This window comes from Halichoerus grypus, chromosome 7 (assembly GCF_964656455.1).
Source record: "Halichoerus grypus chromosome 7, mHalGry1.hap1.1, whole genome shotgun sequence".
Lineage (NCBI taxonomy): Eukaryota > Metazoa > Chordata > Mammalia > Carnivora > Phocidae > Halichoerus > Halichoerus grypus.
Genome location: NC_135718.1, coordinates 72,951,328 through 73,065,813, shown reverse-complemented (window position 1 = coordinate 73,065,813; position 114,486 = coordinate 72,951,328). Strand labels below are relative to the sequence as shown.

Genomic DNA, 114,486 nt, shown 5'->3' with positions numbered 1-114,486 from the left:
TAAAATAACTCAAATTTTTCATTTCAAAAATCCGTACTTTGACTATGCTAAAAAGCCAGATAGTAAGATTAGAAATCCATGGATTATGCTGGAGAGCTGATGTTTGGGGAGGGTCTGGAAGGAAAGGGGTGGCATAAGTGACTTCTTTCACACTGGGGGACATGTGTATCCCAGGAATGTGGGTCAGCCTGGCAGTCGCTCCCATTAGTGATACCCCAAAATGAAAATCCTCTTAAGTACTCACATAAGGACCAAGTTCAAAGGACTGATTTGAAAACTTGCAGAACACATACTCTGTTGTCTTTTTTCCAAACAAGAGAACAGCATTGGAAATACAAGCTACAATCTTCTTTTTTTTTTAAGATTTATTTATTTAACAGAGAGAGACACAGCGAGAGAGGGAACACAAGCAGGGGGAGTGGGAGAGGGGGAAGCAGGCTTTCCATGGAGCAGGGAGCCCGACGTGGGGCTCGATCCCAGGACCCTGGGATCATGACCTGAGCCAAAGGCAGACGCTTAACAACTGAGCCATCCAGGTGCCCCAAGCTACAGTCTTCTTAAGGAGAAGGTGAAGTCCTTGAAGGGAGTCAGAGAATGGACACCAGTGATGGAGAAAAGTGACAAGACAGAAGGGACTCTACTCCTGAGTGGAGATGGAGGATCAGATGGTTGGGAGCAGAGACCTGCTCCACGGAGCCTGCACAGGAAGCGCCAGGCTCTTCAGGGAGGTGATGGATCGATCCTTTGAGAAGAAGCAGCACGAAGCAAAAGGGAGCAACCACATGGAACCAATCAATGTGGTTTTGAATGAAGGGGGTGGGGAGGCATTGACCTTGAGGAGTTCCCACGCGAGTGCTGAAGCCCCGTGTTGTGAGGTTCTCAATGCCTTGGGGTACAGACTGACAGAAGGGAGAAACTCAGTGCCAACACAAACTTAGCTTCACCAGCCATCTATGACCAGCAGGGCTGTGCAATCAGCCCTTCCCTGTCTGCAGTCAGTATCTCCATGACCTTGTCCCGGGCTCCACCAGGTGAGGTTTATTTCCCACTGTCTAAACAGCGGTGGTGCTAGTCCTCACTGTGATTTCCCCTGGGTCCTGGGTGGAGCGGGAGAGAGCAGGAAAGTGGGAAGAGTTAAGAAAAGTTTCAAGGGCGCCTGGGTGGCTCAGTCGGTTGAGGTTGAGGTTGAGTGCATCTGACTCTTGGTTTCGGCTCAGGTCATGATCTCCAGGTCCTGGGATGGAGCTCTGCCTGGGACTCTGAACTCAGCACAGAGTCTGCTTGTCCCTCTCCCTCCCCCACTGCTCCTCCCCCCACTTATGCTTTCTCTCAAATAGATAAAATCTAAAAAAAAAAAGGGGGGGGGTGGGAGAGAGAAAAGGAGGAAAGGGTCCTAATGTGCTGGTTCTGTTACATTACTCTCTGATCTGTTTTAATCTTATTAAGAGTTGCCTTATAGAAGTTAATGTGTGAAAAAATGGAGAATTATGGCATGAGTTTTATGTTTTTTAAATCTTAGAGTCTCCCAAACATGTCTAGCACATTGAACGCCAGCCAAGCTCAATATGTTGGTGATTTTTAAAAGATCTTTCTTGGGACCCCTGGGTGGCTTAGTTGGTTAAGTGTCTGTCTTCGGCTCAGATCGTGATCCCAGGGTCCTGGGATGGAACCCCACATGGGGCTCCCTGCTCAGCGGAAAGCCCGCTTCTCCCTCTCCCTTTGCCTGCCACTCCCCCTGCTTGTGCTCTCTCTCTCTGACAAATAAATAAATAAAATCTTAAAAAAAATAAAATAAAAAGATCTTTCTTCATGTGACATTTCTCTTTATATAAACTCAGAGTTATTAATGATTCTGAATTATTTCACGTTTTCCTCTGTTGTCTGATAGAAGAAAGTTTTATACTCAAGAAATGCTATGGGGTGAGAAATCAGTCTTTCACTTTGGTTACTTTTCATTCCTATTATTTTTTAAAAGAAAGAGAAGTGTCTTGAGAAAAGGCCAGAAAACCTAATATCAAGCAAAAAGTCACTCATATAAGTCACAATAAAAATCCAAGAAACAAGTCACCACTATCCCTTTTATAGTACGTTATTTGTGAGCACCAGTATCCAGCTGGTTCACTCTTACAAATTCATCTTGCCATTAAAAATACAAAGTGTGTTATTACATCTTCATCCCAACACCTTCAGGTTGAAGTAGAACTGTTTAGTCAACTGTTTCCTCGTTCAGTAAAAAAACAAGTCAACCGAAACACAGTCACGGTAGAATGGCAATACATTTGCTAGCGTCATGGAAATGCAAATAGTGCAATTTAATTCACACAATCTCTTAACACTGTGGTAATCTAACAAGGAGCTCTGAAGCCTTTGTTATTTTTTTTAAACATTTTTTTATTTGAGAGAGCGCGCACGTGCGTGTGCACACGAGTGGGGGGAGTGGGGGGGTGGTGCAGAGGCAGAGGCAGAGGGAGAAGCAGGCTCCCCACTGAGCTGAAGGCAGATGCTTAACCAACTGAGCCACCCAGGCGCCCTGAAGCCTTTGTTATTATTATTATTTTTTCATTGTTAGCCATTTAACAGAGTGCTTCAGAGAAAACCTTGAGCAGGTGGGATTTCTTGTATTGGTCCTGAATCGGGTAACCATAAGGTTAAGGGACTAATAAACACAGCTGCAGACTAATAAGCAGAACTACAACTTTTTCCTCAGGCCTTGTTCATCCATCCGCCTTTAGGTTTCCCTGACTCTTTTCCTTGGGTGAGGCAGATCTGAGGCTCTCCCTCCCATCTCTCCTCTGGCTGCCTCTCAGATAAACCCTTTCCCTGCTGAATACTTGATGTCTCGGTGATGGTCTTTGCTGCACACCAGGCTGGCATACTTGGGTTTGGTTACAGTACCAACACGTAGGATAATCATGTAGACATTTTGATTCTCTGATGAACTTTTTGGAAGAAGGTATATCCTTTGCTAATGAAAGATCACTTTTCATCTTACTGCCTTTTCAAGAAATGCCATACGCAAGCCATCTAAGAGGAGTATTGAGGCTATTGGAGAAACAAGATTCACGTTTTACTTAGGCAAGTCTGTTAAGATCATAAAATGTGCTTTTCTGAAACAAACCTTAAGAAGGAATGTCAAGACAACGTGTCTTAGTGCTTTCTGCCTAGAAAGTGAATTCATGCCACATGTATACTGGTGAAGTTATAGAACAAAGATAAGCTAATCATCATAGTGATGGCATAGACATTAAAGCTTGGGTGAGTAAATTCAATTTCTACAACACATGAATTTAAAAATTTTATTTCCCTGTAATAAACACATAATAAATGCAGCCTCTTACAACACACTTGTAACCCTAAACTCAGGATTATGAATAAAATTCCATAGGAGAGGGAAAAAATTTTTGTACTTAAAAATAGATTACTACAGGACATTGCTTCACCCTTCATAGAAAAAGAATTAGCCAGAAACTCAACTTCATAATGCTAAAATTCAGAGTACATTCAGCCCTTCCTTAACCCCACTTGGGTAGTGTTCTTTTCTCTTTGTGTCATTATGATGACTGATGAAGTAAATATTTTTCCTCCTTCTTTTTCTCTGTCCAAGAGTAACGACAAGTTCAGTGTTGATGTCTCAAAAGGGCTTGCATCATTGATTTTATCCTCTCAAGGAAGTATACTAGTTTTTTTAAAAAAATTAAATTTAGGGGCGCCTGGGTGGCTCAGGTGGTTGTATCCAACTCTTGGTTTCGGGTCAGGTCAAGATCTCAGGGTCCTGGGATTGAGCCCGGAGTCCGGCTCCACACTCAGCCAGGAGTCGGCTTAAGATTCTCTCCTACCCTCTGCCCCCACCCCTGCTCGCATGCACGCACGATAAAGAAATAAATAAGTAAATAAAATCTTTAAAAAAAATAAGGAAATGACCCTATACCAGGACTTCCCTCACCCTTAATCTCTTGTATCCTAGACTTTCAAGCCAACCCCGTCCCATATCCAATACTTTGCTTCAGTGTGGATGAGGATTTATAATCTTACCATCGCGAAGCCTTAAAGAAAATTCTCAGCCTTCATATATTTAACAATCTTTAAAATTGTAGCACTGAGCAGATGTTGCCTTCTAACGCTACCTGGGTCACTGATCATTTTACTTCAGAAAATCTCATGAATTAGAGATTTGCTAGTTAGACATTTGCAGTCTCAGACTTGAGCCATCATTTTATTAGTCAGGATCAGAAGAAAGAATATATAAGGGCTCCAGAAATAAAGTAACCCAATTAAAGAATTTAGGAAAGAATTACACAAGTGTCCACCTATACACAACACTCTTCACGGTCCCTCCCTTGTTGAAAACTCAGGAGAAAGAGAACACAGCCCCTCTCATCTCTTCCTTCTTTGTTAGCCAGAGTTGCCTTCCTAGCTGGGAAAAGCAAATGATCCCCCACCCACGGCATTGCCACTAATTTGTGGTGTGATTTCAGGCAACTTCTTGATATTTCAGTAGTAACCCACTGGGGTTGTTGGGAGAATTAAATAAGTTAATACTTGTAAAGGGAAAAGCACAAAGCCTGCCATGGAACAGTCCTAGAGGCAGCTACTGTAGTAATAGTAATACTTGCTTACCGAGTAATCCAGTTTCAGGCTCAGTGTAGCCCTGGTGTGGTTGGGGTCTGCCCGATTGCAGAACAGGAATTAAAAAAATAAACTGTAAGAATTCACCATTTTATTTCTTAGAAATTGGGAGACTATTTGTGGGACTTGAATTTTAAAGGTGTTTGAGAGGATTATAATTTTTTTAAAAGATTTTATTTATTCATTTGACAGAGAGAGAGAGAGAGTACAAGCAGGGGGAATGGCAGGCAGAGGGAGAAGCAGGCTCCCTACTGAGCAGGGAGCCCGACGTGGGGCTTGATCCAAGGACCCTGAGATCATAACCTGAGTTGAAGGCAGACCTTTAACCAACTGAGCCACCTAGTCGACCACAGACCGAGAGGATTATAATTTTGAATCCAGATAAAAGTATTGCTATTGGTATGATCACCACAGTGTGCATATTGAATAATATGCTAACCTTAATAGATGGTTACATTTCGACAGTTTTCTCGGTTACCTATTGCAAGCTTGGACCTCATGGTGCCCATGTTAAATTATATAAATAGATAAGTAATCCGTTGGCACAATAGAACAGTGGTTCTCAGACAATTAGCTGTCTACAGATATTTTTGATGGTTACAACTGAGAGCACTCCAGGATAGAGGTCAGAGGTGCTGTTAAACATCCTACAATGAGCAGCACAGCGCCCACAATGAAGAATTATCTGGCTCCAAAAGACTGTAGTTCCAAGGTTGAGAAACCCTGATGTAGAGGAAGGAATGCCAAGACTTGGCATGTTGAGAATACTGGCTTTGAGCCACATGAATGTTATTCTCATTCATGCCCTTGCTATGTTCCCAAAAAGACAAGAAAATTATTTTTATCCCTTGCAGAGGAACTTTTTAATTAAGGACATAAGACAACCTAAGTTTTGGATGTTAGTCTCCTGGTTCCCTTGCCAACCCAACATGCTCATGAATCCATCATGCTCAATGGCAGGAATTCAAGTTATGTGAAAGTTCAGTTACGTGGACTTCCAATCACCAAACCTGTCACTGTGCAATGCCTAATTTGCTGGCCACCACCGTTCACCCTGAACCCCTGATCTGGCACCCTGGCCTGAGATGACCAGCCAGCTACCTAGTGGTATGCCAGTGACCTTAGACTTCATTCGTCTTGGAAAAGGCAGGAATTTTTCCTTCACCAGTACAGACACATTCTGCATTTGGATTTGCCTTTTCTGTCTGCCCTGCCTCCCCCAGCATCGTTATGTGTGGATTCTCTTTTGCAACAGGAAATGATTGAGAATCAAGTAATGGGACAAGCCATTTTGGACTATAAAACACAGTGGAACATGTTAGAAAGAATAATCAAAATATTTTTTTTAAGATTATAAATCTGATTAGAAATCGTTTTATTGTGGCTAAAACTTGGTTACTTATGGAAAAGAAATATTAAATTGCAAGAGATCAGTTGCATTATGTAACAGACATTCAATTAGTAGTTGAAATGTTAAGGAATGAAGAAAGTTCTGACTTTCTTTTGATAAATTTGGAAAAACAGAATTCTGTTTTGAGCAGTGTGCTTTTAAAATTAATTAGAAATGAATTGTGTAAACATGAATCCAATAACCTTTATTAAGTATTTAAGCAATGTTGCAGACAAGATTGCAGACTACCTTCCCTCAAGATCACAAGATAGCTGCTAGTAGCTTGTAGGACAAGACACTTCTTCACTTACCTCTATCCTGGTCATAGACTAAAAGCTCTTTCCAGAGGTCTGACTGGACCAACTTTGGTCACTTCCCCCACCTTGAACCAATGATAATTGTCTGGGGGTGTCATGATTGGTTCTAATTTTGGTTTCTGGTTCTATTATCGTAAGGTCAATGGAATCACCATATTTGGCTTAGACAAATCAAGACCCACCCTTGTGGCTAGGAATGAGATTATCGTCTCTGGAATCACGTAAGTCATAAGGGGTACAAATAAATGATTGATGAATATTGGAGATCTGTTGCAAAGGTGGAAGGGAGGGACAGATGCTGAGGGAAGAGTGTCCATAAGGAGCAAATTCTCTTTTCCTCGTCCAGAGTCAGGGCCACATACTTGCCAACATTGTAACTCTAGCTCCCTCCTTGTTGTCTGTTTTCCTGGTTGAGCAAAAAAAAAAAAAAAAAAAAAAAGCAAAACAAAACAACAAACAAACAAACAAACAAAAACAGCCAGGTGGCAACTGCAACTTCTGTTTCTCCGCAAAAAACTTACTATGTCCTGGGAGGGGGTACAGAAAGAGGGAGAACACATCAGTTAAACATTTAGACCCATAGGACCAAGAGTCCTGGGGGAAGGACTCCACATACAACTGTAAACACTCTCATTCTCTTACCAGTGAAAGGCAGCCCAAAGTCATGCCTACCTCTTGCATCTAGAAATAAAGACTTGAATGTTTTCTGAGTTTACAAGCTCCCAATAATGTCCTCTTCTCTCCCTCACCCAGCTCTCCTCTTGGGTTCCTGCATCTGTGCATTCTTATACGGGAAGAAAAACTCTGTATGTGTCACTAATTCAAGGTATCTGAAAGGCAGGAGCCAATCCCCCATCATGTCACCCTTGGTAGCACAGATAAAGCTGACCCACAAAGGAGGGAAGACCAAGGAGAAGATTCCAGAAATTGAGCAGGAGCTCTGACCAAAATGCGCCTGAAACTTAATCTACTTTCTGACTTCCTGTTCTTGAGAAAATAAAGTTCATTGTTTCTTATTCAGTTTTAAATGGAGATTTTCTAAATTGATATATTGATATATTGTAATACAACGAGGTCATGAAGAGAATGGTGAGAGTCAGAGGTCCACTCTGGGATCTTCTTTAATCACTAGTCCTAATAGCAAAGGTGCATGAGAACTACTAGTACCCTACAGTGGCAGAAGGATCATGGTCTCAGAGCCCTCAGGAATAAAGCATTCAGGTACTCTGCTGAGCATAGACCCCTGACCAGTAGAGCTGCTGGCCAGATGTGACAGGGAGGAGGGAAGAAATGAGCACCAGCTGTATCTTCTGACTATGCTTTACTTCAATCTGTATTTCCTTATTTTCTTTGTCTTCTATTTATTTGAAAAATTGTCCTCTTTATGCTTACCTCTCGCATTATTAGCAGGAGTTTGGGCAATGGTTAAATTCACCACGGACTTCAGAATATTAAGGAAATATTGGGATGGAATCAGAAATGGAATGGACATTATTGGGAGCTTGTAAACTCAGAAAACATTCAAGTCTTTATTTCTAGATGCAAGAGGTAGGCATGACTTTGGGCTGCCTTTCACTGGTAAGAGAATGAGAGTGTTTACAGTTGTATGTGGAAACTTGCAGGATCTCAGGAACATTTGGGAAAGCCTCAGAGGAAGGATTTAGAGTGTATAAATGTGTGTGTGCTGGGAAGTTAAGTACTGGAATATGGTGGTATTGGAATATAGGTGTGTCTTTTCTGCCCAGCACCCATCTTTGGAGAGCTGTCTTCACCCACTCCACATGGTAGTTGATATGTTAGCTCAGTTCCTTTGAGATCAGATGGCAAAATGGGATTAAAAGAGATTTCTTTGGGGGAAATGCCTATGAGAGAAAATAGGGAGGGAGCTGGGAAAGGGTGGGAGAGCTGTCAGACCTGGATACTCCCAGGCTTGCCTCACATCCCAGCTGAGCTCACAGGTTAGCTGGGAGCAGCCTGGGGGGATCATGGGCTCTGAGCCAGCCTGGCCATGGATTCACAGCATCAGAAGCCTGCAGTCAGAGATCTGAAAGGCTCATTCCCCTGGCCTGTACAATCAGTAAGAGAAGGGAACATGTCAGCCTACACACTCCTACCACAAGGGAAGTGAGACTAAGTGGGTCAATGACATACCCTTTCAGGAATTTCAATTTCCAGGGAGAAAACCCACAATAGACTTAAGGTCAGAAGCAGAGTCAAAATGGCAGGGCCCACAGAGAAGTTCCTGCAGCTGAGGACTTCGGTGCTGCCATAATTTCCATTTCAAGATTTTTATGGTTCAGCACATTCTTTGACTATATGGACTGTTCAGTATAATCTTAATATATCCTTGTTCAGTATATCTTAGTATATCCCCTTGATTTGAAAAATTTTAGAGTTATTTTCTATTGCTTATAAACTTCAAAGAACCCTCGCTGTGGAGGGGTAAAGGGACTAGCTTTTGAAAATAAATAAATACTTTTAGAGAAATATAAAAGTAGGTACATAGTATTATTTAAAATCTTAAAGACTTATATACATGATGTCACATTATATGTGTTCTGGAAAGCTGTTCTGTTGGCATATGTTTAAGATTTCATCCATGTCTATAGTTCATTATGAAATAGTCCATTGAATGAATATACTGTTCATGAGAATGGTATACCCATTCTCTTCTTCATGAATAGTAAGAAGGATTATAATTTTTGCAATTACAAAGCTGAGAGCACATGTATGTGTCTTGTACACCTGTGCAAACATTTCTATAGAATTCATACCTAAGACTGTAATTGCTATGTCCTTAGGTACCCACTTTTTAAACCATGGTGGTATTGCCAGTTCACAATGTTCAAAAATTTTACTTTAGGAATACAGCAAATTTCTCATCATTCCACATCATTGAAATACTTAGTATCTTTAGATTCATAATGTGGCATATTTATAAAATGAAATATTATTTGATAGTAAAAAGAAATGAAGTACTAATACATGCTAGAACACAGGTGAACCTTGGAAATATTTTGCCAAGTGAAAGAAGTGAGTCCCAGAAGACTACATATTGTATGATTCCATTTATATAAAATGTCCAGAATAGGAAAAAGCTACAGAGACAGACAGTGAGGGGCTGAAGGGTTGGAGGGAAATGGGGGATGCATGCCAAAGGTACGGGGTTGCTTTTGGGGGAAATGGTCCAAAATTGATTGTGGTGGTGTTTTCAAAATTTGTGAATATACTAAAGGCATTGAACTGGGCACTTTAAATGGGTGAATTATATGATATGTAAATTACATCCCAATAAGGTTGTTACCAAAAAAAAAAAAAAAAAAATGTTTGGAGACTACTGGTCTAAATAGAGTAGGAAATACTAGCAACAGTAATAATGTAACTGATGGAGAAAAATGAAATAAAGATACCGATTTTTATTGCTTACTGGAGATGGGGTAAATTAAAGATGACAGAGAGTGCAGATAGGCAGAAATGTGGTTTTATGAGTTGAAATGATACCAATGTCAGAGCGGGTGCAGATTTTGTTGGCAGCACCGTGTGTCTCCAACAGCTGTGATTTCAGGGACTGTCAAAGCCTAGTGATGCTGAGTGGCAGATAGCTTTGGGTGTCCCATACAATAGAAGAAGTAGGTGGCTGCCTTCTTTCTTTCTGATGTGCTGTGGTTAAAGTGTTTTGTGAAAATTAAAGGTAAACCAAAACCATGAGTTATTTTATAAATATTTAAAGGACAGAAAATAATTTTAATTGTGTCAAATGTGGTACATCGAGGACTAGGATTGACTTCAAACTACGATGTGCGCTTCTTATTCTTTTTTTCTTAAGTTTTTATTTAAATTCCAGTTAGTTAACATTCAGTGTAATATGAGTTTCAGATGTTCAATGTAGTGATTCAACACTTCCATACATCACCCCACGCTCATCACGACAGGTGCGCTCCTTAATCCCCATCACCTATTTCCCCTAACCCCCCACCCACCTACCCTCTGGTAACCATCAGTGTGTTCTCTATAGTCAAGAGTCTGTTTCTTGGTTTCCCTCTCTCTCTCTCCATATATATACATACATATATATAACCACTTCTTTATCCATTCATCAACCAATGGACACTTGGGCTATTGTAGATAATTCTGCTATAAACATCGGGGTGCATGTATCCCTTTGAATTAGTGTTTTTGTATTCTTTGGGTAAATACCTAGTAATGAAGTTGCTGGATCTTAGGCTGCTTCTATTTTTAACTTTTTGAGGAACCTCCATACTGTTTCCCGCACTGGCTGCACCAGTTTACATTCCTACCAACAGTGCAAGGGGTTTCCCCTTTCTCCACCTTCTCACCAACACCTGTTGTTTCTTGTGTTGTTTGATTTTAGCCATTCCAGCAGACATGAGGTGATATCTCATTGTGGTTTTGACTTGCCTTTCCCTGATGATCAGTGGTGTTGAGCACCTTTTCATGTGTCTGTTGTCCATCTGCATGTCTTCTTTGGAAAAATGTCTATTCATGTCTTCTGCCCATTTTTAAATTGGATTATTCATCTTTGAGGTGTTGAATTTTATAAGTTTTTATATATTTTGTATACTAACCCTTTATTGGATATGGCATTTGCAAATATCTCCTGCCATTCAGTAGATTGTCTTTTAGTTTTGTTGATTGTTTCCTCTGCTGTGCAGAAGCTTTTTATTTTGATGTAGTCCCAGTAGTTTATTATTTTGTTTCCCTTGCCTCAAGAGACATAGCTAGAAAGAAGTTGCTACCGCCGATGTCAAAGAAGTTACTGCCTGTGTTCTTTTCTAGGATTTTTATGGTTTCAGTTCTCACATTTAGGTCTTTTAATCCATTTTGAATTTATTTTTGTGTATGGTGCAAGAAACTGGTCCACTTTCATTCTTTTGCACATTGCTGTCCAGTTTTCCCAACACCATTTGTTGAAGAGACTGTCTTTTTTCCCATTGGATGTTCTTTCCTGCTTTGTTGAAGATTGACCATATAGTTGTGGGTTCATTTCTGGGTTTTTAATTTCATTCAGTCTATGCGTCTATTTTTGTGCCAGTACTATACTGTCTTGATCACTACAGCTTTGTAATAGAGCTTGAAGTCTGGAATTGTGATGCCTCCAGCTTTGTTTCTCTTTTTTCTTTTCTTTTTTTTCTTTTTTTCTTTTTTTAAGAGAGAGAGAGATCATGAGCAGGGGGAGGGGGTGCAGAGGAAGAGGGAGAGAGAAAATCTTAAGCAGGCTCCATGCCCAGCATGGAGCCAGATGTGGGGCTTGATCTCACGCCCCTGAGATCATGACCTGAGCCAAAATCAAGAGTCAGATGCTTAACCGACTGAGCCACCCAAATGCCCCAAGCTTTGTTTTTCTTTTTCAAGGTTGCTTTAGCTATTTGGGGTCTTTTGTGGTTCTGTACAAATTTTAGGATTATTTGTTCTAGCTCTGTGAAAAATACTGTTGGTATTTTGATAGGAATTGCATTAAATATGTAGACTGCTTTGGGTTGTATAGACATTTTTTTTTTAAGATTTTATTTATTTATTTGACAGAGAGACACAGCGAGAGAGGGAACACAAGCAGGGGGAGTGGGAGAGGGAGAAGCAGGCTTCCCACGGAGCAGGGAGCCCAATGCGGGGCTCGATCCCAGGACCCTGGGATCATGACCCGAGCCGAAGGTAGATGCTTCACGACTGAGCCACCCAGGCGCCCCTGGGTAGTATAGACATTTTAACAATATTTGTTCTTCTAATCCATGAGAATGGAATGTCTTTCCATTTCCTTTTGTCATCTTCAATTTCTTTCATCAATATTTTATAGTTTTCAGAATACAGTTCTTTCACCTCTTTGGTTGGGTTTACTCCTAGGTATCTTATGGTTTTTGGTGCAATTGTAAATAGGACTGACTCCTTAATATTTCTTTCTTCTGCTTCCTTATTAGCGTATAGAAATGCAACAATTTCTGTACATTGATTTTGTATCCTGTGACTTTACTGAATTCACTTATCATTCCTAGCAGTTTTTTTTTTTAAGATTTTATTGATTTACTTGACAGAGAGAGAGCAAGAGAGAAAGACAGAGAGAGCAATCCCAAGCAGGAGGAGTGACAGAGGGAGAAGGAGAAGCAGGCTCCCCGTTGAGCAGGGAGCCCAACGTGGGGCTCCATCCCAGGACCCTGGGATCATGACCTGAGCCAAAGCCAGACGCTTAACTGACTGAGCCACCCAGGCGCCCCAGTTCTAGCAGTTTTTTAATGGAGTCTTCCAGGTTTTACATATAGAGTATCATGTCATCTGCAAATAGTGAAACTTAATACTTCTTCCTTACCAATTTGGATGCCTTTTATTCCTTTTTGTTGTCTGATTGCTGTGGCTAGGACTTCCAGTACCATGTTGAATAGAAGTGGTGAGAGTGGACATCCCTGTCTTGTTCCTGACTGTAGAAGAAAAGCTCTGTTTTCCCCATTGAGGATGATGTTAGCTGTGGGTTTTTCATACATGGCCTTTATTATGTTGAGGTAAGTTCCCTTTAAACCTCCTTTTTGAGGGTTATTTATCATAAGTGGATGTTGTACTTTGTCAAATGCTTTTTCTGCATCTATTGAGATGATCATACAGTTCTTTTCCATTCTCTTATTGATGTGATGTATCACAATGATTGATTTGGGAATATTGAACCACCCTTGCAAACCAAGAATAAATACCACTTCATCGTGGTGAAAGATTTTTTTTAATGTATTGTCCGATTTGGTTTGCTAGTATTTTATTGAGAATTTTTGCATCTGTGTTCATCAGATATATTGGCCTATAATTCTGTTTTTTAGTGGTGTCTTTATCTGGTTTTGGTATCAGGGTAATGCTGGCCTCATAGAATGAATTTGGAAGTTTTCCTTCCTCTTCTGTATTTTGGAATAGTTTGAGAAGAATAAGTATTAACTCTTCTTTAAATGTGAAGCAATCTGGTCCTGGACTTTTGTTTGTTGGGAGTTTTTTGCTTACTGATTCAATTTCTTTGCTGGTTATTGGTCTGTTCAAGTTTTCTATTTCTTCCTGTTTCAGTTTTGGTAGTTTATATGTTTCTAGGAATTTATCCATTTCTTCTGTGTTGTCCAATTTGTTGACGTATAGTTTTTCATAATATTCTCTTATAATTGTTTGTATTTCTGTGGTGTTCGTTGTTATTTCTACTCTCATTTGTGATTTTATTTAGCACTTCTTATTCTTTCTGGATAGCACACCTGCCTGTCAGCACTGCTTTCTCATTCTTGGTGGAGAAATGATAAAATTATTATGCTCCTTATACTGTATGGTACATGCTCTAAGAGTTGCTAAATATAACATAAATCTGTAATTACTGATTGCTAATGGGAGAAGCAATATTCTCAACTGTGGTTTTGGTGATATTGCTATCTTGGTTCATATCCACAAATGAATGGATTTTCATTATATGTGGGACTATAGTTCTAGATTTTCCAGAGGTCTTGATTTAGTACGGTTTAACTATTGTCAAGAATAATAAGTGGTGAAGTATATCTAAAAGTAACCCAGACTAGGATTTCCTTCCTAGTCTTTCATTCATATATATATATATATATATATATATATATATATAATCTAAGACCACATATACCAATTTAGAGGTTTGAAAATTTTCTCATGAAGAATTGTCATGAAGAAAATTCTCTCTGTGAAGAAGTCTGTCTTATGTGCATACTATTTCAGGGGTTTTCAAGAAACAGTCAATTCGGGGCACCTGGGTGCCTCAGTCAGTTAAGTATCTGCCTTGGGCTCAGGTCATGATCTTTGGGTCCTGGGATCGAGCCCCGTGTGGGGCTCCCTGCTCAGCAGAGAGTCTGCTTCTTCCTCTCCCTCTGGCCCTCCCCTCTGCTCGCGCACTCTCTCTCTCAAATAAATAAATAAAATCTTTGATAAAGAAAAGCAGTCAATTTGTAAGTTAGCTATACATTGATCATCATTATAGTTTTCTGCAAGCGTGACATTTGGAGCATATTATCTATATAATTCTGGCATTTTGGCTTACTCATCTTTCAAAAGGTTCATTTGTGAAACAAAAACTTTTAAAAACCTAGAGTCTTAAAATGTATATATTTTATGCTTTGAGGATGATTTATTATTAAGCAAGCCTTGCCAAAAGGCCATTTGATAAAGTGGATTTCCCGGATGCCTGGAATGTTTATTATTAACACCATTACCTTAATGTCTTCTAAGGAGATGTTTGCATTTTAGCAAAGCTGAGGTTTTTTTTAACCTGGAAATAGTCCCTAATTGAGCAAATGAAGTGGACAACATCTGGTGAAAGGGGCAAATGTCAGGGGAAAACCGTAAAAGGCTAGGATAAGGATGGCCACTGCAGTGGCTATTCAGAGTCCAGGAGGTGTGGACGTTAGTGAACTGGGCTGCTGGGGCCTGCTGGGGTGGGGGGAGCTCCAGGGAAGTGGTGCGTGGACCCATTCTAATGGCATCAGTATCTGCTAAGTTCCAGCCGATGGTTGACGGGTGGGACTATTGCCAGACCTTCAGATTTTTCAATAGGCCAGCAACTTGGGTGTAAATGTGAACCCTTCTTATTGCTAAATGTTGCCATCTAATTACATTTTTAAATGATCTGTAGGTCCAACAATTTGCAAGCCAAACAAGTTAGTTCTGGGGGCCATATGGGGCCCATTCACCACCAACTTGAAACCTTCACACTAGAACATTTCCCAAAAGAAGCTGAAAGATACTGAGGACAGATGTTAGGCTCTTCTCAGTTAAACCTAGGGCTCATGACATCAGAAGTTCTCCCCTCTGCTTTTTGTGGACTACCCATGATTAAGCTTTGCACAGTGTCCCCATGGGCTAGGCCAGGTCCTTCCCAAAGTCAATGTTCAATCTCTCACCATTTTCAGAACCAGCAGAGGCCCCCATCCCTTCCCAGAAGTCATGAGGAAATCTTCTGAGTTGAATCAAATCATGGGAAATGCTGCAGCTACTTTTGCCAGGGATTTAAGAGCATGAAAGTTATAGGTATTGCCCTTTCTCCACTTTCCTCCTATATACTGGTTAGTACTTGGGTTCTTCAATAACAAATCACTGAGAGCTTGGAGTTATAAAAGTCAAGCCAAACAGACTCTTAAATATGGTGGTTGCCAGAGGGGAGGGGGGTGGGGACAGGGCAAAATCGATAAAGGGGATGAAGAGGTAAAACTTACAGTTATAAAATAAGTAAGTCATGGAAATGAAAAGTACAGCACAGGGAATAATGTTGTGATAACGTTGCATGGTGACAGATGGGGACTATACCTACCATGGTGAGCATCTCGCAATGTATAAAATTGTTGAATGAATGGGGTGCCTGGGTGGCTTAGTTGGTTAAGCACAGGACTCTTGATTTCAGCTCAGGTCATGATCTCAGGGTCATGGGATCGAGCCCCACATTAGGCTCTGCTCTCAGCAGAGTCTGCTTGCCCTCTCCCTCTGCCCCTCCCCCTGCTTGTGTGCACACGCTCTCTCTTAAATAAATAAATAAAATATTTTTAAAAATTGTCGAATCAATATGTTGTACACCTGAAACTCACATAATGTTGTTTGTTAATTATACTTTAATAGAAAGGAAAAAGGCAGGCCAGGGAGTTGGGAGTTGTCATAACATACCCGCTACTTAGGCCAGTTAACGTTCTGCTGTGTTAGAGACTGAGCTCTGGAACCAACTGCCTGAATCAAATTCTGACTCCACCCCCACCTTAGTACCTGTCTGAGCTTACCCCATCTGTAAAATGGGGATAGTAAAATACCTATTTGTGAAGTTGTTGTGAGGATGAAATAAGTTAATACTCAGCACACCATACAGTTGTTTGCTATTATAGGAAAAATGTTATTTTGGAAGTTTGAGGTCCAGTTTGGACCTCAGAGAAGCTAAATAACTTGTCCAAAGTCACATTGCTTAAAAAAAAAAAAGTAGGTGCCAAAATTTGAACTCCAGTGTAAATCCAAATACAGTGTTCTGGTGTATTTACCCCACCTTCCAAATTTTCTCATAATGATGTTGGGTTTGTCTGACTCCTTCATATATGTGATTTGTGCATAACCAGGTTTTGCTGTGGATCCTGGCTGCACTGGAATATGGTATATTATAGGAATCGATTGCAGTAAACATCCTTATAAATAATCGTTTGAGCTCTTCCAAGAGGAAAACAGGTTCAAGGCAATAAGGGGAGATTCACAAGGCAGAGCTGGTGTAGGTCTTATAACCCAGAGCGCAGGGGAGAAAAAAGCTCCTCCAGAAACAGCGGACTCCATATAAAAAGCTTTGTCCAAACGTAGAGAAAACTAAAAGCTTATCACTTGGTACGTGTTTGGGGATGTACTAGAACAATTCGGGGTTGAGTGGCAAACCAGGCAGCAAAGTCTAGAAATCGAAAGAGGCCTCTTGAACTAAATGGCCTTGGGAACTTAATATACACCAAAAACATTTTTATTAGCTCAACGTCTATCAGCGAAGGCCTTCTGCATAGCAAGTGCTTGCATCAGAGTCATAAAACCTTAGGTCAAAAGCAGCTTAATGATCCCTTGCAGATAAGGAAAGAGAAGCCGGGACAGATGAATGACTTGCACAGTCACGCAGGGAGTCAAAGCAGAATGAAAACCAGACTCCAGGAACACGATGCCCGGACCCTGGAATCAGATTGCACGGAGCCCCATCTGACATCACCTCTTGTGTCCTCTGTGACTTTGGGGAATTATGAACTATTTCTGAGCTTCAATTTCCTCATGTCAAAAACAGGAGAAAGCAGCACTTGCCTCACATGGTTGTTCTGATGACATGATCCATAAACAGCACCACCCGTCAAGCCTGACATGCAGTGAGCCCTCAAATGAGTCTGCTGCTGACATCATGGGCCACCAGCGCAGGGTACTCTCAGTTGCACCGTCACATATCAGTCATTTAATGAATAAATGATTAGGATGGACTGTTTTCTTGGGCTGATATAGAAAGGCACCTGCTGGTGTCACCAGGCCGGGGACAAGGCTTCTCCTGGAGCAGGTTCACTCCGGGACACCAAGCCCATGAATTACGGGGGCCAGAGAGGGTCTCGGCAGGTAGTCAGCCTGGATGGAAACCTGAGCACATTTGAGCTAATGTGCTGCCACTTCTTTTGGAGGCTGAGTGGGGAGAACCCAGCCCAGAGAAGCAGCATTCAGCCTGCCTCTTCCTCCTATGGGCAGGCCCCTTGGTTCCCTTCCCTGTGTGCCCCAGGTCATGGGCTCCCCCTGCTTCCTACCCACACGACTGCTTCCTCCCTACCTTGCTTGGGGATCTGGAGGTGCTGAGACAGGACTCCAGCCACAAAGTGATGACCCTGGAGGGGTCTGGCTGAGGGAGAAGGGGGGGCAAAGAGGGGCCTGCAGAAGGCGAAGTGAGGACACTGGACTTTTCAGCTTTTCCCCTGGGATTACTGGAAGCTAGAGGAAGATTTTTCTGGCACTTTTGAGTGATTGAAACACTGGTTCTGCAGTTTCTCATCTTCTGACACCTGTGCTTCAGAAGAGAAGAGGTCGGGCCATGGAGGTATCCACCCCTGCAGAACTGGGGCTTATTAGATGGGTGGACTGGGCCGGGCCCTTACGGTGATTTCTCTGGTAGAGACGCTGATGAGGAATGATGACAATAAAGTCAATAAAATGTATGCAAATCATCACTAGAGCTGTTTTTTTCTTTTTTTGAAGATTTCATTTATTTTTAGAGAGAGAGAAAGCAGGGGGAGGGGCAGAGGGAGAAGGAAAGAGAGAATCTCAAGCAGATTCCCCGCTGAGCATGGAGCCTGATGCAGGGCTCGATCTCACACCCCTGAGATCACGAACTGAGCTGAAATCAAGAGTCAGATGCTTAACCGACTGAGCCACGCAGGTGCCTCAGTATTAGAACTTTCAAATGTATCTGCCATGCCTCTTATTGGTGGGTGAAATTCTTCATGAGCTGCTAAACTCGTTCTCCTACATAACCCAAAGTGATTTTGCATGTGAGTGGTAAAATGTACATAGCATAAAAACATAAAAAATGTACATAACATAAAAAATGGTTAAAAAACCATTTTAACCTTTTTTTTTTTTTTTTTAAGTAAGCTCTGAGCCCAATGTCTGGCTTGAACTCACAACCCTGAGATCAAGATCTGAGCTGAGATCAAGAGTCAGATGCTTAACCCACTGAGCCACCCAGGCACCCTGCCATTTTAACCATTTTTAAGGGTACAATTCAGTGGTATGAATGCATTCATAATGCTGTTGCAACCTTCATTACTCTTCATTTCCAGAACATTTTCATCATCCCAAACTGAAACTTGGCATCCATTAAACATTAAGTCTCCATTCCCTGGTCGCCCCAGCTCCTGGAACCTCTATGCTACTCTCTGTCTTTATGTATTTGCCTATTGTCGGTACCTCATACAGGAGGATTCATACAATATTTGTTCTTTTGTGAGTGGCTTATTTCACTTCGCATGTCTTCAAGGTTTGTATATGTTGTAGCATGTGTCAGAATTCCCTTCCTTGTCCAGGCTGAAAAATATTCCATTATACGTATATATCACATTTCGTTTATCTGCTGATGGCCCAAAGTGATTTTTAAGCAACTAGGTATTTCATTTCCAAGATCTCTAAAAATTTTGTAATATATAATGAACTTTCATGTATGTGATCTCTTCCGTGTTTGAAGACATTAATGATACTTCTAAAATATATAAAGTTCTGCCTTATTTGCTCGGTTACCTGTGTTTTCTCCCAAGTAAATAAGTCCCTTTACTTTCTCTCTTCCATAGTGTCAGCTAGCCCTAATATTTGGTAATTTTAGATCATGGGCTTATCTTCCTAGTTGAGACTCTATATAATGTCTGTGGCCTCTGTTTGTACATCCATTTCAGACGGGGAGTGAGAGTCTCAGGAAGCACCATGAACAAATGTTGGCCAATTTCTAGTGAGAATGAGGGAGAGGCAGGATGTGCTCCCCACCCTCACAACTCCCGCCTAGAAGCTGATTCCCCTCCCCTTTTACTGCCCCCTTGCCAGAAGAGGACAGAGGGGGACCCAGGTGACTGGGCTACCCTGGCTTCAGTCTCCCAACCAGCTTGGTTATTTTGCTTGGTCCTCCCCCTGGGATGGTTTCCCCCACCTCCATCTCCATATCTGAAAAATGGAAGAATGCTTCTAATAGATTAACTTCATATTTTACCCTCTTTTCTTCAGTATTTCCGTTAGAGAGAATCTCGTCTGGCAATATCAAGGGCAAATAATTAATTCTCTTAAAGAAATTGTATTGTTACCTATGGGGTAGGCAAGTAATAGCATATAAAAAAGGACTGCAGTTTTTAATTTATGGGTTTTTTTTAAAGATTTATTTATTAGAGAGAAAGCAAGAGAGAGAGCTTTGTGGGTTGGGGCAGAGGGAGAGAGAATCTCAAGCAGACTCCATGCCCAGCGCAGAGCCCATCAGGGGGCTGGATCTCACAACCTTGAGATCACATCCAGAGCTGAAACTTAACCAACTGTGCCACCTAGGTGCCCCTAAATTACATTTTAAAAAAGATTTATTTATTTATTGGAGAGAGAGTGAGAGTGAGTTGGGGAAGGGGCAGAGAGAGAGGGAAAGAGAATCTCAAGCAGACTCTGTGCTGAGTGGGGAGCCCATGGCAGGGCTTGATTTCATGACCCTGAGATCATGACCTGAGCCAAAATCAAGAGTGGGATGCTCAACCGACTGAGCCCCCCAGGCGCCCCTGAAGATTGTGATCTTTTAAACCAAGGTAAACTTTCAACTATCCACATGACCTTTCCTGTTCTTGACGCTTCACTACCAACTCTAGGAAACAGCCCTCAGTTCAGACTTTCAGAACACGGGAAGGCTCTGGAAAAGATTTCTTGAAGGGAGAATATGGTAAGACAACTGAGTAAAGAGGCTGTAAGAAATGCTAATTCTGATCATGCTTGATTTCCACTGGGGAATTTTTCTTTTCAGGCAAAGGTGGGCACTTTGGAGGGAAATAGAAAGTAGACTTGGCCCAAAAAGAGCAAAGAATAGTGATGTCACTCACTGGTAACCTACCTGGCATGAAACCAAAATTCCAGTACTTTTTCTACTACCAAGTAACTTTTAGTGACCTCTGCTAAGTCAGCTCACCTCTCCATGTAGCCTCATATGTAATGTGAGGGCAAATACCCCTGCCTTCCTCAAGCCTGATAAGGTCGCTGCAAGAGTAAAATGGAATAACAGGATTTGTTGGTGCTGACTCTGCTATTTCTAAGTACTTTTCCTTTAATTTCAGTGGTTTGTCCAAGCTTTGTCAGCAGATCCAATGGCATAATAAAGACAAGGGCTAAACTAGAACCATATTTTGGATTATGAAATTACGAAAGGAAGATTCATGACAAACTTTCCACCAAATGACACCAAGCTTTAACCTCCATGAAGGCAGGAACAGGGTCTGTACTGATCCCAACTGAATGCTCAGCCCCAAGCTAAGAGGTTAATACAAGAGCAGGCAACAGATATTTGTCACATGGACATGAAGAGTGGTCTTCATGGTTATCTACATGGAGAAGCTGACAAGAACGTTGCCCGTATTAGGGTCTGAATGCAGGGCTCAATATTCTACCTGATATGGAAGGTAGCCCAAACAGGGAGAAATTTGGAAAATATATTCTAAGGGCTGTTTGCTTAGGCAATACTTTATGTTTGGCTTTGAACCCTACATATTGTGTAATTGTGGACGTGAACAATGTGGATGGAGATTATACAGAATAGCAATATATTGCTTGAGGTATTATATAGTGTTAAGGAGATCCTTGGCTCTTCAAACCTTATAGGTAATTAGCAGACTGTAGTTTGGTGCAAGTCAGAGTGTTTGCTGGATGAGTTGCAGTTCACAGTTCATTCAGTTCTGGTAACAGGGCCTCGTAACTATCCTTTCTGTTTACTACGTTATATAGTTTTATGATAAAAGATGAGCCAAATGAACTGCCTTATAATGGTTTACAATTTTTGATTTCTGGGTCATTTTGTAAAAAGTTCTCTTTCTCTCTCTCTGTTTTTCTCTGTCTCTCAGGAGCCAGACAACATACTTTGGACCTTTGGAGCAAACATTTCCTTTCCCTGAAAACAAAAAAGGGAAATGAGAATGAGGGAAGAGAAAGATCACATTTTATAATTTGAGCAAAATCTGACCCTGGCATTGGTTGTACTGAGCTGAGCCTGGGCAGAGAGATGGGGAACTGAGGTACCTCCTTGCTTTCCTGAGTGTAGGCTGAACTTTATAATAGCTTGCAACACTGTCTTCATCCAAAATTCACGGTAATTTAAAATAGGAATACAGTATTAAAAAACCTGTTAGTTCAAGGGGCGCCTGGGTAGCTCAGTTGGTTGAGCATCAGGCTCTTGATTTTGGCTCAGGTCATGATTTTAGGGTTGTGAGATAGAGCCCTGTGCTCAGCGTGGAGTCTTCTTGTCCCTTTCCTTCGGCTCCTCCCCTATCTCATGCTCTCACTCTCTCAAATAAATAAATAAATAAATAAAATCTTAAAAAAAAACAAAAAAACTAAAGATCACAATCTTCAGAAAAAGATTTGGTCACATATACCTACAGGCCCCCATCCTATCTTTCTCCCTAGCCAATATGACGTCTTTAGTGTCATCACTATAATATTTTTACAAAATTATTTCACATATTAGGTAACTATATTAACATTAAATAAAAAATTAAAAGGTACCTACATTCTTGCAAATATATCTAACAGCTTTCATTTGTCCATATTTTCTGTCCAGATCTTATCTGTGCATGTACAAATGCCATATGTAGTTTTTAATCATGGTTCAATTTTATTTTTATTTTTATTTTTATTTTTTAAAGATTTTATTTATTTATTTGACAGAGAGACACGAGAGAGGGAACACAAGCAGTGGGAGTGGGAGAGGGAGAAGCAGGCTTCCCGCGGAGCGGGGAGCCCGATGCGGGGCTCGATCCCAGGGCCCTGGGATCATGACCTGAGCCGAAGGCAGCCGCTTAACGACTGAGCCACCCAGGCGCCCCTCAATTTTATTTTTAAAAAATGTCTGTAAATTGGGGCGCCTGGGTGGCTCAGTCAGTTAAGTGTCTGCCCTCTCCTCGGGTCATGATCCCAGGGCCCTGGGATCAAGCCCCGTGTTGGGCTCCTTGCTTAGTGGGGTGTCTGCTTCTCCCTCTCCTTCTGCCCCTCTGCCCTCCCCCTGCTTGTGTGCACTCTCTCTCTCTCTCACTCTCTTGCGCACGCTTGTGCTATTTCTCTCTCTCAAATAAATAAATAAAATCTTTTTAAAAAGTCTGTAAATAATAATACCAAAGCTCACTTAAACACTCATTTTATTCACTTAAAAGATTTAGGATTGATCTATAAGAAGAAAAATCAAAGACCATTGCTCTATACTTGAACCCTCAACCGAAGAATGAAGTCTTTGCAAGAAATTCTTTCCTTTGTGGGTCAGAGGGAGTAGAAGGGAGATGGGCACCAGCTTAGCATTTAGGCATGGGAAGTACTTTGAGGTGAGATTATATGTATAAGTGGAATAAGAAATAAAAATCTTTGGGGAAGAGAAGAAATAAATGACCCATTAAAAACTACTCTAAAGTTTAAAAGAAGAGGAAAGATTGATTTAAATGTTCTCTTACAAAACAATCTTATAAAAATGGCAAATACAGTAGAGCATAGTATTATTTACATCAGAACATGTGCTTTTGAAGATTTGTGGTCTTGTAATGAATTACCTGTGTAGCTCCATGACAGAGAATAGGCATTTTAACAGGAAAAGGCATGTTTACCATGAAAAGATACCCAAACACAGAGTGCTAATGATATCTTCACAATCTGTCTTCTTCACCTGAACTTTCTACGTTCAGTTGGCCATTCTTTCCTTCCAGAAGCTTAGATAAGATGTAAATGCAAGAAATAAATACAGCTGGCTTGGCACTGGCAGAGCATAGGTCCTGAATCTTCAAAGTCTAAAACCTTCCCTGCAAAATATTTAGCATGGTGAACAAACAGAGGGGATGGAGGCTCCTTGAGATGTGGATTCTATGCTCACTCATTATATATAACTCAGCCCCTCACTGTAGTCTTAAATTAGCTTGATTTTATTTATTTTTTTTAAAGATCTTATTTATTTATTTGAGAGAGAGAGAGAGAGAGAGAACAAGTGGGGGGAGGGGCAAAGGAAAAGGAGAAGCAGACTCCCCGCTGAGCAGGAAGCTCAACATGGGCTCCATCCCAGGACCCCAGAAAGACTGAATGTTATATGCTGAGGTTCTTTGTAGCTCTACAGCTCATTCGAAACCACAACTGGTAAAACCAAGAACTCTAAGATAAACCAAGAACTAGGACCTTGCTACTAAGCGCATCCTAGTGTCAGGATTTGTCAGTTATGGCGCCCACTTCCGCTCTCTGGCGACTTTATGGAAGCCTCCATGGAAGCCTTGGCTCCATGGAAGGATTCTTCTTTGATTTTTCCTATTGAATGGAGACAAATGAGGGAAGGCTTTCTTGAGGCATAGTATATTCTTATATTGGTCTTTGTTTATATTAAATTAAAAATAGGGGGCTAATGTTCATCTGACATGATAACAAATAACAAAATAATAACTCCTAATCTGGTGATAACCATAATTCAGAATTTCTAGGCAAACTTATTTTTAGTTCAACAGCCTGGGGATCACTATTCACAATTCCAAATTTGTCTCTAATTTATATATTTGCCTTAGGGTTTTGCTTTAAGTTTTTGTTGAGCAAGTAGCATTGCTTGTTTATTGGCAGGAGGAAAAGTCTGAACACTTCTGCCCACTATGTCTTGCTATTGGAGTCACCAAGGAGAACACAGTGCAGTCCAGCACTGGATGGAATATCCCTTTACTCACGAGGAGAAGGGACAAGTAAGATCAGCTTCAGTAGTGGGTGTTGGTCTCCCATGGCCAGCAGACCCCTCCCCCAACAGATGCAGGGCAGTTGGCTCTCCTGCATCCCTCTGGAACTGCAGCAGAAGGACCCCATCCCCTCCCCACAGGGGTCAGATATAGCAGTGGGGTTGGCCAGGTGCCATGTGATGCTTAAGCAGGACAAAGGATCACACACTGAGTCTGAAACAGAGAAAGATATTCCCACACAAGGTGAAAAGTTCAACAGAGGATGTGGTGACTTTTTATCTCTTGGTAAGAAATGTTCCAGACCCAAGGCCCATTCTTACGTGCAGTTCATAGGGGGTTAAAGAACTGCACGCATAAAATTCCTTTCCCGGTAGTTTTATTTTAGTATTCTTCTATCTTACATTGACTTTGTATAAAGCTATTTCATTTAGGGGTGCCTGGGTGGCTCAGTCAGTGTCTGCCTTTGGCTCAGGTCATGATCTCAGGGTCCTGGGATCAAGCCCTGCGTAGGGCTCTGTGCTCAGCAGGGAGTCTGCTTGTCTCTCTCCCTTTCCCTCTGTCCCTCCTCCTACTTGTGCTCTCTCTCTCAAATAAATAAATAAAGTCTTTAAAAAAAAAAAAAAGCTATTTCATTTAACAGTAACTTTAATTGAGAAGGTTTCCAAATTGAGTTAAATCCCATTTTCCCTCATTACATTGGCCTTGGGATACCATTCCAGCTTCTCAGGAGTTCTGAGCCAAGGACATCCTTTTGAGATACTTTTTAGTTGAGAAGGTAATGCCTTTGATAACTGCCTGAAGGTACGCCATGAGCCTTACAGGGGCACTAGCAAGTGAAACAAGTGAATTGTTCTGCTTATATCATATCCATCATTCCCTGACCAAGTGTTCGGTCCTCTGTTTGGTCTTTCTCCCACTGGGTGGCTGTGTGGAGCGGTACCTACTGTTCCTTAGCTTTATGAAATATCTGTATAGAATTTCCAGGGAACAGGATCCAGGGCTCCCAGGCTGTTGCTTGTAAACTGGACCCACAATGGCCTAGCCATGTAACCGTGTAACCATGGTTCCGAATGGCTACACACTTAGGGCAAGTGACCCAAGACATAAAACCAAACTGACCATTGTAATGCTTACATGTAATAAATCTTGTCGGGTTGAGCTTACTTTTCACACTCTGGAGGGACATTAAGGATAACAGGCTGGTTTTGTTACATTCCATAACTTTGGTGACAGCATCCTTCATTGAACAAAAATCCTTTAATTCTGTTGAAATAAAATGTAGCAATGTGGTTTGTATTTTTGAAATTGTTTCATAATTCCTTTGCCACCTCTTTAGTTCCAAAGATGCTATCATGTATCATTTTCTATTCACTTTATAGTTTTGCCTTTCATTTTTTAAAAAAGATTTTATTTATTTATTTATTTGTCAGAGAGCGAGAGAGAGAGCACAAGCAGGGGGAGTGACAGGCAGAGGCAGAGGGAGAAGCAGGCTCCCCGCTGAACAGGGAGCCCGATGCAGGACTCCATCCCAGGACCCTGGGATCATGACCTGAGCCGAAGGCAGACGCTTAACCAAATGAGCCACTCAGGCATTGATTTATGGTACTGCTTTTAGGGTGTGTTAGGTTCCATATACATATATTCTAACTCAAAGCTCTCTCTTCTGTCCCATTGGGCTATTTATCTGTACTTGGGCTACTATCACCATTTTATAATTTATTTAAATGGCTTTGGATTATGTCATAATACCTAGAAAGGCAAGTTCTTTCTTTTCTTTTTAAAAACTGACTTAATTATTTATGGATGTCTATCTATATAAAGTTTAGAATAAGTTTATTTGGTTTCTCAAGAAAAATCCAACTGGAATTTTGTTTGGAATGGCACTAGATTTAGAGAGTAATTTGGAGATAATTGATGTTTTTGTAATATGGATGTAGTCCATTCCAAATCATGGGATAGCTTCCCTTTCTTTTTCCCCTCAGACCATCTTCTGTGTAAGTACACATCTCTTAACCTCTTACAACATAGTGTAGGTCAGGACCTCAAAATACTATGTTAGACAGTAGCAATGATGTTGGGCATCACTTACCTTGTTTACTATCTTAAAGACCTTCCATTAAGTATATGTTTGCAGTATTTTTGGCATAGACAATTTATTGAATAAAGATATTCCCTTCAGGGAGCCTGGCTGACTTAGTTGGTGGAGCATGCAACTCTTGATCTTGGGGTCATGAGTTCAAGCCCCATGTTGGGTATGAAGTCTACTTAAAAAATAAAAAGGTGTTCCCTTCTATTCTTAATTTGCTAGAGTTTTTTTCCCTCTTAAAGCTAATAGCTGAGTTTTTTTTCTGCATCCATTGATGATTATATAGGTTTTCTCCTCCAGTCTGTTAGTATATTGAATTGTATTAATTGTTTCATGTTATTCCATTCTTATATTCCTGTAATAAACTAAACTTTGTTATTTATATCAGATACAGTTTTGAGATTTTGACATCTCACTCATGACTGAAACTAGCCTGTCTTTTTCCTCTTGTATTGTCCTTGTCTGGTTTTACAAATAAGAGACTATTTCCTCTGTCTTTATTTTCCAGAGGTTTTACAAATTTGGAATGATGGATTCCTTTCAAGTTTTGGTAAAACTTGCTTTTAAATTGGCCAGATACAAGCATTTTTCTTTTCTCGGAAAAAGAAATGCATAATAGGAAAATAGATAAGTATTTGTACATATACATACATATGTGTGTGTTTACAGAAGTATAACAAACATCCAGGAGAGTGCAAAAGACATAAATATATACCTTTATTTTCACAAAGTAAATTTAAGAGCGCCTTCTGCTCAGGTCATGATTTGGGGGTCCTGGGATAGGCCCGTGTCAGGCTCCCTGCTCAGCGAGGAGTTTGCTTCTCCCTCTCCCTCTGCTCCTCCCCCTCCCCAGCTCATGCTCACTCTCTTTCTCTCAAATAAATCAATAAAATCTTTAAAAAAAAAATAGAACATTACCTGATCATTCCTTCCCAATTTCCTTGCTATTATTGTCTTTTTAAACTCATTAGATAGGTATTAATGCAATTTAAAAAAGAAAAACTAGATAGTGTGTATTTATATTAATTTGTTTTTACTGATTACCTATCCATTCTTTCATGTTAGACTTTTGTTTTGGGGGACCTTTGTCTATGATTTCTTTTAAGATTTACTTATTTTTTAGGAAGAGAGACAGAGAGCGAGCAGGGGGAGGGGCAGAGAGAGAGAAAGAGAGAGAATCTCAAGCAGGCTCCCCGCTGAGCACAGAGCCTGACATGGGGCTCAATCCCATGACCCTGAGATCATGACCAGAGGCAAAATCAAGAGTCAGACGCCTAACTGACTGAGTCACCCAGGCTCCCCCAGTCTATGAGGTGTTTGTTTTTTTTTTTCAAGTATCTGTTAGAGATAATCTCTCTGGCTTTCGTTAATATAAAAATGTCATTACTTTGCCCTCATTTTTGGAAAATAGGCTTGATGATACATAATTCTAGGTTGCCACTTACTTTCTCTCAGACTTTGAAGTTTTTTATTGTACTCTGTTCATTGCTGCTTCTAGAAGCCTATTTGTCTGTTACTCCTTTAGAAGTGATCTGCCTCGTCTCCATGATTGCTTTTAAGATTTTTTTCTCATTTCCTGGGGCACCTGGGTGGCTCAGTCGTTAAGCATCTGCCTTCAGCGCAGGTCCTGATCCCAGGTTCCTGGGATCGTACCCCGCATCGGGCTCCCTGCTCCGCGGGAAGCCTGCTTCTCCCTCTCCCACTCCCCCTGCTTGTGTTCCCCTTCTCGCTGTGTCTCTTTCTGTCAAATAAATAAAATCTTTAAAAAAAAAAAGATCTTTTTCTCATTTCCTTTTTTTTAAAGATTTTTTTATATGTATTTATTTATTTAAGATTTTATTTATTTGAGGGAGAAAGAGCAAGCTCAAGCAGGGGGATCGGCAGAGGCAGAGGGAGAAGCAGGCTGCGTGAGCCCTACCTGGCGCTCGATCCCAGGACTCCGGGATCACGACCTGAGCCGAAGGCAGACGACCAACCGACTGAGCCACCCAGGTGCCCCAGCCAATGGGATATTTAAACAAAGAGCTTCATCTGGTGGCCTGAGGCTAGCAGGCCTATGTTAAGGGCAGTGGCGGCCACCGCGCTCTTCATCCCCGAAGCTAGGAACCAGCACCCTGGAAGGAGCCTCCACCCTCTCCCACGTGAACAACTAATTATCTGATAGGTAGCTGAGCGCATGGACAAAAACCTGATTGGGTGACAGGTGTGGGAGGGTTATCACAGTAAAACGGCCCCACGCCAAAGAGCCCATAAAAACACCTAGAATTAACCACCAAATCAGCAATCCTCTCGGGTCCCCTCCTTCTTGGGGAACTTTATACTATCGCTCAATAAACTTTGCTTTGCTGCTCGCCGTTCTTTGTCTGGTCCACCTCTTAATTCTTCGAAGCATCTTCATCAAGAACCGTGGGCACTAAAGGAAAAGTAATCCTGCAACACATATTTTGCATTTTTTAAATGTTTTCTTTGTTATTGTTTTTATATCAACTTCAATCATCCCTTGCTGTTCATTTATGTTTAAATTTGGTCTTCATTTAATTTGATTATCCTGGAACCATGTCTTACATAGTTATTTTATATTCAGAATCTGATCATTCCCATACTTGGAGTCTCGAGGCATAAATCTGTTATTTGTTGTTTCTGCTGACTTTTACTGATAGCCAATGATTTGATTTTTTTTTTTTTCCAAAATGGTGAGTTCACGGTTGACTGCAGTGAACAGGTGGCAATCCTGAGTGCCTAAATCGGAGTTGTTTTCCTTCAAGAGAGCTTTTGAGTTTGTATCTACTGAAGCAGGTAAAATCACTTTAGTTCATTTAAGGATCTTAGTTAAATGGGTAGCCTGAGGTTGAACTACTTCATCCTGCAGCCTACTAATCAGAGTGATGTTATCTACAATTGCCTAAGGGCAAAGCACAAATTTCCTTTGTTTTCTACTCAGCAATCAGCTTTCAGCTCACTAGCCCTTTTAATAGCTTTATTTTCCTTGGTTCCCAGTCTATTGTTTGGAATAACTTCTTCACAGTATAAAGTACAGGTCCACTTCCTCTTCCTTGCAGTACAAGACCTTGTTTTGTTTTGTCTTTTTTTTGATGACGTGAGCTGTTCTCCATCCTTGGGGTAAGAGAGGCTACTTTCCCTTTCCCCTGGAGGGAAGAAAGGAGTCATGGTGACCGGGCAGCAATCCATGTAGAGAGCTCATTCCTGGTAGGAGCTCCTGTTCTCCCCCAAGTAAAACAAGGATATGTTGTTTTTGTTACCCTTTCTGTGAATGTGTCAAACAGCAGAGGGAAATTAAGCCAAGAGTAACCACTAGTGATATCTGATCTTCCTTTTAGATGTCTGTTCGTTGTGATAAGGATGCATACAAGACTACCATGGATGAAAATCCTATCCCAGACTACAAACACAGGTTGAAAGAATTAGAGACACTGACACTCTGGCCATCTCTGGATGGACTGATTTAATGGATGTGAGGGACTGGTGGTTGCCAAGTCTATTTAGGACTGTTGGCTTATGTCTTATGGATCCTCTTTATCTAGCTAACCATTTGTTTAATTTCTCTTGTTCTGTTGCAATGAGCCCTAACAATGTTAAATCCTCCTGGCTGTTGTCAGTTGCTCCCACCACCACATATTCTGGTTCTATAAGGAGGTCAGAGAAATGGAAATATCTGTGCCATCGGAAGCTTTTATTGGGGACACTCTTGTAACTCTTTTCCCCCCCTCCACATCCACAGCATTCAATGAGTTTTGTTGCGTCCTTATTGTAATAGTAACAGCTAACCTTAGAGTCCTAATCCCAGGCTGATACTTTGAGTGCAGATCCAGTGGTAAACAAATCAGGCATGGTCCTTCCATATGCTCACTGAGCTTAAAGTTGCCCCTTCTTTTTGACAATCCCACTCTCTCCCTTATTTAAGCTCACTAGGGGTTGCCCCAATCTTACTATAAAATACTTACTGCCTTCTTTGAGAAGTCAGACTGACCCTGAACTGAGAGGTAGGAGAAAAGGTAGTATTACAAACAGAACATTTTTATCATGAATGTCCACGAAGCCTGAATCGAGTGGATGTCTGCTGGGTTGTCTCCATCAGTCTGCTCCCAGCCCGCGCCCAAACGTCCTGACAACTGTCTACTGTCGTCCACCCCGTTCAAATAAAAGTATCCATATTTATACAAATATGGTGATTCGGAGGTGGGTACTGGGCTTGGGCAGTTTCTGGAAACTTGGAACTGGTTATAATCTTATAACCTTATTCTAGAGAGGATGAGAAGTAAATCTTAGAGAAAGGGTTTCTGCCATGGTTTGTGTCTATGCAAATGAGAAGCTGAGAAACCTGCTGTGTGATGCAAAAGAGGAGTTGACAGCCAGGAAAGGGCAGAGATGAGAAACTGAAATTCCCCCAGGAATTTGGGGTCCCTAATTCCAGTTTATTCCTGTAGCCTAGCTGCTTCCTTGCTCTTGTGGTCCATGAGTCCCTCCTGTGTCCTTGTAATACATTCTTCCTTGCTTAAACCTGTTCTGGTAGATTTCTATGAATTTTGCACTAAGACACAACACTGGGAAAGGTAAGTATGCTTACAGAAAATGTTTTCCTGTTTGCTAAAGGCTGAAAAGGAAGATTAGCACTGGAAACATTTGTATCTGGATCAACTCCGCACTACCTGAAAAACCACTGGATGACTTTGGCAAAAGGCACTATGCTTCATGGATCAATTGAACTTTTGCAACTCCTCCTTTTCCGCCTGACTCCATTTGTGTGCCCACCATGTGAGTCCCATTCGGAGAGAACCGGGAGAAGTGCAGTAGGGAATCATTCATCATGTATCAAATAACAAATTATACAACATTGGGTTAATTATACTTATGTCATGACACTGCATCTTACCTCATGAGTCTGAACCAAGAATAGTATAACTGTCTCAGACAGTACTTCCCCTTAGTACTCTCCCATGACCTGGAGCACCAGAAAAATCTTTCAGGGGTTACTTTCACTCTTTGTCCCCATACATTGTTTCAGCTATTCTAAACAGGAACCCTACTCTCATCCTTGGCCAGGGCAATTGTATTATCCTAACTGCTCACAAGTTTATTTTTTGTAAATGAGGATTGTAGGACATGTCTGTATTATGGGTTAGAAAGCTCTTGGCATAAAGTCTACACTGCTAACTGATCTGTTCAACAAATAGTTATTGAGTGATTACTACGTGTCAGGTGCTATTCTGTATGCAGAGGAATCTTACTTTTTTAGTTGAAAAGAAAGGAAATAAACAAGATAAGTAAAACAGGTAGTATTTAAAAATAGTGCTAAGGAGAAAATAAAGCAGAGAAAAGAGAGGAAGTATCAGGGCAGGGGGAATTACAATTCTAGGCATGGAAGGTGCTCCAAGAAATGGAATTTTGAGTGAGTATCTGAAGAAGGTGGAGGAGCAGGCCACATAGGTATTTGGTAGTTGAAGGAGAGTATGCCAGGCAGAGAACAGGAGTTGCAAAGGTTGGTGGAAGCTTGCTCAGTATGTTTGAAGAACAGCAAAGAGGCAAATCTGGCTGAGGATGAACATGCTGAGGAGAAAGTAAATAGAGATGAGGTTAGAGAATAATGAGGGTCATCGCTTCTCGGCCTTTTGGCTAAGATCAAGTGGAGAATAATGAGGGTCAGATCACATGAGGTCACTGTAAACACTCAGGCTTTTTATGAGGAGCAAGGAGGGAGCCTTTGAAGGGTTATAGGCAGAGGAATGACATGATCTGATGTATGTTTTAACAAGAGTGCTATAGTGTTTGGTTGAGAAAAAATTAAAGGCAAGTGTGGAAAGAAGCAGGAGGACCAGTTAGGAGGCTTTTGCAGTGATCTGCATGAGAAACAATGGTGGCTTGAACTAAGAAAGAGCAGCAGGATTTTCTATTGGACCAGATTGGGGTGAGAAAGAAAGAAAGAGAAAGGACAATAAAACATCAAGAATTTGGGGCTGACTCACCGGAAGTAGGGAGTTGCCATCTCCTGACAAGGGAAAGATGTCAAGAGGAGTATGTTGGAGCAGGATGCTTATTAGACATCAAAGCAAATGTATCAGGGGGGCAGATGGACATATGTCTGCAACTGAATGCAGAGGTCTAAACTAGAGATAGAAATTTGGGAGCCACTAACATATGACAGCATTCAAAGTGATGGGAAGAAATCACCAAGGGAGTGAGAGTATATAACAAAAGAAAAGGCCATACTTAAAGATTTATTTATTCATTTGAGAGAGAAAGAGAGAGAGAGCGCACTCATGAGTGGGGGGAGGGAGGGAGGGGCAATGGGAGAGGGAGAGAGAAAATCTCAAGCAGGTTCCCCACTGAGTGCAGAGCCTGATGCAAGGCTTGATCTCACAACTCTGAGCTCATGACCTGAGCCGAAATCAAGAATCAGAATCTTTTTTTTTTTTTAAGATTTCATTTATTTATTTTACAGGGAGAGACAGAGAGAGAGAACATAAGCAGGGGGAGCAGCAAGCAGAGGGAGAGGGAGAAGCAGACTTCCCGCTGAGCAGGGAGCCCGACATGAGGCTTGATCCCAGGACCCAGGATCATGACCTGAGCCAAAGGCACACGTTTGACCAACTGAGCCACCCAGGTGCCCCAAGAGTTGTAGTCTTAACTGACTGCACCCCCCAGGTGTCCCAAGAAGGTCATATTTAGAGGCCATGGAAATGAGGACAAACCAGCAAAAATATTGAGAGGAAAGAAACTAAGGGGTAGGAGCAAAACCAGGGGAAGTCAAGTGAAGAAAGTGTTTCAAGGAGAAGGTGCTCAGCAGTGCCCAATGCTGCTTTAGGTCAGGTCAATGAGAACTGAGAACTGATCTTGGATATAGCAATAAAGAAGTCAGTGGGGAGCTTTCATAAGAGCAGTTTTGGTGGGGGCAGTGGGGACAAGCAATTAAAGTGGGTTAATGAGAGAACAGGAGGAGCAGAATTGGACACGGCAAATATAGTTAACTATTTTAAGGAGTGTTCTGTAGGAAGAAAGACATGGCAGAAATAGGGTCAAGAAAGTGTTTTTAAAAGGTGGGAGTACTTGCAACATGTTTTTACATATTGATGGAATCCGTCTGCAGAGTGGGAAATCCATCATGCAGAACACAATGAGAGAATTGTTAGAGCAACGCCCTTCGGTTAGCGAAGGGAACAGAGCTGGGGTGTAACGGGTGGAGGCAAAGGAGAAAAGGCAGACGCAGGTTGGTGGGTAGGTGAGGGGGTGGGAGACATGGCTATACTTTGGTTTCTGTATGCTTTTTGGAAATGAAATAAAATTTCTGGTTAACATACTTCTTTTTTAAATACAAAGATAGTCATGGCAGAGATACTGACTCTGGGATGAAAAGGGTATCTTTATAATATGAAAAGTCCTCATGTTGCTAATGCTGTTGCCATGAACAGTGACACAATGGTGTACTAATATTCCAAGACAGCCTGGTGGTTTTCTCCCAAATAGTTCTTTCTGACACTGTTATCTGGACATTTTAAAGTGTTTTCCTTAACAATCAACCCTATTAAAATAACCCCACAATAATTAGTTCTTTTTATCTAAACATCAGCTAGTTGTTAGTTTAGATCTTTGAGTCAGAAAGTTTTTCTTGCTATTTTTTTTCTCAAAGTGTACTACAGTCCTGTTTCCTGGGCATTAGTATGTGTAGTCTAGTCTATTTCAAAAGTTGGTAATATATGGCTGCTGATTGCTCCATTCATTCAATTTGCAATTTATAGCTACTTTCCAGTTCAAGCTATTAAATGTGGGAACACGGGATAATGGGCCATTTACTGAATTGCTGATACTGATGCTCATGCTGCAAATTGGAAGGGATAATTCTAAAATGTTTAAATGATGTTAGGAAAAGGCTTTTTGTTTGTTCATTGGTTGAAAAAAAAGGCTTCGTAGAGCACTGTTTTTTAGGTGGAATCACTGAAAGTCAGGATTGAAAAACTCAAAAATCACCTGGTCTCATCATTCATTTGATGCTTATGCTCCCTTATAACCGCCCCTGCTGAGTCGTGGTCTTTCCTTAGCTCCAGTGCCAAGGAAGTGACTACTTTATTCCTCTACGTCATAGAAATTCATCAGCAAAAACACATTAGTAGTTTTCTATTCAAAATTACTCTTTGGGACAGTCAAGAGATTTTCCAGTTGTTACTCAAAAAATATAAATCGGAACTAGGCTTTTTTACATAGATAGAAAATGGAACAAGCAGATGGCATAAATATCTTGCGCAGTAGGTTGAGGGGCAGAGAATCCTCAGCTAATCCTGGTATGAAGCACTAGTCCTTTCATAGGTGAGAGTATAGAAGGGTATAGGGAGTCAGAGCTATAGGGTGCTATCCCAAAGGAAGGTCCTGCATCTTCATTTTCTTTCTTTCTTTTTTTAAGATTTTATTTATTTATTTGACAGCAAGAGAGAAAGAGAAAGAGAGAGAGAGTACAAGCAGAGGGAATGGCAGGCAGAGGCAGAGGGAGAAGCAGACTCCCCACCAAGCAGGGAGCCTGATGCAGGGCTGGATCCCAGGATCCTGGGATCATGACCCGAACCGAAGGCAGATGCTTAACCAACTGAGCCACCCAGGTGCCCTGTATCTTCATTTGCTTCCATAACCTTGACAGTGCTATAGACATTTCTCTTGTCTCTGCCTTAGCACAAGATATCCGTATTGCTACATTCAAAATCCCACCCTCCTGCTTCATAATTTTGGTCAGAAGATTGAGTTGATAATCATTAATGTTTAGTAAGATAACTGGACACCACTACACATCTTTTTTTTTTTTTTCCCTCTTGAAATCACATCATACAGAGTGAAGAGAAATCATTTCATGTTAATGAATTTGATGTTTTGCTTTGTTTTTCTACACGGTTAGAATTTATTCCGAATGATACGGATTTTTGCATTTGTGACATGAACCTCGGGGCAGGAAAGTTTATTAAAAAAATGATTTCACTGAGGAGAGAGGAACGAATAGGTGGAGCGTGGGATTTTTAAGGCAGTGAAACTATGCCATCTGATACAACAAGGGTGGATGCATGTCATTACACATTTGTCAAAACTCATAGAATGTGTAACACACAAAAAAATAAACCCTAATATAAACTATGGGCATTGGGTGTTAATCACCCAATCAGTATTGGTTCACTGATTGTAACAAATGTACCATTCTGATGGGGGATGTTGATAATTTGGGAGGGCGTGTAGGTTGGTGGGAGGGGTATATGGAACTGTATTTTCCACTCCATTGTGCTGTGAGCCTAAAACTACTCTATTAAAAAATAATTTCACAAAGCTTTCAGATATAAACATAGGTTTTTGAAGACGCGGGACTTCTAATTTCCAAAGTGTTCTCTTGTCATTAAAAATCTTAGAGCATTCTTGATAAATTAGTAAATTTTTATACATGACAATTAAAATAGCATGATGAAGGCTTTTGATATGAGGACTTCTTTGATAAATAATTTTGTACAGTGAGAATCACTCTAATTTAGTGGTATGATAAACCCAGGGATGTCTGAAAAAAGCACCACAGACTAGGAGCATGATATTTTGAGACATTTTAAAAACAGAACCTGAAAATTGGGGGAGAGATTGTCTCAAGTAATTGTAAAGGTATCTTTAAAATAACTGAATATCTTCTCTGTGTTTTCTAATTGTTTTATAACCCAGTGGCAATTGCAGCCTGGTAAAAAATTGGTAGTATTTTCTAAGAAATTGTAGTTGATTTTATTTTTTTTTAAAGATTTATTTATTTATTTATTTATTTAGGGTGGGGGCAGAGGGAGAGGGAGAGAGAATCCCAAGCAGACTCCATGCTGAACTCAGAGCCCAATGTGGGGCTCCATCCCAGGACCCTGAGATCAGGACCTGAGCTGAAATCAAGAGTCGGACGCTTAACTGACTGAGCCACCCAGGTGTCCCAGTTGATTTCATTATATAGCAAAATAGTGAATCCCTGGGATCATGGAAGAAAGGGGAGGCATAAATGACCCATTTCATTCTTGGGGGACTAGAGGAGTCCCAAGGATGTAGTTTAGTATGGTGGCTCATCCTGCTCCTGTGGGTGATTGTGGACAGTGTCAAACAATGAGAATCCCATTGGGATTCCGACCCTAAGATGTATCAGGTAAGAGGCACTTACCATGCCTTACAGAGTATAGGCTATGCTCCTCTTTTTTTTTCAGAGAAGAGCACAGGATTTTATGTAAGATTCCAAATGCAAGATGGACATCCTGCTCAAGTAGAAGGAGACGATCCTTGAAGTCTGTGTATCTATGAGAGATCATCAGAAGTCCCTAAACAGAAGAAGGAAAATAATACAAAATGGAAGCCAGCAAGTATGTGACTCCGTTAAGGCCACATGGAATCCAAGTCTGAATCAAGATGTCAGCGAGTGAGAGGGGCTGAGGCACAGGAGGTAGGGAGCAGACACAATCAAAACCAGACTCTAGGGCGAGAGGGAATGGGGACGAGGAGCCAGCAGGGCGGCGGTGGGGGAGCAAGTGTGAATGTGAGCCTTGGAAAAGAACCAGCAGCACAAAGCAAGGATGAAGCAACTCAATATCCACATGAGACTGAACTCAGGAAAAAGCACCTGACTTTGGAAAAAAATGAAACTTCTTGAGGTTCCAATGACTGCATGGGAACACATTGACAGGAGGGAAGAACTCAGTCAGGGCCAACACAGAAACACCTCCAGCAGCCACTGATGACCTCCTATGACCTTCTCTGCCTTTCCCTACCTGCCCTCACCGTCGCCATGACCTTGTCCCTCTCTACTTCCTGTAATGTTCATCCTCACATCCTAAGAACATTCGCGGTGTTCGCCCTCATGTGTTGTGCCCTGGATCCTATGCAGAGTGGACTGGAGTGGGAGCTGGACCAAAGTCAGACCGTCCCAATGTGCAGGCAAGTGACACAGAACCTTGGGATTTTGTGAAGTCTTTTGCATTATAAACATTAGGTGGGAGAGTGAAATTGGCAAAATAATGATTCTAGTTTTCCCAGTTATCACATTTAATAGATTTCCCCTCTGATCACATTATATGTTAACTTCTAGCATAATGCTATATATTTGTTATGTAAAAGAAGGTTTTATGCAAACTGAATACATCTCTGCGTAAACTCCTTTAGAAATGGAAATAATTCTAACTTGCTCCAGTTTATCAGCTTTAATGCTGTTAAGTGAAAATACTTGAGCATGTCACAGCTGAGCAAATATTAAAGAAAAACAGTGAATGCTTTAGGTAGGTAACTAATAGCAAGCCAGAGGCCAGCCAAGTTCTTTCATTTTAATTACTTTTAATCCCTATCCCTTGTCAAAAGAACAGGGGAAGAGATGTTCTCAGTAAAATTCAAGAAATCCTATCACCAAGGCAAAATTCCCTCTATAACTAAGTTACAGGTGGAAATCCACTTCTAAAAAAATTGCCATGGCAGGTTGTTAACACGCCAGGCCTATCTGCAAATACACTTGTTTAAACACAACAGATTGCCTCTACTCAGCTGGTTCATTAATCACAATTCAGCTTGCTATCAGGAGTGAAAATTACTGATGTTATTAAATTTCCACCCCATTACCTTGACTTTTATTTGGAACCATGCATCAACGATTTCCTTCACTAGAAGTCGCAAGTTCACCAAGCCAAAAAATCACCAAAGAAACACAAGACATTTGATGTTATCTTGGAAACCTAAAGAGTCAGTGCAAAGCCTCTTAAGCATTATAGTAATCTGCTCAAGACCATTCTCATGCCATTGCTTCAAGAAACTTGGGTATAGACATTTCAAATAGTGTTTGAGAGAATAAACCTTCAATGCTTAAAGTAATGAATTTCCAGTAATTGATTTCAAACGATCCTCTGACAAGTCTGTTACTGTCCTCAGTTTTTTTGATAGTGCCCCCAAAACACCTCTGTTTAAGGAACTGGAATCCCTTGCCTTTAATGAAAGGCTATCGGTTTCATCTTACTGCCTTCTCCAGGAATATTCCAGTCCAATGATGCTATTTCCCAGCTGTCCCCTGGAAACGTTCAGGGGTACCCCATCCAGGATTGGTTCTGAGACAGATGTCTTCTAAGAGAAATTGAGATTGTAAGAAATATTAACCAATCAACAAATATTTATCAACTACTGTTCATGGGAACAGAGATAGCCACTAAAGAGAATATAGTATGAGAAGACAGAGTCTTCTGAAACTTTACTATCTAGATGTGTAGAATATGCATATACACAGCAAAAGCTAACTCCTAATACAGAATAACAGATTGTTGGTGCTAAATGAATGTCATGGGTAGGAACAGCAATAGGACTCTGGAAGACTCACTCTAGATTACTGGGATGAGATAATTAGGCCACCCTCTCAGAGAAGAGAGAGGTATGGCGCAGACAAAGGAGGAGAGGGGAAACAAACGGATAGAGAGAGATGGGGAATCATTTGTATTTGAGAGCTAAACGGAGAGATTCTGCAAGAAATATAAATTTGGTTTTGTGCGTGTTGTCAGTGTGTGTACATTTCAAGTACGAGTAAGATTAACCTTAAGCACATTTTGACACTATTCATTTAAAACCTAAAGCACACAGGTTGTCCTCCACACACATAGGCTGATACTGTTTGGCTCCATTAATAATCACGGGAAATAGAGCCCTAGTGGAATTACCATCTCATGACCCCGAGATCACTATCTGAGTCAAAATCAAGAGCCAAGCCACCCAGGTGCCCCCCGCTTCCCTTTCTATTAAGAACTGAAGGTAGTAGCACTCACTGTTGATTTGTGTAACCTCTTGCTCATTCCCTGTAGACTTGTAGGGTTCTCAGCCAAGGGGCTTGCTCCCTTCCTCCAAGCTAAATTCTAGTAGGAATTTGAATTTTGGTAGGAAGGACAAAGGACTAAAAGCAATTGGCATTGATGGGTCCAATGGCAGTGCCCTGGAAAAGACTCTGCTTAGCGTCTCTGAACGCTGTCCTGGTGAACTTGCCTTTCTGGAGGAGTGAGCAGCGAAATCTTTCTTGGTACTATAAGTGCTTCTACATTTTTGTCATTTGCTATTCTTTCTTAAAAAGTTTAGCAGGAGCTGGTTTTTGTGGCTTTCAACCAATGAGGATTAGCGTCGGCACTTTCTTTCCTCTGTTACAACTTCCAGCCACAGCGTTAGCGGTGGAAAGGTTCAAACTGAGCATCATTGTGGAACTGTGCAGGAAGCAGGGGTGACATCACTGGTACTTTGCACAACGCTGGTTTCAGTGCAGTTGATTTTTGGAAAAGCAAAGGTCCACAAAGAGGCCAGGGGAGAGAACAAAAGGAGCAGTCTGTTCACAAAGGAACAACGCCCCTCCTAACACCCATAACAATTAACAGTAAGACAGATCTCAGCAGACGTCATTAGGAATGCATCTCAGGCAAAACGCCGACAATTTCTAATTTCACTTGCCAAGAAAAAACCCATTTGTCCCCAGAAGTTTTGAGTCAGACATCTGAGCTGGAAACGAATGGGGGTATTGTTGTTGCTGTTACTTCCTGGGTTAGGTAACCAGGAAGACAATAGCTATTGGACCTCTGCGCTGGAGTGACCCCTTTCCTCCTTCCGTTGACTGACCACTCAAATTGTGCTGCAGGGACAAATCTAGAAGGGCTCTAACTACAGACCGTGGTTGCTGCCCTTGATTTCACAAGCACTAAAAGACCCGAGATGAAAGGTCCACTAAAGGACCTGAGATTTTATAAGAAGAAAATTTATAATCTAGTCTTTCTTTAAAAAAAATGACCAAAAATTCCCAGGATTTTTAAATAACGTAATCCCACAAAGTATGTGTTACCAATAAAAATCAAACGCAGTGCAGAGATGAGGAATCTTGAAAAGAAAAACCACTCCACTGGATCTGATAAGAGAAAAGCTTTAGCAGAAGGATTGGGACAGAGCACATTTATATGAGGGACAGAAGGGAATGGGAGAATAGAAAATAGAGGTTTGGCAAAGAAAAGAAGAGGAAACGTAGAAAAGTAGCTGAAAGAGTCAAGCAAAAATTCGTTCTGTTTTTAAGCTGCTGAAGAGGAAGAGGACTGATGTGGCTGGCTTCTGGGCATGCCGCCTGTGCAGTCACACGGGCCTCTGTGTTCAGAAGGGCCCTGCACCTGGTTGAATGCTCTGCTGTCACTGTCTTGAAATTCTTACCATCTTTTGAACCAGGACCCCGCATTTTCATTTTGCACGGTCACCTCAAATTATGAAAATGCTCAGAAAGGTATAACACACTAGTGTTGGCTGATTAATGTCCCCCCAAAATGTGTACATCCTAATCCCCCAAACCTGTGAGTGTTACCCTATATGGCAACACCATGTGATTAAGAATTTTGGGGACTGGCACCCACCCACGTACCCAATAAACAAGCTCTGTCTCCAGAAAAATTATTAAAGAAAGAATTTTGAGGTGGGGAGATCATCCTGGATTATCTGGGTGGGCCCTATGTAATCACAGGGGTCTTTATGAGAGGGAGACAGTAGAGTTAGGGTCAGCAAGAGAAGGCATGTGACAATGGAAGCCGAGGGAGTGAAGATGTGACAGTGTGGTGCACAGTTATGAGCTAAGGAATGCAGGTGGCTTCTAGAAGCTGGGAAAGGCAAGGAAACATATTGTCCCCTAAAGTCCTTAGAAGATGCAGCCCTGCTGATCTAATTTGGACTTCTGATCTTCAGAACTTCAGACCCCTAAGATAATAAATTTGTTTTGTTTAAAGCCACTAAATTTATGGTAATTTGTTATAGAAGCAATGGGAATCTAATACACACTGCATATATGTAAGCTGATGTATTGCTAGTTTTCTAGAAGTCAAGGCTATTACTATAAATAACAGCTATCATTGATTGAACACTTCCTTTGTGCTAGGCACCATACTAAGCCTTTTATGTATATAATCTTATGTAATCCTAAAACAGTGTTTGAGGTGGGTGTTATTCACTTACAGATGAACAAATTGAGACTCACAGAGGTTAAGTAACTTCAGTAAGTCTGAAGCCACGTAATAATCTAGGATGTTTTAGAGGTGGGAGCTGAAGCCAGTCTGTATCACTCCAGGAGCTTCTGTGTGTTTATCCCCATTCCTATACATTATTATAAACTTTTGGGTTTGTTCCCATTCTTCAACGTGCATCATGTTTGCCTCAACAGAGGAGTGGGAATGCGACGAGGAAGAGGATGACATCCACGGCTGCGGGTATGAAATGAAAGAGGAGCCCGAGCCACCTGTCCAGGTCGCAGGTGGCTTAATAAGGCAGTTGCGGTAGATCTGAGGCTACAGAACACTGAATGAGACAAAGAAAGCGCTCTGGCTCGGAAGCCGAAGATCCCGCAGCGCCCGTTCCTAATTTGCCTAGGTTCCGGGCGCATCCTGGAGCCTCCCGGCTGTGCGGCGTCAGGGAACCACCACACAGGGATAACCCCCCGCCCGGTTTCCAGGAGCAACTGCCCGGGGAGGGGCGCGGCTCGGCGGCCCGCCGAGGGGAGGGAGCCCCACACGCACCTCCTCTTGTTTTGGAGGCCCGCGTGGTCCTGCCTCATTGGCCGCCGTGGAGCCGAGGCCCCCGAGGGAGGCGGAGCGGCCTCCGCTGCTGTAGTTCCCGGGTTCTCCCGGCCGCCGGCCCCGCCTTCCGGCAGGAGGCCGGCTCGCGGCCGCGCGGGGACCACAACTCCCACAAGGCGCCGCGCTCGGAGGGGGCGTGGCCGGGGCGAAGGGGAAGCCAGGGGCGGGGCCGCCTAGGGGATGAAGTGGGGGCGCTCGGCTCTCCAGCCTCACTCGCAGCTGCCGGGAGCTGGGGAGTGTGGGCCCCGCCTCCGGACGGGCGTGCAGACCTCTGACCCTGGAGTCTCTCAGCCGCCGGGAACGGTCCGCTTGGGTCGTCACCCGGGCCTCCCGCCGTTCCCCGGCCCCGAGGGGCCCGGCCGGCCGCGGTGGGGGGAGAGGTCAGCATGAGCCGGGGGGCCCGGCGGGCCGGCGCCGGGCAGGGGGCGGCGGCCGCAGTGCAGCTGCTGGTCACCCTGAGCTTCCTTCCGAGCGTCGTCGAGGCCCAGGTGAGCCCGAGTGATGGCGGGGCGGGGACGCCCGGCCGAACGCCAGCGGTAGCGGCGAACGGGCCGCGGCTGGGGCGCTGGGAGGGCTGGGGCCGGACCCCGAGGGGCTTCTGGCGAGCGGAAAGGGCTGGGGGCTGGAACCCGAACCGTCACGTCCAGGAAATGTCTGCGAACCGCTTGCGGTGTGTGCGGGGATGGCGACGCTCGTGGGGCGATGGCAGTAAAAAGAGGAAGATGGTGACGGTCCCCTGAGGTGTTTTCGCTTTTCTTTCTGATTTTTTAAGCGGCTGGGAGTGTGGCGGGAGATGAGATGGGAATGAAAACGTCATCAGCTGTTTGGGGAAGAGAACGCGCGGTAGAAAGGGTGAAGCCCTCCCCTTCAACGGGGAGGGAAGGGAGGTGGATCCCCGCGCCCCGCAAAAGTGGAGTGGGTCGGGAGGGGGACAAGACTTAACTTCCTTGAACTTTTGGACTAGAGAGCCCCTCGGCTTCTACCCTTGCTCTAGCATCTTTCCTTGCTTGGGACTGCTGTATTTTTTACCCAACTTGTGCCATGTCTGCTAGGTGGCATCTCCAGGTGAGCCCAAGTAAGAAACTGGTGGGGGGGCTGTGTCTGGCCTTACAAGGCCTATCAGTAATGAGGTGATGGCTGGAGAGAAAATTAGAATTTAGGGGCTGCCTTTGTGAAACCTTTATTACCGAAGTGTTCTCACTACGCTGGAAATCGAGGGTTTTGGAAACCAGAGCCTTTGCCTTGCGAGCCCTGTTTGCTTCTTTCTACGAAGAATTTGAATAGCCTGCCAGGTGCTGCTATGCCTTGTCTGCACCTGCTACAAAGTGGCAAAACTGCTGAGAGAGAGAGAGAGAGAGAGAGAGAGGTGTCTCAGGTGGCTCGATAATGAGGGGAGATGTCATTTGAAGCAATTAATGCTCATTGCTGAGAAAAACTGAAACTATGATTGTAACCGTGTAAACATGTTTTTCTGACTTTATTCACATACTAATTTTCATGGCGTTACAGTGTTGTGCACTAAATCCCAGAAAGCCTGAATATCCTATTTGTGTAAATATTTTTTTAAATGAATGATTTGGTAAAAAAAAAAAAAGGGGGGGGCAGACTTGGTTTCGGTGTTGGTGAGCATGTTAAAAATGCAGATTCTCCGGCCCCACTGCCACATGTTCTGATTTAGTGGATCTGGATGCGACCCAGGGATCAGCAATTTTAAACAAACCTTGTTTGTAAGTAACTGTAATGCAGTTATCCTCTGAACTACCTTTTGAACCCTGCTTAGAAAACACTGAAATAGTGGAAATCTGGAAATCTTCTAAAAAGTAAATTTTCCAAATTGTCTTTAGCAAATTATTTTCTAGCTACTGGTTGGGTGATAGTGTTTGGGTGGAATATACATTTAGATATTTTTCTAAAAGATTTTTCTCATTTTTTCTTTTTATAGCCTATATTAATTGTATACTTTGTCATCAATCTGGAAACTTCACTTCAGGTTTTTTCATCTACTACTTACATGTGTTACTGTTTTTTAATTGCATGTGTACTTTTCTTTTATCCCAAAGAATATATGTCATTTTTTCATGTCCAAATGAATACATATAGTTCCAAAAATTAAAGATTTGTGCATATTCAAAGTAGCGTTGTGCCAAACAGTCCTCAAAAATGGATACATTTGGTTTTTGTTTCCAGTGGTATTTTCTAATATAGTGTTGGAGCATATTATAGAGAGTATTTTAATTCCAACATGTTTAAATATATATTATCTCATTTTATTGGATCTGTCTCCCAGAAGTGCGCCTATTGAGGTAACTGAAGTTCAAAAAGCTTACATGACTAATATCACTTCTTAAGTGCACAAGATTAAACTGGAACCCTAGTAGGCCCCCTTTTCTTCTGTACAGTACATCTCCGCATGCTTGCTTCTTTAGGGTATCGAAATAAAGCAGAGGGAGACCCAGGAAAATAAAGTGGAAATAAGATAGTTCTTTCACTTCTCTTACGTATACTAAATTGGGGGGGGGAAGCCCAGTAAAGCATAAAGGGAATAATTAAATTTTTTTTTTAAATACGTCCATTTATAAGAAATCATTTAAGGAGAGGAATATATTGAATATGTCTCCTTGGAATGAAAGCATGAAGTTATTTTTGAGCACATAAAATGATAGGCATTTGTATATCTCAAACCCCTTTTTCTTTTTTTTTTTTTTTTTTTTTAAGATTTTATGTGAGACAGAGCATTAGCCGGTGGGGGGTGGGGAGCAGAGGGAGAACAACTTGGGGCTTGATTCCAGGAGCCAGAGATCATGACCTGAACCAAAGTCAGATGTTTAACCAACTGAGCGACCCAGGCACCCCTCATACCCCATTTTCTTATAAATTAAATGCAAATGTGTTTTGTAGTCTGGGAAGCACTACAAAGGAAAGACATAGTGAATATAAGTGGTATGACAAGTTAATCTTCCTATAAAGAAGTAATTTTAGTCAGATGTATTTTTAAGTCTTTCTAAATGCATCTGAGGTGGCATGAAATCAGAGAATACATGGAGTCCCCCTGTTCCCAATGGAAAGCTGATCTTGAGACTCAAATAGTGTTGTTCCAGTCCATTACCCGGAGGATTTTCCCCCAACCCTGAAGATCTTGACTTTCTGCTGTAATAGCTCCTTGGTGTGGTATGGACAAGAAATAAAGGCTCAGTGTGTGCCCAAAGAGAGGAAACTAAAAGGAGACCCCACCATAAAGCTTGAACTCCAAAGAGCTACATCCTCAGTATGAGAAATGAGTCCTACCAGGAATAAGGGAAAAGTAAGAAACTTGCTAGGGAAGGGGGAAAAGACTCCCTTGAGAATCTATAACCATGAGCCAGCTCTTACAAAGGTTTGCAGGCCAAATTCATGCCACCTATGCTAGGAAAAGCTTCAAGTGGAAAATTTATTTTGTAGCAGACCTAGGTGGGTATGCCCGCAGTTTACTGGTAAGAGCGAATATCCATCCCCTCTGGAGGAATTTATTTTCAACCCAGGCCCTAAAGAACTCTTGAAGATCCAGTGCCGAGGAGAATAAGCAGCTAATAGTCAAAAATCACCAAACACTAGGCACCATGAATGAGGTACTAGAAATATAGACTATGGAAAAAGACCTGTGATGACCTTAGATTCTGAAAATATCGGAGCTAATTTAAACACATTAAACATAGTGAATTTAAATATAAAGGGGTGGCTGGCAGAGACAGACACCTTGACCTGAAAGTATGGAAAGGGAACAAGAGATTTTAAAGAATGATAAAAAAAAAAAAATTAAAACATAATGTGATGGGATTTTTAGAGCTGAAATTAAAAACTCAATGGATGGATTAGATAGCTGATTACATCCAGCAGAAGAAATGATTATGAATCAGGCAACCGTTTTATGTCTTTTTCTACTTAATTTTCCAACACTTTCCCTTTTCTTAGCTTCGTACTTCACTAACAAAATTGGAGTAATCAATGTAATCCATGTGTTTACCTATTAGTCTCTGTACGCACACATCATGACTTCCAAAGGATTACCGTAGATGAACTGTGAACTCTTATCAAAGGCTAATCCCCCTCTCTTGTATATTAAGTCCCATTCCTTCTGTCAAGGACATGGCTCAAGCAAATCTTCCCTTTCTCTCCTGGATCATTAATTTTTCCTTGTCTGATGGACTGGTACTGTCATCCTAAAACATAGTGTTAATTCTAGTTTACAGTTCTCTCTCGATCCGCCCATCTCTTCCTGGCTCCGCTCCATTTTTCTGTCCTCCTCTATAGAGAAACTCCTCAAATGAATTATCCTTATTCCTTCCATTCTGGTCCTCTCTTCAGCCTACTCCAGTCAGACTTTTGCCCCTACCACTCCTCAGAAACTGCTCTTGTCAAGGTCACTAATGTCTTCCTTATGGTTAAAGCCAATAGTTAGTTTTTAAACCTTAGCTTTATCTATAGACAGCATTTTTTCCCCACAGTTCATCACTTACTCTCCTTGAAATACTTTTTTCTTTGGGCTTCCAGGATGTACTTTTCTGATTTTTGTCTTGTTTTTCAGGTAGTCTTTCTGGTATCCTTTGCTTGTTTCTCCTCTTTCAACCCCACCCATGACCACTGGGATGGGGAGAGGGGTGCTAGAGATTGAGCTCTGTAAAAGCTCTTAAAACAAGATTGATGAGTTTCCAGGTGGGTGAATACAGACCCTTGCTGGGAGGGGGGCTCCGAGGCAGGGAAGGTCTATACTTGCACCCCCCAATACCTTGCCCTATGCCCCTGTCTATCCTATTTGGCACTTCCTGAGTTGTGTCCTTTACAATAAACCAGAAAACAAGTGTTTCCCTGGTTCTGTAAGCCATTGCAAATTACTGAACTTGAGAAGATAGTCGTGGGAACCCCCAATTTATAGCTGGTCAGTCACAAGTACAGGTGGCTTGGAACTTTGGACTGATATCTAAAGTGGGGACAGTCTTTGTGACTGAGCCCTTAATTTGTGAGGTCTGCTTTAACTCCAGATGGTATCAGAACTGAATTGGGCACCCAGTTGGTGTTGGAGAGTTGGAGAATTGGTTGATGTGAGAAAACCCCAAGTTCCATTAAAGCCAAAGTCTTATAGTGGTCTCCTATTTTTCCTTTTCACCTACTACAGAGTCCTCATTGTTCCTCAGAAACTTTGGGCCAGCTGACTGCCTCAGGGCATTTATATTTTGTGTTCCCAAAGCCTGGAGTGCTTTCCCCCCACTCTCCCAAATTGTGTGGCTTGTTCTTTTTCCTCCTTCAAGTATTGCCAAAATTTCACAAGACCTTTTGTAACTCTCCTTTTAAAAATAGTAGCAGCTCAGTCCTGCAATGCCTGTCTGCATTCCCTGGTTTCCCTATTACTTTATTACCATCTGACAGACTCTGTACTTGGCTCATTCTTTTTTTTTTTTTTTTTTTCCTTTCCTATGAGAATGTAAGCTCATGGAGGGCAGAGATTTTTGTCTGTTTTTTTTTATCTTTCTTTCTTTCTACTACTTCTGCACTCCCAGCAGTTAGAACAGTGCAAGGCTTATATTAGGTAGATCCTAAAATATGTTGAATGAATGAATGAATGAGTGAATCAATAAATGAATGGAAAATAAAAGCAAATGAATTATTCAGAATGAAGCTCAGAGAAATAATGGGATAGTAAATTTTAAAGAGAGCTTAAGAGACATGGTCTAATATAATATGTCTGGTTGGAGTTCCAGAAGAATGTACTAGAATAGGGAACAAGTATCGATTCCTGCATGTTAATATGAAAAAGACAACCCAGTAGAAAAATGAAAAAAAGACAGGTATTTCACACAAGAAGAAATACAAATGTCTTATAGAACATAAAACATTATACTTCATTAGTACAAAAATCAGATACCCTTTCATGCTTACTAGATTGGCAAAAATTTAAAAAAATATCAAATATTGGTAAGGATAGGATTTAGCAGTAACTTCTGTCTGCTGTTGGTAGGATTATAAATTGATATACCTATTTTGAAAATGAGCTATAGTAATTCCACTTGTAAGCATATAAGGTGGAGAAACTCTTACATATATATATATATATATATATATATATGTATATATATATATATATATATATATAGGGAGATAATGAAAAATACATTTGTGTAGCATTATTCTTTAACTTAATCTGGAAACAACCAAAGTACGGATTGCATTAGTTTCCTCTTGCTGCTGTAACAAATTACCACAAATTTAGTGGCTTAAAACAATACAAATTTATGATCACATAATGCTGTATGTAGGCCAGGAGTCTGCAAATGGGTTTTACAGGGATAAAACCAAGGTATCAACAAGGCTGCGTTTCTTCTGGAGGCTCTAGGGGAGAATCATTCCTTCCTTTTTCCAAGCTTCTAGAGGCTGCTTTGTTCCTGGCATATGTCCTCTTCCCCTGTCTTAAAAGCCAGTAATGTAGCATCTTCCAGTCTGACTCTGACACTTGTCTTCCTCTTACAAGGATCTTAGTATTGAGTCCACTTAAATAATCCAGTATAATCTTACCATCTCAAGATCCTTAATCACATCTGCAGAGTCACTTTTGCTGTGTACAGTAACATATTCACAGGCTTCAGGAATTAGGGCATGGATATCTTTGGGGGGCATTATTTTGCCTACCTTACAGGTCAACAATAGAACAAGTACACTGTGATATTTTCATATAATGCAACATTTATAGCAGGGTAAAATGAGCATAAAACTCATTATGGTGGGCAGCTGTCAAAATATTAGCAAAAGAAGTATATCACAATATAATTCACACAATAGATGCCATTAATATTAAGGTTCAAAAACAAAAAAAACCCTCTGTATTGTTTAGGGATATATCATTTGTGATGAAATTAGAAGGAAAAAGTAAAGAAATTAACAAAAATAATTCTATCTCCGGGGGGGGAGATGGCTATAATTAGAAAGGGACTTGAAAGATAATAGCCGTATTCTATTATTTTTAAAGATTATTTATTTTAGAAAGAGGTGGGGTGGGGAGAGGGAGAGAAGCAGGTTCCTTGCTGAGCAGGGAGCCTGCAGGGACAGGCTGAGGCTCCATCCCAAGACCCTGAGATCATGAGCTGAGCTGAAACCAAGAGTCAGATGCTCAACCAGTGAGGCACCCAGGCACCCCTCTATTTCTGTTTTTAAAAATTTTGGTGATATGCAGGTTTTTGTCTTAGTAGTTGTCTTTAAGAGTTAGAAATAAACATGATAATTTTGTATACCTTACCCCAGCCTCTACCACAATTAAAATATATTTAAAAACCCCAAAATATGGTGGTTTACTAAAAAGCAACAATTTAAGAAAAATTTGTAAGAAAGAGCAATCACTGGATAAAATATTTTTAAAATCTAAAAAGTTGTCAGTTGGTATTTCTACTGCCCCCACCCCCTGCAATTACTTAGAATTTGAAGTTTTATAAATAGTAAGCTAGAGAAATGGAATGAAATTCAATAGAGTTAGTGACAGGATCTTAGTAACTAGGATAGTAAAGCATCTGGAATTCTAGAGCCAAAATTGTTGTTAACGATCCTTTGTTCTTTAAAGATAATATACCTCTGACTCTTTATGGTGTAGGGAGTTTGGGAACACATTTGCATTCCTAGGAGAAAAGCATGAGAAAGTAACAACTGGGAAGTTCTGGTTTCCATTTTCTGATCATCTTTGCATAAATTCCTCCAATGGATCATACAAATGATCTTTAACAACATAGGTCCCATTTTTGTTTTTAAATTTTAATTTTAATTGAGATAATTGTAAGTTCCATTAAGTTGTAAGAAATAATACCAAAAAAAAAAAAACAAAAAGCCAGCTACACTGTATCTAGTTTTCCCCAACAGTACCATTTTGCAAACATACAGTGCAATATTATCACCAGGTCATTGACATTGATGTACTCTGCTGATCTTATTCAGCTTCCCTCTAGTCTCACTTGTGTCTGTATGTATTCTGTTCACTTTTATCACACGTTTAGGTTTGTGTATCCACCATCATAGTCAAGATACTGAACAATTTCATCACCACAAGGATCCTTCTTCTTGCCCTTAAGAAAGTTAATTTTTTTAGAGAGGGAGTGGTGAGGGGCAAAGAAAGAGGGAGAGAGAGAATCTCAGACTCTCCACTGAGCACGGAGACCATCACAGGGCTCAGTCTTACAACCCTGATATCATGACTTGAGCCGAAACCAAGAGTCAGAAGCTCAACTGACTGAGCCACCTAGGTGCCCCTCCTCTTGCCCTTTTATAACCACACTTACCTCCTTTTTACCCTTCCCCCCGACTCCAACTCCTATCCCTACTCCAGTCCTTAAGCCCTGGCAACCAATAAACTGTTCTCCATTTCAAAAACGTTGTATAAATGAAATCCCATAAGCATGTACCTTTTGGGGTTGGCTTTTTTCACTCAGCCTGATTCCCTGAAGATTCATCCAAGATGTGGATGTCAGTGAGTCCCATTTTTAAATTTAGCTGAAGAATGTTTTATGGAAGTTTTGGATTCTGAACTCATTTTGTAAACATCAATTTCTGTTCAGTTAATGTATACTTTGAGTAGTGGATAAAGCATGCATTTTTAAGTGCGATTGACTTGGGACTAAGTCTCATTTCTACTTTGGAAAAATTATTTTAACCATGTTAAGCCTTAATTCTCTTATGTGTAAAATGAGGATAATAATACCTATTTCATAGAATATTTCAAGAATAAATGAGGTAACATGTAATGTTCTTATCACTATGCCTATCACATAAGTGTTCCATAAATGGCAGTAGAAAAGAAAGGTAGTGTTACTACAGCAATATTATTACAGTCTATGACTTTTAGGTTAGTCTTGGAAGAAATTGCTTTAGCATTCCACCTACTTCTCAGATTTTATGTATGTTTGGGGAAGGGAAGGAACATTCAATATATTTCTCTAGCCACTCAACAATAATGCTTATTAGTTCTTCAGAATAGGTATATCTAATCCTTATATTGTTTTTTACTTAATCGGCCATAGTAAAAATAAATGATTGCTTTAATGTTATGTATCTTTTTTTATAAAGGATTTTATTTATTAGAGAGAGAGCAAATGGGAGAGTGGTAGAGAGAGGGAGAAGCAGACTCCCCGCTGAGCAGGGAGCCTGACACGGGGCTCGATCCCAAGACCTTGGGATCACGACCCGAGCTGAAGGCAGAGGCTTAACTGACTGAGCCACCTAGGCACCCCTTTAATGTTATGTATCTTAACAAAGACTAGTTACCTTGAATGAATAAATTATCTTTTTATATAATAGTACAGATTTGTTAAGTTTGGAATATCTATAATTTACATATTTTAAATTTTATATATGTATATTTTCCCCCCTAGGTCACCGGAGTCCTGGATGATTGCCTGTGCGATATTGATAGCATTGATAACTTTAACACCTTCAAAATCTTCCCCAAAATAAAAAAATTGCAAGAGCGAGACTACTTCCGTTATTACAAGGTATAGTTATAATTTTTGATTCCGTTAGTAGCAAAGATTTTTACATAGCTGTTTACAGATGTGACTTTTATGACCCTTTTGAAAACCCGTTTTGACTTCTCAGCACCCTCTGCGCTTTTTGTCAGTGGAATAGATTAAGTACTGTAGTGAAACCTGATCGTCTTTTTGAACACTAAGAACCTGAACCCTCTTCTTATGTTTGGGGAATTCCTCATCTTTCAGTTTTGGTTTTGAGACAGAGACTCCTTCCACAGAAGCTGGAAATGCTGCAGACTTACTTGTCAGCCTTCGTTGTAACTTAGGCTCCGCCCTCTAGACCCCTCCCCGGGCTCTGTGTTCTGCTGATGGCCCTGTCCTGCGTTAGCGCTGTTCACGGTGTAAGCACCGCAGCAGCAGACATTTCCCGGGGAGCTCACTGGAAGGGCTGCCAGACCAGGCTGAGGGTACGAGCAGAACACCTTTCGTAATAATACTGCGGAGTGGGTTCTTAAATCGAACCATCTACTCTAGACCTTTACAAAATAAAAAACCAATGATAGTTTAAAGGTAGCACCAATAAGGCAGTATTCAAAAGAGCAGTATTTTAAATTTAACAACAGTATTTTAAAGCAGCTGTTATGCTTTGCTGTGCTCTTGCTCTCAATATTCAAATGGGTTTATAATTTCTTTGATTTTCATTTTTAGTTTATTTTAAAAACTGAGCATGGTTTTCTTTTTTATCCTGATTCTATATAGCTATCTTAGTCTTTAAATATTTCTGAGGATAAAAAAAAATTAGGGCAGGAACTAATGGCCATTCTTTTTATGTCACCACCAAAATTTTGGCACAGTTAGCCATTTCCCATATTTTTGCAACACTTTATACAGGTGTCAAATTTCTGGGAGAAATTTGTCTCAAATTTCTGGAAAAACACTTATACAGGTGTCTAATTGGTCTCATTGACCAAAAGAGGGAAAGACACTTTGGTTAACAATCCTATTTGCATAAATATATGGGGGGGAGTGATTGTTTCTCAAAGGAATATCAGGGGATATTACAGAAGAAGGAAAAATGAAAGTTGGATAGGCAAAAATAACAGTGTTCTAAGAAAATGTTCTAACCAATTTAATGAAATTACTCTATATGTAATGGGGGTATCCTCATACTTGCCCAACGGAGGGTAATGCAGTGATCTAGTTAATGCATTTGTCTCCAAGTCCAGGATATTCAGGTGATATCTATTCCTTTTCTAGTTCTGCCAACCTATAAATTAAACAAAAAGGACATTTAACCGCCACCAGTATACTCTCCATACACTAGTGGCAGAAAAGGAAAGCAAAGAGAATAGGTTAATTTTAAACATGTGCATACAAACTTATGATTGAGCAAGCAAGGATACAGAGGTAGAAGCAACAGTCTACCCCTGTCACCTGCTCAGTTGGCTGCTGTAGTTGGTATTTACAATTTCTTGTACTATCCATTCCGTTCCTTTATTCACCAAATATTTATTGAATGATTACTTTGCAGTAGGTGCTATTCTTTTTTTTTTTTTTTTCCAGAGTTGTCCTTTTTTTTTTAAGATTTTGTTTATTTGTCGGAGAGAGAGAAAGAGAGCACAAGCAGGGGGAGTGGCAGGCAGAGGGAGAAGCAGACTCGCCGCTGAGCAAGACTAGATCCCAGGACCCTGGGATCATGACCTGAGCTGAAGGCAGATGCTTAACCAACTAAGCCACCCAGGCGTCCTGCAGGAGGCACTATTTTAAGTTCTGTGGATACAATAGTGAATAACACAAAGACTGACTTCATGAAACTTTTATTCTGATTAGGAAGGCAAACAATAAACAATAAAATATAATTTCAGATGGTTATAAGATAAGTGCTATGGAGAAAAATAAAGTAGGAGATAGAAAGAGTAAGTTAATGGGGTCGGGAAGGTAGGTAGCTTTATTTTTATTTTAAAGCTTTTATTTTTGAAGAAGATGATCAGGAAAGGAAGGTATTCATGCTCTGCCATTTGAGGAAAGACCTACATAATGTGAAAGCCATGACAAGACATGGAAAGAGAACATTCCAGGGAAGGGGAGTAGAACCTCAGGTATAAAGGTCTTGAATGCAGGCATAAAGGTTTAGAGTGTTTGAGGAATAAGAAGACTGGTATAGCTGGAGCAAAGTGAGTGAGATATGGAGAGTTGGAAAGGTAGGTAGGAGCCAGATTTAAAAAAAAAAATTATTATGGGCCTTGTTCAGCACATAAGGATGTTGAATTTTAGTGTAAGTTGATAAGCTTTTGGAGGGATTTGTACAAAATAGACTGTCAGGGTGTGAGACAGGAAATAGAGAAACCACGTAGGAGGTTTTTGCATGAGACCAGATGGAAGGGGATAGGGGTTTGGAATAGGGCAGTAGAGTTGGAAGAAGTAAAAAGTGAGCAAATGAGCATCGTATATAAGAGGTAACACCAACAAACTTGTCTGATGGAGTGAATGTAAGCTGTGAGAGTAGAAGTGAAATCAAAGATGATGTGGCGTTTTGAGCATATTACAAAAAAAATGTATCCTGACCAAGTTAATCTTATTCTAAGAATGCAAGGACAAGGCTTTTAGGTCTTCAACACAATTCAACACGCGTTGCTAATTTTTAAAAAAATTTAATAGGAATGATGGATCCGTCCTTAACATGATAATTTTAATCCTAACATTAGCATTGCCACCATCTTACTTTTTGGGAATAGTAGAGGAATTCTCACTTAGGTGAGGGACCAAGACAAGGGTACCCACTCTCTTCTTTACTGCTGGAGGTATTAGTATACCAAACGAGAAAAAAGCAACTAGAGACACAAACATTTTTGAAGAATAAGTAAAACTATCTCCATTTATGGATGACAAAAGTATACTAGAAAACTCAAATAATGAACAAAAATGATTAAAAAATACATTAAGATAGCGAGCTATAAACTTAATATACAAAAATCCATATCTTCATAAATATAAACAACGAGAAGATACGACAGAAACTAAATCCCCATTTACATTAAGCAGTGAAAGAAGATGAAATATATAGGAGTAAATGAATCAATAAATCTGCACAACCTAGAGGAGGAAAGCTTCAAAACACTACTGAGAGACACAAAGTAGGCTTCAAGAAATGGACTAATGTCTTTGTAGCATAGGGATGTTAATTCTCTCCACGTTAACGTATAAATTTAATGTGATCCTCATAAAGGTGCCAATAGTTTTCTACTGGAGCTGGACAAGTTGTTACAGCTTAAGTTCTCTGGGAAGCAGATTCTGAGACCATGGTTAGTGGGCAAGAGGTTAATTAGGGACAGCTCATGGCACTGACAGCTCGGGGAGTGAAAAGAGCAGAGGGAGAGGTAAAGCTGTGAGTCAGCCTCTGTGGAAACATCAGGTGACCCTCTGGGAGTCCTTCAGATGGGATGGCGCTCCAGAGGTGTCCCCACTTGCAGGAGAGGTCTGTGCCTTTGCAGCCCTACATCAGTCATCTGATGAAGGCACCATTGGAAGGGGTGGTGTGACCTTGGGCAAAGTGGCTGTCTTCAGCTGAGGTTGGCTGCCTCATTTCCAGAACTTCAGAAGCTAACGTTTCCGGAAGCTGGGGTAATAAACCCTTATTCCTGAAGGGTGATGTGAGCAGCACGTTACAGTGTCCACTACAGTGTACTCCTTGCACTGTGTATTAGTTTTCTACCACTGCATTACAAATTAGCCTAAAATGTAGCAACTTAAAACAGCACACTGAGAAGGTGGCATTTGGGGAAGATCTAAAGGGAGTAAGAAAGCAAGTCATGTTGGTATCTGGTGCAAGCGATACTTCAGGCAGAGGGAACGGCAGGAGCAAAGGCCCTGAGACCACAGTGTGTCTCATGTATTTGAGGAACAACATGGAGGCCAGTGAAGAAGGGGCAGAGAGCAGAGGAGCCAGACCATGGAAGGCATTCTTGGCCATTACGGGGACTTGGATTTTGAACTGACCCAATTTTCAGAGGTACTGTATGTGGGGTGAGAAAGCAAGGAGTCAAGGATGATGCCAGGGTTTTGGCCTGAGGATCTAGAATAATGGAGTTGCTGTTTACTGAGATGGCAATAAGAATGTCCTGTGGAGGGGCACCTGGGTGGCTCAGTCGTTAAGCATCTGCCTTCGGCTCAGGTCATGATCCCAGGGTTCCTTGCTCAGCGGGAAGCCTGCTTCTCCCTCTCCCACTCCCCTTGCTTGTGTTCCCTCTCTTGCTGTGTCTCTTTCTCTGTCAAATAAATAAATAAAATCTTTAAAAAAAAAAAAAAAAAAAAAAGAATGTCCTGTGGAGATATCAGCGAGGCATTGGACATACAAGCCAGGAGCTCAAGGAACCTGCAGTTCCCAAACAAACATCCCATTGCCTGGGAATCTCCTTCTCTAGGAAACTTCTAGCCGTACCCATTTTACGTGTTACCAAAAGGAGGCATTCCCTGACAACTCCATAGTCAGAGTTGGTCACTCTCTCTCCTGTTGCCAGTCTCTTATGTATTGTTGCCTCTTCCTCGGTAATATAGGTGTTATTTACTTCATTTTATTCTATTTGTTGAGATGTCTATTTTTTTTTTTAGAGCAAGTGTTCATGTGCATGTGTCAGAGAGGGAGGGGCAGAGAGAGAGAGGGAGAGAGAGAATCCCAAGTAGGTTCCATGCCCAGTGCAGAGCCCAAAGTGGGGCTCAGTCTCACGGTCCTGAGATCATGACCTGAGCCAAAATCAAGAGTCAGACACTTAACCGACTGAACCACTCAGGTGTCCCTATTGAGATGCCTATTGTGTGTCCGAGGCACTGGGGATAAAATAATGAATAAGGCAACATCTCAATCCTGACAGTGGGGGATGCAGACCATAAACAAGTCAGTAATATTCAGGCAGTGGCAAGTGCTATAAAAAGAATATAAAACAGGCTGTGGGGTGCATATTGGGTGCTACTTTGGAGAGTCTGGTCAGGGAAGGTCCTGGCTGAGGTGAAGGGAGCGGGTCGTAAGATGGGGTGCGACAGTACGGGCAGAGAGAAGGCTGCTGTAAAGGCCTCGAGACAGAAGGGAGAGCTTGGTGCCTGCTGTGTGGACGACAGGTGGTAGTAGAAGCAGGGAACCTGGAGGGGTCTAGGCGGGAAGGGAAGCGGTGGCCGTGGAGGTGGTGGGAACACGTGGATAACGAATTGCTTGCAGGAGATAGAGAAGGAGTTTGGGCTTCCGTTAAGTTCAATGTAAGAAAATCCAGAGTTTTAAACTATGGTTAAAATGTCCTGATGGTGAAAGTGGTCTGCCCCTGTCCTACGTCTGCCCTCATCCCCCTGCTAAAAGTCGGCTAAACTGGTTTGGTTTTTTTTTTTTTTTCCAGTTCTCACAACTGTTCAAGCTGTACCACTTTATCCAAACACATGTTTTTCCTAACATTCATCCGTCCTAAAATATTACCTCCTCAGAGGCCACCATCCACCAGCCCCGCCATTATTTTCCATCACAAACTCTGGATGTTCCTTTGTAGCACTTACCACGATTTGTAGTTGAACAAACATACAAACGTGTGATTTCTATTCCCTCCTGTAGGCTGTAAGTTCCAGGGGGGGGAAAGTGCTTTTTTACATCTCTTTTTGTCCTAGACCCTACACAATGCCAGACAGATAGTGGGTGCTCAGTACACATTGAAGTGGGTGGATGCTCGAGAGAACCCTAATGAGTAAGGTAACAGTAAGGTGCTGACAAACATTAAAGTAGAATGTTTTCCAGGGTCTGCAGATGAGCAGTGTACTTGGACTTTATTCCTTTTTTGAAGTGTCAGAGGACTAATAACTTATTTTTTTTAAATTAATATTACATCTGGCTGTCAGAAAAACTGCAGTTGTTTAAAATTCTGAACTCTATAGATGCCACAGGATAGGAAGCTTTTTCTTCTTCCTACCACCACGTCACGGGTGCCCCGCACAGGGACACCTAGAGAGCATTGCAGAACCGTGCCACACACGTACTAATGTTAACCAATCTTTCTCTCAAGGTCAATCTGAAGAGACCATGTCCTTTCTGGGCAGAAGATGGCCATTGTTCAATAAAAGACTGCCATGTGGAGCCCTGTCCAGAGGTAAAATAAATTTAAAAAAATAATAATAGGGAAAACATTGTTTCCTCTTGGGCTCTTAGATAAGTGTAAATTTGTATTTTAGGCCACTGTTGATGGATTTAGACTTGTCCTCAAATTCATATGCTGTCAGCTCTCTTTTTAACCAGATTACTGAAGATTTATTTTATACTCATCACCAGAATGGGTTTGAAGACACTCTTGTATCCAGTAGTATTGATTGGTTGTGGAAGTATAGTATGATTCTAAGACAAATGGAAAATTGGGGGCCTGTTCTAGGACTGGATCTACAATTGGCTAACTCTTATTTCATGCTTTATTGAATATGCATCTTGTTTCATAAGAAAAATGATGCTACTGGGCCTTAAATTTTACATTTAGAGTGGGAATTAGAAGTGGGAAAAGTAGAGGAATTTCACTTGGTCTTGTTACATTAAAAAAAAAAAGCTATATTTACATTTTAGACTTTGTTTTTTGACATCTAGCATAATTAATTCTTCTTAAATAGTAATTCATTATAAGCTCTGTTTTCATTTCACTTTTTGCTTTTCTTACCTAATCAGTTAATCTAGTTATTCTTAAAAATGGAAAAAAACCATCTTAACCAATGCCCTTTCTAAAGGGACAATTTAAAAAATTCTCTTCATTTTCCTTTAAGAATAAAATGGTTTTTTTTTTAACTTTTTAGTTTGAAATAATTTCAGACCTACAGAAAAATTGGGAGAATAATACCAACAGTCCTCACTTATTTTTGTTCAGATTCCCTAAATGTTTATCACGTTTGCTTTATTATTCTCTGTATATATACATGTTAATGTTTTCTGAATTATTTGGGTATAAGTTACTAACATGGCGATACTTTACCCCTAATTACTTGAGTGTGTTTCCTTAAAAACAAGATTATTCTCTTATCTAACCACAACGTAATTAACAAAATCAGGAAATTAACATTAATTATAATACTAATGTCTGATTTATAGACCTTAGTCATACATTGCTAAATGACTTAATAATGTGCTAGATAGCTAAAAAAAAGTTAAAATATAGTGTTATATTCATTTCATGTGTACAAAATAGTGATTCAGTAGTTCCATATATTACTCAGTGCTCATCAAGATAAGTGTACTCTTACCCACTTTGCCTGTTTCAGCCATTGCCCCCTCCCACCTCCCTTCTGGTAACCATCTGTTTGTTCTGTATAGTTAAGAGTTTGTTCTTTGGTTTGTCTCTCTCTTTTTTGTTCTTTTGTTTGTTTTGCTTCTTAAATTCCACATATGAATGAAATATGGTAATTATCTTTCTCTGACTGGCTTATTTCCCTAAGCATTATACTCTCTAGATCCATCCATGTTTTTGCAAATGGCAGGACTTCATTCTTTTTTTATGGCTGAATAATATTCCATTGTATGTGTATATACCACATCTTCTTTATCCATTCACCTATTGATGGATGCTTGGGCTGCTTCGTGGTTTGTCTATTGTAAATAATGATGCTATAAACATAGGGGTGCATATATCCCTTCGAATTAGTGTTTTTGTATTCTTTGGGTAAATACTTAGTAGTGCAATTGCTGCATCATAGGGTAGTTCTATTTTTAATTTTTCAAGGAATCTGCATGCTGTCTTCCACAGTGGCTGCACCAGTTTGCATTCCCACCAACAGTGCACGAGTGTTCTTTTTTCTCCACATCCTCTACAACACTTGTTTCTTGAGTTTTTGTGTTTAGTCATTCTAACAGATGTGAGTGATAGCTCATTGTGTCTTTGATTTGCATTTCCCTGATGATGAGTGATGTTGAGCATCTTTTCATGTGTCTGTTGGCCATCTGGATGTCTTTGGAGAAATGTCTGTTCATGTCTTCTGCCCATTTTTTAATTGGATTATTTGGGATTTTTTGGTGTTGAGTTGTATCAGTTCTTTATATAATTTGGATAGTAACCCTTAATTGGGTATGTCATTTGCAAATATCTTCTCCCAATTAGTAGGCTGTCTTTTAGTTTTATTGGTTGTTTCCTTTGCTGTGCAGAAGCTTTTTATTTTAGTGTAATCTCACTAGTTTATTTTTGCTGTTGTTTTACTTGCCTCAGGAGACTTACCTAGAAAGATATTGCTATGGTCAGTGTCAGAGAAATTACTGCCTGTGCTCTCTTCTAGGAATTTTATGGTGTTAGGTCTTACATTTAGGTCCCTAATCCATTTTGAGTTTTTGTGTACAGTGCAAGAAGTCCAGTTTCATTCTTTTGCATGTAGCCATGCAGTTGCCCTTTGTTGAGGAGACTGTCTTTTTCCCATTAAATATTCTTGCCTTCTTTGTCCAAGATTAATTGACAATAGCATCGTGGGTTTATTTCTGTGCTCTGTATTCTGTTCTGTTGATCTATGTGTCTGTTTTTGTGCCAGTACCATACCGTTTTGATTACTACAGATTTGTAATATAATTTGAAATCTGGAATCGTGTTCCCTCCAGTTTTGATTTTCTCTTTCAAGATTGCTTTGGCTATTCGGGGTCTTTTGTGGTTCCATACAAATTTTAGGATGTGTTTTTTCTAGTTCTGTGAACACTGTTAATATATTTTTTTTTTTTTAAAGATTTTATTTATTCATTTGAGAGAGAATGAGATAGAGAGCATGAGAGGGGGGAGGGTCAGAGGGAGAAGCAGACTCCCTGCCGAGCAGGGAGCCCGATGCGGGACTCGATCCCGGGACTCCAGGATCATGACCTGAGCTGAAGGCAGTCACTTAACCAACTGAGCCACCCAGGCGCCCTGAAAACTGTTAATATTTTGATAGGGATTGCATTAAATGTGTAGCTTGCTTTGGGTAGTATAGACATTTTAACAGTATTTGTTCTCGTAATCCATGAGCATGGAATGTCTTTCCATTTCTTTGTGTCATCTTCAAGCTTCTTTCATCAGTGTTTTATAGTTTTCACAATCAGGTCTTTCACCTCTTTGCTAAGTTTATTTGTAGCTGTTTTATTATTTTTGGTGCAGTTGTAAGTGGGATTGTTTTCTTAATTTCTCTTTCCCCTGCTTCCTTATTAGTGTATAGAAATGTAACAGACTTTTGTACATTGATTTTATGTCCTGAACTTTACTGAATTCATTTTTCAGGTCTAGTAGTTTTTTGGTGGAGTCTTTAGGGTTTTCTACATAAAATATCATGTCATCTGCAAATAGTGAAAGTTTGACTTCTTCCTTACCAATCTGGTTGCCTTTTACTCCTTTTTGTTGTCCGATTGCTGTGGCTAGGACGTCTAGTACTATGTTGAATAAAAATGGTGAGAATAGATAGATATCCTTGTCCTTTTCCTGACCCTAGGGGAAAAGCTCTCAGTTTTTCCCCATTGAGTATAAGCTATGGGTTTTCTGTCTAAGGCCTTTATTATAGTTGAGGTAAGTTTCCTGTAAACCTATGTTGAGGGTTATTAATCATGCATGGATGCTGTATTTTATCGAATGCTTTTTCTGCATCTGTTGAAATGATCCTAAGGTTCTTTTCCTTTCTCTTACTGATATGATGTATCACACTGATTGATTTGCAAATATTGAACCACCCTTGCAACTGGGAATAAAGCCCACTTGATCATGGTGAATGATTTTTTTTTAATGGATTGTTGGACTTGGTTTGCTAGTATTTTGTAGAGGATTTTTGCATCTATGTTCATCAAAGGTATTGGCCTGTACTTGTTTGTGTTTTTTTAATTAAAAAAAAATCTTATTATTATTTATTTATTTATTTTTGTAGTTCTGTTTTTTAGTGGTGTCTTTATCTGGTTTCAGTATCAGGATAATGCTGGCCACAGAGAATGAATTTGGAAATTTTCCTTTCTCTTCTATTTTTTTTTTTTTTTTAATAGTTTGAGAAGAATAGGTATTAACTCTTTTTGGAATGTTTGGTAGAATTTGCCTATGAAGCTGTCTGGTCCTGGAGTTCTGTTTGTTGGGAATTTTTTTATTACTGATTCAATTTCATTGCTGGTTATCAGTCTTTTCAAATTTTCTTTCTTCCTGTTGCTCTTTTGGTATATTCTATGTATCTAGGAATTTGTCCATTTCTTCTAGGTTGTCCAGTTTTTTGGTATATAATTTTTCATAATATTCTCCTACAGTTGCTTGTATTTTTGTGGTGTCTGTTGTTATTCTCTTTCATTTGCAATTTTGTTTGGGTCCTCTCTCTTTCTCTCTCTCTCCCTTTTTTTAAATGAGCCTGGCTAGAGGTTTATCAATTTTGTTGATCTTTTCTAGGAACTAGCTCCTGATTTCATAGATCTCTTCTATTTTGTTTTTAAAATTTTTCTGTATCATTTATTTGTGCTCTAATCTTTATTATTTCCTTCCTGCTGCTGGTTTTGGGTTTTGCTATTCTTTTTGCATCTCCTTTATGTGTAAATTTAGGTTGTTTGAGATTTTTTCCTGCTTCTTGAGGTAGGCCTGTATTGCTCTAAACTTCCCTCTTAGAACTACTTTTGCTGCATCCTCAAGATTTTGGACCATTGTGTTTTCATTTTCATTTGTTTCCATGTAATTTTTTACTTCTTCTTTGATGTCTTGGATGACTCATTCAGTGTTTAGTAGCATGTTATTTAACCTCTGTGAATTTGTGCTCTTTCCAGATTTTTTCTTGTGGTTGACTTCTGGTTTCATAGTGTTGTGGTCAGAAAAGATGCATGGTAGGACTTCGATCTTCTTCACTTTGTTGAGGCTTGTTTTCTGGGCTAATATGTGATCTGTTCTGGAGAATGTTCTGTGTGCCCTTGCAAAGAATATGTATCTGCTGTTTTAGGATGGAATGTTCTGAAAGTATCTTTTAAATCCATCTGGTCTGGTGTGTCATTCAAAGCCATTGTTTCTTTCTTCCTTTTTTTTTTTTTTTTTTTAAGATTTTATTTATTCATTTGACAGAGACACAGCGAGAGAGGGAACACAAGCAGGGGTGTGGGAGAGGGAGAAGCAGGCTTCCTGTGGAGCAGGGAGCCCGATGTGGGGCTCGATCCTAGGGCCCTGGGATCATGACCTGAGCTGAAGGCAGATTGTATTTTTGCCTCGCTTAACGACTGAGCCACCCAGGCACCCCTAAAGCCATTGTTTCCCTGTTGATTTTCTGTTTGGACAATCTGTCCATTGATGTAAGAGGGGTGTTACAGTCCCCTATTGTTATTGTATTCCTATTGATTAGTTTTTTTATGTTTGTTAACTGTTTTGTGTATTTGGGTGCTCCCGTGTTGTGTGCATAAATATTTATAATTGTTATATCTTGTTGGATTCTCCCCTTCATTATTGTATAGTGTTCTTCTTTGTCTCTTGTTACAGTCTTTGTTTTAAAGTCTATTTTGTTTGATATAAGTATTGCTACTCTGGCTTTCTTTTGACATCCATTTGCATGACAAATCTTTCTTCATCCTCTTACTTTCAATCTGCAGTTGTTTTTAGGTTCGAAATGAGTCTCTTGTAGGCAGCATTATAGATGGATCTTGTTTTTTTATCCACTCTATGTAATCCAGAGACATCCACCCTATGTCTTTGGATTAGAGCATCTAGTCCATTTACATTCAAAGTAGTTATTGATAGATATAAATTTATTACCAAGTTGTTACTTGCTTTGTGATTGTTTTGTAGTTTTTCTCTGATCCTTCTCTTGCTCTTTTTCATGGTGTTTTGGCTTTCTTTAGTGATATACTTGGACTCCTTTATCTTTATTCTTTTCATAACTATTGCTGGTTTTGATTTGTGGTTACCATTAGGTTTGTATATAACATCTTCCGCATATAGCAGTCTATGTTAAGTTGATGGTTGCTTAAGTTTGAACCCATTCTTTATTCCTTTCTGCCCAACAGTGTAGGTATATGGTGTCATTATTTTGTATTCTTTGTGAATCTCTTGACTGATATTTACAGATATACTTATTTTTACTGCTTTTATGTTTCCTACTTTTCATACTCTTACTTCCGGTTTTTTCTTTCCAAAGAGTCCCCTTTAACATTTGTTGTATGGCTGGTGTAGTAGTCATAAACTCCTTTAGTTTTTGTCTGAGAAACTCTTTATCTTTCCTTCTATTCTGAATGACAGCCTTGCTGGATAGAGTATTCTTGGCTGCAGATTTTTCTTTTCAGCACTTTCTTTTCAGCACTTTCTTTTCAGCCACTCTCTTCTGGCCTACAAAGTTTCTGCTAAAAAAAAAAAATCAGCCGATAGATTTATGCGGTTTCCCCTTGTATGTAACGGTTTTCTTTTCTCTTGCTGCTTTAAAAATTTTTTCTTAATCACTACTTTTTGCCATTTTAATTACTATGTGTCTTGGTATGGATCACCTTGGGTTGATTTTTGTTGGGGGATCTCTGTGCCTCCTGGATCTCAATATCTGTTTCCTTCCCCAGATTCAGGAAGTTTTTAGCTATTATTTTTTCAAATAAAATTTCTCTTTTCTTTTTCTTCTTCTTCTAGGATCCCTATAATTTGAATGTCATTACACTTAATGGAGTCACTGAGTTCCCTAAGTCTATTCTCATTTTGTATAATTTTTTTTCTCTCACATGCTCAGCTTGATTACTTTCCATTACTCTGTCTTCCAGGTTGTTAATTCATTTGCCTGTTTCCTCTAACCTACTATTTATTCCATTTAGTGTATTTTTATTTTCATTATTGTGTTCTTCATCTCTGATGTGTTCTTTTTTATTTCTGTGTTAAGGGTCTCACTGATGTCCTCCACTCTTTTCTCAAGTCCAGTGAGTATGTTTATGATCATTACTTTAAATTTTCTATCAGTCATACTACTTATATCCATTTCACTTTGGTCTCTTGCTGTAATTTTTTTTTAATTAACATATAATGTATTATTTGTTTCAGGGGTACAGGTCTGTGATTCATCAGTCTTATGCAATTCATAGCGCTCACCATAGCACATACCCTCCCCAATGTCCCTCACCCAGCCACCCCATCCTTCCCACCCCCCTCCACTCCAGCAATCCTCAGTTACTTTCCTGAGATTAAGAGTCTCTTATGGTTTATCTCCCTCTCTGGTTTCATCTTGTTTCATTTTTCCCTCCCTTCCCCTATGATCCTTTGTCTTGTTTCTCAAATTCCTCATATCAGTGAGATCATATGATACTTGTCTTTCTCTGATTGACTTATTTCACTTAGCATAATACCCTCTAGTTCCATCCATGTAGTTGCAAATGGCAAGATTTCTTTTTTTTGATGGCTGCATAATCCATTGTATATATATATATACCACATCATCTTTATCCATTCATCTGTTGATGGACATCTAGGCTCTTTCCATAGTTTGGCAATGTCCACAATAGCCAAAAACAGTGGGGTGCATGTGCCCCTTCGGATCACTACATTTGTATCTTGGGGGTAAATACCCAGCAGTGCAACTGCTGAGTTGTAGGGTAGCTCTATTTTCAACTTTGTGAGGAACCTCTGTACTGTTTTCCAGAGTGGCTGCACCAGCTTTCTTGCTGTGGTTTTGTCCTGTTCTTTCATTTGGGACATATTCCTCATCTCATTTTGTCTAATTCTCTATATCTGTTTCTGTGTGTTAGCAAAGTCAGCTATGTGTCCTCTTTTTTTTTTTTTTTAAGATTTTATTTATTTGAGAGAGAGAGAATGAGAGAGAGAGAGAGCACATGAGACGGGGGAGGGTCAGAGGGAGAAGCAGACTCCCTGCCGAGCCGGGAGCCTGATGCGGGACTCGATCCAGGGACTCCAGGATCATGACCTGAGCCGAAGGCAGTCGCTTAACCAACTGAGCCGCCCAGGCGCCCCATCTGTGCATCCTCTTGAAGGTCATGGCTTTATGAAGAAGAGGTCCTGTAGTGCCCCGCAGTGCAGTTGCCCCCTGTTCTCCAGGACCTGGCACTTCAGGGAGTGTTCCTATGTGTGTTGCATATGCTCTGCTATTGTGTCCTGGCCACTTTTTCCTTTAGTCTAGTTGTCTGCAGAGGCTCTCTTAGCCTGTTCTGGGCTGTGTTTGGTCCCCTGCTAGGGTGCGGCACATTTTAACAAGGTGTGCTGGTCTGTTTGTGAAACGATACCTGTTGCCTGCACTGGTGGTTGGGAGGCTGTGTGGGTGGGGGACCAGTTTTAACAGGGTGTGCCTTGAGCTTCTGCAGGGCCCACAGCTCCTGGACTAAGGCCCTGCAACGTGTGGGTCAGGAGAAGCTGCATTGGCGATGTTTACACTGGTGGTCTTCTGTGGGAGGGGATCCTCAGCCAGAACTGAGGCAAATGTGTTGAAAAGGGGATCTGCCCAAGGTGGGTAGGGCACAGTGTAAGCAATTTAGGTAGGGGGTGTTGCATAGTGCTGGTTCCTGCAGGTGCCTATGTGTTATGCTGGGTTAGGGGTAGGGGGTGAGGGAAATGGTGCCTGCCTCCTCCTTTGTTCCTGGAAGGGTCTCTCCCTGTGATCCCTGCCTCTCTGGACATGCTCTGAGATTTGTAAGTAAATCTCCCTCCCATATGCCCTAGGTATTTTTCAAATTGCTGCTTCTGTGCTGTAGCTACCTGGGCTGTTTGCATGCTTTTTTAAGGGCAGGAACTCTACTTCCTAATGCCTTTCAGACTCTCCCAGAGTGGAGCTGCTGATTTTCCAGATTCCAGGCTTCAATTCCCAGTGGTTGTAGGAACTCATGAAATTTGGACCCTCTGGCATTCAAAGTCAAAAGTTATGGGGATTGGTCTTCCCCGTGCAGGTGTGATAGTCTATTTCTCACCCTCTCCGTGCCTCCAGCACTTGACTGTGGACACCCAAGGCCTGTTTCGTTCCCCACTGCATCTCTACCCTTCCTACCCAATTCGATGTGGCCTCTTCTTTGCCTTTAGTTGTGGAGTTTGTTCTGCCAGACTCTGGGTTGTTTTCTGGATTATTTGTGCTGATGTTTCTGTTATCTAGTTGTATCCACGGGATGAGGTGAGCTAGGGTCCTCCTACCCTGCCATCTTCCCAGCCTCAGTCCCAGCTAGGTTTATTTCATGCTTGATTTTAGTTATTAGTTTTACATTTATCATTACTTCTAATAATTCTCCTTTGTTATTGTTATGTGTTGTTCATGACAATCATCTGTGATGCCTACCCCAGTATTTCTGGAAGGCTTGTTATTAAGATTTGCGGAAGTCAAGTCATTGCATTTAGTAGCATCAAACCTTTTAAAAAGCTGCTAAAGATTTTGATTTTAGCACATTATACTGTACTAGTCAGAGGACACACTGCAGCCAGAAGTCACTTTTGGTTAGTATTTATTCCACGTTTTAAATTCAGGGTGCGTAGCTGCTAGATTTGACTTGAGTTTTATAGTCTTCTCTCTTCTGCCTTCTGTTAGATGTACTAGCAAACTGAAATAATAAAATACTGGCAGCAAGTAACATTTTAATCTATTAATCTTTTTATTGATTAGGGAAATATCTTATTATTATTTATTATATTCTGACAGGAAGATATTTATTCTGAATATTTGGTTAAATTTACCTATGTTAAAATTTATCATGAAACATGAAAAGATTTTAATAGGTAATTTGCTATACCGTAGATTCAGATGTTGGAAATCGGTCCCCTAGATTGATCAGAGGATCAACCTGTGATTTTCTGCTTTCAGATATGATTTTTTGTTTAAAATTGTGTCTGAAAAACCAGTTATAATGATTTCTAGATTTGTTTGTTAAAGCCTAAAACTAATTATTGGCTTTGTAGAAAAGAAAGCTGGATCTGCATGTGGATTTTCTATTAGTAAACCCTGATTACCTAGATTGGTAAACCCTAGGTGAATCCTATGGACCAAAGAACTAATTCTTTTGGTATTAATCCCAAACTGCCTTCACTTTAAATGTCAATTTAGAGCTGAAATTAAGATTGAGCATAAAATTTTTCAAAGAACTTTGAAAATTTTTAAAGCTTCTGTTTCTGTGGTAAGAAAGTTTATGGAAAAGTGATTTTTGTCAGTTTTTTTTTTAACCTAAAAATTATGTAAACTATTCCATACTGCATGAGTTTAAATTGTAGCTGATTTTGACACTCTTATTTTGTATATGTCATTCAGTTTGCTAAACTATGATTTACAAGGCCGTAAATTTGGTGTAATTCTTTACCGTTTATCTTAAAAGAGGTAGTATGAAAACAGAATTTGAATGAATGTTCATTTTTTCATCATAGACTAAAATAGGCTTTGTATTTGAGCAATGGCATTACTAATTTGTGAAGAAATCTCAAAAAAAAAAGGAAGATAACTTCCTAAATTTTTCTTGTTGCTATTCTTTTAAGAGCAAAATTCCAGTCGGAATTAAAGCTGGGAGTTCTAATAAGGTGAGTCACTTTTCTTCCTTGAATATTTTTCTTTACATTGTGAAACTTACCATTTACTGCTTGACAGTGGTTGCAGGAGGGAACTGTACTGGGGCTAGTTGGGAGTGGGCACGTTTTGCCCCACAGTCCCAACTTTCTAATTCTTGCAGCAAGCAGAGAGCTTGTATGTTTATTATATAGCTTCTTTTGAGATATTTCAATTCTGTTTTCTCTAGAAGAACTATAGTAGTATAGTATAACTACAGTATCAGATGGCCTGTGCTACAGGTGTTTTATCATGCATGTATTTTTAGTCTTGTGTTCCAACTAATCAACCTGTCCTATTCAGGATTATATTTTATAGAGCAAACAGTTATCAAGGTATTTGGAGCATAGTACTTTTAAGTGGCATTAAATATTGCTGTGTTAAAGATTACCCTTTTCTTCTTATAAGCATGTCATAATTTACTTAGCTGTGCATGGTTTTAGATAACCGTTTACTTCTAGTTTTTCACTGTCATGTACACATAATAAAGATCATCATACCCTCTCCTTCTGCTTCCTCTCTCCATTTTCTTTTTGTGTTTTCTCCTGTGTGGTCTTTTGTTTGTGTTTACTCTCCTTTATTTTTGTTTCAGATCTAAAATAAATAAAGTGTTAGAGACATTTGACATCCCTTCTGGACTCCTTCCCAAACCCATTCTGTTTCCTCCCTCCCCAGAGATAGCCACTTTTTTGAAATTGATGTGCGTCCTTTTGCGATACTTCTTCCTTTTAACTTCTATTGCACGTGTACCCACAAGTAATGTATAGATCTTTTAATACGAAGTTTTAAAACATTAAGATTATATTTTTTATTTTAAAAATATTTTTTCAGTTATTTTTTACTCTGCATTATGCTTTTGAAATTTTGTCTCTGTTAATATATGTAGCTTTGTTAATTTTAATAGTTGTGTAGTATTCAATTGTATGTCATTGGTTAGCTCTTCCTCTGTTGATGGACATTTCAATTGTTTTGAGTTTTTTGCTATTACAAACAGTGATGTACAGCATTTTCATCCTTTGTCTTATTGTGTACACTTGTAAGAGTTTTCCTAAATCGATATTTAGAAGTAAGGTTGCTGTGCCACTGGTTATGCCTGTCTCATATCTCAACATGATGACATAGTACCAAATACCTTTCTCAAGTGGTTGTACTTCGTTTGTGGTTTTGTTTTTAACTGTTGCTCAGGATATGGTTTCAGTTGTAAGACTGTTGGTTCAAGGGTTTATACATTTTTACAGCTCCAGATAAATATTGTCAAATTACTTTCCCAAGAGGGTTTTCTCAATTTACATCATCACCAACATACCAATGCTAATTGTTTTTAATGTCTTATTTAGTTGGTGGGAATTTGTAACTCATTTTGATTTGTATTTCTTACATATGTGAGAGATATTGATAATGGGATATATCTGTGTCATCGTTGACAGATTGCCAGTGGAACTTGAAATAAAGAGAAAGGTAATAGTTATTACTAAACTTACTATGTACTTCCTTTCAGTACTCGAAAGTAGCAAACAATACCAAAGAATTAGAAGATTGTGAGCAAGCTAATAAACTGGGAGCAATTAACAGCACACTAAGGCAAGTTTTATTTTAGTAGTATAAAAAATATTCTCTTAATTTAGTATATTTATATCAGAAATCTTCTGTTTTTCTTGCGATATTTTATAAAACAATAAAGTTTCAAGTCATTCTTAAAAGGAAGAAGTTATTCCTCATCCTCAATTTCATGATTGCTTTGCTTCCTCCTCTTAGTGGATTTGTTCTTAAATTTCTAGAATGTATCATCAATAGTGACTTTATCAAAATGTAAAAGTATAGAAGATTGCCCAACTAGCAGGGCTTATGGATCCATTCTTCCAGGTTATTATAGTAAAAGGAACTTGAACCTCTAAGCCTTTTGTAAATAGTAATTCAATCTGTGTATTACATTTTGAACGGGAAAAGTTATGATTACCATAACTATTAAGTTTCTTGTTTTTTTTTTTCTAATGACTTTTCCTTATTTTCTCTAAGTAAAAACCTCCTTTTGAAGGCCAACATAATTTGTGAGTGGTCTCAGATCATGCATTATGAAATGACTGAACATATCTATAATTGGGTGTAGGGAATAGATTATTACTGATACTCTTTTTAACTTCCCTATTTGTTTAGGTTGGCATTTGGGTACTATAATTGTTAAAGACTTAATAAAGTTATCAGTCTTATTTATTGAAGAAAAATTTTAATATAGAAAACTAGAGAAGATAATATAATAAAATAATATAATAAATTCACTCCAAGTGAATAGATATTAACTTTTTCTACCATGTTTTTAAGAAAAGAGAAATATCAAAGATAAATTTGAAATCCCCTACATCCTAATTCCCAATCCTATTTTCTTTCCTTCTTTCTGAGCAGTAACTACTATCATGAATTTGCTGTATATCCATCTATGCTTTTGTTTTTATTATATATATAATGGTGGTTATTTTATATATGATTTTATTTTTCTCTTATATAAAATAATACTGTATTTAACATTCTTCAAATTTATTTTTACACTGTACATTTTGCTTTCTAGATCTGTCCATGTTAAAACATGGAGATTTGTCTCATTCTTTCAACTGATGAATGGTTTTTATCATATGACTATCTCCTGTTTTACTTATCTGTTCCCCTACTGATAGACATTTGAATTATTCAGATTTTTTACTTTTACAAATTACGCTACCTTGAGCACCCTTGATAATTTTTTTTGGTACACTAGGAAATTTGGCATGCACTAGTAAAATTGCTGAATCTTAGGATTGCCCACGTGTACCTAGTCTCGATACTGCCTGATGACTTTCCAAAGCACTTGTGTGGCTGTGTACTGCCCCCAGTGCTGAGAACTTGTTTGGTTCTCCACATCCTTGCCGAAAATTGATAATGTTTGCACATGAAATAGCATCTCATTTTTGTTTAATTTATATTTTGTTGACTACTAATGAGTTTGAGCATTTTTTTATCTGTTTATTGAATATTTGTGTTTCTTATGAATGAATGAATGCCTACAATATGTCAAGCACTGTTCTAGAGTATTAAGCATATAGTGGTGTACATGACAAATTCTTTTTCTCATGAAGCTTAATCCTCTTTGGAGATATGCAGTTAATAAGTAAAATATATAAGAAGTAAGTAAAGTGATGATGAGTGCCCGGGAGAAGTAAAGCAGAGAAGAATGACAGAGGGCTCGGAGTGGTGGGGGTAGGGGCGGAGAAGTTGCACTGTTGTAAATTGGATGGTGAGAGAAAGCCACAGCGATAATGGGACATTTGCACAAAATGCCCATGAAGACGTAAGTCATAAGTCATAATATGCCTGCCTGGGGGAGGAGTATCTAGGCATGCATAATTGTTAGTAAAAAGAACCTGTGGCAGGAGTGTGCCTATATTTGAGGAATCACAAGAAGACCAGTGTGGCTGGAGTACAGTGGTCCAGGACAAAGTAGTAGAAGACCGAGTCAGAAGATGCTAGGGATGGGGGCAGGGGTAGGGTGGGGTGGAGATCTTGAAGACAATTAGGAATACTGCTTTTAAACTGAGTGGAATGAAAAGTCATTGGAGGATTTTGAGAGAATGCTTTGAGGGAGCCAGGTGTTATGTTGTGGAAGCCTTGTTATGTGGTTATTGTAGTAATCCAGATAAGACAGGATGGTAGTTTAGTTTAGGGATAGCAGTAGAAAGGATGAGAAGGGGTCAGATTCTGGATAGATTTTGAAGATAGAGCGGACACGATTTGCTTAAGGATTTGATGTGGGGTATGAAAAAAGATAGGAACTATAAATGACTACAAGATTTGTAACGAGAAAAATGGGAGTTGCCATTTACTGAACTGGGGATACTTGCAGGAGGAACAAGTTTGATAGAAAATTATAGTTCAACCTTGGACTTGCTACGTTTGAGCTGCCTATAAGACATCCAATTGGAGATGTCGAGCAGGTAGTTGGATCCACAAGTCTCAATTTCAGGGGAGAGATAAAATGTGGGAGTCATGTGTGAATATATGGTATTTAAAAACCATAAACCTGAATGGGATTACCCAGGAAAGAATATAACTAGAGAAGTCATCCAGGGATTGGGCCTTAAGTCATTGTAGGATTTTAAGGTAAAGTACCTATTTATATTCTTTGCTGTTGTTTCTCCATGGGGGGTGCGGTGGGGTATGGAGGTGGGACGGTGTATACTTTTAAATTATTATTCATTTGTAGGCATTCTTCATATAATCTGATAATAATTCTTTGTTGGCTATATGGGTTGTTAGGGCTTATCTTTTAATTTTGCTTATATTTTGTTGAACAGAAGTAATTTTTTCAACTTTTAAATTCAAGTATAACACAAATATAATAAAGTATACAAATCTTAAGCATAAAGGTCAGTTTAATTTTACAAAGTGAACCCAACTCTGCAGCAACCATTCAGAACAATGTACTTGCTGCCCCAAAGATTGCTGTGTGTACTTTCCTGGTCATTACCACAGTCCACAGTTAACTGTGATTTTGAATTACAGTAGCAGAGATTAATTTTGCCTATTTATATAAATGAAATAATATGGAACGTATTTTTTTGTGTCTGGCTTATTTTATTAAACATCATGTCATGAGAATCCTTCATGTTCTTGAACTTAGTAGTAGCATTTAATTCTTTTTTCATTGGTTTCCATAGTTAAGACTGCACCAAAATGTTTCTATCCTATCATTGATAGTTGGAGTTTTCCACTTTGCAGCCATTTCAAAAAAATATTGTGGTGGACATTTGGTGGTGCATTTGGTATGCCTTTCTGTGTACAATATACCTAGAAGTGGAATTAAGTACTACTGCCAAGTGGTTTTCCCAAAATGACTCCTAAAATACATTGCCACTAGTAGTGTACAAGAGTTCCTCATTCCACAACTTCTCCAACAATTGGTACTATAATTTTTAAACAGCTTTATTGAAATTTAATTGAACTGCAGTATACTGTACCTGTTTAAATATGCCATTTGGTGGTTTGACAAGTGTACACTCATGAAAATCAGCTTAATCAAGATAGTTATCCTGTTTACCACCCTGAAAAGTTTTCTCATGCCCTTTGAAAATCACTCTTCCCCGTTCCTTCCTGCCCCTGCATTTCCCAGTTTTAAGGCTACTACTTTAACTCAGCGCCATCTTGACAGGAAGCCCTGGGTGAAGCCCAGGAAATTGTTATGTAAGTAGCTTGGCATCCATTTTCAAACTGACTTTTAGAAAAGCTGGACTGCGTTCCTTCTAACTCATTTGTAAGCCAGACTGGGCCAGCTCTGTTAGCATTAGATTAGCCTTCCCTATCTTCTGCTGCCATGGCTTTCAGGCAGGGTTTAGTTTAAACAATCAGGAAAGCATCATCACATAAGGATGCTCAAAGATAAAAGTTCCTCTAAGTTAGTCATATTGTTAACAAGAAAATAGGAATTTATGTCACAATTGCTTTGTTCTTGACTATTTTCAAACAGAAGACTTAGCTAATTAAACATAACTATAGCTATCATCTTAGCTGTAACTAGAACTTAGGCATTCGTGTTTTATCGCATCCTGTATTCCAGCTGAGTCAACTATGATACAAGTATTTCCATTAACTTGTATTAAGTTAATTAAGTATTCCCATAGGAGAAAAAAAAAATCCCACCATGAATTGGAAACATTTATTGATAAAGTTGATGTAGTACAGCCAGCCTTATATATTCTTGGCTATGATAGTAACATATTTAGGAACTACGTCATTTGTACTTGGTACACAAATAACTTTTTTACCTTATTTTTTTCCTATTGTGTGGTAAATAAGAAGAATAGTTCTCTTATAGATGTTGCCGTTATGTATTTAAGACAGAGAAGGTCTGAATATAGGTTAAAGTGAATATAGGTCAAAGTTTATTTGAATTACTGTAGTTCCTTTATCAGTTCTCCAAGTAGAAATCTTGATCATAGATTTTATTAAATGTGAGGTAGTATGGAAAATGAATGATATGCCATGATTAAAGTGACATTGTTGTTACCAGTGAATAACACGTAGGAAGGGAGATCCTAGAAATGCGGTTTTTGGTATTTTTGTTCTATAAATACAGAAGCAGTTTAAGTTAAAGGAATTATGAATGTAAATTTAATTCTTATTTTAGAAAAAATGATTACTGCTATTTCTAAGTCAATTGAAAAGGCTAGGTTGACTTTTGTGTTTAACTCCATCTCTTATATATTTGTAAATCAAGTTTCTAGTTAATTATTGAACTCTAGGGCTAATAATGGTTTTAGTATAGTTAAATAGAAATCCTTCATGGAAGTTAATATCTATATTTTTCATATAACTTGTTATCATTCCTTCATGTAACCACTAATTGAATTTATAAACTATCTAAATTAAAGACATGACCTCAGATTATCTGTTTTTAATTGTGTAAGATACAGTGTAAACATTTTCAACTCCAGATTTAATCATTTTTCTTTTTTATTCCCTCTTTCCCCTAGTAATCAAAGCAAAGAAGCTTTCATTGACTGGGCAAGATATGATGATTCACAGGATCACTTTTGTGAACTTGATGGTAATAAAATAAACTATTGTAATCAAGTTATTTTAACCTTAATCCTTTTTTTTTTTTTTAAGATTTTATTTATTTATTTGACAGAGAGATAGAGCGCACAAGTAGGCAGAGCATCAGGCAGAGGGAGAGAAGCAGGCTCCCCGCTGAGCAGGGAGCCCGACGTGGGGCTCGATCCCAGGACCCTGGGATCATGACCTGAGCCGAAGGCAGCCGCTTAACCAACTGAGCCACCCAGGCGCCTCAATTAATCTTAATCCTTTTATAAGAAATTGAAATCCATGAAAATATGATCAGTTATAACTTGAATACACTGAATGTTCCTGTGTGGATCTTACTATTCATAATGGCATTTATTGAGAGCTTATGTTCTAAGCTCTGTGCTGAGTGCCTTAAGTACATTATTTCTAATCTTTACAGTTACCTTAATAAGTATGTATTATTTCATATCTGGGGAAACTGAGTCTCAAAAAGACTAACTTGCCCAGAATCACACAGTAACAAGAGGCTGAGACAGGATTCAATCCCAGATCTGACTGGATCCCATACCTGTATTTTTTCCATCATGACATACCATCTCCTAGGGACCTCTATTTCAAGCCACTTAGTTTAGGTCTGTGAACATATAAACATGTTCACACTGGAATTTTCTGGAGGTCCCAACAAACTAACATAAAGGCACCTTGCAATATTGGGGAGGAATCTAATTTGACTTCCCTACAACCCTCTTTCCAAGAGTCCCCTGGAACAGTACAAAGAGAGGGTTACTGTTTAACAGTAACTACCATGACTCTTACTTCAGAAGGTAATTGAAGTGACTCAAAATTTTTGATCTAAGGAGAATATTCCCAAGAATTGTGCCGAGTAGGCTTAAATCATTCATTTGGCCTCTCTTCACTTTTTACCTTTATATCATGGGTGGTGGAAAAGAATTTGGGGTTCAGGCATGCATAGCTGGAGACAGCAAGAGTTCCTCTGAACTTTGAAAGCACCTCGAGTGGTCGTAAAGCTATCTAAAGGGCTTTGGAAGATCCGTCTGTAGAATTGTGCTATTCATCCAGTCTACAATGGAGTAAGTTACAGTGAGCTGCCACAATAGTACAGTAAATTGAGAAATTGCCAGGAGGTGGAATGTTTTTTTTTTTTTTTTAAAGATTTTATTTATTTATTTGACAGAGACAGCAAGAGAGGGAACACAAGCAGGGGGAGTGGGAGAGGGAGAAGCAGGCTTCCCGCGGAGCAGGGAGCCCGATGCGGGGCTCGATCCCAGGACCCTGGGATCATGACCTGAGCCGAAGGCAGACGCTTAACGACTGAGCCACCCAGGCGCCCCAGGAGGTGGAATGTTATCACCATGGTTTATATGGTTTCGGCAAGACATTTTTTGTTTTTTTAAAGTAGGATATCCCTACAATATATATGTGCAGTTATCTTTCTGTCTGTCTGTCTAGTGTGAGTGGCAGGGAGGGGCAAAGGGAGAGGGAGAGAGAGAATTCCAAGCAGTCTTCAGGCTGAGCATGGAGCCTGACTCGGGGCTTGATCTCACCACCCTGAGATCATGACCTGAGCCGAAATCAAGAGTCAGACAACCAACTGAGCCACCCAGGCACCCCCAGCAGGGATCTTTTTTTTTTTTTTAAAGATTTTGTTTAGTTGACAGAGAGAGAGGGCACAGCCTGGGGAGCAGCAGAGGGAGAGGGAGAAGCAGATCCCCCCACCGCCCTGCCGGCTGAGCAGGGAGCCTGATGAGGGACTCGATCCCAGGACCCTGGGATCATGACCTGAGCCGAAGACAGACACTTAATGACTGAGCCACCCAGGCGCCCCCCACCCCCGCCCCAGCAAGGATATTTTTAAGAGATAGAAAAAAAAGTTTCTTTGGGTATCTGGATATAATGGGAAATTAATAAAATACTGCTGTATGATATTTAGAATTGACAAAGGTTTCATCAAAGCAAGCTGTTGTACCTAGGTTAAGTATTGACATCACTGCTTACTCTTTCATTTGCTCTTTGGTTGTCATTCTAATTATACTTTGTGTTCAACACTCACGGTCACTTCTTGCCAGCTTATCATTTTACCTATTCTTTGATTAAAATATTTTTAGTAGTGCTTAGTTAACACATTTTTAGATTAAAAAATCATTTCTGTGAATATTTCTCTTATAGTAAACAATGTAAATATATATTTCTATTATAGATATTTACCAAAAAATGCCACTCAATTGCAGAGATCACTTGGTATGGTCAATGATGTACTCAATTACCTCTCATCAGTATAGTGTTAACTAATTTTTTAACATTAGCTTCTTATATTGTAAAAATGGAAGAGATGTCCTATAAGAATTTACATAAAATCATCTCAAGATTTTTAGGATTTCATAATTTAAAAAATTAGTAATTCTTATATTTTGTGTAGTCCTTAAACATATAAACCATTCTATTAGTTGGATTACCACTACTCCTCTGGGTAGTGATGTTCGTGGATATCCCTATGATTTATATGTACAATTTGTCAAAACACATCAGAGTAGCTTTAGAGTCATTGTCTAATTATTTCAGTTATCTAAAACCATTGGATTAAAACAATCTAAAGAATATTCACCCGGTTTATTGGAATGTATCTATACACCCCTGTCCTCTATTTTGTTGTTGTTCTGTCTTTAATTTAAGGGAAGATGATCCTTATAGATCAAACAGTAGATTTTTAAATAATTTAACAGGTTAAGGTAAGCTGCTTTCCCTACTCCTGTTTTGTTGTCGTTGCTATTATCTTTATGCATGGCTTCTTTGGCTTCGGGTTTCTGCTCAAATGTCACCTCATCAGAGAAGCTTGCTGTCACCTGCTTGTAGAAAATAGAAAGCACTCTCACTCTGTGTTGGCACTGCTGCCTGCTGTCAGAGTACTGAGGACTATCGGAGTGCAGGGCAGGTTACTTAGTTTATCTGTTTGTTGTCCGTCTGCTCCCACGAGGTCGTCAGCCAGCTGTGGCTTTGTCTTTCTGGTTCACTGCTTTATCCCTAGTGCCTAGAGCAGTGCCCGGACGGGGTACTTGCTCAATAAATGTTTGCTGAATGAAGTGGTTGGTTCATAAATAACCTATTTAGTATGACAGATTTTTACTTTTATATTTTCCCTTAAAACATGTTTATTAATAAATTTAAATATTGTTTAAAACCGTAATTTCTAAATCTGGCTGTGTATCAAAATTACTTGGGAGCTTTATAAACTATAGATTCTCCTCACCTGAGTAAATTCTATTTTAATAATGCATTACTAGCAATCGGAGATAGAGTTGGTGATGGAGGGTGGGAGGCTCAATCCTGAGTCTACAGCAGTATTTTTTATCTGTGTCCACAAACAAAAAGCCTGTATGCTAAGTTGGCCTATGCTATGTTTGAAGAGATATTTGGGTTAGGAGGTGTGGAGGACTGGCTCTCATCCTAGAACATACAGTGTAGCCTCCTAACACTAATACTCAATTAAGACAGTGAAAAGGAAATTCAGTTGGGGAAAAAACGTATACTTGAAAAGGAAGAAAAAACATTAGTTGAAATTATGAATTCCCAGAATTAGGTATTTTGACTCAGTGGACAGTCTTTGAATCGTTAGGTAACTATTAGCATGGTCAAATAGACAGAACAGTTTTGGAAGAGCTCTATAAAGGGAGGAAGAAGAGAAAGCATTTGGGGAGGAGGACATATTAGGGGTCCAAAGAGCATTATCCAAATGAATGCTATAGCTGTGCAAATGGAAAGAAGTTGTAGTTTCTGAACAAATTAATTAAAATCATGTCACAGGTGGTCCCAGGGGAAGGATGGGGGGGTACCAGCACTGATGTGTTTGTAGGGGGAACTCAACCTGTGTATGCTCCCCCCACCCCCTCTTCCTCATCTAGATGCCATGAAGTTCTTGTCGGTGTAGGTCAGGGGTTGACAAGCATTTTCTTCTGTAAATGGACAGATAGTAAATATTTTAGGCTTCATGGACTATACGGTTTCTGTTGCAACTACTCAACTGTGCCGTAATTGTGCAAAAGCAGCAAATGAACGTGGCTTATGTTCCCAAAAACTTTCTTTACAAAAAATACACAGACCAGATTTGGCCTGTGGGTCATAGTTTGCTAACAACCCCTTCTATAAGTTAACAAGACCCGCCTTTTCATGATTTGAAAAAGTATTAAAATTTTAAAAAACCACTTAAAAAAGCCAACAACCCACTTTTGATTAAATTAAAGGAATACACATTAAGGACATTGAGAATAAAAATTTTAAATTAAACATTGATATACTTGATTTAAGTCTTGTGATTTGTCACTCCCTTAAGGTATAATGATTTAAGATGTATTTTATTTTTTTTTAAATAATTTTTTTTTAATTTTTTTATTATGTTAATCCCCATACATTACATCATTAGTTTTAGATATAGTGTTCCATGATTCATTGTTTGTGCATAACACCCAGTGCTCCATGCAGAACGTGCCCTCCTCAATACCCATCACCAGGCTAACCCATCCTCCCACCCCCCTCCCCTCTAGAACCCTCAGTTTGTTTTTCAGAGTCCATCGTCTCTCATGGTTCTTCTCCCCCTCCGATTTCCCCCCCTTCATTCTTCCCCTCCTGCTACATTCTTCTTCTTTTTTTCTTTCTTAACATATATTGCATTATTTGTTTCAGAGGTACAGATCTGAGATTCAACAGTCTTGCACAATTCACAGCGCTTACCAGAACACATACCCTCCCCAGTGTCCATCACCCAGTCACCCCATCCCTCCCACCCCACCCCCCACTCCAGCAACCCTCAGTTTGTTTCCTGAGATTAAGAATTCCTCATATCAGTGAGCTCATATGATACATGTCTTTCTCTGTTTGACTTATTTCGCTCAGCATAATACCCTCCAGTTCCATCCACGTCGTTGCAAATGGCAAGATCTCATTCCTTTTGATGGCTGCATAATATTCCATTGTATATATATACCACATCTTCTTTATCCATTCATCTGTTGATGGACATCTTGGCTCTTTCCACAGTTTGGCTATTGTGGACATTGCTGCTATAAACATCGGGGTGCATGTACCCTTTCGGGTCCCTACTTTTGTATCTTTGGGGTAAATACCCAGGAGTGCAATTGCTGGATCATATGGTAGCTCTATTTTCAACTTTTTGAGGAACCTCCATACTGTTTTCCAGAGTGGCTGCACCAGCTTGCATTCCCACCAACGGTGTAGGAGGGTTCCCCTTTCTCCGCATCCCCGCCAACATCTGTCATTTCCTGACTTGTTAATTTTAGCCATTCTGACTGGTGTGAGGTGGTATCTCATTGAGGTTTTGATTTGGATTTCCCTGATGCAGAGTGATATTGAACACTTTTTCATGTGTCTGTTGGCCGTTTGGATGTCTTCTTTGGAAAAATGTCTGTTCATGTCTTCTGCCCATTTCTTGATTGGATTCTTTGTTCTTTTGGTGTTGAGTTTGATGAGTTCTTTATAGATTTTGGATACTAGCCCTTTATCTGATAGGTCATTTGCAAATATCTTCTCCCATTCTGTCGGTTGTCTTTTGGTTTTGTTGACTGTTTCCTTTGCTTTGCAAAAGCTTTTTATCTTGATGAAGTCCCAATAGTTCATTTTTGCCCTTGCTTCCCTTGCCTTTGGCAATGTTTCTAGGAAGAAGTTGCTGCGGCTGAGGTTGAAGAGGTTGCTGCCTGTGTTCTCCTTTAGGATTTTGATGGACTCCTGTCTCACATTGAGGTCTTTCAACCATTTGGAGTCTATTTTTGTGTGTGGTGTAAGGAAATGGTCCAGTTTCATTCTTCTGCATGTGGCTGTCCAATTTTCCCAACACCATTTGTTGAAGAGACTGTCTTTTTTCCATTGGACATTCTTTCCTGCTTTGTCAAAGATTAGTTGACCAGAGAGTTGAGGGTCCATTTCTGGGCTCTCTATTCTGTTCCACTGATCTATGTGTCTGTTTTTGTGCCAGTACCATACTGTCTTGATGATGACAGCTTTGTAGTAGAGCTGGAAGTCCGGAATTGTGATGCCGCCAGCTTTGCTTTTCTTTTTTAACATTCCTCTGGCTATGCGGGGTCTTTTCTGGTTCCATACAAATTTTAGGATGATTTGTTCCATTTCTTTGAAGAAAGTGGATGGTATTTTGATGGGGATTGCATTGAATGTGTAGATTGCTCTAGGTAGGATTGACATCTTCACAATATTTGTTCTTCCAATCCATGAGCATGGAACGTTTTTCCATTTCTTTGTGTCCTCCTCAATTTCTTTCATGAGTATTTTATAGTTTTCTGAGTACAGATCCTTTGCCTCTTTGGTTAGATTTATTCCTAGGTATCTTATGGTTTTGGGTGCAATTGTAAATGGTATCGACTCTTTAATTTCTCTTTCTTCTGACTTGGTGTATAGGAATGCCACTGACTTCTGTGCATTGATTTTATATCCTGCCACTTGACTGAATTCCTGTATGAGTTCTAGCAGTTTTGGGGTGGAGTCTTTGGGATTTTCCACATAAAGTATCATATCATCTGCAAAGAGTGAGAGTTTGACTTCTTCTTTGCCAATTTGGATGCCTTTTATTTCTTTTTGTTGTCTGATTGCTGTGGCTAGGACTTCCAATACTATGTTGAATAGCAGCGGTGATAGTGGACATCCCTGCCGTGTTCCTGACCTTAAGGAGAAAGCTCTCAGTTTTTCCCCATTGAAAATGATATTCGCTGTAGGTTTTTCATAGATGGCTTTTATGATATTGAGGTATGTACCCTCTATCCCTATACTCTGAAGAGTTTTGATCAAGAAAGGATGCTGTACTTTGTCACATGCTTTTTCTGCATTTATTGAGAGGATCATATGATTCTTGTTCTTTCTTTTGTTAATGTATTGTATCACGTTGATTGATTTGCAGATGTTGAACCAATCTTGCAGCCCAGGGATAAATCCGACTTGGTCGTGGTGAATAATCCTTTTAATGTACTGTTGGATCCTATTGGCTAGTATTTTGGTGAGAATTTTTGCATCCATGTTCATCAGGGATATTGGTCTGTAATTCTCCTTTTTGATGGGGTCTTTGTCTGGTTTTGGGATCAAGGTAATGCTGGCCTCATAAAATGAGTTCGGAAGTTTTCCTTCCATTTCTATTTTTTGGAACAGTTTCAGAAGGATAGGTATTAATTCTTCTTGAAATGTTTGGTAGAATTCCCCTGGGAAGCCATCTGGCCCTGGGCTTTTGTGTTTTGGGAGATTTTTGATGACTGCTTCAATTTCCTTAGTGGTTATAGGTCTGTTCAGGTTTTCTATTTCTTCCTGGTTCAGTTTTGGTAGTTGATACATCTCTAGGAATGCATCCATTACTTCCAGGTTATCTAATTTGCTGGCATAGAGTTGCTCATAATATGTTCTTATAATTGTTTGCATTTCTTTGGTGTTGGTTGTGATTTCTCCTCTTTCATTCATGATTTTGTTGATTTGGGTCATTTCTCTTTTCTTTTTGATAAGTCTGGCCGGGGGCTTATCAATCTTGTTAATTCTTTCAAAGAACCAGCTCCTAGTTTCATTGATCTGTTCTACTGTTCTTTTGGTTTCTATTTCATTGATTTCTGCTCTGATCTTTATTATTTCTCTTCTCCTGCTGGGTTTAGGCTTTATTTGCTGTTCTTTCTCCAGCTCCTTTAGGTGTAGGGTTAGGTTGTGTACTTGAGACCTTTCTTGTTTCTTGAGAAAGGCTTGTATTGCTATATACTTTCCTCTTAGGACTGCCTTTGCTGTATCCCAAAGATTTTGAGTAGTTGTGTTTTCATTTTCATTGGTTTCCATGAATTTTTTTAATTCCTCTTTAATTTCCTGGTTGACCCATTCATTCTTCAGTAGGATGCTCTTTAGCCTCCATGTATTTGAGTTCTTTCCGACTTTCCTCTTGTGATTGAGTTCTAGTTTCAAAGCATTGTGGTCTGAAAATATGCAGGGGATGATCCCAATCTTCTGGTACCAGTTGAGACCTGATTTATGACCTAGGATGTGATCTATTCTGGAGAATGTTCCATGGGCACTAGAGAAGAATGTGTATTCCGTTGCTTTGGGATGGAATGTTCTGAATATGTCTGTGAAGTCCATTTGGTCCAGTGTGTCATTTAAAGTCTTTATTTCCTTGTGGATCTTTTGCTTAGACGATCTGTCCATTTCAGTGAGGGGGGTGTTAAAGTCCCCCACTATTATTGTATTGTTGTCAATGTGTTTCTTTGCTTTTGTTATTAATTGCCTTATATAATTGGCTGCTCCCATGTTAGGGGCATAGATATTTACAATTGTTAGATCTTCTTGTTGGATAGACCCTTTAAGTAGGATATAGTGTCCTTCCTCATCTCTTATTACAGTCTTTGGTGTAAAATCTAATTTGTCTGATATAAGGATTGCCACCCCAGCTTTCTTTTGGTGTCCATTAGCATGGTAAATGGTTTTCCACCCCCTCACTTTCAATCTGGGGGTGTCTTTGGGTCTAAAATGAGTCTCTTGCAGACAGCATATCGATGGGTCTTGTTTTTTAATCCAATCTGATAGCCTGTGTCTTTTGATTGGGGCATTTAGCCCATTTACATTCAGGGTAACTATTGAAAGATAGGAATTTAGTGCCATTGTATTGCCTGTAAAGTGACTGTTACTGTATATTCTTTGTGTTCCTTTCTGGTCTATGTTGCTTTTAGGCTCTCTCTTTGCTTAGAGGACCCCTTTCAAGATTTCTTGTAGGGCTGGTTTCGTGTTTGCAAATTCCTTTAGTTTTTGTTTGTCCTGGAAGCTTTTTATCTCTCCTTCAATTTTCAATGACAGCCTAGCTGGATATAGTATTCTTGGCTGCATATTTTTCTCATTTAGTGCTCTGAATATGTCCTGCCAGTCCTTTCTGGCCTGCCAGGTCTCTGTGGATAAGTCTGTTGCCAATCTAATGTTTCTACCATTGTAGGTTACATATCTCTTCTCTCGAGCTGCTTTCAGGATTTTCTCTTTGTCTCTGAGACTCGTAAGTTTTACTATTAGATGTTGGGGTGTTGACCTATTTTTATTGATTTTGAGAGGGGTTCTCTGTGCTTCCTGGATTTTGATGCCTGTTTCCCTCCCCAAATTAGGGAAGTTCTCTGCTATAATTTGCTCCATTATACCTTCTGCCCCTCTCTCTCTTTCTTCTTCTTCTGGGATCCCAATTATTCTAATGTTGTTTCGTCTTATGGTATCGTTTATCTCTCAAATTCTGCCCTCGTGATCCAGTAGTTGTTTCTCTCTCTTTTTCTCAGCTTCTTTATTTTCCATCATTTGGTCTTCTATCTCACTGATTCTTTCTTCTGCCTCATTTATCCTAGCAGTTAGCGCCCCCATATTTGATTGCACCTCATTAATAGCCTTTTTGATTTCTACTTGGTTAGATTTTAGTTCTTTTACTTCTCCAGAAAGGGTTTCTCTAATAACTTCCATGCTTTTTTCAAGCCCAGCTAGTATCTTTAAAGTGATGATTCTGAACTCTAGATCTGACATGGTACTAATGTCCGTATTGAGTAGGTCCCTGGCAGTCGGTACTACCTCTTGTTCTTTTTGTTGAGGTGATTTTTTCCGTCTTGTCATTTTGTGCAGAGGAGAATAGATTAATGAGAGAACAAAATGCTAGCAGGGTAACAACGTCCCCAGAAAATATACTCTAAACAAATCAGAAAAGACCTGAAGCAGTGGGAAAAGAAAGGGAAAGAGAGAAAAAAGAAAAAGAAAGAAAAAAAGAAAAAAGAAAAAGATAAAGATAAAAACAAACAAAAGCAGAACAAAACAAAACAAAACAAAAACAGAATGTGATCATATATGATCAGGCTGGTTTATAGATCAGTGCCACACACTAGATTTTGGGTGTATTTTGGTCTGTTAAAAGAAAGTGCCTCCCAAAATTTTAAAGAAAGAAAAACTTATATATGTACAAAAATAAGGGTTGATATGATGAAGGGATAGAATATGACTGTAAAGATGGAAATTATAAAAAATTTTAAAAAAGGATTTGATAAGTTGTTTGAAAAAAGAAAGAGGATTAAAAAAAATAAAATAAAAGAAAGAAAAAAGGGAGAGAATGTGATCAGGCAGGGGAGTAGAAAAAAACCATACACTAGAGATTTAGAGTATATTTTGATCTGTTAGAAGAAACTATCTCAAGATTTTAAAGAGAGAACAACTTATATATATATGCCAAAAATACAGGTAACTACTATGAAGGGATAGAATATGACTTTAAAAATGAAAAATAAAAATGTTTTTTTTTTAAAAAAGGGATTGATAAGATGTTGATTGAAAAAGGGAAAAAGAAAAATTCAAAAAAAAAAAAGAAAAAAGAAAAAAAGTTAAAAAAAATAATTAACTTTGAAAGACTAAAGAATCATGGTAAAAAAGCCATGAATTCTATGTGCAGTATTCCCCTAGCGCTGGAGTTCTGCCGTTCTCCTTGATCGGTAAACTTGGTCTTGGCTGGCTGTTCTCGCTGATCTTCTGGGGGAGGGGCCTGTTGCCGTGGTTCCCAAATGTCTTTGCCGGAGGCAAAATTGCCCCGCCCTTGCCGGTCCGGGCTAAGTAATCTGCTTGGGTTTGCTCTCCGGAGCTTTTGTTTTTTTTTTTTTTTTTTTTTTTTTAAAGATTTTATTTATTTATTTGACAGAGAGAGACATAGCGAGAGAGGGAACACAAGCAGGGGGAGTGGGAGAGGGAGAAGCAGGCTTCCCCGCGGTGCAGGGAGCCTGATGTGGGGCTCGATCCCAGGACCCCGGGATCACGACCTGAGCCGAAGGCAGACGCTTAACGACTGAGCCACCCAGGCGCCCTCTCCGGAGCTTTTGTTCCCTGCAAGCTTTCCCTACAGCTTTGGAGGCGGAGAGTGAAAATGGTGGCCTCCCAGTCTCTGCCCCGGAGGAGCCGAGAACTCGGGGTCCCGCTCCTCAGCGAGCCCCCAGAGAAAAGCAGTCAGTCACTCCCGTCTCCCCGGTCTCCGGCCACACTCCGCGCTCACCCGGCCTGTGACCCCGCCTTTCTATCTGGCACCCGACCCCGGGTGGAGTCTCCAAACCCAGCAGATCCCCACGGTGCGCTCCCGCACCTCTTCTCCTGGGGGAAGAAGGTGAGTCTCCCCGGATCTGCCGCTTGTTGGGTCCCTGCTGGAGGAGCAGTGGCCCGACTGTGCCGCGGATCACGGTTTATGGCAACCCCGAGCTGAGAGCCCGCGCCTGGGCTCCGTCTCTGCAGCCGGCTTCCCCGCTCCGATACCTGGGAGCTCTGCCGCACTCAGGCACCCCCGGTCTTTCTGTGACCCTGAGGGTCCTGAGACCACACTGTCCCGCGAGGGTTCCACCCCCCACTTCGCCACCAGAGTGATGTCCCTCAGCGGAGCAGACTTCTAAAAGTTCCGATTTTGTGCTCCGTGGCTCTATCACTTGCCAGAAGCGGCCGACGGAGGCCCCTCCCCCGCCGTCTATCCTCCCGAATATCGCCTCGGATTCACTTTTCCGCACGTCCTACCTTCCAGAAAGTGGTCGCTTTTCTGTTCAGAGAGTTGTTGCTCTTCTTTTCTTCGATCTCCTGTTGAGTTTGTAGGTGTTCAGAATGGTTTGATCCCTATCCAGCTGAATTCCTGAGAGGAGACGAAATCCAGGTCTCCTACTCCTCCGCCATCTTGCTCCACCCCCTAAGATGTATTTTAATAGCTGAATCTTGTTGTTTTTCTTTATTGGTTGTTCAGTTGCTTTTGTTGGGTGAAGAGGTTGATATTAGTCTGATGTGTACATTTGCAGATGACCCCACATATGTGTAAACTTACATGCACCCACACATTCTTTATACATGTGTACATATATATCTCAATGAATGTATATATTTATGGTAGGTTTAATATTTGTAAAGCTTATATGTAATCAGATCAGTTTTGCAAATGAGCATAAGAACAATGCAAAGAAATTAAAAATATGTAAGAAACTAGTGAATTGTAAAACTTCTGTTTGAACTTTAAAAGCCACACTCCATAATTTGAATCTTTCTTTTTTTAATGAAGATTTTTTAAATTATCGGTTTTAAGTCTCAAATCTCCATGTGCTTGGACAGTTTCTGTTCATCTGTAAATTACCTGTTTTCTGTGCCTTAACTTGTATAGTGGAGTATCTACATAATGTTAGGGCTAAAAATAGAGCCAATATTCTTCAATTCATGTTTCTGTTGTCTATAAGTTAGATATAATTCGTTTAGTAGTGCTAAGTTGTAATTATATTTGTGTTCTTCCTACTTCCTTACAAAAAGTACCAAGTAGTTCTTGCAATGGCATCCAGGATGCCATTTTCTTCTTATGGTTATGGATTATCTCAGTTTGTGATCACTGAATGCTCAATGAATACTGTTGGCTGAAAGGAAAATATATTAGTAATGAAAAAAAAGGGACCATATTTTAATGACCATATTTGGCCACTGTTTTCAGTCAGGTGCCTGCATACTATTGATTTAATCTCATGACACAAAAAGGTAAGAAGCATACAAATAAAGGAGTACATCTGTGTCAACATAGATAGTGCTTTAGTTTCCATGTATTATGATCATTCATTTGTGAAGCATGATCATTATAATTTTTCTGTAGGTGTGAAAGCATGGATTTCCCTTTTCTATCCAGAATGTAAGCCTTAATAATGAAGACCATTTTATCTTTTGTATCCCTCAGAGATCTCTATTAAAATGTCCAAATAGTAGAGATCTAGTAAAGACTCATTTGGGTTTCAACACAGAAAATGGTTATTTATGGGTGTTTGGGGGGCTCAATTGGTTAAGCGTCCGACTCTTGGTTCCGGCTCAGGTCGTGATCTCAGGGTTGTGGGATCAAGCCCCACATGGGGTCCCGTGCTTGGCGGGGAGTCTGCTTCAGATTCTTTCTCCCTCTCCCTCTTCGCCCCTCCCTGCTTGTGCTCTCTTTCTCTCTCTCTCTCAAATAAAATCTTAAAAAAAGAAAATGGTTATTTAATTTATATGTCTTAACAAGTTCCTGAAGTTGTGCTTGCTGTATATGGGCTTGAGAGGGGAGAAGCACTTCTGTATGAACAGTGATAAAAATAAACTGTAATGTGTATTTGTTTACAAACTAGAGCATTGTGTAACTGTGATCAAATTTGAATCACGAAGTTATTGAGCCATTTATTTCATAAGTCCAAAGTAGAGAATAGCAGGAAAATCTCTTTTTAGTACAATATATGCTAAAAAAAAATGTTTCTAAGCATGTGTTTAGGTAGGTGTATGCATAGGGAAGAAATCATCAAATAGTAGAACAGGTTATGATTCTGTTTAGGTCTTTTCGATCCTGGGTGGTTAAAACTTAGGAATGATGAATGCCTCTAAGAAGGGGAGGGGTGTTCTGTTACTTAAGAAAGCACGGAGTATCCAGAGGAAAGGGAGGAGTTGTTTTTTCCTCTCACAAGTGTGAGTTATCCCGGGTCAAGTACAGTCACAAGTGTGCTAACCTCTCTACCATTTAAGCTGGAGATTACTTGAAAAGCGTAGCCTTTCTCTGACCTTTTGGTAGTTAAGTTTGTGTTACAATATTACATTTCAGACAACTGGTGATATGTGGGTGGTTTTAATGAATTCTTTCTTGTTCAGATGAGCGATCTCCAGCTGCTCAGTATGTAGACCTGTTGCTGAACCCGGAGCGTTACACTGGCTATAAAGGGTCCTCCGCATGGAGAGTGTGGAACAGCATCTACGAAGAAAACTGTTTCAAGTAACTGGAGGGGGTAGGGGAAGGAGGAGGAATGGCTAGAGGGAGGATGGAGGAAGGGGAGTAGGGATCTGTTGGGAAAAAAAAAGATGTAAAAGAAGTCAAACCATTTTATGTTTGAATTTTGCACTTTTTCAGGCCTCGATCTGTTTATCGTCCTTTAAATCCTCTGGCACCTAGTCGAGGTGGGTTTTTCATACATTTTCATGCTTTTAGAGATTATTTACAAAATGCCTCTGTAACTAAACTTAATCTGAGTAAATTTTCAACTATATTTTCTTTAATTTGAATGATCAAAAGTATAAGGTTAGTTCATAGTTCAGCATCAAGTTTTCTGCATGTTTTACATAATTGCATTTATTGAGTGCCTGATATGTACCAGGCCCTAAATAAAACAGGAGTTTTATGGGAAATAAAATATATGAGTAATCCATAGATATCAGAGGTTTCCTGGGGAACTCTTAAAAATCTGGATGCCCAGGGGCGCCTGGGTGGCTCAGTCGTTAAGCGTCTGCCTTTGGCTCAGGTCATGATCCCAGGGTGCTGGGATCGAGCCCCGCATCGGGCTCCCTGCTCGGCCAGGAGCCTGCTTCTCCCTCTCCCACTCCCCCTGCTTGTGTTCCCTCTCTAGCTGTCTCTCTCTCTCTGTCAAATAAATAAAATAAAATCTTTAAAAAAAAAAAAAAATCTGGATGCCCAGGCCCTATCCCATACTAATTAAGTCAGGATCTGTGGGCTTAGACCCAAGTGTTGTTATTTTTTTTTTAACTGTCCAGCTGATTCCAGTACACAGGCACGTTTGAGAACCAGTGGCTCCCAACGTGCTTCTCAGAGTTGAGCGTGCATACAAACTACCTCGGAGCCTTGTTGAAATACAGGTTCTGAGGCTGTGGGTCTTGGGTGAAGCCCAGGATTCTAATGAGCCCCCAGATGATGCCCAGCGTGCTGGCTGGTCCACGCAGCACGTTTGAGTGCTAAGGATGCAGAGCTGTTGAAGACACTTAGGATGCCTGCAGCACCACGGGAAACCTGCGCGGGCCGACTAGGTCGCAGCTTGCCACACCGGGCTGTTGAGCACATGAAATATGGCTGGTGCAGAACCAACTTTTACATCTGGCTGTTTGTTTCAATTTAAGAACTGAAGCAGTGTAAAATACTTTGTCATTAAACAGAACTTTACTGTTTGATAGGACACCTTTAGCTCAGGCCTCACACAATTATTGCATTGGAGCGCATGTATCCTTCTCACTTTTAAAACACGGGTACTAGAAAAAACTTCACTAGAAATTTTTATTAGAAAAAATTTGGAATTACATATGTGGCTGGCATTATATTTCTATGGGACAGCATTTTTGGAGGTTAATCAACATAAAACTTACTGGGCACATCCTCAGTCTGTTGTCAGCAAGGAGCCAAACCCTAGGAGCAGCCCTGTAATTGACTTGCCATTCTGATGTTTTCTTTAGACCAGGGTTGATTTAAGAACTTGAATTTCCTGGTCTAGATTTGTATCTTCAAGGCATTTCTGAGAGCCAAAGAGACACAGAAAGGTTGACCGAAGGGACTGCTTTTAGATGCTCACTGTCTTACAGTGCGGCACATGTTCTTTCCCAAATTCATTCTGATAACTGCTGGAAAAGGGAATTGGATCATGAAAAAGGTGTGCATCGTTTGCTATTTTTACCCTTATAACTTATTATAAAAATGAAAACCACACACACACACACACAATGGAAACAACACAAAAGTTATATAAAGTAAAAAGAGAAAGCTCCCCCTTACCCTTCCCCCATACCCACCCTGCCTCCACACCTCTCTTCCATAGTACAGAGTTTGGTAGGTGTTCTTTCAGATCTTTTCTATGATCACTTTTTTTTTTTTTTAGGATTGGAGTTAAAATATTTTTTTAAATAGATGTATAATTGACATACAACATTGTATTAGTTTCAGGTGTTTAATACAATGTTTAGATATTTGTGTATATTGCAGAATGATCACAGTGAGTCTAGTTAACATCTGTGACCATAATTACAGAATTTTTATTCTTGTGATGAGAACTTTTAAGATCTACTCTCTTACCAACTTTAAAATACAGTGTTATTAATTGTAGTTGACATGCTGTACATGACAGTCCCAGGACTTATAAGCTGGTACCTTTTGACACCGTTTACGTGTTTTGCCCACTCCCCACCCCCTGTCTCTGGCAACCACCATCTGTTCTCTGGATCTATGAGCTTGGAGGGTTTTGTTTTGTTTTTAGATTCCACACGTAAGAGAGCTCATACAGTATCTGTCCTTCTCTGACTGACTTCCCTCAGCATGAATTTCCTTCTTTTTTATGGTTGAATAATATGATCACTTCCTTTTAAAGCAGAAAACATAGTTCATTTAACGAAACCATCACATCCTAAGAAATACCTCACGTCCATGTTGTGACAAATTAGAGACGTGAGACCGCTGGAAAGATGAGAGGAAGGAGAGTGCCATGTAGGAAAAGACAGAGGCAGAAAGAGGGGTCAGAAAACCGGACTAAGAAAGAAGGGAGACGGAGCACCAGGTGAGGGGAGAGCAGGGGTCCCGGTTGCCGGGTGAGAAATCTGTGCAGTAATCAAGCGGCTCGGGCTGATGCGCTCTGTGCGCCGTGCCCACGGCAACTGCTGGCGTCGGCTCGCAGCTCCTCAGCAGTCTGGGCTCGGCCGCCCGCACGCTCTTGCTGAGCCACACAGCGAGGCTTCTCCGGCTGGCTTTCCAACAGCTTTCCAACAGCTTTTGAACAACAGAACCTTTCTTCCCGAAAATGAAACCCGGTATGAGAAGTCCACATACAAAGCCGATAAAGGCCGAGCTGCTGTGCTCCCGAGAGCCCAACCTCTGGCTGCTTACCCCTGTCTGGGCAGCTCTGTGGCACCCCCAGTGAGGGTTCCACTGACCACGGTTTGGGAAATACTTTCCTTAAGGTGTGTATAGGCCGAGGAGCGGCAACTTGGAAGAGAAGAGAGGGTTGTGTATATAATGATGAAAGGAGTGCCTGTGTCCATTGGCTCATTATTGAAACTAGTGATCTTTAGGAGTATTTTTAGATGCTTTCTGATATTTTTTACTGCATAAAACATATGAAGATCTTGTATTTTGGGCCTGTATTCTTATTAAGAAGTCTCACTTGCAGGGTGACTACACCCTGACCAAGGTCCATAGTGTAATTAATAGTTTAACACACAGTAAGTGTTTTAATCTCATTAAAGTAAATAAAATTAGAATCTGAACTGTGGAGGACAGTTTCTAAAATCCTGTTTACTGTTTTCTTTTTCAGGAGAAGATGATGGTGAGTTAAAATTCTTGTGTTTGGGTATGCCTCGGGTATAGAGGAAATGTTTTTAATGATCAAAATTTGATTTTTCCTCTGTTTAATTCAAAAGAAAATGTTTATCCTATTTTTTCAGAAATAGCTACCAATGAATGGTGACAAAAAATAAGAGTTTTATAATGTAAATTTACCCTATGTTTAAAAAAACTATAAATTCCCTTTTACTTAAATGTTTAGTATAGAAACCAGGATTACATTCCAACTTCCCAATTATCTGGTTATTATAATCTACTAAAATATGTTCTGAAGAAATGGAGAGAAGTTAAGATAGTTTTACCAGATAATTTGTCTTGTGACTTTATTTTCTTACTGACTTTGTAATTTATAATCTCAGTTATTGTAATACTTAATCTGGTGAATAGTGATTTATCAACAGTTGGTTATTCCAGGTTACCAGATGAGTATCAGTCATAATAAATTGCCCCCAAACAGGCAAAATAATTATTTTAAATGGATGTTTACTTATCTGTGTTCAGGGACACAGTGATGGGCATTGTGCAAGATAGAAATATGTGTAAAACATGACGCCTTCGCTCCAGGAGCTGACAGTATATCGCAGGAACGATAAGCCCTGTACATAATGATAAGAGGTGCTGCACATACATAGTACGAGCAGTAGGTGGTAGAGCTCTTCAGAGGTGGGACAGAGCCTCTCACTGGAGGGATCTGGAAGTGGCATTTGAGATGAGTTTTGGGTAATGGGACAGATGTAGTCTAGTAGAATTGGATCCTGTGTGCGATTAGGAGAAAATGGCAGGGACCATGGAGTTGGAAAGGGAAGGATCAGGCATGTTTGGGGAGACCCTCTTAGCAGTAGGGAAGACTTTATGTAGGAGTGGTTTAGGTTAGAAAGATGAGAGGCCAGACTATTGAGGGCTTGGGAGCTCAACTTTCCCTGATGGCATTTGGGGTTTCTCGAGTAAACAAGCGAGCTCATGATGAATGGCCCTTAGGAAGAGTATGTTGAATGAATTAATCTGTGGGAAGATGTTTGTATAGTTTTACAAAATGTGGAGACTCTCAGGAAACAAAGCAATTCCTCACCATCTAATTTATCCCCTAGACTCCTTGCTCAGCTCATCTATGTGTTGGGTTTTTCTTATGCTTTGCTTTTCTTAAATAAAGTAATGCATTTTGTGAGTTACTTATCTTTAACTATTTTGATCTGTATTGACTGCCATTTTTGTTCCACTCAGAACAGTACTGATCTAGAACTAGATCTTTTAGCATTAGTACATAGGTAAGTCAGGTCCCTCTGTATAATAGTCATTGACTTTTCTGAAAAATTATCTCGAAAATTAAGGGATTTTAAAGTTACCCCTTGAAATTTAGTAGTCTTAGATAATTGAGGTAATATACATAGCTTTACTGCTCAGGAAAAAATGGAATAATTAGTGATTTGATTTTTGTATTATAATTCACTGTTTTTTCTAGAATTTTTAAGGAGTTCTATGGTTATCAAAAGCAAATTTAAAATTTTTAAGCTCTTTCACCTTCTAATGAATAAGATTTACATAATATTTTGACTGAAATATTTTCTTAAAATTTTTGCTTAGTTAAATATCACTTATAAGAAAATTGTCCAAAAGTTGCTTAAATTACTTTAGGGCTTTATTTTCTAGAACCATATGCCAATTTTTCTACTTCACATGAAGCAGTGGTCATTTCTAGAGATATTCCTTAGTCTGTCATAGGAAATATTTTATATACTTAATTTATTCTAATTTGTAAATGACTGTTTAAAATATTTTAACCCAAATCTGTGTGTGTGTGTGTGTGTGTGTGTTTTTTTTTAAAGGAGAATCATTCTACACGTGGCTGGAAGGTAAACATACATGTCTGCATTTTAAATTTATTGGTTTCTTGTAAAAAATGTATGGATTTATTTAATATATTTTTGTAAGTTCAGGATTCATTACCTAGACAACTAATTGTGACAGTGTTTGAAAGAAAATGATGTATTTTAAGTTATGTATTTTAGGATACAATGGTTTGAAAATTTTGAGGCTATTGCTCAGCCAAGAATAATCAGCATTAGGGAAATATACAGGGCAGATACTGGCCTCGGGTTTTCATAACTAGCTTCTCAGTGTTATTTTCATTCTGTATATACCACTCATCCAGACTGCTTTCTAGTAACCATTATGCAAACTACTTTGTAAGTAGAGACCTTCTTTTTGGAAGGAAGTACTTTTTATATATATATGAAATTGAGGGAAGGTAAATTTGATTTCAGAAGATTTTAAACAGTGTTTACACATGTTAATATAGCCTAAACTTGTCTAATTAAAAGATAAAGCAATATAGATCCCAGGAGATACTTTGCATTCTTACATTTTCTAGTGTTGAAAATACAAATGCTATTAATGGAAAGCTAAAACATTCTAGGATTTTAACAATTTTGTTTAAAAACTGGATATATGATGCTTTTAAAAAATTTACCAAATTGCCATTCATTTATGAAAGCAAAAGTTAAAATGTATTAATGAAAGATAAGCAAGTTGAATGATACAGGGGATCATAACCTTATAGGAACTCTACAGAGTAAAACTAAGTACTTAATTCTATTTTATGTCTGCTAATTGGTGATGTTATCTTGTGAACATGATTTCTCTTTGTTTTTAATGAAGTGTGTACATATATTGGCCATTATTAAGGTGAACGTTATTGATGTGCCACTACTACTAGGAATGATATTGATAAATGGCCTATGTGGAAGACGATTCTTAACTTTGTTTCATTAGCTGTATTGTAAAGATACAAATTGTGGAAAGTAGTATTGAGGTTAAAAGAGGTGGTGAGAGACTCTGAATATTGCTAGTGGAGGATGGGAGTCAAATGTATGGGCAATATTGAATTCTAGGGTATTCTGTATTAGCCACTTTTGTAGTATCCTACCAATGTAAGCCCCTGAATATTGATACATGGTTTCAGAGAACACTCCTATTTTTATAGGCAACTGACTCAACTTTTCTGAGATTCAATTTCCTCATCTGGGCCATGAGACTGGCAATAGCCAACCATCTTACCTACACTGTGAGTGTAGATGATGCCTGTAAAAATGCCTTTGAAAATCACTAAATAGTGTCCAAATGTCACATAATCCTGTTATTGTAAATCTAGCCCTTTTGTGAGAGAAAAAATTACTGTCAGTGTCTTATAAATCACTTGATGAATGTGAATTTGAATGAAATTAAATCCAAAAGAAAGAGACCCACTCTCTAAATTGGATAGTTGAATTTGCTCTGTATTGTTAGAAATAGAAGCAGTATAAAGAACACCCAAAAAACAAATAATCCAGTCAGAAAATGGGCAGAAGACATGAACAGACACTTCTCCAAAGACGACGTACAAATGGCTAACAGACACATGAAAAAATGTTCAACATCATCAGCCATCAGGGAAATTCAAGTCAAAACCACACTGAGATATCACCTTACACCAGTTAGAATGGCAAAAATTGACAAGGCAAGAAACAACAAATGTTGGAGCGGTTGTGGAGAAAGGGGAACCTTCTTACACTGTTGGTGAGAATGCAAGTTGGTACAGCCACTCTGGAAAACAGTATGGAGGTTCCTCAAGACATTAAAAATAGAGCTACCCTACAACCCAACAATTGCACTACTGGGTATTTACCCCAAAGATACAGATATAGTGAAAAGAAGGGGCACATGCACCCCAGTGTTCATAGCAACAATGTCCACAATGGCCAAACTGTGGAAGGAGCCAAGAGGCCCTTCAACAGATGAATGGATAAAGAAGATGTGGTCCATATATACAATGGAATATTAGCCATCAGAAAGGATGAATACCCACCATTTGCATTGACATGGATGGAACTGGAGGGGATTATGCTAAGTGAAATAAGCAGAGAAAGACAATTATACGGTTTCACTCATATGTAGAACATAAGGAATAGCACAGAGGACATTAGGGGAAGGGAGGGAAAACTGAAGGGGGGGAATCAGAGGGGGAGATGAACCATGAGAGACTATAGACTCCAGGAAACAATCTGAGGGTTTCATAGGGGAGGGGGTTGGGGGATGGGGTAGCCGGGTGATGGGTATTAAGGAGGGCACGTGTTGCAATGAGCACTGAGTGTGTTATATGCAAACAGTGGATCATGGAACATTACATCAAAAACTAATGATGTATGGTGACTAACATAATAAAAATAATATTATTCAGGAAAAAAAAAGAAATAGAAGCTGGTAAATTTTGCCTTTGTAAATCAGCTTTTGCAGAAGTTACTTAACAGTCATCCAGGAATTTCAACCAATAAACATTGTACGTTGACTATTTACTATGTGAGCAGAATCATATCAGATGGAGTGCAGGAATATGATGGAAAATTATTTTATGTTGTTACTTACTGTGTTACTTAACATTTTCACGGGGACCTCAGTGGTCGGAGACTGCGTCATGCAGGGAAAAGCTGTCCAGCACTTTCCTGCCGACTGTGTTGTGTCTTGTTAGTACACTCAATTGGCACATCTTTTATTTTTACCATTTTGCTTTAAGTTACCTAATTTTCAGTTTATGGAAGTACATGTCTACTCCTCGCTCCTCACTTATCATCCATCCCCATTTCAAATACGGAGCTTTGAGGGCTTTGCAAATGAGAATGGCCTCCTCGTTTATGCTCTTATTTTTAGGCATATGAATTTTCACAAGCTTTGCTTTGTCTGTTTTCCCTTCTCTGGTCTTTAGAGAGGTAGGTTAGAAGGAAAAGAAAGTGAACTTCAGATCTGATCGTTTCATTTGATAACTGATTTGATTAAAAGTTTTACTAGAAGAGAAGTAATATTTTATCAAACTTGTTCATGATGTTTGTATACCTTGCTATCATGAACATTCAAAATTGCTCATATACTTTTAGTAGAAGCTGCAAAAAAGAACTTAATTTCTGCTTTTTGGTGCCCATTTGTACAATGGGAATATTCTGGCAAGAATTCTGAATTAGAGAATGAGATCTCAAAAGAATTGTTTTTTCCTATGAGAAGCTACTTGCTTCAGAGCCATATAGGGTAGAATATAGAGTAAATTGAAGATCTAAAAGATCTTGGGGAAAATGCAAAGTAAGCCACATTTTAAAAATCCCTCAGCTTATAAATGAGGTTATTTCTTATTCCTTCCCACTATTGAAGCCCATTTTCCCCAGGAGTAATTAAAAAACAAAAAACAAAAAACAAAACATGACAAAAACCAAAAAATGCTATTGGATGGTAAGGGAAGGAAAAAGCGAATTGCATTGCATTTAGTGGATTCTTAAAACTTAGGTTTTCGCATTTTTCTTTATTTAAAAAATTATAAAGAACCTTCTCTAGAATTTCTTTTTTATTATGGTAAAATATATATGACATAAAATTTACCATCTTAACCATCTTAAACTTAGTGGCATTAAGTACATTTACAATGCATATTACTCTTATAATAAGAGAAAATCTTTTAAAATTGAGGCGGGGGTAGGATAGGATAGTGGAATTATCTTGACCTCCATTTGAGCAAAACCCTTAAGACTACATAAAATAATTTTCCATCATATTCCTGTACTCCATCTGATATGATTCTGCTCACATAGTAAATAGTCAACATACATTGTTTATTGATTGAAATGTCTGGTTGACTGTTTTCCAGCTTTGGGCTCCTTACAAGTGGACCATACAGTTAAGTAGAACTGGAGAATTCTAGGGCAGAGGATTAGTAAGACACACTAAAGAATCTGAGGAAGAAGAGAAATGGAATGCAGTCTCTTCTTCCTCCACAATCAAGTAGGTTCAGAGAAAGGACATCTCTAGGGAAGGGAAAAGGAGAAGCAGCTATTGTTAAGCCAAAGCAGTGACTTTGAATTATATTTGCTTTGGTTTAGCCTAACCCATGAAAAATCTGTGCTGTTGCCTTCTGGGTAGCGTGGGAACTTGCCAAGTACATCCTTAGTGCTTAGATCTCCAGAGCCCAACATTTTCTGTCTCATTCTGCATTAAGTTATCATATTCATAACTCCATTCTGAAGTCAGAATCTTATTTTATCTTATAGTGAGAGAATTTTGATCTAATCATTTAATATTATTCCTTATTTTTAATGTCCTTGAAACTTACCTTTAAAAATAAGCCTGTGTACTGAATCTTCTTGAGTCAGTATTTCCATTATCTAAATGGATGTGGTTTCTTTTTCAATATTTTTCTGAATAGGTTTGTGTCTGGAAAAGAGAGTCTTCTATAAGCTTATATCCGGACTTCATGCTAGTATCAATTTACATCTATGTGCAAATTATCTTTTGGAAGGTAATCACATTTTTATGTAGAAATCTTGCCTTCTATTAGTGTAAAAATTGTTGGGGGGGAATATATTTTCTCTAGAGAAAAATCCTATTTCTTAAAGATGTATTATGTATTTCTCTTTCTCTTTAGAAACCTGGGGTAAACCTAGCTGGGGACCTAATATGAAAGAATTTAAACGCCGCTTTGACCCTATGGAAACTAAGGGAGAAGGTCCAAGAAGGCTTAAGAATCTGTACTTTTTATACTTAATTGAGCTTCGAGCTTTATCAAAGGTGGCCCCATATTTTGAGCGCTCAATTGTCGATCTTTACACTGGAAATGGAGAAGAAGATGCTAACACAAAAACCCTTCTACTGAATATCTTTCAAGATACAAAGTAAGAATTGAGTATCAGTGATCTGAAATTCTGCACTCTGAATATGAATGAGATAGTACTTGAAAGACAACAGAAACTGACTCCTAAAAGTTAGTTAGGAAGAGGGAGAATTAGAACTGAGAAGGAACATGGTCAGTAGAACAGTAGAACAGCCTAGTCACACTTGAGAATAGGCCCTGTTTTCAAACAGAACTTTGAATTTTATGTAGTATCAAAGTTTAATGGTATTTTATTTTATTTTAAAGATTTATTTATTTTAGAGAGAGACAGCAAGTGGGGGGAAGGGACGGGAGAGAGAGAGTGAGTGAGTCTTAAGCATACTCTGGGCAAATTGCAGAGCCCAACCTGGGACTTGATCCCACGACCACGATCATGACCTGAACGGAAACCAAGAGTTGGACACTTAACTGACCGTGCCACCCAGATGCCCCAAAGTTTAATGCGATTTTAGTATTTTTTTCCTTTTTTTTTTTTTAACCAGTTTTGTATTCTTCCAGTTGCTTTTTAAATTCAGATGGTGCTGTGCGTTCACGTGAAAGTAGATACCTAAGGGAACATTAGCTTTACGTTCTAGAATATACCTCTTAAAAAAATGCTGGTCTATAAAATTTGAGTTTACTGGTTGTTAAAATGAGCATGAACCAAAGTTGGATTAAGAAGTGTTCAAATTATGCATTAAAATTTATTTTTTTTTTTTTTAAAGATTTTATTTATTTATTTGAGACAGAGAGAATGAGAGAGAGAGAGCACATGAGATGGGGGAGGGTCAGAGGGAGAAGCAGGCTCCCTGCCGAGCAGGGAGCCCGATGCGGGACTCGATCCAGGGACTCCAGGATCATGACCTGAGCCGAAGGCAGTCGCTTAACCAACTGAGCCACCCAGGCGCCCACAAATTATGCATTAAAATTTAAAACATCTTTTTAATGATGTTGCACATTTTTCACATAAATTGCTTTTAAGTTCAATTTTTAGATGATTTTTATCATGTAATTTCTTTAAAACATTACAGTCTTATAAATTAAAAAGCCATTTTTATGTGACTTTACTCTTTGAATAGTTTACATGTGAACTATTTGCCACCTTCCTGTGTTATTAAACTTTACACACAAGTAAATTACAAATTGTAAATACTTGTGGGGATAGAAAATTCTGCCAGAGCTCTACTGCACAGTACGTGAATTTTTTGTCTGTAACTTGTAATGTTGTCATTTCATCAGGTCCTTTCCCATGCACTTTGATGAGAAGTCCATGTTTGCAGGTGACAAAAAGGGGGCCAAGTCATTAAAGGTAAAAAGTTCTTGATTGGGGGATAGGATCGGGAGAATTGACTGGCTGTGTTTTAATCCCGTCCATCTAAACTTTTCTTGCCCAGTCCTCCATCTTGTTGAAGTTGGTTTGACTGGATTTTGCTATAAACGGCACAGAAAGCCCCTTCTCCAGACTTTTCAATTCCTTTCTCCTTTCTAGTTTGGCCAACTCCTAGTGAAGCCTCTGTTGTTAACTGACCGATGAATATGGCACCTTTGTAAAGGTCTTTTAAAAGGTTAACACCTTTTTTGAGAGAAAGTTTTCTTGCTTTAAAATCATAATGTATTGTTTTGATTTTAAAAATCATGACTTTGCCACTTTGAAGGCAACAAATACTATATTTTTCTAAAGTTTATTTTATGGAATATTTTATGGGATGTTCAAATTTCTGGAACTATTATGCTTTTGTCTTTATGGACTAACATAAAAGGTAAAAATTACCTGTTACCGTGTGATATCAGAGGAGAATGTATTTTAGGAACATTTTCAAACTTCATGTTGGCAGCTCTTTGTTTTCATTTGCTTACGGCATATTAAGGAATATGTTGTACCCTTAAAATGTTCATAAAAGTATTTGAAATTGACTGGCAAGCAGTCTTCTAGTGCAGCTCCACGTCTTTTATATGCAATTCTGAAATCCAGAAAGCTCCAAAAGCTGAAACATTTTTCTTATGTTTGGTGCAAATTAATTTGTTAGCAAAACCTGACCTGTACTGATGTAAGAGTATAGTGCTTTTTAAAAATTCTGCTTTGTTTGAATATTCTTACATTTTGCTACAGAACCATTAATGTATGTGATTACTAGGTGTTGCCACACACTCTGGTGGGGTGTTTCATAATAAATAATGTATGTACTATATTTCTAAAATTTGGAATTCTGAAACACATTTGGCCCTGAGATGTTTTAGATGCTCATTGATAAATGAGCACTGAGTGATTCTCCATTGGTAGGAGTCTCTTGGTGCTTCTGAAGTGAAGTAACTTAGTCATAACTGCATTTTAGTTTTGGAAGGTTGTTTTATGATTATTTTAGCGGTATATTGCTATTGTGGTATTTACCATAACGTTAATTTATTTTTATAATGCTTCCTATTTTTAAAGTATTTATACAAGTATTATACTTTTGGACAATTCTGTGGTTCTTTTTGTGGAGGAAGAAGATAGGAGTGAGAAAAGAACTAGCTGTCATCTATGAATTAATGGAAATTGTGTTTGCTGTTTTTCAAAGGTGTATAAAGGAGAACTTAAGTCCGTTTTTCCATCTCCTCCCAAGAACATGAATTACATGAGAATGGAGCAAAGGACTTTCGTGTTCTTTATTTTGTCTTTTAGCCAGGGTACTGTTTCTTTGGAACCTTTGGAAAGCAGCCGGGCAGGGCTTCTGGTGGCCAGAGTTTTCAGGCTGCTTGCCTCTAGCTTCATGCAATAAAATGCTTACCTCAGTACAGTAAAATGAAATTTATTCTCTATGTTTTTTTTTTTTTTTTTTAAAGATTTTATTTATTTATTTGAGACAGAGAGAATGAGAGAGAGAGCACATGAGAAGGGGGAGGGTCAGAGGGAGAAGCAGGCTCCCTGCCGAGCAGGGAGCCCGATGCGGGACTCGATCCAGGGACTCCAGGATCATGACCTGAGCCGAAGGCAGTCGCTTAACCAACTGAGCCACCCAGGCGCCCTTCTCTATGTTTACCACATGAAAAAGATGAGGAAACTCTATTAACTACTGTTAGCCTCAGAGGAGACTGGCCTTTGAGTCCTAGAAACCATGCCCAGTTGCTTACAGGCTGAAGAATCCTCCCTGTGTAGGAAGCAATTGCAGCACAGTCCAAGGATCCAGTTAGCAAACATCCCTGGAGAGGCTGACTGGGAAATGCAGGGGACTGTGAGAGCACACCCTCCATACAGCCCTGTCATCATCGGTGCTCAGGGAACACCCATTACAGTGTGTGGTAAGGAAAAAGGTGAAAACCGATCAGTGGTCTAAGACCACTTTTCTTTTCTGATTTGGACTCACGCAAGCAATACATGAAAAATAAACCAAACATAGTATAGATAGATTTACCACTGGCTATATGCGGATATCAAATGGAGGCAGCAGTTAAGTTCCTTAAAAGTAAAAACCATGAATCATTACTTTTGTTTTTCCCATAGTGCCTATGTTGGTGCTTTGCATAGAGTAGCAGCTCAATAAAAAGTTTGTTGAATTAATATGTGGAATGGATTTTATGGATTTCCATGGCTAGTAGTTTTAGGTGCCATGTTATGCCGTACAAATCCAATTATTTTTCTTCTTCACTGTTGAAAAACACAACTCATTCATTAATAAGCTTCAGAACTTTTATTTCTTGTATAATTCATACAAGTGCAGTTTAATTTTTAAGACTCTAATGAGAATAAAAATATTTTCTGCATGTTAGGAGGAATTTCGCTTACATTTCAAGAATATCTCCCGTATAATGGACTGTGTTGGATGTGACAAATGCAGATTATGGGGGAAATTGCAGGTTTGTGTTTTGTCTTCTGTTTTAAAACTATTACTAACCTTAAATATTCCTACTGGGAAGTTGCAAGTTTTTATACCCTCATTGTTCATTGAAACAGAAGATCTGAAGTACGGTTTTTCTGCTTTATTGATGAAAAAGATGAATATGTTAAATCTGTGTTACATGTGTAAGAATGTTTTTCCTATTCTGTGTTAATGATTTTGGTTTATTGTATCTGTTTCTATTGGTACAATCTGAGATTCATTTCTGAAGTTGGTGATTATAAATAGTGTATGAGTATTTTGTAGACCCATATAAAAAATATGATATAAAAAGAATTAATTATCAAATTTCCATCACTGAATTTGAATTTCAAATGGTCACAAAAAAAAGGAAAGTTCTGCCAAGGAGGCCCATTTCTCTCTATATATATTCAGTGTAAAAAGGATTGTTTGATGTTTTATCTTATTTTTTTTACAAAGATGTAAGTCAGAAAATCAGGAGACAGAATTATTTTAATGGAGACTACACTGAAATCAGATGTTTCTTTTTCTCTGGTTCTAATAATTGATAAATTTTTAAGTGTAGTTATCACTAATAATTTCTAAGTTTTGAATTGCTAGGGGCTGTCAAAAATGCTTTCAGGGTTACATATTGAACATTGTAATCCTCATGTGATATTTTCTAGGTTAAGAAAGGGCATTTTAGTAATTTATGTCCAACAAATGTTAAACTATTCAGGTTCCTTAACAGTTAAGATAAATTTATCATGCATAATATATCAGGAAGTAGAAACTGTATTTTGCAGTTTGACATTTTGGTGAAAAGTTCAGTTCATACGAATTTCTTGACTCTCATCACAGTGACTGCGTATTCCTTTCAACCTTTATAGTAATTGTTATTACATTAATTTAATTTTTATGTGTTTCACTATTTTCTCTAGACTCAGGGTCTAGGAACTGCCCTGAAGATATTATTCTCTGAAAAAGAAATCCAAAAGCTTCCAGAGAACAGCCCATCTAAAGGCTTCCAACTCACTCGACAGGAAATAGTTGCTCTTTTAAATGCTTTCGGAAGGTAAGAACACTTTTCACAGTGAAGACTTGCTGGGGTTTGCTGGTTTCAGCAAACTTCAGAGATCGTCTTCTCTGCTAAAGTAGTTTGTTTTGCTTTATTTGGTCGACAAAGAGAAAGAATTATATACTGTCATATCCCTACTCACAAGCCAGGGTCTCAGCAGGTCACAGGAAAATTAATAGTGTCAGATTGCCAGTGTTTCTGTTGTCTCCTCAGTTTTGTGGGGAAAATATTCTAATATTCAGCCGGCTATAACTTGGTCAAGTACAATAGCAGGAGTAAAGAAAGGAAAGCTTGGTTGAGATGGTGATCAAAGAAAAAGAGATTAAACCTTCTCACTGCTTTTTTTTTTTCTTAAAGATTTTCTGTATTTGAGAGAGACAGAGCAGGTGCATGCAGGAGCAGGGGGAGGGGCAGATGAGGAGGGAGAGAGAGAATCTCAAGCAGATGCCATCCAGCCCAACGCGGGGCTCGATCCCACAACCGTGAGATCATCAGGACCTGAGCTGAAACCAAGAGTCAGAAGCTTAACCCACTGAGCCACTCAGGCGCCCCTGATTTTTATTTCTTAAGCAGAGGAGGCTTTTCCCCTCCATTCATTCTTACCCCATTTTTCCCCTGCATAGATCTATATAGTTTGCTTTTGGTTTATGCCACAAATGGTTTCAAACAGAATTTGAATTTGCCTACAGTGATACATGCGCTGCCAGCTAACTGAGGAATACAGAACAGAAGGAAAAGAATCCTAGAAAATAAAACTGTGCTGCCCTGGAAAATACAAAGTCAAGGAAGAACTGTTTAAAAAAAAAAAGGGGAGGGGGGAGCCAAGTGATACAGAGATTATTTCTTATGTTTTCTTAACATGCATTTTTAAGTTAAAAAGGGGGCAGTTAAGTGAAAAATAAATTGTTCCTTCCCCATCATAGAAGATTATACCTGTTGTTCCCATGTATTTACAGATGACTGTGTAGGTTGGGATTTCAAGCCTAAGCTAGACATGATGTCCATTACTGATGATGTCCATCAGTAATTAGTACTTCCTGAAGAATTTAGTTCACCCACTTATGAGGCATGTAAATAAGATAAAACAGGAGAAACTGAATTAAATTTAGAATATTTAAATGTAATTTAAATGACAAATATTTTCAACAATTTATACATTTTAAATCCAAATAAAATTAAATTGAGAAAAAAACAGATGTTAACGTCCTCAAAATGTCTCTGAGTCTCAGAACATCCATAGAGACAACCCTGTCGGCTTCAGTTCTCTATCTAGAGCCTGGTATTTCCTTCTGCTGTTCTGTGAAGACAACTGGGTTCTGAGCCAGACTAGTTAATATCATCACCACACAGTTACAGAATTCTTTTTCTTGTGATAAGGTTTAAGGTTTACTTTCTTAGCAACTTCCAAATACATAAGCATTATTTTATTTTTTATTAAGTTTTTTAATTCCAGTGTAGTTAACATACAGTGTAATATTAGATTCAGCTGTACAATATAGTGATTCAGCAGTTCCGTACCACACCCAGTGCTCATCTCGGCAAGTGCCTGCCTTCATTCCCATCACCTGTTTCCTCCATCCCCCCCCCCCCACCTCCCCTCTGGGAACCATCCGTGTGTTCTCTGTAGTTGAGAGTCTGTTTCTTGGTTGTCTCTTTTTTCAATATATGCCAATACTCTGTTACAAGGACATACCACAGTTTACTTAGCCACTCTCCTTTTAATCTTAATTGAGCCCTGCTTTTTAATTTATATGGATTCTGTACATTTACTTTTTCCTTAGAGAATGTTACAGTTTTTCTTTTTTGTTATAGTTTTTCTTAATAATTGTTAATGGGATCTTTTCATTTTATCTTCTACCTGATTATCAGTCCGTTTAAAGAGTAAATGACTCTGGCTGCATTAACACATAAAATCACCGTGTTACACCTCGGCGAGTTTGTGCATTCGTTTTTCTGAAGTGAATTAGTTTTCTCTGACGGCCTGTTGAATACAGTTTTACCTCAGAGCCCCGAGCCCCGCATCGTTTGTCACATGGTGCTAGTAGGCAGAGACACACGATGAGCATTATCTGTGGTTCTGGCCACTGAGTCCTGGAAAACGGGGCTTCTTTACCTTGAATACTCTACAAGTGTCTTTGCTGCAGGAACAGCCATTTTCTGATAGTTCCAACTTTCGTCTCAGACGGTTTCCTTTCCAGCAAAGAGCTAGGGCATTGCTCTCCCTGTTGGGTGTGACAGTGCACCGCAGCGCCCCCTCCAGGAGAGACGCGGTAGGTCAGTGCGCGCGCGCTGTGTGCCCCACCCCTCCCCGGCTGCCGGGACGAGGAAAAGCACCGGCGGGCAGTCAGCTGTAAGGTCTGGCACGCGTCTCCCCGAGACTGTGCTCCCCAGGCCCCAGTGGTGCTGGTCAGTGTGTGGTCTCTGGGTAAGAGCGACATACCTGTAGTTAATTCGTGTGTCACCTTTGAGTTCTCTGATCCTCTCCCTTTCCTGCCTAAGCCAGACTTCAAGCGCGCTTTTTCATTCTGAACACACCTCCTGCTGTTGACTCGTCTCTCTTCTCTTTAGTTTTAGGCCTTGGTCTCTTTACCGTATCTTCATATGTACTTGAGGTTTTTTTTTTTTTTAAATAGGTACTTTAAGGTACAGCATATGATTTTACACATTTATTTTGTTTAATAATCATATTCTGTTTTTTTTTCTAATAAAAACTGTTTCGATCCTTTAATATTCTGAGGTTTTAGACTAAGAATTCATTTTCTACTAATGCCACAACTTGCAAGAGTAAAAAAGAAAATGTTGAGACTCTAGAGAGCATGGACTTTTTGAGAGGTTATATAGTCATGACATAGGATGAACTGGTTGGAACCCACCTATTAGCTGCGTGGCCCTGAAAAATTACTTGATTTATTTCACTCTCAGTTTTCCTCAAATTGGAACATCAGGGTTAATTTTATCTACCTTGTGGAATTACTTTTTACAATGACTGAGAATATGTGTGTGATATGCTCAGGACATTGCCTGGCATACTAAGCTCTCGATATAAGAGAAGTTCTTATTTATTAAGTATTTAGAGTAAAGAAAGAAGCTTAATATTGCAACTACATCATCTTATGTTATAGAAGGACAAACATTAGATTTTTATATCAACCCTGAGTTGTATGTAAGGATAACTGAGCTTATAGAATTATTTTTTTATGATTCCCATTCCAGAGTTTTACTTCCGGGTCTGGGCCCAAAACCATGCATGCATTCATGCGCTCATTCAATAATTACTTATTGAACACCGTAAATAGTGGTAGATGTAGAGCACAGGTATTCAGCAGTAAATAAAATAAACAATCGCTACCCCTGTGGAGCTAACATTACCCCCCATGCAGTCAAAACTCCACATACAACTTTTGATTCCCCAGGAACTTAACTGCTAATAGCCTACTCTTGATCGGAAAAGCCTTACCGGTAACATAAGCAGTCATTTAGCATGTATTTCATATGTTATATATATTGTATACTATATTCATGCAACAAAGTGAGCTGGGGAAAAGAACGTATTAAGAAAATCATAAGAGAAAATAATTTACAGTACTATCTTTATTGAAAAAAAATCCGTGTGTAAGTGGCCCCATACAGTTCAAACCCGTGGTGTTCAAGGGTCACCTGCAGTGTGTTTGGGGAACAAGGAAGGAGTGGACATTTGGAGAGGAATGTGCAAAATGAATTTATAAGACCAGTTGTAAATGATTAGAGATTCTTTATTGTACTGAGTTATTCATATCACTGTTCCCATCATTAATCTAGAATCTGTTGGTAATAAGTAACTGGTTCCCTTTGCCCCTGCTAACCCAAGAGTAAAGAACTGTAGCTGTGCGTTTTGTCAGTCTTTAATAAGTAATTACAACATACTCATTTAAAAATGGAAGTTTCATTGGTCAGTGTTGTTTATATTCTTTTATTTTGGATTTTGCTTTCAAATTATGGCTCATAGAATGGTATCAGTAATTTGAAATGTGTGCACATATGAACTGTACTAATATGTTTTTTTCTTCTATAGGCTTTCCACAAGTATAAGAGAGTTACAGAATTTTAAAGTCTTATTACAACACAGTAGGTAATAAAGGCTTTTATATGTCTGATTAGAGACATAATCGGACTGTGGGAAGCGTGTTGGTCTTGGACATTCAACAGAAGGAGACTAACCTTCAAAGACTTGAAGAAGGAATTCTGAACTCTTAAAGAAAAAATTAAAATGTTCACTTGAATATTTATGATTCTTAATAGATTGTCAATTAGATATATTTATAAATGAAGTATATACTTTTAAAACATGTAAGTTATACTAATTCTGTGTTTAATTTCGTATGTTTCCATCTGTTGAAATAGTCTGCTATTCTGTTTGTTTAGAACTGGTTTTTTCTTATTCTGTTATTCTTTATTTCCAGTTGTCGGACTTAAATGACCATTGTAATAAACACTGTTAGCAGTCTGTTGTGGAAAGGAGAGCTAGAGAACAAATGTTGCTTCGGGCTAGGATCAGTGATAAAAATTTATCAGTGATTTTTCAAACATGTTCTTAGCCTTGCCTGATGTCACCTTCTATAACCCGGAAGCATCAGTGTAATGAATGGCCCTTTCAGTGTATAGTCACGGAAGGGACTGAAGAATCCCCAGGACTTCAACTTCAGTTTCACTGGTTTTTATTTAAGATTTTTAGTTGCTGTTGTTGTTGCTGTTTTGTTTTGGTCTAAAGGCCCTGCTTCAGTAAAGGTGAATGCGTACGGCCCCCTCAGCTAGCTGCCCAGCCAGATTGCCCGTGTGTGTCGTGGGCTGCTCCAGAGGATTCTTTACTTAGAACCTATACTATGTATCTGTTTCTTTTGATTTTGCATTTCTTTGTCCTTACTCCAATTTTAGAAAATTTGTGTTTACTTTGAGAAAAAAAAATTTGCATAAATACTTAAGTTTCACTTTGATAAAATTTGAATGGGATTATATGGATTTATAATGCCACTTTTAAATGATATACACAAAATTTACTCTTTTAAATTAAGCGTTTTTAAAGGATTTTATTTTAGAATACAATCTATGCAATCCTCTTTCAACCTGAATTTCTTCGGTAGGTTAAACAGGTAGATGAATTCAGCCTTGTGAAGCTTACCCTCTCCCTTTTTCATTTCAGTTCATTGTATATAAATGGTACTTTGTACAGATGACCTTCATGTCCTAAGCTCATTTTCTAAAGCTGGGATTTAAATATCCTCCAATATTTAAAATATTCTTTTAAAAGCTGTTAGAGATAGAATGTGATTAACTTGGAAGGAGGCATCTGTGTAGAAGTAATGCAGGTACAAAACCTAGAGTTTCTCCTTCGACTCTTCAGTCTTTTATGAAGTAAGTGCTCTTAAACCCGTACCTTACCTGCCAGAGTCTGAAATGTGTTCGATGATTTAGTGGTGTATTTTAAACTGTATTTAGTTGGCTCACCCCTCTTTTAAAAATATTTGGTCATCCCTTGGGAGGGATATGGTTGAAAGGAGTAAGGTCTCACTATTTTCTTACCCAATTTCAAACTTTATAGACGCAGGGGTTTTTTGTTGATGGTGGTGACTTTTTTTTTTTTTTTTGGTTAAGTCAAATAAAACAGACCGGCTTGATTGGAGCCTTCTCCACTTTTTCTTTTCATTTTTAGGGATGTAAGTATTGTGTGGTAGGAGAGGGGGACCTTAAGGTAAATTTGTCTAAAAAGTGAATAATCTTGTTGGTAAATTAATAAGAATTATTCTTAGTGTTCATTCAGAGTTTAAGAAAATGTGAAAGTTTTGCACTTTGTCTATTATTACTGTAAGTTTAAGAATCTTTTTGGTAGTGTTACTTCACTGTTCCCTCAGTTAAAAGCTATTATTTAAATTCTGTTTACTGGAGAAAAATCCTTGGTCATTTCCAGTGATTGTTTTTTTTTTTTTTCTTTACTGTGATTTGTTTCAAGCTTAGGAAAATTGTGTATTAGAGTGAGTTCTAGGAAACTAAATGCTGTTAGTATAAAAAGTTCTTTTCAAAGTTTTAATGAATTTTTGCACCATCAAGAAAATAAACAAATGATTAACTTGATTTTACCACAAATTGAATTGTGGGGGGCAGCCTACATTTTTGTGTCTGTTATTTCTTAAATGATTGTATAGGTGTAGGAATCTTTGTTTTGTGAGCCTGGTGATACTATATCTTTGTGATATAACCTGTTTTTCCAAGTCCCAGACCCTTTGTCCTACAGGGACACTAGAGGACCGACTGCCTTGTGAAAACACTTGGCTGGTAATTCCTCTCTCATTTTGTCGTTATCTCATCACCTAATTTAAAAGTCCAGCACTTGATAATATAACTGACAGAAATGATTGTACCAGCTGACGAAGTAATGAAAATGAAGAAAAGAATTCCTTCCTTCAATGGCATGAGTTTATTTTTTTTCCTTAAGTGGCATCGATGTAAGTTAGAAATACTATATATTAAAATTGATAAAATTTGCATGTTTCTCCTGTGTTGATTCTTATAGAGGATCAGACAGAATAGTAATAGTTTTCCCAGTTTTGAAATTTAAGTCAAACATTGTAACATTGTGAATTTACTCGATACCTCTAGTCTGTATGTCCATGAAACACTGCCATATTCTCCAACTTTACCTAGGTGCCAGTGTAAATAAGAAAGGACAGCTATTTCGATCTTCATCAGCATTGCCTTCAGCTGCAAGTCCGGGAACAGTATACAGTAAACCTCTCAACAGTTTGCAAAGTGAAGTACCTGCAGAAACCATAGCTATTCACCCAAACACACAGACGGGTTACTTGGTATCATGGAAATTATTTGGTAAAACAAAATAACACAGACGCATGCACAGGTGGACAGGCATTCCAGTTTAATATCGACAGGTGCAGCTTTGATTTTGAACACCATCCCAGATAATTTGTTGTTGTGCCCACCAGACTGTAGCGAATGTGAGTCAAATGAATGTTTCTGCAGTCTTTCTTTCTTGTTCCCCTCCCCCCCGCCTTTGAAATGTTTCCCTTCACGAGCTGAGGATTTGATTGTAATTTGCGGCAACCGAAGGAAATACTGAAGGAGTGGGAGCTTGTTTCTTACGTCGGCCAAAGTCGGCAGCCGTTGTAGTACGGGCTCTCCCTGGATTCCTTAATCTTCACGGCGGCACTTGGCAGGTAGAATCACTAACCCGTTTGATAAATAAGAAAACTGAGGACAAGAGTGGCTAACTCTCTGTTGTCACAAATTCTAGGCTGTGGGGCTAGAGTTTAAAATCAAAGTCTGACTCCAGATCCTTTGCTCAGCATGTCATGTATCTGTGTTACTACCTAAGTTGGCTCATCACTGTTCAACTAAAAATTGGGGACTTTTAGCATCTTCTGACTTGTACAGAGTCATAAGGCTTTTTAAATCTACTTTATTTTTCAAATAGGTAATACATTCACATGGTTCAAAGACCAAAAAATATGAAAGGCTATACAGTGGAATGTCTTCTTCCTGTCCTCGGCCCACCTGTTCATACTGCATATCCTCCCCCATCCATCACCCCCATAACTTCTGTTCTGGGTTGCTTATGTTTCCATCCATACTTTTTGGGGGGGCACATACAAATACAAATGTCAAGTCTTAATTTTTCCTTTCATTTTTACCCAAAGAGTGGCATCCTATACATACCATTTGCTTTTATTGACTTTATTTTTCTTGGTAGTCTTCCCACCTCCCTAGATAGCTTACTCATTAAAGCTTTTCTTAGTGACTGCTTAGTATTCCATTATATGAATGTACAATTGTTTAATTAACCATCCCCTCTTAATGGCCATTTGGATTGTTTCCAGACCTTGTGCATATGTCATTTCACACATACATAAATGTGTACTTGTAGAATAAATTCCCCAAAATTCCATTTCACAGACCATGATAGTAGAATATTTCCCTCTGTAGAGGCAGTTACCTGGTTCACATACAAGACCGTACCTGCTTACCCACCACCTTACCTACGTAGATGTGGGTTTGACGTTTGCCACTCCGGAAGATACAAAATTACGTATCAACCTGTTTTAGTTTCTCACTTGTAGTAAGAAGTTAGATTTCTTACTACAAGTGAGATTTGACCCCCTTTAATGTGTTTAAGATCCACTTGTATTTCGTTTTCATACCTGTTGCTCATTTTTCTACTGCATTGTTGATCTTTTATCAGTTTCTAGGAGTGCGTGGTTACAGATATTAATCCTTTGTGATGAGCTCTAAATTTTTTTTTTTCTATTTGGTGTCTGTCTTTTGACTTGGCTTATGGTGGTTTTGTCATGCAATTTTTTTTTTTTAATTTCTGTTTCTCAGTGGTTTCCGGACTTTGAGACATAGTTTGAACACCTTCTTCCTTGCACGGCAATAATTCACCTACAGTTCCTTTTAGAGCTTTCACGGTTTTTTAGATCTAAGTTTTGATCCCTTTGGAGTATGTCCTGGTGTAGGGTGTAAGTTACGGATGCAGCCTAATTTCTTCCTAGGTGATCACCCAATTCCAGTACCACTGACTGAACAGTTGGTCTCATCCTCCGTAGTCTGAGATGCTACATTATATCCGACGTCACACATGGAGTCCACTCCTCCGTGTCGGGGTTCTCGTTCTGTTTCATCGGTCTGTTTACTCTATTTTAATTACTCAGGGTCTGTGTTTAAATATCTGGTATGTTGGTCCCTTCTTCTCCCCAACCCCCGCCCTTTTTAAAAACAGTTTTCTTTAGCTGTGCTTGTTTATTCCATATGCACTTAAAAAAAAATTCTTTAACATATGTATCGTGCTGGAACTCTGCCCAGTTCAGGGTTTTTCTCTTAAGAGTTGTACTTTTAACCACTTTAATGTGTCCCTATTCTTTTAATTTTAAACTTGATCTGATAAAGATCTACTTTTTACTGCCTGTTGTGTTCATTATTTCAGTATTCTATTGCCAGTGCCCAAACATGGGAGGGCAGAGAGAGACACAGGGCATTTAGTGCCTGTGTGGGCAGAGAGAGACACAGGGCATTTAGTGCCTGTGTGGACAGAATTTCATATCTCAGTGTTTCTAAGATTGAGTTCTCAAATCATTCCTGGAGACTATCCTTATGTAAAATCCTTATTTCCTTTTTTATTCCATTATGAATTCTCTACCCACAAGTTGGATATCTGAGAAAACAGGGCTAAGCCCTTACGGGAGTATTATACTTGTCAAATCCATACTCAGTGGATGAAAGTGCAAGTGAAAGAGAGGACCTTTACAAAAGAAAGACACAGTCTACCACAAGAACAGGATTTGACCATTCACTGTTGTAGATGCTGGGAACATGGCAGTGAACAAAACACAGATATCCCTGCCGTCAGGCAACTTAGGAATTCTAGAACCTAACTAACTAGGCTGTATCGAGTTTGAAGTGAGAATTCACCCAGGGAAAGAATGTACCAATTGAAGAGGAGTAGCTACCATAGAAACCTGTCTAGTGGAGACGATGCTCTCAATGTGAATGAATCTTCGTGTCCGCTTGATGGTGCCATCAAGTTGTCACAGATTAAAATCATCCAGCTAACACCCCTGGGTCAGAGTCTGCATTCTTCAGGCAGCACCTGGATACGTTATTTCCCTTTCCCTATGGATTTCCTTCACAGAATATACCTCTAAATGGGTAAGTGTTCTCCCTTGGATAGGTATTAAGTCTACAGACCTAAAGCCTAGGCTCTGGGCTAGTGAATTCAGAAAGGGGACAGTCAAGGATCCTCAGCAACACAAAATGAATGGCCCTAGCAGACCATTTGTTTATCCTAAACATGCCTTTTTAGATCCCAGTTAATGCCTTCAAGAAGCACCATGACTTGGGGACTGCAAAGGGACCGGAGGGACAGTTGTAGATTAGCAAGATTCATGGGAAATTGAGGTTCAGAGAAAGGGAAGGATTTTTGAGGCTCATATGGACTAAAGAGAAAGAGGTCACAAACCTAGGTGGGGGAGCCATGTGATCTCCTGTTCTGACTACACTGAAGTTCAGAGGCAGGAAATATGTTCTGGAGATAGACAGAGCCTAATGTTCTAAGTAGTAGTAGTAGTACACTGCAAAAGGGAAGACCAGCTTGGAGGCTATAGTCGAATTAATCTCGGCAAGGTATAACCAGTTTCTGGGAAAGTAGAGGATGGGTTTCAGTCCCAGGTCAGGGAATAGATGAAAGAAATCCAGCTTTGGAGGAACCAGGCAGATAGCATTAGGAGCTGCTGAGTCACTGGATTTGAATCTGAGGACTTTGATCCCCTACTTGATGACCTGGGCAGAACTCCACCCTGAAGAAACCTACCTCAGTGCCCAGGCCCGGAGAGCTGCACGACGGGTATGGGGAAGCCGCACAGATATCTAGGTTGGGGGCAGGGGGACATCTTTAGCGTATTTCCAGGTATTTTGACCCATTGGTGCAAGGGCTTTCCATATATCCCTACTAAGGGCCTAGAGTAGGGTTAACAGAAGGATGTGGCTGAGTTTACAGACTGGACCCATGGACTGGCAAACACCTAGGCGTCCCAGTGTCTAGCGTGTAACAGGCACTCAGTAGACACTGAACTCCACTCCATGCCTTTTTAAATGTTTCCTCACTTTGATTACTTTGTAGTTTTTGATGAGAATTCCACTTTTTAGCCTGATCCTCTCCAGCAGCTCCTCTGGACCATGAGAAGTCTTAAATATTAAGCATTATGCACAGTTAGGACTTTTTTTAAATAAAATTCTCCCCTAGCACAAAAAATGGAAAGGCATGTTAGGTCTTTGATCAGACTTACACTTGTATAGATTTTATCATACAGTACTCTAAAGTGAATTTTTTTAACAAAGTTTCTTCAGTTGGAAATCTTAAAAAAGCCTCAAATATTTAGACCCATTTAATTCTAATGTAAGTTTACTTTTATTAAGAAAGGATTCTAAAAAAATAAAAATTCTAGTAATATCTACTATGTAAATATAAATGAGAACCTTTTTCTCTCAGCACTTTTCATGCTCTGGGATTTACTAATGCTTATTCCTTTCCTCTTAATAGGAATTAAGTGTTCAAGGAATTAACAGAGTTCTATTGGATTTTGGGAAGAGAGGCTAGTTGGAGATGCACTAGCCAGTGTGCCTGATTTACACCGCTGAACATGGTAACCAGCACAGTTTTAACAACACGCCCCATACATCCAAGAAAGAACTGGCATAACTATGATTGATGTGTAGAGTAGAAGAGTCAAAAAACTCCCAACAGTCCACAGCTCCATGTGTAACATACTCGGGATGTTGTAATCAGGGGCTCAGTTAAGTGGGTTAATTGTAGAAAGAAGAACGAGCCAGTGCAAGATACCTACACCAATCAGTTGACATTTT

At 39.5% G+C, this 114,486-nt stretch overlaps 1 protein-coding gene across 3 annotated transcripts; it reads left to right on the top strand.

Annotated features, from left to right (window-relative positions):
• Positions 1-42,108: 42,108 nt before the first annotated feature.
• Positions 42,109-109,602, top strand: ERO1B (endoplasmic reticulum oxidoreductase 1 beta). 3 transcript variants are annotated; one of them, XM_078077743.1, is made up of 16 exons: positions 42,109-42,433; positions 51,323-51,442; positions 57,454-57,537; positions 67,792-67,833; positions 69,357-69,439; positions 74,356-74,429; positions 88,076-88,196; positions 88,332-88,378; positions 91,504-91,515; positions 93,356-93,382; positions 97,750-97,842; positions 97,969-98,215; positions 99,433-99,502; positions 101,941-102,027; positions 102,950-103,083; positions 107,138-109,602. In XM_078077743.1, exons 1-16 carry the CDS (start codon positions 42,332-42,334, stop codon positions 107,196-107,198), a joined length of 1,404 nt encoding a protein of 467 aa, XP_077933869.1. In that variant the 5' UTR covers positions 42,109-42,331; the 3' UTR covers positions 107,199-109,602. The 3 variants fall into 3 exon arrangements, with proteins under 3 accessions (XP_077933869.1, XP_077933870.1, XP_077933871.1); XM_078077745.1 differs by lacking the exon at positions 42,109-42,433 and adding an exon at positions 64,223-64,259; XM_078077744.1 differs by lacking the exon at positions 67,792-67,833.
• Positions 109,603-114,486: the final 4,884 nt, after the last annotated feature.

Excerpts from the sequence above, each read along its gene's own strand:
- ERO1B (XM_078077743.1), top strand. The coding sequence starts at position 42,332 with ATGAGCCGGGGGGCCCGGCGGGCCGGCGCCGGGCAGGGGGCGGCGGCC. Across the intron at positions 99,503-101,940 it reads AGGGGGCCAAGTCATTAAAG|GAGGAATTTCGCTTACATTT; the intron begins GTAAAAAGTTCT and ends TCTGCATGTTAG. Across the intron at positions 103,084-107,137 it reads CTTTTAAATGCTTTCGGAAG|GCTTTCCACAAGTATAAGAG; the intron begins GTAAGAACACTT and ends TTTCTTCTATAG.